Source organism: Peromyscus eremicus, chromosome 6, assembly GCF_949786415.1.
Source record: "Peromyscus eremicus chromosome 6, PerEre_H2_v1, whole genome shotgun sequence".
Lineage (NCBI taxonomy): Eukaryota > Metazoa > Chordata > Mammalia > Rodentia > Cricetidae > Peromyscus > Peromyscus eremicus.
This window is the reverse complement of record NC_081421.1, coordinates 223,429-367,607: the sequence shown is the minus strand read 5'-3', so window position 1 is coordinate 367,607 and position 144,179 is coordinate 223,429. Positions and strand designations below refer to the sequence as shown.

General features: G+C 41.6%; 2 protein-coding genes across 2 annotated transcripts; one reads left to right on the top strand and one right to left on the bottom strand.

Moving 5' to 3' along the window:
* Window positions 1-39,295: 39,295 nt before the first annotated feature.
* Window positions 39,296-99,971, top strand: Tm4sf4 (transmembrane 4 L six family member 4). Its single transcript, XM_059265099.1, has 6 exons — window positions 39,296-39,489; window positions 75,837-76,107; window positions 76,765-76,854; window positions 85,719-85,855; window positions 96,521-96,710; window positions 99,807-99,971. The coding sequence occupies exons 2-6, from the start codon at window positions 75,934-75,936 to the stop codon at window positions 99,822-99,824; spliced, it is 609 nt and encodes a 202-aa protein (XP_059121082.1). The 5' UTR covers window positions 39,296-39,489; window positions 75,837-75,933; the 3' UTR covers window positions 99,825-99,971.
* Window positions 99,972-120,727: 20,756 nt separating this feature from the next.
* Wwtr1 (WW domain containing transcription regulator 1) lies at window positions 120,728-142,068 on the bottom strand. Its single transcript, XM_059264654.1, has 4 exons — window positions 141,868-142,068; window positions 126,070-126,188; window positions 124,600-124,712; window positions 120,728-121,120 (listed from the first exon to the last, which is right to left on the bottom strand). Exons 1-4 carry the CDS (start codon window positions 142,066-142,068, stop codon window positions 120,936-120,938), a joined length of 618 nt encoding a protein of 205 aa, XP_059120637.1. The 3' UTR covers window positions 120,728-120,935.
* Between the last annotated feature and the right edge of the window lie 2,111 nt (window positions 142,069-144,179).

The following is a 144,179-nucleotide window of genomic DNA, read 5'->3' as shown; positions in this document are numbered from 1 at the left end:
CAGGATGATTTCTTTTCCTAGTTCCATCCATTTGTCTGCAAATTTTATAATGTCATTTTTAACAGCTGAGTAATACTCCATTGTGTAAATGTACATTTTCTTTATTCATTCTTCTGTTGAGGGACATCTGGGTTGTTTCCAGTTTCTAGCTATTAAATAAAGCAGCCCATGAACATGGTTGATAAATGTCTCTGTGGTAGGATGAAGCAACCTTTGGATATATGCTCAAGAATTGTATAGCTGGGTCTTGAAGTAGGTAGATCCCCATCTTTCTGAGGAACTGCCACATTGATTTCCATAGTGGCTGCAAGAGTTTACACTCCTACCAAAAAGGAGTGTTCCTCTTACTCTACATCCTTACCAGCATGAGCTGTCACTTATATCTAACAGGTATAAGATAAACATGTCAAATGAATTAATTTGCATTTTCCTGATGGCTAAGGATGTTGAACATTGAAGTGTTTCTTAACCATTTGGGTTTCCTCTATTGAGAATTCTGTTTACATCTGTTTATTGTTTGTTTGTTTGTTTGTTTGTTTGTTTGTTTGTTTGTTTTGTTTTGTTTTGTTTTGAAGACAGGGTTTCTCTGTGTAGCTTTGCGCCTTTCCTGGAACTCACTCTGTAGTCCAGGCTGGCCTCGAACTCACAGAGATCCACCTGCCTCTGCCTCCCGAGTGCTGGGATTAAAGGCGTGTGCCACAACTACCCCCGAGAATTCTGTTTATATCTGTACCCCAATTTTAATTAGATTTTTTTCTTGATATCAAGTTTCTTGAGTTCTTTATATATTTTGGATATTAGCATTCTATCAGATGTGTAGTTGGTGAAAATCTTTTTTCCATTCTGTAGGCTGCTTCTTTGTCCAAATGTCCTTTGCCATACACAAGTTTCTCAGTTTCATGAGGTCTCATTTATTAATTGTTGATCTTAATGCCCGTGCTAAGGATGTTCTAATCAGAAAGTCTTTTCCTGCGCCAATGAATTCAAAGCTATTTCCTACTTTCTCTTCTTTCAGATTCACTGTATCTGGTTTTTTTGTTGAGCTCTTTGATCCATGTGGAGTTGAGTTTTGCGCAAGATGGTTAAATATGGATCTATTTGCATTCTTCTACATAAAGACCTCCAGTTTGACCAGCACTATTTGTTCACAATGTTGTCTTTTCTCCAGTGGGTATCTCTGACTTCTTTACCAAAAATTAGGTGTTATAGGTGTGTGTATTTACATCTGGGTCTTCCATTCAATTCCATTGATCAACATGTCTGTTTTTCTGCCAATAACATACACTTTTATTGCTATAGATTTGTAGTGCAGCTTGAAATGAGGGATGGGGACACCTCCAGAAGTTCTTTTATTGTTCAGGATTGTTTTAGATATCCTGTTGTTGTTTTTTTTTTTCTATATGAAGTTGAAAATTGTCCTTTCAAGGTCTGTGAAGAATTGTGTTGGAATTTGGATGGGAATTGCATCAAATCTGTCAATTGCTTTTGGTAGGATTTCCATTTTTACTATGTTAATCCTGCCAATCCTTGAACCTGGGAGATTTTTCCATCTTCTGATAGCCTCTTCAAGTTCTCTCTCCAAAGACATAAGGTTTTTATCATATGATTCTTTCACTTACTTGGTTAGAGATACCCCCAAGATATTTTATATAATTTGAGACTATTATGAAAGGTGTTGTTGCCATGCTTTCTTTCTTAGACTATTTGTTATTTTTGTATAGGAGGGCTACTGATTTTTGAGTTAATTTTGCATCCAACTATTTTACTGAAAGTGTTTATCAGGTATAGGAGTTTTCTTGTGAAATTTTTCACATCACTTATATATATATTACCCCATCATCTGCAAATAAAGATACTTTGACTTTTTCCTTTCTAATTTGTATCTATTGATCTACTTTTGTTGTCTTATTGCTCTAGCTGAGACTTCAAGTACTATATTGAATACATGTGGAGGAAGTGGACAACCTTGTCTTGTTCCTGACTTGAGTGGAATTGCTTTGAGTGTCTCTCCATTTATGTTGACATTGGCCATGGACTTGCTATAAACTGCCTTTATGTTGAGGTATTCCCCCTTGTACTCCTAATCTCTCCAAGACTTGTATCATAAAAGGGTGTTGGACTGTGTAAAAGGCCTTTTCTGCAACTAATGAGATGATCGTGTGGTTTTTGTCTTTAGTTTGTTGGTGGATTACATTTGTTGATTTTTATATGTTGACCATTTCTGTAATGAAGACTGATTATCATGGTGAATGATCTTCTCAATGTGTTCTTAGATTTGGTTTGCAAATATTGTACTGAGTATTTTTGCATCTATGTTCATAAGAAAAATTGAGCTATAATTCTCTTTGTTGGTTTCTTCATGTAGTTTGTATAACAGGGTAACTGAGATCTCATGAAATGAATTGGGCAATGATCCTTCTGTTTCTATTTTGTGGGATAATTTAAGTAATATTGGTATTAATTTTTTTATGAAAGTCTGGTCAGTTTTATACTAAAACCATCTAGCCCTGGACTTTTTTTTGTTGGAAGACTTGTAATGATTACTTCTACTTAGATTGGTTTAAGTTGCTTATCTGATCTTGATTTAAATTTGGTGAGTTGTAAGTATCAAGAAAATTATCCATTTCTTTTAGATTTTTCAATTTGGTGGAATACAGGTTTCCAACGTGTCTTTATGATTGTCTGTATTTCCTAAATTTCAGTTGTTATGTCCCCTTTTCATTTCTAATTTTGTTAATTTGTATCTTCTCTTTCTGCTTTTTAGTGAGCTTGGAATAAGGGTTTGTCAATCTTATTGATTTTCTCAAATAACCAACTCTTTGCTTCATTGATTCTTTGCATTGTTTGCTTTTGTTGTTATTGTTATTCTATTGATTTCAGCCTTGAGTTGGATTATTTCTTGCTGTCTACTCCTTTTGGGTGTGATTTCTGATGTTTGTTCTAGAGTGTTTAGGTGTTCTGTTAAGTTGCTAGTGTGAGAGCTCTCCATATTTTTATAGGCTCTTAGCAGTATGAATTTTTCTCTTAGAACAACCTTCTTTGTGTCCCATAAGTTTGGGTATGTTGTGTGTTCATCTTCATTTAATTTTAGAAAGTATTTGATTTCTTTCTTACTTTCTGTCTTCACCCATTTTTTATTCAGTAGAGTGTTTTTCAGTTTCTGTAGGTTTGTAAGCTTTCTGTTGTTTCTTTTGTTAGCATCTAGCTTTAATATGTGGTGATCAGATAGGATATAGAATTGAAATAATATAAAATATTTCAGTTTTCTTATATCTATTGAGACTTGCTTTGTGTTTGAGTATATGGTCAGTTTTCCATGAGGTGCTGAGAAGAAGGTATATTCTTTTGGTTTTGAGTGAAATGGTCTGTTAAATATCTGTTAGCCATTTGATTTATAACATCTGTTAGCTCCAGTATTTCTGCTTAGTTTTTGTCTAGATGACCTATCTATTGAAGAGAGTCGGGTATTGAAGTCTCCTACTATTAATGTGTGAGGATCAATATGAGATTTAAGATATAGTAGTGTTTCTTTTACAAACTTGGGTGCCCTTGAGGTCGTGGCATAGAACTGAAATGTCATCTTGGTGAGTTTTCTTCTGATGAGTTTGTAGTATCCTTTGCTATCTTTGCTGATTAGTTTTAGTTTGAAGTCTACTTTGTCAGATATTAAAATGGTTACACCATCTTCTTTCTTGGGTCCATTTGCTTGGAATATTTTTCCATCTTTTTACACTGAGGTGATGTCTATTCTTGATGTCAAGGTGTGCGTTTCTTGGATTCACAGAAGGATAGACCTGTTTTTATACCCATTCTGTTATTCTGTGTTATTTTATTCAGAATGTAAGACTGTTGATATTGAGAAATATCAATAACCAATGACTGCTGATTCCTGTTAATTTGGTGGTGGTGGTGGTGATGGTTGTGGTGGTGGTGGTGGTGGTGTGTGTGTGTGTGTGTGTGTGTGTGTGTGTGTTTCTTCTTCATTTTTCTTAACTTCGCTGGTCAGAGATTATTTATTCCCTGTGTTTTCTTAGATGTAGTTAAGGTATTTAGATTGATTTTGACCTTGAAGCACCTTCTGCATGGCTGGATTTATAGATAGCCATTGCTTAAATTTAGTTTTACCATGAAATGCCTAATTTTCTTCATCTGTGTTGGTTGAAAGTTTTGCTGGGTATTATAGTCTTGGCTGGCATTTGTAGTCTCTTAGAGTCTGCAGCATATCTATTCAGGTCCTTCTGGCTTGTAGTGTCTCCATTGAGAAATCATGTGTTTTTCTAATAGGTCTGCCTTTATATGTTACTTGGTCTTTTTCTCTTGCATCTTTTAATATTTTTTCTTTGCTCTGTAGTTCTCTCTCTCTCTCTCTCTCTCTCTCTCTCTCTCTCTCTCTCTCTTTCTCTCTCTCTTTCCCTCCCTCTGTCTCTCTCTGTCTGTGTCTCATAGGTTTTGGCAAGACAAGTTTTTCCATGGCATTTTGTTCTTTTTTAGACAGTATCTCCAGTCTGACTAGTTGTTTTGCTTGGGAAATGTTTGCATCTGTAGTGACCAACGTCAAGACGTTGTCAAAATGACAAATGGCACATTTTATTATATTATCTTCATTCGTTTGCTGGACTACATTTTATGAAGAGAACTCTCTTTTCATCTATTTTTTGGTGAACAAAGACATGTCTGCACAAGAAAATTAAGACAATTATTATAGTCTAGAGTTGGGATATTGCTCAATGGTATATTACTTGCCTAACATATATGCATATAGGGACCACCTTGGGTTTGGTCCCTAGTGCTGCAAAAAGTGAGAAAGAAGAAAGGGAGGGAGGGAGAGACAGAAAGAAAATAGACCCTTTTTATTGATTTACTAACTTTCAAACTAAACAGTTGGTTCTTCAGTATGACCAGTTAATTTTCATTTTGTTCAATATGATCAGAATGCCATGAGTTTCTAGCATCTTTCAGCCTGTTAAAACAGGTTTTTCTGCCTGTAGGTGTCTCTTAAGTTTATTATGAGACCTTTTCTGGCCCTGTCTTCATCTCCGTGGGTTTCTCGTCTATTAAGATAGTGGGCTCCCCTTGCACACTCCTGTCCTCACCTGCACTTGGTCACTTTCACTTCTTTAAGGGTACTGGTTGTTTCCAGTGGGAAAGATACTTCAAAACACTGTACAGGCTGAAGGAGGAGTGGCCATTCATTGACTTTAATTCATATGTTGAAAAGAGGCAGGAAAGGGAATTCTTGTGCTATTCTTTTCATATTCTTCTTTAGTCTTACCATGTATACTTATTTTATTTATTGCATGTAAGTCACACATAAATACATATTTCAAAAAAGTCGTTAAAGATTCTTTTCATACCCTTCCCATGACACCCTCCCTGTGAGAAATGACTGTAATTAGCAGTTTGTTGTGCATTCTTTTAGATGTTTTCTTAGCCAGGGTTGTTACCCAAGAAAGAGGTCTTCTTAGGGTTCTAGATTCTGTTTTAGTCTATTCAGGGATTAAAACACACACACACACACACACACACACACACACACACACACACACACACAAATCAAATAGGGAAAACATAATAGAAGACAATGGCACCAGCATCCAGGTCTCTGCACTGCCAACTCCAGGGGGTGCTGTCTACCTGATGTCTCCCTGGGTGACTTTCCCTGGCATTTACAGCACACAAGCCTAAGGAACCAAAGAGCAAAGAACAAAGGAACTGAGCACATAGAAAAGAAAACAGCTATTCAATACATGAAAATGTGCTTGTTTACTTGTAATGAGGTCAATGCAAAGTGAAACATAGGCCAAAATAGTATTCTATCTATCAGACTGGCAAAGACTAAACTACAAACACACCCTCATTCAATGCTGTAATGACTACATCTTCCTGACTGCTTGGTACACACATATTCAATTATAAATATGGTCACTGTTGCTGATTCAAAACATGCCTAAAAATTTACCCTACAGGGATGCTTGAAAATTTGTGAAAGAATATAGAAGTAAGGTAGAATATTTTTTAACGCTAAATGGCATGTATCTTTATGAAGTAGGCAGGAACCACAACAGTATTAACACATCCTTGCCTTTACCAATAAAAGTCATAGGCATTTTGTGTCACTCCATAATTGCTGTAGATATGTGACATGGCATTTGTGTCCATTTGTACCCTGAAATACAATCATTATTAGACCCATTGTGGGATCTTCTTATTTAGTTATAGGTCCTTTATATATTAAACTTTGTAACTCTGTTCTAACATTAAATAGATAAAAATTTACTACTTTAAAACACCTTCCTAGGCAATACCTCTTATACTCATACCTCCCCGCTTCTTTGGACTTCAGCCCACTCAATAGCAAAGCCGAGAAAAGTTCTGTCACAGCAGTTTTTAACTCTGAATCCCTAGTGAAAACATTCCCAACAACTTCCTTGACTCTTGCTTTTCTTCACATTGATAGTATTTTCCATTCCAGAAGTAAATCTTAGCGTACTCAAAGACAAAGCAAGCACACTATCCTATCTCTACTTTCTGAATCATAGGTCCTCATAACCAACTTCTGGTAGCACTACTTTCTATTTTTATGACTTTATTTACTTATTTAAGAATTTCATATATGTGTGCTATATTTACATCATTTCTACCTCTCTCTCCCCCCCCAACTCCTCCCATGCCCCCAATTCTCTCTCAAACTCATGACCTCTTCTTACACACACACACACACACACACACACACACACACACACACACACACACAGAGCTGAGAACATTTGGTGTTGTTTCTATGTGTATTTATTTAGGGATGATCACTTGGATTACATAACCTATCAAGGAGCTTGTCCCTGGAGAAAGTTCCTTCTTCCTCTCTCAGGAACAATGAATTGCTTCTAGCCTTATATCTAGGGGTGGGACCCTGTGAGGGTTTCCCCATTCATATCGGAATGTCAACTAGTGTTGCCATTGTGCAGGTTTTATTTAGGCAACAATATTTTTGAAATACACTTTCTCACACCAGATACCTTGGTCCTTTGGCTCTCACAAGCTTTCTTCCTCCTCTTCCATGATGTTTTCCGCCTGTTAGGGACCTGATCTTTGCACTATAGATGCATTAGTTGGGACTGGGCACCCCATGTTAAATTGTTCTCTGTATTTTGACCAGTTGTGGAATTCTGTAATAATACTCTAACTGATTCAAAAAGAAATTTATTTGATGAGGGATGAAAACTACATGTACCTGTGGGCATAAAGATACATGTTTAGAATACAGCTACAAATTTTACTGATTTGGGAGAGCGACAGTAGTACAGTATCTTCTGGGGTTTGTGATTTCACCAACCATGGTTAATTGGCTACCTTTATAGTACCAGGCATGAATTCCCTCCTATTTAGTGGACCCTAATTTCAATTAGGCAGCTGTTGGTAACCCCCAAAACATTAGTGCCACTACTGTACCCTTGAGGGTATCTTGCCTTGAACAACTGTTTGGGGCACTGGAGAGAAGTATGTAAGAGTCACAAGTTCAGCACTTTTGTCTCAAATATTAGTTGCTTGTGTTCTCATCAGAAATTTATTATACTTTAGTTTGAAACAGGTCTCTCTATGTATTTCAGTCTGTCCTGGAACACACTGTGTAGAGCAGGCTGACCTAGAACTCACAGAGATCCACCTGCCTTTGCCGTCTAAAAGCGTGTGCCACCTTACCCAGTATAATACATTTATTCTAAAATGAAGACCTACCCATAAAAGGGGTACAGTTTTAGTCTTGAGTTGTAAGTGTAGCCTAATTACTGCCTTTTGTAAGGGACATAAATATTATGTTATTAGATCACTAAAATGTTTCCTCTTTTCAAACTCCCTTCAGGGGTCTCATACTGCTTCTAAAACAGAGCCAAGTTTTACCACGATACCAGTGGTGTCCTCTGTGGTCCAAAATACATCTTTGAAATATGAAATTATAAGTAATGTCACAATTATTCAAGCTGCAGAACAAATTTATAAATGCTGCAGCTTTATAATAAGCACAGACACTACTTCCATATATATGGTTTAGCATCTGGAAGGCAGCTTGATGTTTTGTTAGAAGCTAAAGTTTCTTGTGTGGTACACAACTCTATAGGGTCTTGTCATACAAACACTCATTTAAATGGATATAATGCATTTTTATAGTAGACTTAGAGGACGCATTCGAGTTCTCGATAGGAACTGACGTCTAACTTGTTTTTTTATGAGAATGTGGGGTTTTGTTTTGTTTTGAATCTTGAATGGGATATGGAAAACTGGGCCAACTGCCAAGACTGAGAATCTCCATGCTGCAGGGACTTGGCTTTGGTGGCAGGGAACCTCAGGGCTAGGTTCAGAAGGCTAGGACTGAGAGAGAACAGGATAAAGGCTCCAGCTATATCTGAAGAACTGTACAAGGAGTTAGTTTTTGTGTGCATGTGGGGGCGGGCCTATGCGTGTACGTAAAGGTCAGGGGACAATGTTGAGTGTCTTCTTCAATCACCCTTCAGATTTGGTTAGGTTGGTTAGCCAATGAACTCCAAGAATCCACCTGTCTCTGCCTCCGCAGTCCTGAGATTATAGTCACATGCTACCTAGCTCTGCTTTTTTGTCGATGCTGGGATTCCGAACTCAGGTCCTCATGCTCCACAGCAAATACTTTACCAGCAGAGTCGTCTCCCCAGCCTTGTCAGAGTGAAGTACTAAGAAATAACTAGCTGACATTTCCTGTCTAGCTCCCACCCAAGGCATGCGGTGTTAAAGCTTGTTCGGACCGTGCTCCCCAGAAGAGAGCAAAGGAGTCAAGGTGCTGGGACTCTAGGCACAGATTCTACCGAATCGAAGAGGGAGTTTGTTTTTGCTTGGTCTAGGAGTATGAAATAGGCACAGGAATCTGGCAGGTTTCTGAAAGACCTGAGCTCCCTAATGTTTAAGCACCAGAAATGATTTTAGGATATGCTTCAGTGAGTGAGCACCTTCCTGTAGCACTGACTCAAGAGGTCTTGATGGTCTCTGTGGACCTGGATGTGGCAGAGGAGGGAACCACCATAAGAAGTCTATTGGAATCTGTGAGCTGTCCAGTACCTCAGAAATTTAGCCACCATAGATGGTATTGATGACAGGGTTCTCGCTAGCTTGTCATCCCATTTACCATTTGAGTGAACCTAGGAAGTAAGGCTGAGATTGAATTTTCTATAGTCACATGAGCAAAAGCATACATTGTTTTAAATTTAGAGAAATGTTAACGTTTATATACCATAAAAAACAAATTGGTCTTCATACTTGCTACACTGAAAATATTTATACACAGGTAAAACATTCACTACTCTTGCATTACCACTACTTTCATGAACACACACACACACACACACACACACACACACACACACACACACACACATACATCTCCTATCAACATTGGTGAGACTGGCTGGTGCCAGCTAGCCTCTCCACCCTTCCTTACACACCCCTCAGTTATCGTGTGGCCTGAGACTTATTGTCTGCCTTTTAATAGTTAGCTTCACTCATTTCCACTATTAATTCTGCAGAAAATCTTGAGGAATTGTTATTTTGTTTGTAACTCAAAATTACAGTTCCAGTCTCAAGATGTCCACAGCCCAGAGTAACACATTGAATTGTGGTTGGAAAGAAATAGGTGTCCGGTGTGAGAGCAGAAGAAACAGGGCATTACTAGTGAAGAGGGGTAATTAAATCTGGGCTGGGTCTAGAAGCAAAGTCAGAGGAAGTTTGTACAAGGCAATGATAACTTTGAAGATATTAAGGTGTTGAAAAAATGGTCACAGGAAGAACATTCCAGGAAGACGACCAGCCGAGGAAAATGCTTGAAAACTGTTCTGCTCCCCAAACCACAGAGTTTATCGCTGTAAACATACAAGCCGTCAGTATATATGTGTATACCACACACCTTTCTGCCCATTTCTAAATACTATGTTCTATACACTACTGTGACACTTACCTAATTGATTTCTAAACTCTCCTTTGTACTTTGGAACAGCCATCATGTACTGGTGGCATATCACATCTAACATATTTTATCTATGACCAGGTTAAGATTCACAATGTTTTTTATTTTTTCTGAGAATCAACATGCATTAGCAGATATATTTCCTTATGTAAGCGTATTTGACATATGATTTAGTGCTTTCCAGTTGAAAATTAGATTATTAAATTACACCATACACAATTTGATTAGCTGTGGCTGAGGGGTTGCGTAGAGGCTGGTGCAGATCATGACTTTTCGCATGAAAACAGATGTCTTTTCTAGACTGAATGCAGAATGTCTTCTTCACAGTGAAATCTGCCCCTTGGCTGATTGCTACAAGCAGATATGTCCTTGCCCTGCCCCTCCAAAGCCTCTCTTTTTAGGAGTCACCACAGGAACCATGTCACCTTCTCGGTGTGCTTTCAACAATTATTCATTTCTCCAGGAATGAAATCATTCCCACGACTGTTTATTGCAGCCTGGGTTACATTGTAAGTCTGTCTGAAGTCTCCAGCTCATCTCAAACAAAAGATTCTTTGCCATAAAAAAATGTTTGGAGAGTTTTGTTCCCATGGCATATTTTCTATGAATGTCTCTTCAAAGCACATTTTAAAATGTTTATTTCTACTGGGACCCCCACGGTAGCCAAGTGATAGTTACATGCCTTCACATGGCAGTATGTTTAAATGCATACCATAAGATGCACATAGTATAATTTCAAAAAAAATTGTATGGAAATATAGTTATCAAATAATTTTTAAAACCTCAAGTTAAGTAATGTATATTGAATACCTGGTTAAATAGTAGGATCCTTGCAAACTATAATGAGCCTGAGGATATTTTCAAGGCCTAAAACAATTCCAGTTTAGTAGAAAAATATCTTGTATTTCTCTTGCTGACAGAGTCATTAGAACAACTATAAATGCTATGGGGGGAATCTAAATTCATAACTGAGGGAAAATTTAGGACAGTGGTTCTCAACCTTCCTAATGCTGCGACCCTTTAGTACTTTTCCTCTTGCTGTGGTGACTCCAACCATAAAATTATTTCTGATGCTACTTCACAACTGTAATTTTACTCCTGTTATGAATCATCATGTAAATATCTGTGTTTTCTGATGGCCTTAGGTGACACCTGTGGAAGTCCCAGGACTGAAGGGGTCATTCATTCAAAGAAGCTGAGGCTTGGCACCAGGAAGAGCCCAGCAGAGGCTGTTAGTGAAAGTGCATTCCAGTTGCAGCAGAAGACTCCAGCATTTCGAAGATGCTGGTGCCGTGGGATGATCACGAAGAACAGCAGCAGTGGTGGAGTCGGAGATAGTGGGAGCCTAGAAGACAAACCTTGTGTGGTGGAGAGGGTGGAACCAGGGAAGTGACCCAAGCTCTTTGGAAGAGCCCAGAAAATTATGAGTGGATCCCAGACACTGGACAGTGAAGTTTTTTACACAGTTGGAGTTGGTTTTGCTTTGATTCGTTTGTGACTGTACCCTCGTCCTTTCCTTTTGCAATAAGAGAGTATTTACCTTAGTTTCAATTTTATAGGAGCCCATAGTCGAGAAACTTCAGATTTTATAAGAGACTTTGAAAGAGAGTGAACATTTAAAATGTTTGAACTTAGAAGACTGTGGGACTTTTAAGTGAAAATATTTTATATCGTGATGTCAGCATTAATATGTAATCTTGGTAATGAACAAGAAAGGAAAGGGTGTGGCTTAACAGTGATGTGTTTGTGTGTCAAGTTGAAAAGGGGTCAGTTGTGCTGGCTAGTCCTGTGTCAATTTGATACAAGCTAACTGTGTCAGAGAGGAGGGAACCTCAACTGGAAAAAAAAAGCCTCAATAAGATCAGGCTATATGCAAACTTGTAGGGCATTTTCTTAATTAGTGATTGATGTGGGAAAAGAGGGAGGGAGGAAGAGAGGAAAGTAAACTTTTACCCACATGCAGCCCAGAAAACTGGAAAAACCATGACTTGCAAGAGTATCTTTGGACCACAGCTCCATCTGTTTGTCACTTCCCTTTCGTCCTTGGCTCATGCCCCACTCAATCGCATCTATCTGGCAGGGCTGTGGCAATGCTTAAACATAGCAACATCGGAGAAATGACTTGTTAGTTGTAAAGCACTGTGCAAACACTGTCTATTTACAAGTCCCCTGTTTACAGAAGACTGATCTCCTCTGTTTCCTTTTCTCACTACTGCTCAAGACCATTGGACCAAGAAAAGGCGACTTCAATGGTAGAATATTAAGGAAGAGGTGTCTGGGGCCAGGTATGGTCCACAGCAAAGTAGAGCACCCTGCACCTGTTGGAGGGTCTAGGAGCTTCTGTTGCTGCCACTTGGTGGCTTATCAAACCACCTTGTCCCTCTAAACCCATGAGGACCATCAAAGTACTCATCCACCCATCCACAGGAAGTTATGAAAGGAAATTAGGAATAGTGTGACATGTACCAATAAAGTATAATTTTTGAGGCATCAAGTCATGCCTTAGACGTGCTTTGAAGTGAGTATTTAAACCTTAGCGTTTATGGTAGTAATTGTTAAGTCCTAATGGGCGTTCTTCTCCCTATATGATGCCAATCTTTCCTAATACTGAAACCGTAGTCCATTGTAAAAATGAATATGATTTAAGGCTTATGCACATCTTAAAGAATATACGTCAAAACATGGTTCTGCACATCTCTAATCCTAGTACATGGGAAGTGGAAGAAAATGCGCCTAGACTAGGCCTTGCCAAGTTCCAGACCAGCATGGGCTACATAGAGAGACAATGTCTCAAAACAAAACAAGGAAAACAAAACATATTGGAGTAGTTGTGTGTGGACTACAGGTGACAAAGTTGTCTGTGTGTTAACATTTGTTGGAGCTAACACTTCTCATGCTATTTCTACATTTGTGTATGTCTAGCTTTTCTCACTATAAAACTATCTTAACATTGTAGGTATCCAGGAGAAAAAAAAACAACATTGTTTCATATTCATGTTAAACAAAGTGAAATAGTATATCAGAAAATACAGATCTTTAAGGCTTATCTATGGGTACTATGAATCATAATTTATCATAGTACATTTTCCACTTTTATTGTTGCCCTTATATAACAAATGATAATAATAAACATTATGATAGTAAAACCAGTATATATAAATTTCACCATTTATCTACCGTTTTTTTTTTTTTTCAACTAGATTGAAATGACTGGCCGTGGGAATCCTTTCCAATTTTATCTGTTTGAATACTATTTAGAAAGTCCTGGAATGCCTTGTTATTCTATTTTTTCAAATGCATATAGGCAATCAAAGGTAATTCTCAGGACGTATGGATTTGCTATGTACTATAAAGGGGCCTATGGATATGCTGTATAATATAAAAGGGCCTATGGATATGCTATGTAGTATAAAGGGGTCTATGGGTATGCTGTATAATATAAAAGGGCCTATGGATTTGCTATTGAGTATAAAGGGGCTTATGGATATGCTGTATAATATAAAAGGGCCTATGGGTATGCTATGTAGTATAAAGGGGCCTATGGATATGCTGTGTAGTATAAAACAGGGTTAGATTTAAAATGAAGACAATATGCCATTTACGGAGTGGTTCAGAAAGCCATTATATCTTTAGTACATGAAACACATATGGCAACCTTGGTATTATAAAGATATCAATCAATAACCAATTACAAGTGAGTCACAATTTGAGATAATGTATCATTTTGTAAATAATTTACCACTTTATCTTCTAGTCAGGACATAGGCCCATTATGAGAAAGTTTATCTCATAATATTATGGAAGAAGCGATTATAGTTTCTGTGATGGCAGTGAACCCTTCACGGACCATACTGAAGTAAAAATGGAAAGCTGTAAAGATGCTCCCCTGGTTGTTTTTTTCCATTTTTACCTGCTCCAACATCATTCAAATCTTACATGAGGCTAAATATGTCCCATTCAGGAATAAGAACTAAGTTAAAAAGAAAATAAAAATGTCTTCATACAGTTGTTAAAAAACAAATACTCATTATTCTTTCTGCTGTGGTCTGTCTGGATTCTCACCTCTCTGAGTACATATTTGCAAACCTCATTCCATATTGCCATGGAAACTGCTCTTAGCATCATAGTATCATTCTACTTAATAAAAACAAGATGTGAGTATTTTGTTAAGTCTTCCCATGCTGCACCCAGACACACAGCTTTTGGCCACATCAATACGGACACAAAGCCCAGCTCCAGGAGCTCACAAGTCCCTTCCCCTGATGAGTTCAAAGAGGTTTTCTCTATTGCCCTGACTGCTAACCCTCGACAGAAGAGCAGATGCATGGCCTTCTTCATCTGGCACAGGATCTTCCAATGGTAAATTAGGTCAGAGGTGGTTCCCATGTAAGGAGACAAAGAAGCAGCAAGTTCTATATCTATATGTCTCCAAAAGGGAATTTGATTCTGCTTAGGTTTTGATTGTTATGATCCAGCTTATCACTCAAGAAGTATTTTTTTTTTAAATAAAAGAGTCAGTTTTGTCAAAATTTAAATATTTCAGAAACATTTGCATAGCATTCAGGGCCACATTTATTTAATCCTTAGAGTAATATTTTTCTAAAACAAAGAAGTAAATCAAAACCTCAAAAAGAAGATGGGTGGTAGCTACACTCTTTACTAATAATAATTCCCTTAATGTATAGCTTCATGGTCTTCACATCCCATCTACATTTATAACCAAAAGGGCACTTTTGTTAAGTGACTGTCATATCTAGTGACCAGAGTTGGGCTATTTGATTTGACGCTGGAAACAATGTTAACGTATGGGTAGAGAAGGTGTTATCCATTGTTACTATGTTGTGATTGGGAAAATGAATACTCAGAGAGGTCAAAAGGTTTGCCTGGCATCACATAACAAGTGACAAGCCTAGAATCAAATCCATTTCTGGATTCCTCTGACACACCACACAGTTTGTAAGTACAAATGGTGATTGCCCTGAAGTCATGTGTTCACCTTGGGAAAGTGTTTTCCTCTTGCATCCCCAGCTGCCTGGCACCAGCCTCTACCCAAGCTCTTGGAGTCATGATTAGCAGGAACGGAGCAGGTGGCAGCTTGGCCATCTGTCACACATAAGGACTGGATGCTGCTTTCGAGTGGAGGGCTCTGAGGCTCAGGTTGGCGAGGCATTCTAAAACACAGACAGCACCAAATCCATCTCTGAAAGCTAAGTACCAAACTCAGTACACTGTGTTCTGAGTGAAAACACCACTCTAAAGATAATTAGCTGCTCCTTTTAGGAAAGGAGAGTAACATGTGAGCACTGTACGCTAAAACTCTAGCCTCCGCCATTATGGCCACTAAAGCAGGGGCAGGCAACAGCTATCCAAAGTCTACAGTCCTACGCGACTAGGTAATGCTTAAATAAATAATTGGTTCCCATCATAGAACTCAATGTTTAGCCAAGCCCAGCTCCACTGCTGCCAGCATTTCAAAGTCAACACTGGTATCTAAAATAAACACTGGCTGCCTAACACACACTGGTACTTTCATGAAAAAGTGTTGTGAAACAACCCTTTGCCAGCAGAAGTCCCCGGGTGTTTTCTGATGACAGTTAGTTATTCAGAACAGTGTTGAGTCCTTAAATATTTTTAAATTAATTAATCCAACGATGTTTTTGTTGCTTGTTTGTGGGCAGTTACTCTAACAGAACTGTAAAGGAGCTGAAATCTGACCTGCTCCTAAGTGAACACATCCACATCGGCCTGCCACAGTTTTATAAGGATCTGGCAAAAGTCATGTGATTCTTGGGTCAGTGACAAAGAAGTCCATTACCTCTGGCGATATCAGTAATCAGTGCTGACATCTGAGGAGAGAAATCAGGCTTTTTATACGTGTGGAGCAGTCAGCGCGTGACTTTCAACCATTCTGAAAAGAGACATTTTCTCACTCTTCTGGGGGGCAGTTTACTACATAAATATATACATAATATATATTTAAAGTCAAACACAAAGTCTGTCAGAAGTTTCACTCCTAATATATGTAGAAATGTAGGAAATTCACAGAAAATGGTTTCCACTAGTCAGTCTCTACCAGACACCGTGGCAGCTGATAAAGAATAAAGATAAAATGTAAGACTATTTCTGTTTTTTAAAACTTCCTCTAAAACTTGATAGTGTTTAAAAATACATGTGTAACTTTAAACTCACAAAGTTGGTCAATAGCAAATGTGGGACGCTCAGCTTGGAATCTCCTCGACCTTGTCTGCTGCTGGAGAGTTGAAGCACTGGGCACCACCTAACAGGCTGCCACTGCCTTCGAGTGCAGTATTGAAGCATTTCCCAAGAGTCCAGGCTGCAGCATGGTGAGCCAGTGACGTTAATATGAAAGGTCATGGCAAGGGAAGCAGATAATGGAATGAGTGAAAGCTAACAGGACAACCGGAAGTGGGGAGCACGCATGTCTTCATTTTACCAGCTCTACATAGCTCTGGCAAAAGAGTCCATCCAGAGGTAAAGTTGGGTGCTCATGATGGAGCATGAAACACCATGGCTGGAATGACCACAATTTAAAAGATCCATTTACCTTGTGTGTATGAATGTTTTGCCTGCATGTATGGATGTCTATGTATCACGTGCACACAATGTTTGTGAAAGCCAGAACAGAGTGTCAAATCCCTTGGAACTGCAGTTAGATATGGTTGAGAGCCTCTCTGTGTGTATGCTGATCATGAAGCCCTGGACCTCTGCAAGAGCAACCAGTGCTCTTAACCAATGAGCTATCTCTCCAAGACGATAAAATGTATTTTTACAGCCTTTCTCTTTATCCCCACCCACCACCCTTCCTTTTTGTTTCCAACAAACAGGAACAGTATTTGACTTCCTCAACACACTTGTCTGTGGACAAATGAGAGATTTTGACTTGAGAACACAAATATCCAAGAATCCTTAATAATTTTCCCTGCTCCAAATGAGTTCAGCGGTGATCTGGTTATCGGGAAGGCTCTTGTGGATTTGACTAGTACCAGCCAGTATAAACTGGAGTCTGATTTCCTCCCAGCTACATGAACATAAAGAATCTGAAAATGCAAAAGCACCTGCAAGAACTCCTGCCTATCAAAGGGCTGGGCTTCGCTGATGAAAGGAAGTGTGTTGAGGGGACCACCCACAGGAGCCAAGTCTGCTTGTCTGTGCTTTGTTCTTGGGTGCCCATCAGTCAACAGAGATGCTCCTTTCCCTGGTTGCCAATACCCAGGTAGTGAGAGAAATTGGAAGGCATGGACACAGGGACTGAGAAGCCATAGCCAGTTTGGCAGAAGGCGCCAGTGCAGTCTTTGGACAAATTAGACATGAACATGGAAGAAAGGTCCTATACATGTCCCCGACTGGACTTACAGAAACTTGTACATTTTAAAAACAAATACTTTTATTAATCATTTTTTGAAGTTAAAACAAAATTGTGTCCTTTTCCCACTTGCCTTCTCTCCCTCCAACCCCTTTCATGCACCGTCCCTTGCTCTCTCTCAAATTCATGACCTCTTTTTCTTTAATTGTTGATACATAGTCCTAAACACATAAATAAATACCACCTGTTCATTCCTTTTGCTGTTGCTTGCATATAATGATTTCAGGGCTGACCACTTCGCATTGGATAATAAATTGTATGAGGGGTCTTCTTTGGGGAAGATTATTTCTTCCACTCTCAACAGCCTGTATTTACCTATAGTTCTTTGTCTAGGGTTGAGGACTCATGAGTGTTCCCCTATCCATGTTGGCTTGTCTATTGGTGACAGCCTTGTTCAGGTCTTGTTTAGGCAGCCATGTTGATGAGACTTCATAGGTACAGCATTTCTGTCATTTTTAGGAGACACAAACCTACAGAAGATTTCCTGTTCCTCTGTGTGTGTGTGTGTGTGTGTGTATAACAAAAGTTATACTTGATATAAAGCTCCATGGCTTTAAAGAATTGTTTCAGAGACTCAGTGATGTGCTTGGATTGGAGGCCCAACACAGTAGTGGTAGTAATGATAGAACTACTTTGTTGTTATAACTGGCACCATTATATATATATATTGGTTTTTTTAAGACAGGGTTTCTCCATGTAATTTTGGTGCTGTCCTGGATCTCACTCTGTAGACCAGGCTGGCCTTGAACTCACAGAGATCCACCTGGCTCTGCCTCCCGAATGTGGGGATTAAAGACGTGTGCCACTACTGCCTAGCACTGGTACCATTTTATATGACCAAATTATGCTGGTGAAACAGAAGGGTACAAGCAGGAGCCTAAACCTCCAGAGAGGAGTGATACTTATGGTATGTGTACCCTAACAGCCAACATTAACTTTGCCTTCCATAACCCTGAACCCACGTTTGTATCCTCTCGAGTTATATCCCAAGCAGGAAATAAATTCATGTAACCACAGTCACCTGGTTTCTTACAAATAGGCCAAAAATACACACTGGAGAACAGACAGCCTTTTCAAGGCAAACTGGACACTTACATGTAGAAGAGTGAAGCTGGATTCTTATCCCTTCCCCTGTACAAAACTCAACTCCAAGTGGATCAGGGACTCAACATAAGACCTGAAACTCTGAACTGCTAGAAGAAGCAGTAGGGAGCGCACCACAGGTAGAGGCATAGATAAGGACCTTTCTAAATAAGACTCTAGATACTCATGAAATAAAGACAACAATAGACAAAGGGATCTCATGAAGATAAAAATTTTCATACAGCAAAACAAGGTATCAATTGAGTGAAGAGGCAACTTATAGAGCAGGAGAAAGTCTTTTCCAACTCTGCAACCAAGAGGATTAACATTTAAAATACACAAAAAAATTCAAAAAAATTAAACACACACACACACACACACACACACACACACACACACACACACACTCTTCCCCATACAAGGATACTGCACTGGCTAGTCTTATATCAACTTGACACAAGCTAGATTATCTGGAAGGAATCCTCAATTGAGAAAATGCCTCCATAAAATCTTGCCGTAAGGTATTTTCTTAATTAGTGATTGATGGAGGAGGGCCCAGCCCACAGTGAGTGGTGCAATCCCTGGGCTGGTGGTCTTGGGTTCCATAAGAAATCAGGCTGAGCAAACCACGAGGAGCAAGCCAGTAAGCAGCAGCCCTCCATGGCCTCTGCATCTGCTCTTGCCTCCAGGTTCCAGCCCTGTTTGAATTCCTGTCCTGACTTCCTTCAATGATGAACAGCAATATGGAAGTGTAAGACAAATAAACCCTTTCCTGCCAAGTTGCTTTGGTCATGGTGTTTCATCACAGCCATAGTAACCCTAAGTAAGACACCATGGGATTGTTAGTTCTGAAATGGTCAATTTTATGTTGTTATCATAATTAAAAATTAGTTTTCTAGCCACAAAAGGAATTCATACAAACCTGTATTTAATTTAAAAATCTGAGGTTTAAAAGAAAAGCAAGGAGGAAGAGAGGGCCCAGGAAGAGTGGTAAGAAGAAAATGCCCTGTCCCCTTGCTCAAGTAAAATAAGCATTCACATGGTGGGTTTGTATTTTGCTTTATTAAATTCCTTTGGAGTACTGTAATAATACTGAAACATATTCCAAACTCAAAATTCTTTTACAAGCTTCAGGGCATCTTAATTCCATGCATATATGCTTTCCTTAAAACCTATTATTTCATATATGTGCTTACAGCTTACTTTTTTCAATAAATAAGTCATCATTTATCACGTCACTAAATAGTCTTCCACAACGTGATATTTAAGATGACACAGGAGAACAAAAGGTGAAACACCAGGATTTATTCAACTGATTCCTTAGCATTGGCTATTTGGCATGAGCATTATCATGAAGAGCTGGAGACGAGGACTGCAGCAGTGAACTGGTCTGTGAGAGGCTTTAGAAGCATCCTTCCTCTTAGCCATGCCTCATTCATACAGTCAGCACAGCCCTGCAGATGCCTTCATAGGAGGGACAAATTACATATGGAGTGTTTCATATGAAGAAGCTTTCTGTTACAGATTGGAAACTGAGAGGATTCAGTGTGTTAAAAATTCTCAAGTCATTTGCTAGTGACTGTGGCACTAAGAAGAGCTGAAAGAGTCAACACACCTCAAGATCACATCAAAGGCATCATCTTTTTCTCTTTTAATCAATATTTTAACTGGTATATAAAATTGTGCATCTTAAAGTATTGTGCAATTGTGTGTGTGTGTGTGTGTGTGTGTGTAGGTGCATGGGCATGTGGGTGCACATGCGTGTGTAGGGCAGCAATTGATGTCAGATGTCTTTCTCAGTCACCCTCCTCCATATTCCTTTGAGACAGGGTCTCACCTTGAAATGGGAGCTCAGTGAGACTGGCTAGAATTGCCAGCCAGCAAGCCTCAGCGACCCACTGTCTCCACCCTACAGCACTGGGATTACAGGGCAGCACCAAAGTCCCTACTTTTTATGTGGGTGCTGGGAATAGAAATAAGAAAGGTGAGCAGCAAGCACTTTACTGAAACATCTCCCTAAACCCCATGTAATGTTTTCATACATGTACACACACATTTAAATTAGGTTGAGCCTAATTATAGACTCAGACATGTATCATTTGTATGTGGCTACAGTTTTCAAAATCCTTTTTCTAGCTCGGACTTAATTTTTTTAAGTGTCAAGCTATGAGGAGATATTTACCTAATCTTATAAGATGTGTCATAAAATTTGAAAATACCCAGAAACTAAGTCATTTTCAGAGTAGCAATGCAGACAGAAAATGTAGTGCTTATCAAATACCGTAAAGTTATCAATTGTCTGATAGCTTACAAAACCACCGACTCTTGGGTTTAACAAGGCTGCTTCAATCATCTTTTTAAAAACCACAATTTCGTTTGAGGCCAGATTTCTAAGAGTGTAAAGCCGAAAGGAACTTTCCAGGCTTCAAGTTCCTGGAAGATCCTGCTGTCATGGCCTCACTTCAGCCAGTGAGATCTGAGCAGCTCAGGGCCTGCCCTGACATTACAGACCTGGACAGTCTGGAAAGTATTTTGCGGAGACTGTTGGTATGGGAACTAGCTTGCTAAATGTCTGAGAGAAGTCATTATAAAAATAACAAATATTTTTAGAAAGTTTGATACTATACAACATTTTCATATGTATTACATTTGGCCTCGCTACTTACAAATCCTTGTACGTATCTTGTGCCTTAAATAATATTAATATATATGATTCATACAGTAAAAGCTTTTTGAGGCCCAAATACCTTCCTCAGCTCTCGGGATATGTAGATGAAAAGGGTGAATATGGCTTCTTTAATGTGGCTTATATTCTCACAGTAAGGACTGCCAATAAAAGAAATAACTCCAGCAATTAAAAATCATTGCAAAAACTGTGATAAGTACTATGAAGGAAATAAATATGAACCCAATCTAAGAACTGGTGGAGAGGTCCCACGAGTGCTGACTTTTCAAGTGGGAATAGTTCAAGCAGACCCATCCACAGGAGGAAATGGGGCTAAACTTGGGAGGAAGAGAATCTTCCAACCAGAGAGCAGCCTGAGAAGGCTCCAGGATAGCTAAAATTCATCACATTTACATCTCCTTTGCAATGTGAGGCCAAACAACATTTATAACAACATTTCCCTAAAGATCCTATACCCTGCATTAAAGAAATTCAAAGTCAGTGAGCTGTGATGTAAATTCAAGTTTGTTTCAAAGAGGCCAGTTTCCATCCATGTTCCTGGTGTCCCTTTGTGGTATGGTATTTATCCCAGACACTTCACTTTTTAAATAGCAAGTATGTGGAAAACAGGAAATTGAAGGTGTGTGTGTGTCTGTGTGTCTGTGTGTGTGATGTATTCAGAAATTAAACTAGTTGTTTTTGCCGCCGTAATATAAAATCTGATGGTAAAAACAATGTTTTTGCTACAGTAAATCCCGAGCAGAAGTGTCCTTGGAAATCAATTGCCATGTACATGAGGTGTAGTCATGCTGGAATAAGCTGTGGCAGTGAGTGTGCCAAGGAAAATACCAGCTGTGTTGTCAAAACCCCCGAGGATTTCAGCACACTCACAAATAAAACAATTGAACTACGGAGTTCTCACTATGTTATCATCAGCTTTGAAGCAAGAAAGTGCTTAGGCAAGGCAGTATGTGAGTTCACTCACTGCTGTCCATTAGTAACTGGATGTTAGGGGGAAAAATCAACTCCTTGAAGAACTTATTTGTAAGTTAGTATAAGTGTCCTAGACATCTTTTGTAAATGCCTTTTAAGTCTTTGCTGTGTATTCAAATCCTTAATCAAAATGATCAATGCTGAGAGCTCTCCGAAACTTCAGCTTTTTATTTGAAAACAAAGTCTGCAGCCAAGGAAATAGTAAAACGGTACCATACTTAAAAGCAAAGTGGACACTGGACAAAATAAATAATGGGAACTTCAATGTCTCAAAAGATTAAATTTTTTTTTTACTCAATTTTATTTTGTGTGTCTGGGTGGTTTGCCTGCATTTATGTCTGTGCTCCATGTGTGAAGTGATCACAGAGGCTGGAAGGAGGCGGTGGAGCCCCTGGAACTATATATAGTTGCATACAGTTGTGAACCATGTGGGCGCTAGGAATAGAACCAGGTTCTGTCTCCAAGCCCGGAAGAAGATACACAGAGAAACCCTGTCTCAAAAAAGCAAAACAAACAAAAGAAAAAGATTTAATTTTAAAACTCTGATTATACTTTGGTCTATTTTGACTCATATGAAGAAATATTTGATACATTTGTTTTTATGCAACTAATGTACAAGGTTTTATGGATTACCTTTGGGCTCTCACAAAACAGAACAGTGCTTACTAGAAGAGATAGTGAGTGACATCAATGAAGCAAAACCCAGAAAGGAATCCCCAAGCTACATGGCAAGACTCACTGAGAGAAAAATAAATCACCTACGCTACTTTGGGTTCTATGTCAGAAGAAAATGCCCATTTTACAGCATCTGTATTTGTTTAAGCATACAAAATAATAGCATATTTGGGGGTTGTGATATTTTGGAGGATTTAAAATCTTTGTCAAAAGAGGCAGCAAAGGCATTATCTGTGAAATTGTTTAGATTTAAAATTTTACATACTTAATTAAAAAAATAAAATTAGAGTTGAGTTTCTTATCTGTTTAGAATTTCCTCTGTGCTTATTCGATATCGTGGACACCTTAAATTTATTAAATTTTCAATTTCAAATATAAATAACAAAAAGGGATTCATGTCAAATTAGCTATAAAATAAAACTTTGAGGTTGATGTCAGGTAATATAACTAAGGTATGGGAAACAGAAGGGCTCTATTAATGTACCTTACAACCCTTAGACAAAAAAAGATGATTAGAGACAGAGAATATATGTAAAATCTACAGGTTGGGCATAGTGGGGTACACAGCAGTCTCAGTACTGGGGGGGTGGAGGCAGGAGAATCAGAGGTTCAAAGGTCATCCTCAGCTACATAGTTTAAGTCCAGCTTGGGTAACAGAAGACCCTGTCTCTATAAATAATGAATAAGTAAGCAAAAAGTATATTAATATGTTCAAAATTAATTGTTTAAAAAAATAAAAAAGAATCAGGCAGTGGTGGTGCATGCCTTTAATCCCAGCACTCGGGAGGCAGAGACAGGTGAGTCTCTGTGAGTTCGAGGCCAACCTGATCTACAGAGTGACCAGGACAGCCAGAGCTACACGATGAGACCTTGTCTTGAAAAACAAACAAACAAAAGTGACGTCGTCTCCCAGCTTCCTGTTCCAGCCACCGTGCCTGCTGCCAGCTGCCACGCTTTCCTTATCATTATAGATTCTAACCTTCTGGAACTGTAAGCCAGGATTAACTCTTCTATTTAAAAAAGAGAAAAGCTCACTTTTGTGAATACATATACATATATATATATATATATATATATATATATATATATATATTCACATGTACACATATATACCTTTTTGGTTTTAGAGATAATTTTACCTTTGACAATTGATACTGTTATAGAACTGCCTTGTAAGTTCATAATAATAAAGCTAAATTATCATTCAATGTTATTATTTAAACTATACACTGCAGTTCTGATTATTTTTCTTGTTTCTTTTAGTCTTAAAATTATCTTGGTCTGTATTATAAACTGTATGGTCATCCTAGTTAGGACTGTGTCTTACATACTTGAGGCTTTTGTCTTGTGTAAACAAGTTTAAGGCTCAGGGATTAACTTTCTGACACCACTGGCTAGAACCTCCTTTTAAGCCTCAGGAACCCAAATGCTCAGTTCCTTGCCGCGAAGTCTTCTTCACTTCAGAAGGGAAAGAAAATAAAATGAAGCCTTGACTAAAGCCTGTCATAGTGTGTGGCTCCATCCTCAACCTGTGGGTCGAACAACCCTTTTACAGGGGGCACATATCAGATATCCTGCGTCTCGGATATTTACACTACAATTCATAACAGTAGTAAAATTGCAATTATGAAGTAGGAACGAAAATAGTGTTATGGTTGGGTTCACCCCAACATGAGGAACTGTATTAAAGGATCGCAGCATTAGGAAGGTTGAGACCCACTGCTCTAGAATGAGGAACAGTTGGGAAATACCAACGCAGACTCTCAAGGCTCCATCGCCACTCTCTACTAAGCATTGACCATACACCCTGAACAGCTTGCCAACGGCAGAGGAGGTGTGGAATGGGTGTTCCCTCCCTGGAGTGGGTCTGGGTAAAGTAAAGTGAATGGGCAGATGTTTACGGTGAAAAACAGGCAAGAATCCAGCAGAAGCCTTTCTTTAAAAACATTAGCAAAAGGTAGTTTTGAGGCTCACTTAAAGGAAAAGGGGAACTCATTTCAGATTCTTGCCTACAGTTGTAAAGCTAACTTTGGAAGGAGTTAAGCAGAATAGGGGAAATTCGGTTTCCCTAGTAAGCCATCTGTTTTCAAACACAGTTCCTCATAGATGCCCATGTTTTCTCAGCTACAAAAGGTCAGAAAGTCCTTTTGCTGGAATGCTATGTCCTGTTCCACCCTCAGACTTAAGAGTTCAAAGGTCTTAGCACATGCCATTCTTGTGGTTCTCTCTCAGAAGTGGAAACATTGGGATGGATGAGTTAGGCCTCCTGTCATGGCAAAACCCAAACATTTTGATTAAAGGCAAATGCTTTAAGTTAGATAGGCAGTTGTTGATTGCCCCCAAGATATTAATATATGTTTGCACCACTGGGGATATCTTGCTTGGCTGGTCATTGTTGTGGCTCACAGGCTTCAGAAGGGTAAGTCTGGTGATTACACTTCTCCCTTGGCAGCTTGTAATGCTCCTTCCAACACTAGAGAGCAGGCTCTTAGGGAAGAGGCTTTGAAGTCAGTCCCAGATTGATTCATGCTGTGCCTGAAATATATAGTGTCTTCAGCAACATGACATGGGTGCCATGAAGGCGGAAAGGAGAAAAGGGAGACATGGAGTCCACATAGGAAGAGATAAGAAAAAGGGAGAGACAAATAAGAATGATGAAAAAGCCAAAGAGATGCACATTGTTACATAAATTTACTTCATTTAAAAGGCATATATGCCCACAGAGAATGGTAATGTTCCCCCAGGAGCCGTGAACTATTCAACCAAAACCTTAAGGCCAGGTGAGGGACCCTTCCCTTTGAATTTTTGGTCAAGGGGTGTTGAAGAGACTCCCCCAAACAACATAGGCTATTATCATTACCTTTGGCTGCCTCCCAGAAACTGAAGGTTAGATTACCTCTAAAACAAAAAGAAACAGAACCGACAATAGATGTCACCCTGGGCAGAGAGATATTGGTGGTGGGGGAACTCTTTAATATAAGATTTTATTAACTTTTTGAGAATTTCATATATCAATGCATTGTATTTTGATGATTTTTGCCTCTATTCCTCCCCCAGCTCCTCTCAGATCCAGCTCCATCCCCTCCTAACTTTGTGTACACACACACACACACACACACACACACACACACACACACACACTGAGTCCGACTTGTGCAGCCCATGTACTCATGGGGCCATCCTCTGTCGCACATGTGACCTACCAGGGACTAGACTCTTAGAGAAAAATGACTCTCTATCCCCTAGAAGCCTTAGCTAGGAATTGTGATAGATTTTTATTCAAATATATATGCGCATATGTATTTGTATTAATATATATTTGTATAATCTTTTAAAATTGTGTTAAATCACAACAATTGCCTATCCTTTAGTTAGCCGCTCTAACTCCATTGTCTTATCTTTCCTTGGTGGTTTTGATCTCCTATGAGGTGTGAGGTGAAACTCACAGACACTAGTACTCCTTACAGCTTTCTGGTTTGTTTTGCTTTTTAATTTCAAAGCCCTGACACCCTGTAAATTTTTAACCCTGGTTCTCTGAGTAGTTTCACTATGAATACTGGTAGACATTTTGCTTATGTTAACAAGTAAGGTGAAAGTAAAGCAATAAAGATATATACCAAAATAACCCATTTATCAATGATAGCACGTGCTGGTTACAGTGTAATGGCTCCAGCTGCATGAATATCACTTTCTCCATCATGCGCCAAGTCTACATAACCAAAAAATACTAAGTATGCTTTGGTTAATAACATGTGACAAATTCTATGGTATTTCAAGTTATCTTTGTTATGTCACTGAATGTAGAACTGGGTCTTCCCAGTTCCCAATGTGCAGTAGGCACAAGATACCCCTTCCTCTGTCCCACAGATATGACGGAAGTAAATAACCACCAAAACCTTGATAACAGTAAGAGACGCATAGTTATAAATCAGTGAGTTTCTAGTAGTTTTAGTTTCGTGTCATATATTTATTTGAAGGTATGTTATATAATTTGCATAATAGCTATGTTTAACTCCTAAAAGATTAACTGTCGTCTCTTAGGAGCTGGCATGAGTCAGTTCCAGCATTCTATTGCTCCTGTAGGAAAAGAAGGGCATGTTTGGGAGAGTATCCCAGAATATTTCCCTACAATGAAGCATGTTAGGAGTTAATTGCAGTAGAAGAAAAAAAAAGCATGAACATTTAGCTGATGAAGAAGGACATGCTGACTCTATCCTAAGTGAAAACAGATCTCAATTCTTAAGGAATATAACATAAGTCTCTCCAACAAGCAGTTAGGGAGGGGAGGCACTGAAGTCCAATTCAGCTCAAATGCATGTTTTTAATCATTTAAGCCATTGTGCTCTGAGTTCTGTCTTTTTACCTTGGGCAAATACTTGGCCCCTGCAAGACTTCTTTGTCTAAAACTAAGAAGAAATAATGATTTCCACATAAGATGACTGTGAAGATGTGAAATAATATTGGTGGTTCGGCAGATATAGCTCAAAGCCATAAGCAGGCTATAGAATAAGCAAATTTTAATTTACCACATTGTGCTGATTAACTTTTCATTAATTCGACACTAACTAGGGCTATCTGGGTAGAAGGTATCTTAATTGAGACTATGCCCCCCCAGATTGGCCTGTAGGCATTTTCTTAATTAATGATTGATGTGGGAGGGCCCAGCCTACTGTGGGTGGTGCCATTCTTAGGCAAGTAGTCCTGAGTTTTATAAAAAAGCAAGGTGAGTGAGCCATGGAGAGCAAACCAGCAAGCAGCATTCCTCCATGGTCTCTGTCTCTAGGTTGAATTCATGCTTTGACTTCCCATAATGATGGACTGTGATTAGGTGCTACCCCAAGCCTCTAAGTGCTGGACCCAGAGCTGCACAGTTTGATGTTTGCCCTATCAGTTTCAATTTCACCTTAGTCTATCTTTCCCTTGATATCCTCTCATTCTTCCCATATGGATTAAGAATGTTTAGTCTGTATCTATCATAGTATATTGGAAAAATGTAACGTAAAAAAATTAGAGATTCACAGTTAAGGGATCACTTTGAGTCTCAGAAGAGACTTTGGGCTTTTGAACTGTTATATTTTGTTAAGATTCTGGGACTGTTAAGGTTTTTGGAACTCTTACAGATGAACTAAATGCATTTTGCACTATAAGATGGCCATGAGCCTTTGAGTATTGTGTAGAATGGTTGTTAAAAGTGATATGCTTGCAAGCTATATCTAGTCAGCATTCAAACATGGAGTAGGGAAGGCTTCATGAGTTCCAATTCCTAGCTGAAGAGCTATCAACAGTTGGCTGCTTGGGGAAAGAAGAGTCAGTTTTCTTTAATAGTGTGGCCCCTAGGAGGTTGACCATACTCTGGTGGATAGCTGTACATAGCTGTATATATCCAGGAGTATATAGCCAGAACAAATTAGATGCCATGGCTCATAAAAAAACAAAAACACACAAATACAACACAAAATTGATTTGGTTAATTTGAAAGGAGTTAGAAGGTGAATATGATCAAAATACATTGAATGTATGCATGTATATAATTCTCAAAGAAATTATTATATATATTTTTAAAGTGATGTGCTTGGGGGGGAAATGATGTGCTTGGACATCAAGTTGATAAAGGGAGGACTTGTGATGGTTAATCTTAATTGTTAACTTGACAGGATTTGAAACTGTCTAGGAGACACACCTCTAAGGCATGTCTCAGGGCAGTGTGTCTGTGCAAGGAGAAACAAGGAAAGAGAAGAGAGAAACAGAGAAATGCCTTGATACCCACTTCTAGCCACACTCAAAAGAACATCTTCCCACTCTAGAGAGTCAGAGTTCATCCCAGAATTAATCTAGACTAGAGGTGCCAAAAGAATGAGAGAGAACAGTGGTGACAGGAATAGAGAGAATAGGGTAGACTCGGGGAACAGTCTGTAGATCAAACTGATGTGAGAGGGAACTCGTGGAGAAACAGAGAAAGCAGAGTGCTGGACCAAAGATGGAGCTGTGCTCCTGCTTGAAAAGATGATGAGATGATGATAAACAGAGGATGGATGTTCTCTACACTAAACAAATTGAATTGCCAGAAAGACTACAATTTTGTCAAGAGATTGGGATGCTTCCCTTTGCCCAGGAAGATGGGGAAAGAAACCCCATCTCTGCAGATTGGGGAATAAGAGAAAGAGTCATTCCATGATATTAAGACAGGGCCGTCTGCAGTAGTGCAGTAGAAATACAACTACCATGAAGTTTTGGCTGTGGAGAAGAAAATTTAGCTCCAAATATAAAATCAGCAAGTAGGGTCTTATAACCAAGGACGGGGGTAAGGTGTTTTCATCCCAGAAACATATCCTTTCATAATGTCTTTTTTTTTTTTACTTTATACCACTTTTATGTCATGAAACAGTATTTTAAAATAATGCCTCAGTGCCCAGTAACCCTTACATAGATGTTACATTTGTAGAGCTTGTGGAGTACTCTCTGGAAAAATTATAACTAATTGTTTTCATTAGAAGTACATCAGTCATATTTAGCACACTCTCGTATCTGTGATGTTATCAGTATTACCAAATTTGAGAGGGAAAACAGAATACCGGGTTGTAGGTTTTAATTTGCATTTCCTAGATTGTGTTTAAAGTCATCCATATCGTTTGGTTATTACTTATTTATGTTCCTGATTAGAAGTGTTCACATTTTTTGCTTTTTGTTCATGGAGAAAATCATGCTTCTATAAATCATTTAGATATTAAAGACATTAATGTTTACTTTCCACCTTGATAGTATTTTTTCATAATTTTTTTCTAGGCAAAGCTAGGTCTCTGTCATGGTACAGATATCACAAAGTCATAAATGACAACATTTGCAAATATTTGTGTATATGTATGTTTTCTTCTCTCTCTCTCTCTCTCTCTCTCTCTCTCTCTCTCTCTCTCTCTCTCTCTTTCTCTCTTTGGTGATTACATTTTTTAAGATTTATTTTCATTATTTTTAATTGTGTTATCTGTATGTGAGTGTGTGCACATGAAAGATGCAAGAGGTATTAAAGCCTCCTGGAGCTGTAGTTACATGTAGTTGGGAGCTGCCTGACATGGTGTTGGGTCCTCTAGAAGAGCAACATGCACCCTTAACTGCTGAGCCTTCTCTCCAGCCCCTTGACTACATGTTTTAAATATCATCAGATACCACCATCATCACCAGCATTAAAATCATGATCAACTTCAACACTGTCCCTCTTTACTTGAGCTGAGTGTTTCACAATGACTGTTAGATGGCATTTCACTGATGCCAGTCAGGGTTGGGTTTCTTTAGGGAACACCCATCATTGAGAATGGGGCAGCAGGTGAGCTGGAGGTTTTCCTGTGAAAAGCCCAACCCTTGGATGAACATGTGGGAAGAGCTACCTGCCTGGTGATGAGGCGTGGCTCCAGGCTTTGTGGTCAGAATGTCCTTTGTCCTTCCTTAAATGATGGCAGTGCAGCCAGGGTCTTGTCTCCCTCTCCAAGTCTCAGTTCCTATCTCTATAGAACAGGACTACTCTATCTTGCTGGAGTTCTGTGAGAGTCACGTGACAGATACATGCGGGGTATTTAGTTCCATGCTCAACACTTGGCAAGTACTCCCCAGAGTCTCCATCTTGTGTTACTATGATGCAATTCCATTACTCCTTTCCATGTGGTTGTTATCAATAAACCCCTGTGTGTTTTGCATCAGATATCAGCTCTGTGGTGATCTTGCTCGGGGATCTTGCAATGTGGGCACACCACCACCACTGGCAGAACATAGACTAATATAAATGGGTTAATTAAAGTTACAACTGAAACCCTGACTAAGCTGCCCCCACTGAACAACTTACAAAAACAAGTATTACTGAGGTAACATAAATTACCTCTTGCATGAAGAATTATAAATATGCAAAGATATTGAGGAATCTCTGTGTAGGGCAGGTGTGGGAAAGTAAATGTAAAGTCGCTTTCACCTGGAAGAGAACAGTGAGGCCTAGGCCTCACCACAGCTGCTGATGGATGGGACACTTTCTGCTCCAGAAGAAGTTTGTGTTGGATATCATGCGGCATGTCAGGGTTGCTTAAAACACACAAAATAGTAACAAAATCTTGATAGCTTGATTTAAATTCTTTCAAAAAAATGAAAATGGTATTGGAAGTTAAAACCATATTTATTCTTTCCTGGGTCAACTTTTGAAGTTTCAAGACAGAAATATCCACTTCCTGATTATCTTGTTTTCAGAATCTAGAAAAATGGAAATAAGAGGCAAGGGGCAATATGTGACTCTTCCTGAAAAACAAAAGTCAATGGTAAAATGTATTTCAGTTCCTGGAGGTCCCCCAAATGCTGCTGTCGTCACATTTGTCACCTGGTTTGCCCATCTTGTCTAAAGCCTCCTGAGTCTTTAATAGCTCCTTGTCTTTGCATTTTGTCAACACAATGACAAATTCACTGACTGGCCCTACTTCTTGCCATTGCCTGGAATGGATGATCCACGAGGGATGATCCACATGTGCTTCAGCCCCCGGCATCTGAGCACCTAGTACAGGGCCGGGCACAGCACCGACACTCACTGCATCTCCTCCATGCATGGTTATGAGTGAGTTATGAAGACAATTTTGCCTTCAAAGTGAAGACAAACATTTAGAATGTGCTGTCCATGTTGGCCTTCCTCATTGTCTGGTTCTTTTTGCACCAATGGAGACTTGTAATTTCTTCAGATACAGTCAGTGCAGACTCTCAGCAACTCTCATCTGGAGTCCCAGGGAAGCATATGGAACTCCAGGGAGAAATGTAATGGTATCCTCTCCTCGCTCTCAGATAATCAGTAAATCCATACCTAAACAAGGGTACTGCGCTGGCTATGTCAACTTGACGCAAGCTTGAGTTATTTGAAAGGAGGAAACCTCAACTGAGAAAAATACCTCCACAAGATCCAGATGTAAGGCATTTTCTTAATTAGTGATTGACAAGGGAGGGCCCAGGCCCCAGCCCATTGTCGGTGGTTCCATCCTTGGGGTGATGGTCCTGGGTTCTATAAGAAAACAGGCTGAGCAAGCCAGGAAGCAGCACTTCTCCATGGCCTGTACATCAGCTCCTCCCTCCAGGTTCTAGACCTGTTTGAGTTCCTGTCCTGACTTTCTCCAATGATGGACTACGATGTGAAAGTGTAAGCCAAATAAACCCTTTCCTCTCCAACTTGCTTTTTGGGCATGGTGTTTCATTGCAATAACAACCCTAAGACAGGTACCTTCAGGCTATTAGATCGATAAAGAAGATACTGAAGATAGTAGGGGTGGGGAAACTACCCTAAACATGCCAACTCTTGTCTCCTTATAAATACTGGAGTTTTCTCCTCCACACCACTCAGTCCTAAACCAATTTGCATGATGCAGAGCTCCTCCTGAGCATGTGCATTTTCATTTTTCAGGTGACAAAACAACTCATCAAAAAGCATGGCTGCACAGAAACATGCAGCACACAGAAAGTGGTACACTCATTAAAATCACTGTCTTCCCCAAAAATTGCAGCTACTGGAATCTGCTTCTTGGATTAGCATGCTAGGAGTTTTGATTTGCTTTTATTTTTTTTTCTTATTTACTTATTTATCCCTGTTGTGTAATATCTGTACAGTGTGAAGATGTATTGCTGTGACTGATGTAATAAAAAGCTGAATAGCCTTAGGCAGGCGGTATAGGCGGGATTTCTGTAGGAGGAAGAAGCTAGGTACCAGAGAGATGTCAGGAGACTTGGAGGAAACAGGAGGTACAAGATGGAAGAGAGGTAACACTGAAAGCAGATGCCATAGCAGGCTGCTCAGTCTTCTCTTACAGATCAGGCCTCAATTTCAGTTTCCTGAGACTTGAACAAGCAGTTTCTGAGAGGGTCATGAACAAAAGACACAGTCCTTGCAGTAGCTCCCTTTCTGCACGTACTCTGACCGCTCAAGGTTCAGCCATTTGTTTACTGTCTGGGACCCCTCACCAACTTAGAGCTACTTGGATGGGTCAATGTGAACGTGTGAAGCCAGCCAGCCTCCATGGAAGCTCAAGGACAAAGTCTGGGACTTGTCCAGGCCTGCCCAAAACTGATAACTGTAACCCCCAACCAGTAAATTCAAAGGTTACACACCCTCACCCAATCATATGGCGCAAAGGCGTGTACCACCCTGCTTGTGGTTTTTCCCCTTTAAAAACCCCTAACCCTGGGAGCTCAGGGCCATCCTCCTCCACTCGCTGTGTCAGATGTTGGACATGGACCAAGCCCAGGCTTGCTTGTTATCAATAAACCCCTGTGTGTTTTGCATGGGATATCAGCTCTGTGGTGATCTTGCTCGGGGATCTTGCAATGCGGGCACACCACCACCACTGGCAGAACGTAGACTAATATAAATGGGTTAATTAAAGTTACAAGAGCTAGTTGAGACAAGCTTAAGCTAAAGACTAAGCTTTCATAATTAATAAAAAGTCTCCATGTCATTACCTGGGAGCTGGCTGGTGGGACAGAAAAAGACTCGTTATACATCCTTGTAAGTACAGAAAGCAGTGATGGATTTTCGAAAGGAACTACCTTTAATCTGCCACAAACACTTATTTTTTAAGAAGAGAATGTTTTTGTTACAGTGGGTGGAAACGGATGGGTTGTTAGTTTGGTTTTGCCATTGCCTGACATTCAGAACCCAGCTCCATTCAGTAATTATTGCTTGGTGAATGAATGAATGAATAAATGAATGAAAGCAAATGATATCACTTGTTCCACAGAAATCCACTTTACATTGGAGACCAGTATAAAGGAATCTTTTATACATTCCTTTATGTGTAACCCTGGGGCAGTTCTTCTAAACAAATTATGGACTTCTGTTCAGGAGGTCTCTAAAAGTACCTTGGTCTTTATGGTAACCATGTCTAGGGTCTTTGTTTATATGAAGTCTCATTGAAAAATCCTAGCAACTAGTGAGTCCAGATCTTCATGTATTCAGAAGTAAGTAAGCCTGCTAGGTTTTGGTCTGGCCTGAATGTGATAGAATAAGAAGTTCTGTGAAGTTACAATGCCCATCAGTGACCCCGACTCTCCCTGTAACTGTATCTTCCAGGCTTCATATTTGGCTGAAGCCCCTGAACTGTGGTGACCTTAGAAAAGACTGGTGGGTTTTCTTCAACTGCCTTCATAGCCTGTGTCCTGAAAGTGAGCTAGTCAGGAAGGAGTTCTTGTGCTCTGAAAACTGACATAAGACAGGGCACAGCGAAGTCCCATTCATTACCAATTACAGGGATGCATCCCCTTGATTAACATTTGTTGACACCATTACCTTAGACCAGAGGATGGGAGAAAACGACCAGGACATTAATTCCCGAGTAATTAGAGTGAAAGCCAGACTCACGCTGAGCAGCCTGGAGTTCCTGTTTTCCACTCCCAACTGCTGGGCTCTCAAAGGCACTTACTGCTTGACAAGGCTCATTTGCAGGGTGCTTCTGGTGACAGAGTGAAGGTCATAGCCATTTGGAGCAGTTTTGTGGTGGGACTGTCTCCTCAGGCAAAGGGAGTGCCCAGTGGTTCTAAGACACAGTTACCACGGAAAGTCTAAGGTGAAAAAAAAAAAAGAACAGGAGACACCCTACCCTTTGAGCTCCCACCCCACCATCTTAACATTCAGACACTTGGCCAAGGAAGAGAGGTCAGTCAATACCGGAATTTAGTTAGCAGAACTGAGTTTAGAATACTTGCATTGGTTATTCAGCCCAGCCCACATTTACAGAGTTCCTACTACAATTGAGACTCTTGGAAGATACAGTAAGGAGGAACAGAGGAGAGGTCATTGAGGAACTAATTATATAATTTATTACTTAAATAGAATTGAGAAATGTACACAGAGGAAAGCGCCCCATGCTGTGAGAGTGTACAGCATGGGACAGCTGAGGGTGCAGTGACATGTCCCTAAAGAAGTGTGATTGGCCTGCGTTCTTAAGTAGAAATAGGAACAGAATGGAAGAGTGAGAAGATTTTCACTGATAGGAGGCCAAAATGGCGGGTCACAGAGTGCTTTGAGACATGCAATAGTTAAGGTTGGCAGAGGTCAGGAGGCCATGCAGGTGAGTACAAACTTTGGTTTTAAATCTGGATAACAGTGGGATGTGTGGTTATGTAGGTGTGTAAAGTGCAGAATAGTGGGTGATCCTGAGGACATGCAGAAATTATCTTTGTGTATATAATGGTACGTGTCCTGGTTGCTTCATTAGGCCATAGTCCTTAACTGAAAAACTTTCAGTTTAAAGGATGTACATATTTTACACACATGGAGAGTGAAGGTCATGGGATGAGTCCCTATGTCCTTATTTCCCAGCCTCAGTAATGAGATAGTCGATTTCCACCCAAACCACATCTGGCTTATCCAATCCTCAGTGGATAAGCTCAAAGCAAATTCTAAGCATCACTATAAATACTTGAAGTGCATACTTCTTTTCTCCTCCTGTGTATGTATGACAGAGGGTATTTGTGCACATCAGTGTAAACGCGTGCACCCATAAGTTTACATGTGGAGACCCAGGGTTGACATTGAATTCCTTCCTCTATCACTTTCCAACTTATTTTTGAGCAGAGTCTCTCACTGATCCTAGAACTCAGCATTTTGGCTTGACTGGCAAGCCAAGACCAGCCCAGCGCTGGAGTTACCGATGTACACTATACATACAGCTATTATATAGATGCTGGGGATCCAAACTCAGGTCCTCAGGCACATACAGCACATACTTTCTGCACCAGATCATCTTCCCCACCCTCAAGTATATATTTCTCAGACATCAAAATGCTTGTTTTCTGCCTTCACTACAATGATTACACCTGATAACTAGAGCTTGCTGTTTGCATGAGTATGTTTGTATTCCTTTTTTTTGGAAACAGTTGCTGTTGAGTTAAAAATCACCTCATAGTCATGTATCCCAAACTATCCCCAAACTCACTGTCCTTCTACCCCAGTCTCTCAAACACAGAGACCACAGGAGGAGGGCGCTACATTTGGCACACTAATTCTGTAATGTGGCCCCATATTCACATAGTGTGGCTTAAATATTTAAAACCTTAGATTATACATTACCAAACAGATTCTTAGACTAAACAGATTTTTCTTCCCAACCATGTTCATGATTAATGCCTGCTCACCAAATTCATCAAAATTGAGTATTATTTGTCTTACTATGACCAATTTAACAAATGAGAATCTTATTGGTGCTTGAATTTGCATTTTATTCCCAGTGTCAATGAGCTATTTACACTTTTTTTTGTGCACTCCTTGTTCCTTATCTTTCTAGCTCTGCCAAGGGGCCACCTGGCTCCTGTTTGAACATTTCTTATAACCGAAACTTCACAATTTTGGGGTCAGTAGTCCTGAAAAGGGGCTGCAGCTGTTTGAAAATGGCTAATATCGATCCAAAGTCTTTCATTAAATTTAGCAACTTCTACCTAGTTTTCTCAGGTAGAACTGTCCAAAATGTTTTTTGTAGCAGTACAGTACCTTTAAATGTGTATTGATACCATGTGTAGAGAGAAAGTCAAACGGAAAATATTTGAACTCACCAAATGATTTGATGGAACTGTAGTAGCAAGTACAATGAAGTACAAGTAGCAAGTACACCCTAAGAAGGGGATCATAAGAACTGGTACTAAGAAACCCCAAACTGTACATCTCTCTTCCTCTCTAGGCCCACCAAATCTTGTCCTGTACATACAGCAAAGCAATATGCAAAAATACTAAAAACTACGAAATCAACCTCAACTGTCGTTCCTGATGACACTGTCCTCCTTGACTTGTGAGATGGTTTCTCACTAGCCAGGGACATGTGGAGTACGCTGGCTAGCTAGCAAGCCCCAGGTATCTGGCTGTCACTGCAGCCTCAAGGAATTTTATTTTTAGTTTAAACATAACCTTTTGAACTTGTTTTTGTTTGTGTGGAATTTGTCAAACTATGTCATGGGACAATCAGAGGAAGAAAGAATTGGAGTTCTAATTTATCATCTTACAATACCTGTAATTACAGCACAGAGTATTATATTGGTATCCACCTAAAGTACAAATTCAGGCTTGGAGATACCATTTTGCATCTGCCAGACTAACAAAATCTTGTAAAGAAATAAGGTGTGTCAATGAAAATAAATTAGATCCGTGTTGACTTGGGTCTTAAATACACCCCCAAACACTCGTTTGCTAAAGGCTAGATTGCCGGGATGTGCTGCTATTGGTAGGTAAGAAATGGCGGGGGGACCTAGAGGAAACAAGTTAGGATATTAGGGGGTACATTCTCAAAGGGAGGGAGCTTCGGGGACCTCTCTCTGTGCTTTTCAGTCACCTTGAGGTGACTTGGCCATACACTGTCTCTGATGAAATTCCACCTCCTCACAGGCTACAGCAGTAGTAAATCACTAGCAACTGAAATCTCTGAAACAATAAAACAAAATGAACTTTTTCTACTGCTGTTATCAGTATTGTGTTCCAGTGACATGACGCCGTCTAACAATTATGTACCACATTCTTCTCTCTGGCTGTCAGGATTTAATATTAGTTTGCAAACAGGTAGATGATTGGCTCACGGTAGTGTACACTCCATGAGGTTGAAATGTGCCTCACACAGTACATTTTCTAAAGTTACCACAAATATACTATGTTAATTGTGCTTCATTTTTAGATATGAATAGCCTCAATTTCCCTAAAGTTTCAATTCTCATGGATATTTCTTTGGGACAGCACAAAATAAATGTAATAAGTTCACCCTACAGCTGGGTGGTGGTGGCACACGCCTTTAGTCCCAGCACTTGGGAGGCAGAGCCAGGCGGATGGATTCCTGTGAGTTCGAGGCCAGCCTGGTCTACAGAGCAAGATTCAGGACAGGCACCAAAACTACACAGAGAAACTCTGTCTCAGAAAAAAAAAAATCACCCCACAACTAGTAGACAAAAAGCTAACCCAGCAAAAGCCCTGGACCTTAACATTTTAATGTATTTTGATTCTACTGAACACCACATTAAAACTTCTCAGCAGGAGCAAGAGCATCAGAGACAATTCAGTTTGGGTTACAAAGTGACGGCACCAACCACGCCCAAACCAAGAGATTGCTTTTATCAGAAACTCAGCAAACAGGTGAAGTGTCACCCTTCAGGATTCACAGCTGTGCCTCCTGATGCTTCAGACACAATTTTCTCATAGGTCTTTATTAGGAAGATTCTTTCACTCAAACCATGCTTAGTTCATGCGGCACATTCTATCAGCTAAGCCCCTTGATAGCTTTGCATCCATTCCTCAGGAATACATGACTGCAAAAATAAGTGAGCGATTAGAGAGAAGGAAGTCATTAGTTTTTATTAGAGAGTATTAGGATGATTAGGCTCCTTGGCTCCCAGTCATGTAGGGGCGTGGCTTGCACCACTTATTTTTAGCAACAATAAAGCAGTCATCTCTTGCCACAATGTAACTTTCTGTGCATTCACAGGCCTGACTGGTAATTGACGTGTTTTCCACACAGAGATAAGTCCAGGGGAAGGACAGCAGTACACTCTGAGTGCTTGGGCCATTACATAGGGCTCCTGGGAAAACAGCCTATATGTTTGTTTGGGGCACCTGGGAAAATGGGATTGGACATTGTTGTTGTTGTTGTTCACGTGTTTTTTGATCAAAATGGATGTGGTTGCAGTATAAGACTCAGACTTTGAAGACGTCAAGTTTCCCGGATCATCTTCTCCGGGTCTGAGTCCAGACCTTACTGCCCAGTACACCAATGTCTTTTGCCTTGCCTGGTACTAAGAGTGCCAAACTCTGTGCCGGCAATGATCCAGGCAATCACTAAATCTCCACTTCAAAATTTAAACTCGGCCAGAAAATCATGGCTCCCTTTTAACTGCCCCCTTTCTCATTTTTTTTTTATTGCATTCACTTGTTTGAGCTGAAGGGGCCACCATAATCCTGTGGAGGACTGAGAACAATCTGCAGGAGTCAATACTCTCCTTCCACTACATGGGTCCCAGGGACCAAACTCAGGTTGTGAGCCTTGGCAGCAAATGCCTTTAGCCACTGACCCACCTTACCAGCCCTTCGCTCACCCCTGGAGTAGTTAAAATTAGTTTCCTGTGAACTAAGTTCTGATTTGATGACACCGAAACATTCTTATCAAAAAGAACTTGGCTTGCAAATTTACCTGTCATAGGTTCTTATCAATTTTAAAAAAATAAAATAAAATAAAAGGTGGAAAGAAAAGAAAGCCTGTTATAAATGTCAAGAATGGGACAAGGGTCACCGGAAACACAGTGTGATATTGAAGCACTTAATTATCATTCCAGGCTCCACGAAGGATTGTCTGGTGGTGAGTAAGGAGCAGCAAGATAGCTTTGCTCCAGGCACAGCAGGTCTCTATCATTACAGGGCCAACTCCCAGCCTTGGCCAACCCCCTGCTAAGTCCAGGGATCTCTTCCCTAGTCATTATGATGGGACACTGAGGTCAAAGAAGAACAATGGCATGGCTGATGCTCTAACCTGGAGTCTCACTCAGCCCATAATCTCAATGGGCTGTCAGTCAAGTCAGGGCTTTAGTTCAGAAAGCCTCACCAGAGAAGTTTGTGTAGTGAGCTCAGAAGACATGTAAGGGGAGACACAGAAAGCTCTGGGTCAGCCCCTGGACAGGCTGGGACAGTTTTCTTTGGAGTGCTTCCTAGGTTCCAATGGGAATCCAACTCGACTCTAGCAGGTATGATGGGGCCCTTGTTGAGATGCTCCCAGGTCTACCAACTGATTTCAGAATATCTCTATGAACTATATGAGGTAAGAGGCTATGTTTTTCACATTAAGAGGACTTCACACACACACACACACACACACACACACACACACACACACACACACACACCCCAGTGGTACTTCTAACCTGAAGTTGACATGTGACAAAGATGGTAACTATACAACTCAGATGACTTGTCCTTTGGCTTTGTGAGAGCACTAATACACCTTTCCTCTGGCCCTTCCAGTTCCTGAAGTGATCTCTCACTACCGTGGTAGACGAAACAAGTTGAAAAAGAAAATGATCTGTCCTAGTATTTCTTTGGCTAGAGGTGTGCTCAATATTTTAAAATTCAATTCATCTCTCTGTTCCCTGGTGTAGAAAAATTCTACTTGAAACCCATAGACAAATGGAATGGCTTCAAGATAACTCCGTTGCCAACAGTTGGAATTTGCTGCATGCTTTGTTTAAATGTGACTGTTACTTAATAAATCAAAACTAAAATGGGGAATTAGGAAAGTGACCTCTACTTCCTTCTCTTCAGACAGCCCCACTGAAATAAAGCTGTGGAACTCTACATCTGGTGCTAAGTGGGAAATTGCCAGAGATTTGACACATAAAATGCAAAATCTAGTGAAGACCTACAGTCACCACACTTACTGAAACTATATTTTCTTTTTCTTTTTCTTTTCTTCTTCTTTTTTTTTCTTTTTTTTTTTGTTTTTTTTTTTTGTTTATTTTCGAGACAGGGTTTCTCTGTGTAGTTTTGGGCCTGTCCTGGATCTCACTCTGTAGACCAGGCTGGCCTTGAACTCACAGAGATCTGCCTGGCTCTGCCTCCTGAGTGTTGGGATTAAAGGCGTGTGCCGCTGACGCCTGGCTGAAACTATATTTTCAACTAAGAAAGATACAACTTTTTTTTCTCCATTCTAGTTTGCTTAGTAATTTTTTTAATGTATAGTTCCAATAATTTTATTTTGAACTAAATCACTTATATAACACCTTAGATGATAGTGCCTTATTTCAACTTAACCAACAGATGGGGAAGTTGAGGATGGAGAAGCCCATGTGCATATCCAAGGACTCTAAATTGCCAAGTGTTGTGAATGCAACATAAAACAGATGTCAGATTCTGCACCTAGATGTTTCTGCCATTGGGTATTTCTAACTTTGGGTCATTTTCCTACATGTTTTGTTGTCATGTATTTCCTACATTTGCGTTCTAGTCACCACAAGATGAAGATGGACAGTTGTTCCCTAAGTTCTCATTTCATTCAGTCCTCACAAGTTTATTAAACTCAATGAGGAATACACAGCGGCTCACTCTGCATTGACAAGACAGAGTAATACAGGGTTGGCAGCCCTGGAAACAGACTACCTGGGGCTAAATGTCAGCCCACTATTTCCTAAAAGGGTGATCTTGGGCTGTTTCCTGTGCTTACATTTCCTCCATCTGCTTACAAGGCATAATAATATTATGGACGGCATGGGGTTGTTATGGGAACTAACTGATATGACTCACTTGAAGCATGAGGAGTAATAACTGAGTCTTAACTAAGAATCCAATCAGTTCAAGTTACTATTATGCGGAAGGGCAAAGATTTGTGGTGACCATATCTACCCAAATACCTGTTGGAAGTGCACAGAAAACTCCATAGCCTGCAGGGGGCTAATAAGTGTCATGGAATAGGTGTCAACTGCTTCTAACTAGGAAAACAGGAGCCAGGGAAAAGCCTCTCAGAGAAGGTCTGTGAGCAACCAAGGACTATAGAGATTAGAACAGGCAGAAACAATGGGGTTTTCAGAAATAACGGTTGGTAATATTAACACTTTATTCAATGGTTCTTCAGAGCAGTGCCGTGTTCTGTGCCGTGTTTCAGGAGCAGAGCACAGGAAAGGGGCGGGGGTCCCACACCGCCACATTTGTTCACCCCAACCAAGCACTGACTTGAAGAGCAGGACTTTCTCATCCAGACCTAAATGGTGACATCAACAAGCTTCAAAAAGAACACTACAGCATTCCTGCAGAGGAGACCACAGTGCCTGGGTGCAGTGTGACCTCCCCTTCAGTTCTGCCTTAGACGTCAAATGGCTCACTGGAGCCCTGCCTCTTGTCTACCACTCTCTCCCACCCCTTCCCTACCACATTCTTCTTCCTAATGATAGTTTCTAAAGGATGACTAAGACAGATGCAGTGATTTTGTGAAACTACAAAATGCCCTATGGTTTAATGATATCTAACAAGAAATAAAAACTAGAGTAGCATAAGCATGACTACCTTAATGCTCTTGTGAACTAGCTTGCTCCACAATTTCAGACACTTTTTTTTTTTTTTTTTTTTGGTTTTTCGAGACAGGGTTTCTCTGTGTAGCTTTGCACCTTTCCTGGAACTCGCTTTGGAGACCAGGCTGGCCTCGAACTCACAGAAATCCGCCTGCCTCTGCTTAAAGGCATGCGCCACCACCGCCCGGCCAGACACATTATTTTAATCATGCTTTAGACCCTCGGGCTTGATGTGAAGGAGCACACTGAGACATAGAGACAATTTTCCTGTCCAAGAGTCAGTGACAGCGTTGGTGAGAGGCCTCCAAAGCCGGCCTGTGGCTGAGTTAGCTGCACAAAGTAGCCTTCCACTCATTTTAGACTCAGACACACTCTGGTGGCCCAGTGGCTTCCCCTTGGGGCTTAGAGCTAAGCTATAGAAAGCTCTAGAAACACAAAGCAGTACCCTGGGCAGGGCCTTCAGTCTTAGCAGTAGCAACTGTTAGATTATCCCAAAAAGTGTGTGTGTGTGTGTGTGTGTGTGTGTGTGTTTGTATATGTGTGTGTTTCTGTGTGTGTGTTTTGTGTGTGTATGTGTGTATATGTGTATGTGTGTGTATATGTATGTGTGTGTATATATGTATATATAGTGTGTGTGTGTATACACATATGTATACATATATATTTGACTTCTACCTTGAATATATAACGTCCTTACAGTTAGGTGATAAGAAGATGATTTGACAGAAAATGGAGCAGGCCCCAGGAGGAAGCCTGAGCTGACCCAGGACACATAAGGAGTTCCACAACTTGAAGTAGCAGACATTTTACCCAGAGAGGAAAGAGTAACCCAGAACAAAAAAAAGATCCTCACAGGAAGACAAAAAAGTAGAGCCCCCTGCTCTGAAACATAACTCACCCCTAAAGTGTGACAACTTTAGAATAAAAGGCCCAAAAGGGGCACTTCAAGCAAATGGAGCTAACAAGCAGGTGTGGCTATTCTAGTCTCTGGAAAAACAGACTTCAAACCAAAATTAGAAGAGATAAATAAGGCTGTTTCATACTCATCAAGGGAACAACCCACACGATCTTAAAAATAGATCCACCCAACTTCATAAAACAAAGGCCACCAGACTCAAAGCCACAGGTTAATCCCAACACAGTGGTAGTGGGTGACATCAGTACTCCACTCTCACTAATAGATAGGTCATCTGGATAAAAAAAATAAACAGAGAAACATTGGAGTTTCTGTAACTATAAACACTGTAAATCAAGTGAGCCTAACATGCATTTCCAGAATGTTCCATCCAAATGCTAAAGAATACTCATTCTTCTGAGTAGGTCATGGAACTGTCCTTTTTGATCACACATTTGGATATGCAGCAAGCCTCAACAAAGAGAGGAAAATCAAAATAACACCTTGTATTCTAGGTGACCACAACAGGGTAAATCTGGATATCAACAGTAATGGAAACTACATGAAGTACACAAACTCCTGGAGATTAAACCAATGCTACTGTCACATGTGCTGCTATACCTTTAAACCAACACTGGGGACCAGAGCTAGGCAGATCTGAGGCCAAGCTGGTCTACACAGTGAATTCCAGACCAGCCAGCACTATATAGTGAGAGTCTGTCTCAAAAACAAAATACCATTGAATGAGCAACAAGTCACTGAAGAAACCAAGAAAGAGAAATTTTAAATTACTAATATTGAATGAAATAGAAAATATAACATGTCCAAATTTATGGGACACTCATTTTGTGTGTATAAGTGTTTAACCCACATATATGTGTGTGTGCTATACATGTCTATGGCCTGAAAAGGTCAAAAGAGTGTGTTGGATATCCTGAAACTGAATTGCTGATGGTTGTGAGCCACCAAGTGAGTGTTGGGAACTAACCCTGGCCTCTGTAGGAGCATAACTGCAGAATAACCTTCTAGCCCCAAAGACAATGAGTGGTTCGAAGAGGAAAGGCACTTGTAGGGCTAAGTGCCTACCTCAAAAAGTCTGAGAGATTTCAAGTAAACAACTTAGTGAAATACCTTAAGGCCTTACAAATAAAAACAAACCAGACTAAAAGACAGTAGATACGAAGAAATAATCAAAAACCAGGGCAGAAATTAATGAAATAGGAACAAAAAATACAAAGAATAAATGAAAAAGAAAGTTGGTTCTTTGAAAAGATAAACAAGATTGACAATCCTTAGCCAAATTAATCAAAAGGAGTGAGAGAACACCGAAATTAATAAAGGAAATGGATGAATTTCTTGATACCTATGCTATACCAAAAGTTAACCAAGATGAAATAAATGTTTGAACAGCTCTATAACAGTCAGTGAGACCAAAGCAGCAATAAAAGTCTCCTAAATAAAAAAGCCTGAGATTAGGCAGATTCACTGAAAAATTCTATTGACCTTGAAAAAAGAACTAACTCTAGTACTGCTCAAATTAGTCCACAAAAATAAAATTGAATGCATTCAAACTCTTTATCAGACAGTATTACCCTGTTAGCAAGCCAGATAAAGACAAACCAACACACACAACGCAAAAAGAAAATTCCAGACTTTTCTCCCTGGTTAACATAGATACAAAAATTACCAACAAAATATTAACTAACTGGTTTAAGATCACATAAAAAAGATCATTCATCATTAAAAAAAATGGTTGCTTTTCATTCTAGAGATGCAGGGATGGTTTAACATACATAAATCACTAAATGTAGTTCATCACATAAACGGACTCAGTAGATGCAGAAAAAGCCTTTGGCAAAGTCCTTTCATAATAGAACTTATGGAGAAACTACCAATGGGGGAATCTTACCACAACACAATAAAGGCTGTATTCAACAAGCCTATAGACAACACCATGCTAAATGGAGACAAACTCAAAGCATTGACGTTTAGATCAGGAATGTTGCAAGGGTGCCCACTCTCTCCACTCCTATTCAAGATAGTGCTTGAAATCTTAGCTAGAGGAATATGACAAGAGAATGAAATAAAAGGTATACAAACCAGAAAAGAAGTCATGTTTAGAGATGATATGATTCTACACATAAGAGACCCTAAAGACTCCACCAAAAAAACACTTGGAACTGATAAACACCTTGAGCAAAGTGGTAGGGTACAAAAGCAACTTACAAAAATCAGTAAATACCAATTAAACACCAATGGCAAGCATCCTGAAAAGTCAAAGGAACAATTCCATTCACAATACCCTCAAAAGAAAGAAAGAAAGAAAGAAAGAAAGGAAGAAAGAACGAAAGGAAGGAAGGAAGGAAGGAAGGAAGGAAGGAAGGAAGGAAGGAAGGAAGGAAGGAAGGAGAAAGAAAGAAAGGAAGAAAGAAGGAAGGAAAGAAAAAAGAAGGAAAAGAAGAAAGAGAAAGAAGGAAGAAAGAATGGATGGATAGATAGATAGATAGATAGATAAAGTTAACTTCCTATGACTAAGCCTAACCAAAGGGAGAAAAAGGAACAATCCTATTCACAATATCCTCATAAGAAAGAATAAATAATAAAGAATAAATAAGTACATACATACATACATAAGTAAAATTAACTACCTAGGACTAAGCCTAACCAAGGGGAGAAAAGACTTTTACCATGAAATATATTAAGATACTGAAGAGAAAAATTGAGGAAGATACTAGATGGTAGAAAGACCCCCCATGCTTATACATTGGAAGAATTAATCTTATGGAAATGATCATAATACCAAAAGTAACCTACAGATTCAATGCAGTCTCAATCAAAATTTCCATGACATACTTCACAGAAATAGAAAAAAAAATCTAAAATGCATATATGAAGGAACAAAGGGCCAAGGATAGTCAAAGCAATCCCTAGTAAAAAGAGCACTGTGGATGGAGGAATCACGACACCTGATTTCAAATTATATTACAGATCCATGATGAAAACAATATGTATTGGCACAATGCACACGCATACATGAGTGGAATAGAATAGAAAACCCAGATGTAAGTCAAGACAACTACAGTCACGTGATTTTTGACAAAGATACCAAAATACACATTGGAGAAAAGGTAGCATCTTCAACAAATGATGCTAGGAAAACTAGATTTCACATGCAGAGAAACGAAACTGGATTCTTATCTCTCATCCTGCATAGCAGTCAACTCTGGATAGATCAATGACTTCAACAGAAGATCTGACACCCCAAATCTTACATAGAAAATACTTTAGAATCTTCCTAAACATATGCACAGGTAAGGGGTAGCTCAAGAAATGGGATGTCCTGAAACTATATAAGATGTTCATCAAAAGAACCTGTCACTCAAGTGATGAAGCCCACAAAATGGAAGAAAATCTTTGCCAGCTATTTATCTGAAGAAAATTAATGTCTAGGATATAAAAAAAAAAACTAAAAATAAAATAAAACAACTGCAAACATGAAAATAAATAACCCAACTGAAAAACAGGCTGTGGAACTGAACAGAAATTCTCAAAAGAAGAAATACAGATAGCTAGAAAGCACTTTGAGTGCTCAGGCAACACCCATTGCCATCAGAACCCCTTAAAGATTCCACCCCACCCCAGTAACAGTGTCAACATTTGGAGTACTAATGACAGCAAATGCTTGTAGGAGGACTTTTGTCTCCAAGAGTTTCCTTCCTAGAATGATCGTATTGTAATGGTCAACTTCCTGCCAATAAAATAAAACACTGAAGACAATTAACTTAGGTAGAGAAAGATGGAATTTTTAGCAGGGTGTTGCAGTGGTGGGGGTTGGACACAGAGCCTCACAGATGCTAGCTCAGTGCTCTACTACTGAGCTGTAACCCCAGACTAAGATAGTTTATTTTGGCTCATGCTCGAAGCCCAAGGTCAACAGCCATATTTCTTTAACTTCTGGCAAGTGTAGTGTGTATGGCAGAAATGCCTACCTCATGGCACAGCAAGCCAGAAAAAGAAGCCCACAGTCCCCTTTGAATGCATGCTCCTAATTCTGTAAGAAGAGAACTTTCACTTCCTAAATGTTCCATTGTCTTTCAACATTACAGCCAAAGGCACCAAGCCTTTCACATAGGAATCTAGGTAGTTTTCCAAACCATAGCACTTAACATTCCTGGCAGCCATACTCTGTGGTAAGCAGACTCCAAGACAGGTCTCACCAATCCTCACTGCCCTGAGTTCACACATTTGCATAATCCCTTCCTCTGAGTGTGGACCCACCCCAGTGGTTTAACTCTAACTGAAGAGTAGTAGGCTATGACTTCTGAGATGAAGTTACAAAAAGACTGTGATTTCCACAGTGTTGGATTTCTTAGACCATTGTTTGCTTGCTTTTCTCTTCCTACTGAAAGGCCCATAAACCAAAGAACCAAACCAAGGAACCAAGTAATACTTTTGATCAATATCCAGGAAGAGAACTAGAGCCTTATTCCAAAAGATCACAGTTGAGCCCTGCCAATGCAGACAAGCATGGGAATGTGCAGTTCAGACAATACTTTGAACTTTGTGAGAAACCGTGAGGCAAAAACACCCTCCGAAATTTGGAGCCCACTACCTAGGATGGAACACCCTCATGTAGCCTTGAGGCAGGGGGGGGGGGGGGTGTTAAGACTTGCCTCTACTGGATGTGCCTCCCCATGGAGGCCCTTGCCTTCTTGTGGGGAGTAGGGGGTAGTTTGGGAGGGGGAGGCTAGGGGGGCGGAAGGAGAGAAGAGGGAGATCTTTGATTAGTGTGTAAAATGAATGAAAAAAATTCTTAATAGAAAAAAATAAATAAAAAATTTAAAAAAGTTAGACTAAGGTAAAAAAATAATAATAATAAAAAAAACACCCTTCTATGCTGTACCAAAGTTCCTGACTCTTAGAAAGTATGAGATAATAAATGTTCATTGTTAAATATCATTAGGTTCTTGTGGTAATTTGTTATGTGGCAGCAAATAACTAGTACATATTCAGACTTGTAAAACAATGAAAATAAGAGAATGTTAAACATAGTGTAGTATATCCATACAGTGTGCTTCTACTGAACCATGAAAAAAGACAAAATTCTGAGACAACCAACAACATGGATGACTCTATTATAAAACCACTAAACAAACAAAAGAACAAGTGATTCAATTCCATTTATATGAATGTCTAGAAAAGATAGATCAAAAGCTATAGTGAACATGTTAGTGTTGCCCAGGGCCAAGAGGAACAAAGGAAATTTCTGGAGGTAACAGGAATGTTCTATCTTAATTATGTTGACATATAAACATGAGTATAGAAACATTTGCCATAGCTATATGCTTAAAATAGAAAGGTAGACATATTTTATTATGTGGAAGTTTTGCCTCAAAATTGATATACAAATCTAAAACAAATCCTACTTCACATATCAGTTGTAAGTCTAGATAGAGTGGCATACTGTAATTAGTACGCTTTAGGAAATGGGCAAGCCCCAAGAAATATACAAATGATAGGTACTGACCACAAAGCAATGGTAAGCCTTAATGTACAGTGATTGACATGTCTCCAAGTTCCCCTACAGCAGTAGTTCTCAATCTTCCTAATGTTACAACCCTTTAATACGGCTCTTCATGTTGTGGTGACCCTGAACCACAAAATTACTTTTGTTGCTACTTCATAACTGTAATTTCACTACTGTTATAAATTGTAATATAAATATCTTATATACAGGATATCTGATATGTGACCCCTGTGAAAGGGTCGTTTGACAGCCCCTCCCCCACAAAGGGTTTTGACCCACAGGTTGAAAAACACTGCCCTGCAGGCTGCTTGTGATGTTTGTTCCATAGATGGTGGATGTCACACAGCTGGTGAAGCTATTGGAACCTTAGAAGGTGGGCATTGGGGACAGGTGTTTGAAGGTTGTAGCCAAGGCCTTTGTGGTGATATACTGTGTCCCCAATATATTGTGCACCCTAATAAAGTTTATTTGAGGATCAGAGAAAAAGCCAACCACAATAGTAAACATAGAGGTCAGGTAATGGTAGCACATGCCTTTAATCCTATCACTCAGGAGGCAGAGATCCTTCTGGATCTCTGTGAGTTCAAGGCCATACTGCAAACAGAGCTAGGTATGGTGGTATATACCTTTAATCCCAGCAGTAACCATAAAGGTCTGGAGGTCTGTATAGACAGACAGGAAGTGACAGAGCTGGGCAGGAAGAGGAAGTGTTATAGCTGGGCAGATAGAAGAAGTGAGATGGCAGAACAGAAAGGCATATAGGTGTGGATACACAGGAAGTAGGTCTCTTTTTAGCTGAGGCTCTCCAAATGGTGAGAATGTGGCTGGCTTCTTTCTGCTTTTCTGATCTCTCCATTTTAACCCCAATATCTGGCTCCAGGTTTTTTATTATAAGACCATTTAGCAATTCGTCTACAGGCTCTGGTACAGGCTCCTCTCTCCGTCCTGATCTGCTATATAAAGCCTGCCACACTCTGGTGGCCATGCTGTTGTCCCCAGCACAGACTGGAGTCTCCTGAAACCATGAGACAAACCCTCCCAAAAGTGCTTCTGTCAGGTATTGTAGTCATAGAGAGGTAAACAAAACTACTACACCACACAAGGCTTTTATAGATGACCACATGCCAGACACAGTGTTCTGCATGCCTATAACCCCAGCACTGGTCATGTTAGGATGGAGATCATCCACGCTGTGCAGGAGATCTTCTCTCAAAAACAAGTAAACAACAAACGATAATTAAGGAACTGCCGCAGGCTGCTTAGAAGTCATTTAACATTGGGATCTTTGGTTTCTTGACCTGTAAAACGGAACCAAAGAAACAACTCACACTATTTTTTATGCATGATGGCTGGGCAGAGTGGTGCATGCCTATAACCCCAGCAGTCACCAGGCTACATAGTAAGCCTCTGTGTGCCAAGAGCAACCCTACCACCAACCTCACCTTCCACGCTTAGTATAACATTTGGGAGGCAGTAGGTACTCAATACTGCTTACCTGAAGTGCTGTGGGAGTTAAGCCCTGTTGATGTATTTACTTCTTTTTCCAGATTAGCCGTAAGTTATTTGAGTCAAAAAAAAAAAAAAAATGAGCTCTTTTTTGAGATTCTCCCAAAGAAGACACAGCTAAAAGTGGGAAAGAGGAATGTCAGTCCTCAGAAACGAAAAACAAAACAAAACTGCTGAGGATAGGAGTTACTCTGAGGCCGTCTTAAGCATATCACATGCACATCCTGTGTGGGCCTCCATCTTGGATAGTCGCCCATCCCTGTATTGAAGATGGCTGTGGCACAAATGACTTCTCAGCTGGGGAGACAGACTGCAAGGAGACCTGGAATGTCCAGGATTCACATCTCCATGGGAACCCCAGGGTGGAATGTGTGTTACCTGTGGGGCTGGGAGTAGTATTTGGGGAATGCAGTTCTCTGCCAGCTTGGAAGTCTGAAAGAATGTGACAGACCAATTTAGTGCGGTCTTTTCTCTCTTCCCTACCTCACAACTGTTTCTTTTAATCTGCGCCAATATCTGGGAGTAGTCAAGGCTTTGACAGTATTGGTGGAGCCTCCCACAGCTCTACCCTATGTGGACCAGATTGCTAGGGCTGTTGCTGTGGCTGACAAGGAGGAGCCAGCGCCCTGCTTTTATCCAAGAGAGCACAGGTGAACTCCAGGGTAGCCATTATGCACCCCACATCACACAAAGGAAGGGGAATACCAGAGGCAAAATAGGTTCCAAAAGAACCTTCCATAGCATCATGGGAACTTTTGAGTAGCTTCCCAGGAGACTTGTATGGGATTTCTTCCAGACAAGGATGCACATTCTAGGCCAGGTACTTGGCACTGGAGCCAAGCATCCATCCAGTGGGCTTCATTCCTCAGTGAATTTGTGACCTCAGCTTTCCTGCCTCTAAAATAGGGATATTATTTGTATGATTGTTTGTGGAATGAAACAAAATGGCACGTACCCAGTGGTATGATACTGTCCTTAGCTCGTAGTGGAAATTTAGTAAACCTCAGCCTTCCTTTGCCCCTATCATTTTACACATGTCTGAGTTCACAGTAAAATTTGGAGAGATCTGGTGTGTTCTACAAAGGAGGTCAGTGCAGCTCCAAGGCAGCTTAACAAGCATTTGTTGGGGGAAAACAAACACCATACTTGGTGGGTCCTGGAGTTAATGATTCCACTACTTAAATCACCCCCAGGACATGCTGTCTTAGAGCAATGGTGTAGGACAGACTCTCGTGATTCCGTGGGCTCACTGGGGCTGGCAGGATGGTTCTTTGTAAGACAACCAGATGACGGTTGAAGGGCCTGAAGACCTGCCTACGGCAGAACCTTCCCCTGCTTTCTGGTGCCTCAGCTCTCCTGACAGAACACTTTTCTTCAAGAAATCAGTCTAGACCTCTCGTTGGTGGCCTAAAGCCCCAACATAGCAGAGATAGAAACTGTCAGTTATCCCAGAGCTTGAGACTAAGAAGGATTCAGGGTCTCTTCTGTCGTATGTAGGAAGTTTTCTTGGTTAGAGGTCCTATTGCTGTGGGGAGACACCATGACCATGGCTTTTTTTTTTTTTAAGTTTTTTTAGTTTTTTGACACAGGGTTTCTCTGTGTAGCCCTGGCTGTCCTGGAACTAGCTCTGTAGACCAGAGTAGTCTCAAACTCACAGAGATCTACCTGCCTCTACCTCCCAAGTGTTGGGATTAAAGGTGTCACCACCACTTGGCCACGCAGTAACTTTTTTTTTAATTAAGAATTTTTATTCATTTTACCTATCAATCACAGATTTGCCTCTCTTCCCTCCTCTAACATCCCTAGCCTTCTCCCCCAACCCATCCCCCATTCCCTCCTCTGAAAAGGTAAGGCCTCCCATAGGGAGTCAGCAGAGCCTGGTACATTCAATTGAGGCAGATCCAAGCCCCTCCCCCTGCATCAAGGCTGTGCAAGGTTTCCCATTATAGGTAATGGGCTCCAAAAAGCTAGCTCATGCACCAGGGATGGATCCTGATCCTACTGCCAGCCCCCCCCCCAAACAGATCAAGCTATACAACTGTCTCCCTTATTTAGAGGGCCTAGTCCAGTCCCATGGAAGCTCCACAGCTGTTGGTCCAAAGTTCATGAGTTCCCACTAGCTTGGCTCGGGTGTCTATGCAGGTTGCCCCACCATAATCTTGATGCCCCTTGCTCATAGAACTCCTCCTCCCTCTCTTCAGCTGGACTCCTGGAGCCCAGCCTGGTATTTGGCTGTGGATCTCTGCATCTGCTTCCATCAGTTACTGGATGAACTGAATGCTCTATGATGACCATTAGGGTATTCACTGATCTGATTACCGGGGTAAGCCAGCTCAGGCACCCTCTCCACTATTGCTAGTAATCTAAGCTGGGGTCATCTTTGTGGATTCCTGGGAACTTCCCTAACACCAAGTTTCTCCCTATCCCCATGATGTCTCCCTCTATCATGGTATCTCTTTCATTGCTCTCCCACTCTGTCCCTGTTCCAGCTCGATCATCCTGTTCCCTTATGTTCTCATCCCCCATCCCCTACCCTTTATTGCCCCCCTCACCCCTAGTTTACTCATGGAGAACTCATCTATTTCCCCTTCCCAGGGTGATCCATGCATCCCTCTTAGGGTCCTCCTTGTTAGCTAGCTTCTCTGGAGCTGTGGGTTGTAGTCTAGTTATCCTTTGCTTTACATCTAGTATCCACTTATGAGTGAGTACATACCATGTTTGTCTTTCTGAGGCTGGGTTATCTTACTTAGGATGATATTTTCTAATTCCATCCATTTGCCTGCAAATTTCATGATATCATTGTTTTTTGCTGTTGAGTAGTGCTCCATTGTGTATATGTACCACATTTTTTTTAATCTGTTCTTCAGTTGAGGGACATCTAGGTTGTTTCTACGTTCTGGGTATTATGAATAATGCTACTATGAACATAGTTGAGCAAGTGTCCTTGTGGTATGATTGAGCATTCCTTGGATATATGCCCAAGAGTGGTATCATTGGATCTTGAGATAGATTGATTCCCAATTTTCTGAGAAACCGCACATGGCAACTCTTATAAAGGAAAACATTTCATTGAGGCTGGATTACAGTTTCAGAGGTTTAGTTCATTATCATCATGGTGGCATGCAGGCAGACATGGTGCTAGAGAAGGAGCCAAGAGTTCTACTTCTTGCTCTGCAGGCATCAGAAGTGAATGCCACTTAAAGGCCTAGCTTAAGCAACTGAGACCTCAGAGCTTGCCCCCACAGTGACATACTTCCTTAAACAAGGCCACACCTACTCCAATAAGGCCACACCTACTCCAACAAGGCCACATCTATTCCAACAAGACCACATCTCCTGATAGTGCCACTCCCTGTTGACCAAGCATTCAAACACATGGGTCTACTGGAGTCATTCCTAGTCAAACCACCACAAAAGTCAACCCAGTAACAGACTATCTCGGGTTTAAGGAGCAGGGACAGACTACTTCTTCACAGGGAATGGAATGTATGTGCATATTGAGAGGGAACTGGGGGTGACGAATTCTATTCCCTTTTTCTTTTTGTGGTGGGGAGCGTTCTTTTTCCTGACATTAGAAATGCTCTCTGGAGGGCAAATGTCTACATCAGATTGAAATGTCTTCCTCTTGGCCAAGTCAGCATTGTCCCCTTGGGAGCTGACCTACAGATTTCATCCTCTGTGGCAGGAGTTTATTGTTCTGTACCCAGAGTTAAAACCAAGGCCTTGAACCAATCAGCTTGCTGTCTGCTCACATTCTCTTTCAATGCTTTCTTTCCTTTGGTTTCTAATAATCATAGCTTTGAACAAGTGTCATTTGCTCAGATAATTCTTCCTACCAGAATAAGTCTCATGCTTTAATGGGTCCTTGTACTCTTTCAAAGCACACCTCAGTTTGGGATTTGACATTCATGAGATTGAATGGGTTTCTAGTTTCCTGGGCAAACTTTTAAACTCTACATACTTAGGAGCCAATTATCCTCAGCATGTGTATTACCTCAAACATACTAGATGTGCCATAAAATAGTCTTTGAATGAATGGGTGGTTCTTTCTCACCAGAGCAATTTAATGCTGAGAATTTTATTTTTACAATCATGTGTCTAATTTTCAAGGATCTGACCTTAGAAATCTTAATGTTCAAATTAAGAACAGAGAATCATTTGCCTCTGTGGCTCAAGCAGTACAAAGTGATTATCTTTAAGTATCTGTTCTTTGGCAGCAGACATGACCTCAGCCATGTCAGGCTCTGAAGGAATGTTTCCAGGTTTCAACTCCCACGCATCATTCCTGGACACCTGCATCTCAAATTCCTTTCCAGCTGACTAATATTTTGTTTAGGTGGATATTTCAAATGCAGTATCCACTTGGCTAAAAGAAAAAAAACTCCCTGAATTCCCTCTATCCCATCTTGTAATAGCTTCCAAAAACCTGTTCAGCCTTACTTCCACACCCACACTCTGGAATCTTCCCTAAATTCCACACTCTGGAATCTTCTAAAGTCTAACATCCCATTTCTCAGCATATTTAAATACAGCCTGATTTAGTTTTCATGTCCCCAAATTGGAAACACAAATGAGCAACTGGACTCTGAGAATTTTTTTAAGATTTATTTTTATTTTTTATTATTTTGAATTATGTGTAGGTGGGTGTCTGCATATGGGTATGTGTACTTGAGTGCAGGTACCTGCAGAGGCCAGAGGCATCAAATCTCCTGGAGCTGGAGTGACAGATGGTTATGAGCCACTTGATGTGGATATTGGGAACTGAACTTAGGTCCCCCAGAAGAACAGCAAGTTATCTTAACTGCTGAGCCATTTCTCCGGCCCCTCCAAGAGTCTTTTTACTAACATTTTTCTTCATGGGAAAATTGTCAAGCAAAACTAGCAATAAATAATAATAATAATAATAATAATAATGATAATGATATCCTAAATTCTGGAATGCCTACCACTTAGCTTAAGTTATCATCAGCTTGTGCAAGTTATACTTTGCCTATACCCCAACCTACTTCCCTTCTCACTTAAAAGATTTTCAAGAAAGTAGTATGATTTGATCTATGTAGACATCAATTTCCAAAACCTAAGTATAGTCAGCCTTTGGTATCCACATTCTGCAGTTGTGGATTCGACCAACCACAAATCAGAAGTCTATAGTGGATATCCACTGACTTTTTCCTCTTGCTGTTCTCTGAGACAATATAGTACAACAGCTCTCTATTTGTCATTTATACTTTATTAGATAGCATAAATAAGTAATCTAAAGGTGATTGAAAGTCTAGAGAAGAATGTATGTAGGTTACAGGCAAACTGCGTCATTACGGAGAGAGGAATTGAGCATTTGTGGATTTTTATATCCTCTGCAAGATCCTGGAAGCAAGCCCTCACAGATACTGAGAAAGACGTAAAACAACACAACTACGTCCATGGTCACATCTGAAAACACTTCAGGTCCTCTCAGTTGCCACTGAGTTTAAATGTTCTAAGACACAGCAGCAGAACAAAGTTAGTTAGTCTTCTCTACTCCTGGCCTCTGACACACCCTAAAGTAAGCATACACATTCACTTGTTTGAGATACATGCATGTTGCCAGGGATGGTGATGCACGCCCTTGGTCCCAGAACTGGGGAGGCAGAGGCAGGTGGATCTCTGAGTTCAAGGCCAGCCTGGTCTACAAAGTGAGTTCCAGGACAGCCAGAGCTACACAGAGAAACCCTGTAAAAAAATATATTTCTTATGACACCTTTTATTATCCAGTGCAAAGTGACACCAAGAGACCACTGGCTTTGCTATTACCAATGTTTATCAAACAAAGACCTCCTGAAATGTCTACATATGTTACTTTTCACAGTATGCTGTAAGGGAGAATATATGTTATGGGGAATCGTATGTTTGTGAGAGTTTGTCAGAAAGTACCTGCTATGCAGTTTGGGTCTTGGTGGGAAACTTGGGGAATATCTAAGAAAGCATGACTCACTCTAGACTGGATGTTATCCAACACTTGAGGTACTTTATTACTGCATATCCCTGTAGGCGTCATCTAGGAAAAGGACAGAATAGAAAGACTGTATTATCATTTTGTTGCTGTGACAAATATCTGAGAAAAGCAGTTGAAGGAAGACAGGATTTAATCTGCCTCACATTTCCGGGGGATGCAGTCCATCATGTCCAGGACAGCACAGCAGCAGGCACCAGAGACAGTTGCTCACATTGCCTCCATAACCTGCAAGCAGAGAATAATGACTGCTAGCACTTAGCTCACTTCCTTCATTTCCCTCAGTTTAGGACCCAAGCCCACAGACCGGTACTGCTCAGACAGATGGGAGTCTTTCCATCTCACTTAACCTAATCTACACATGGGATTCTAAACTCTATCAAGTCAACAACTTAAGTCAGCCATTATAACCCCACCTTTTGTCTACTTGACACCAAGCACAGAACTTTTAAGCCATAACCTCCCAACCCCTGCCTCCACAGGCCATCAGTATCAGTCTGCTTCTCTATTGCTGTGATACAACACAATGGCCAATAGAAACTTGGGGGGAAGCTTATTTCATCTTATAGTCATAGTTCACCATGAAGGAAGTCAGGTCAGGTACTCAGGGTAGAAACCTGGAGGTAAGAACTGTTGCAGAAGCCATTGAAGAGTGCTGCTTACTAGCTTGCTCCCCGTGGCTTGCTCAGTTTGCTTTCTTATGCAACCTGGGACTACATGCCTAGGGATGGTATTGGCCACAGTGGGCTAGACCCTACCACATCAAACATCAATCAAGAAAATGTCCATCAATCATCAATCAAGAAAATGTCCCCATGGGCTTTCCTACAGGCTAATCTGATGGAGACATTTTCTAATTGAGGTTCCCTCTTCTCAGATGACCTTACCTTAAATCAAGTTGACATAAAAAAAAAAAAAAACCCTAACCAACACACCATCTCACAGTGCAAAAAACACTCAGAAAAACTTTTCAAAAGTCCACATACTCTTTAAGAAGTCCCTGCGTTAATGTCCAAAGAAGTTCAAGTCTCATCTGAGACTTAAGACAACCTCTGCTGTGAGCTCATATTAAATCAAAAGCAAGTTACACAGTAATGTGCAATGACATAGAGTTAATATTCCCATCCTCAAAGAGATAAATGGGAAGATATCAAAGAATGATTTGATCAAAGCAAGATAGAAACCTACCAGGACAGCCACTACACCCTGTGGCTCCGTGTCTGGCATCCGGAGATTCTTATGGGATCATCTGGGCTTCGTGGGGTTTGAGAAGCTTCACGCCTTCAGTTCTGCTGCCTACAGCATACGTGATTTCTGTCTTGGGCCAGCTATACTCCATACCTGTACCTCTCTTTGGTGAACTCTCCATAGCCCTGACATTTAAAATATCCATTGCAGCTTAAGCTTCACCTCCAGCTTCATGCAACTGCAGCTTAGGACATTTTTGTAGGAGTTCTGACCCTGCCACAAACTTCTGGGCCTCAATAGCTCTCTGGAACTGTGGTGTAAGACCCCATCAACCCCTCAACCCCGCATCTTTTACACCAGGACCATATGGATGACACTGACAAGTTCTGCTGCCAACTCAGGGTGGAATTTTGCCCCTTTGGACATTAGTCACAGCAGCCTCTGTGTTCTGGCCCAGGGTAAACACTTTGCTATGAGGTTCCTTTCCACAATCAGAGAATCCCTTCACCAGCATTCTCTGAGTTTTCCATCTTTTCGAATGAATTTACATTTTCACAGGTTGGAGCCTTTGTGGGACCGAATCTTATCCCCAGATCACCTCTCCAATTTCGCAGTGTGGCACACTGAGGTTTCTCTTTGACAGCACTAATCTGTTTAACAATCACACATGCTCTGTCATGTGCATTCCCCTTGTCTGGAACTTAAAACTTGCTTTCCATGACATTTCTCATCTTTCTTATTCACTTATTTCTCTCTCTCTCTCTCTCTCTCTCTCTCTCTCTCTCTCTCTCTCTCTCTCTCACTGTAGACCTAGACAGCAATGATAAGCAGTCACCACGACACAGCCTAAATGCCACCTGTCATGAAATTGCCTCTGCCAAACAAAGAAATCCATTACCTTCAAGTTCAATCCCACTCAGGCTCTCTGGACACAGGCAGAATACAGCCAGGTTCTTTCCCAGGCCATCATACACATGCACTATAGCCTAGTTCCTACTAGAGTTCTTGTTCCTCTCTGACATCTCATCCATTGGGCCTCTACTCCCATGTTCCAGCCTTCTTATCATCCAGGTTCTCATCACAGCAGCCCATTAAACTCTACTTACAATACTCAAGAGTCTTCTAGCTCAAGATCCCAAATTCTTTCATATTCCTCCAGCAGTCCTGTTACAAAGGCCTCCAGTCTACCTGGTCAGGTTTATCATAAAACAGTCCCACTTCTTGGTACCAATTTTCCATATTCATTACTTTGTGGTGGCAAGTGCCTACCAAAAGCAACTTAAGGAAGGAAGATTCATTCTGGCTTACAGTCCCAGGGTACTCAACCTATCATGGCAGAGAAGGCGTGGTTTTCCCAACAAGAGGCAGACATCACGTTGCTTTCTCTGTCAGTTAGCAGGAGCGATGAATGCCTGTGGTCCACTTAATTTCTCCTTTTTATTTAGCTTGGAGTCCCAGTCAAGGTTTTGGTAAGTCTTCTCACTTCAATTAATATAATCTAGACAATCCTTCACAGAAATGCCCAAGGCTTGTCTCCATGGTTAATTCCTGTAAAGTTGGCAAGATTATCACTTGGAGTGAAGTGATCATTGTTGAAGACACAGTCACTTGCTCCACAAGAGAGGAGAATGTTTTATGTCTTGTGGTTTGAGTAAAACCTTACCTGATAAAAATATTCTGTGATTCTGTCATGCAAAAAATGGAGCTGCCTTAGGCAAGCCAGTTGTGATATTAATTTCTAGAGATGAATACCAAATCTGACCTAGATATCAGGGCTACTTTTCTTTCTCCCTGAATGCATGCCACCTTCACTACTGGTTCTATTTGACTTTCTGGCTTATTTTCTTTTTGAGGTTTTTTGTTTGTTTGTTTGTTTGTTTGGGGTTTTTTTTTTGTTGTTGTTGTTTGTCAGTATTTACTGGCATGTGTGTTTGATTGTGTTATTTTCAAATATTTATAAGTTTCCTTAAGTCTTTTCCTGAAGAAGAAAATTGGATTTATGTGTGAGTTAATGAAAAGGGTAAATGTTTGAAAAGGTAAAGAACTAGCCCTTTGTTGTCGAACACTCCCCAAACAAGCTCATTTTGGTAGTCATCCAACACTTTACTTGTGTTAAGCCATACCCAGGTCTGCATTTCAGTCAGCGTTCAGTTCATATGGGTATCTATATCAACTCTCATACTGGAATTTTTCAGTTTAAAAAAAAAAACAACTCAACACACATACACACACATGAGAGGAGATTATCAAGCTCAAATATTCTTCCCCAATATTTTCCAATTTCTTTTATTTTTTAAAAAAGTTAGATACCAATTGCAGCTGATTTCATGGCTTCCTAACAGATACTAATTAACCTGTAGCCATCAAAACTAAACTGGCACTAGGGAGCTAGTTGGCACAAAATGAAATTTTTATGGCTGCTTAATTGAATTGATATAGATGCTGCAGTTGTATTATTAAAACCAAAGTTGGTATTTTGTACATATAATTTAAAAAATATTTTTGTCTAAAATGATGGCAATCACATCTAATGCCACAAAAAGCAGTAAGCTGTGTGTACAGGGAAGCAGTATTCATTGGCTGCCCTACTCCTGAGATGGTTGCCTTGGGTTCTTGTCATATTCCATACCAAGGCTCTCACAGCTGCATTAACTGCACCACCACACAGAACAATTAATTCTAGTGCTTTCCAAGAGCTGTCTCTCTTCCATTTCCTCTACAAGAAACAACTAAGGACGGGTAATTCAAAGAGATACACCTTAAACTTAGGACTTTCCTTACTGACTTCTCATCCTGCCCTCACCACGTCAATATCGTTTTTCCATTTGTAATGAAAGGAGAGGACCCAGATTTGCCCAGATGAACTTAAATGAGATTCTTTATATAGTTTTAAAATCACTATCAAAAAGGAGACTTTAACTTGGTTTTGAACATCAAGCTCTAGTGAGGCAAAGAATTTTACTCTTCAAGAACAACTAGAGACCAGAAAATAACAGAATGGCAGGACCAAGCTGAGCCATTAGAATGGATGGATATTCTGTATTAAGTTGAAATTTAAAATACATTGAAAATGACATTAAAGCCTCAAGAACGTAGGCTTTCAGTATAGTTACTTCCAGATAATTAGATGAACATCGAATCTAAAGAGTTCAAAACTGAGGGTTCCAGAAGTAGATAAATGGCTGTATGTTGTGCTTTCCACAGCTTAGTTTTATACTCATGGGTGAATAATAGTTATTATCACTGTCATTGCCATTATCAGTTAATATTTTATGATGTCTTCATTAAGTAAAGGCATTGTACTAGACTCCATCAAGGACTTTACCTTTCCAGAAGACGTCATAGAATTTAATGAGTGTCTCATTTCCATCATCAGGGCAGAGGTAAGATCAAAGGTTTTGACATGGTGATAAGTTTTTAAAAATAGATACAGCCCTGGAAACCCCAGAGCAAGCTTCAGAGTGCTCACTTCCAAAGTCCTTCATGGAAATAAGTTAATTACAGATGCTCAGAGACAAGAGCCTGAGAAACATTGGACTGTTGCAGAGAGGTCCAAGAAGAAGGTCTGAGGAATGGCCACTGGAGTCAGCACATGACGGTGCCGATGAGCTTTACGTAGTGACACCAGATAGGAATCAGAGTGAGCCAAGAAAGAGGGAGAGGGGCTTGACCACTAAATGAGACCAAAACATGAGGTGACAGTTGAGGGAAAAAAACAAAATCAAAAGATGTCCCCAAGAAAGTAGGAATTCAAAAATGACGCACATTGGTAATTACTGAAGTTGACCGGTGTGTAGGTGGTAATTCATTATATAGCTTTTTCTCTTTGACAGATACATTTTAATTCCCTTAATATTAGATTAGGAAAATAAAACTGAGCATATGAGAAGAAAGTAAAGAAATGAATTACAAGAGAATATTAGATGTATAAGAGAGAATAACAGCAGTTGCTGATATTGTCTCAGGTGTAGAACACTGAGAACAAGAGAATTAGCAAGAATAAAATGCATATTAAAGAGGAAAGTGAGAAAACAAAAATCTATAAAATGAAAAGGAAGGTAGAAGAGAGAGTCCAGGCTTCCACTTCAATGAAGAGGGAGAAAAACTGCAGCGTGGGGAGGAGTTTGAGGAATGTGAGAAAGGGCTAGAAAGACAGTGAGGAACACAAACCTGCTGATCGATGTCAGGGTCTGGACAGCGGAAGTCAGCACGAAAGTCTAAAGGGCTCCCACCGTAAGAGTCACCCTCAAAAGAATGCAGAAAGCAGAGGGTCACGGGTGTCAGGCCTCTTCCAAGACGAGAGCCAGATTCTGAGATCACCGAGCTAGAAGTGGCTGCCCGAGAACAAAAGTGCAGAGAAGAGTGCAGAGGTGTGCAGAAGTGTGCTAGAGCAAGCAGTGGCTCTCTGCAGCACCTACAGAGAGTGAAGTGGGAACTCAGAGTGTGGGAGGGACGCCTAAAATGCCCACAAAGAGCAAAGTGGAAACTTAGGGATGTGACATCTGAAATGCCCACAAAGACCAAAGTGGGGGGACACTTGAGACGCCTACAGAGAACAAATTGGAAACTCAAATGAGGGTGGGTAGATACCTGAGATGCCCACAAAGAGCAAAGTGAGAATTTGGGGGGGGAACATCCATTAGACCCCAAATAAATACAACAATAAACATGTACAGCACCACCCTGTGGTCCAAGGACTGCCTTTATGAAGCTTGTAAGATTCTCAGGACTCGCCTTAGGCCTTCTAAGTCCAAGACTGAATTTTAAATGATTCATTTAAAATGATTCATTACATGATTCATTTCTTAGTCAGTATTCTGTCACTATAACAAATACCTATAATAATCAACTTAATAAAAGAATAGGTTTATTTTTGATGTTTAGTTTGGAGGTTTTAGCTACCATCAGTTGGTCTTGTTGCTTTGAGATCTGTGACAAGATGGCACATTATGATAGGGATTTATGTGGTAGGGCAAAGCGGCTCACCTCATGGCTGGTACAACACAAAAGAGAGGATACGGCAGAGCTCAACAATCTCCTTTAAGAACATGACCTCTCATGATGTGAAACCTCCCACCAATTCCCACATTATAAAAATGGTCAACCCCTCCCTTCCCAATAGCTCCAAGCTAGAGGCCACACCTTTGACTCATGGGTCTTTCACAGCCATATAAGATCCAGACTATGGTGATTCAAACACATGTTCCAATTGAGAAGTCCTTATTAATAACTTTGTCAGACATATTTATAGAACTTCAGGAAATCACAGAATTATTGTCTCTGTCTTAGTAAGGTTTTTAATGCTGTGAAGAGACAAGAGAACAAGAGAACAAGAGAATTGCCATGACCACAACAACTCTTATAAGGGGAAACATTTAATTGGGGCTGGTTTACAGGTTCAGGTGTTTAATATCATCACGGTAAAAGCATGGTAGCACACAGGCAGACATAGTGCTGGAGAAGGAGCCAAGAGTTCTACAACCAGATCTGCAGGCATCAGAAAGAGAAAGTGAGCCATTGGGCTTAGCTTGAGCTTCTGAAAGATCAAAGCCTACCCCCAGTGACATACTTCCTCCAACAAGACCACACCTACTCCAACAAAGCCACATGTCCTAATCCTTTCAAATAATGCTACTCCCTATGAGCCTGTGGGAGCCATTTTCATTCAAACTGCCACAGTTTCCACCACAAACTATTAGACATAGATGCTCTGTATGGTTACTAAGTACCCAGACCTAATAAGAGACACAATTCCCATCCCAGACCCTATCCACTTTTGCCTCTGTACTCATTCACCAGAGCCACTCCATTAAGTTGCTGTGGATCAAGTAAGAGATGCAGCCTCAGCCCCAGCTCACTCAGTTCAGTCCCCTAGGGACTTGCCCAAACTGCCCAACCTACTGCACCACCTTAAGATCAGGCCAGTGGACTATCAACTAATACCAAAAGACAATCAGCATTGTAACTGCAGGTGCCAGGTCTCATCACAAACACACAAACAATATGATAAACCATGACAACACCCTTCCCTCAAGCCATTAATTCCTTAGTAATGTTGCCCAAGAACAACTTAGACAAAATTCAAGACACAGAATTCAAAAGAACAATTATAAACACACTCAGTGAATTCAAAGCAGTCAAAGAGGCCACAAAAATACACCTGGATGAACTTAAAAGAACAGGAATACAATGATTAAAGTTCAAGAAAACACAAATGGCTGAATGAAAAAAAATGACAATTCAGAATGTGAAAATTGGGTTCAATAAAGAGAGAAATAGTTGTCAGGTGTAGTGGTGCACAACTTTAACCCCAGCATTCAGTAGGCAGAGGTAGGCGTATCTCTGTTAGCTCAAGGATAGCCTGGTCTATATAATGAGTTCCAGGCTAAACCTAGCTATGTGATAAGACGATGTTAGAGAGAGACAGAGACAGAGAGAATAGAATATTAGGGCTTTTAAAACAAAGTAGAGGCACTGGATCACTCAATCAAAGAAAAGCATACATTTTTAAAAACTGGCAAATAGAATATGCAGGAGGTTTGGGACATCATGACAAGATTCAACCTATGAGTCATTGGCATAGAAGAGAAAGACTTGAGGAATATACAACCACTAAGATAGCTCTACAGAGGACATTAAGGGAAATATTTCGTGCTGAAAAGGAAGGTTAACATACAAAAGGCCATAGAGTGAAAATGAAAAATACTAGGACAGTTAATCAGAACAAATCTAAGAAAACACCACAAAAATCAGTGAAGGACAAGAAATAATATGCATATTTTAATAACTCTTAATGTTAATCCCAAGATAGTTATAGGGAGAGATTTCAATAACGTACTCTCCTCTTACCAAGCCAGGTCATTCTGACATAAAGCAATTAGAGAGACATTGGAAGTAAACAGCACTATAAATCAAATAGATATAACAGACATTTACAGAACATTCCACCCAAGCACTAATTAGTACACATATGAAGCTGGCAAGGAGGCTCTACAGTGAAGAATGCTTACAGTTATTGAAGAGGATCCAGGTTCAGTTCCCAGTACCCACATAGCAGCTCACAGCCATCTGTAACTGTGGTTACCAGGGATCTGATGCCCTCTCCTGGTCTCTGTAGTCTTCTTCATGCATGTGGTGCACAAACATACACACAAAATAAAGTAAATATTTACTTAAAAAATAATGCATGTGCTTCTCAGCAGGTCATAGAACTGTCTATAAAATAGAGCACATATTGGAGCATAAAGCAAGCCTCAAAACATATAGGAAACCTAAAGTAACAATTCACATTCTATATGATCACAACAGAATAAAGCTAGATCTCAACAGTCTAGAAATCTACAGAAGATACACAAACCTGGAGATTAAGCAGCACACTGTTGAATATGGGATCACTGAAGAAATTTAAAAGGAAATTTTTTAGAATCCTAGAACTGAAGAAACATAACAGCACAAGATTAAAAGATCTGTGGGAAACAATGAAGGTAGTTCTAAGAGGAAATTTCATTGCACTAAGGGTTCACATCAAAAAAATTTTAGAGACCCCAAATAAATACCTTAATGATGTACCTTAAGATATTGGAAAAATCAATAATAAACTAACTCCAAAAGCAGTAGACAGGAAGAAATAATTATAATTGGGGCAAGTATTAAAAAAATAGAAATGAAAAATGCTGAGAATCAATGAAATGATAAGTTGGTTCCTTTGAAAAATAAACAAAATTGACTAATTCTCAAGCAAATTAGCCAAAATAAAGAAGACTTGAATTAATAAAGTTATAGATAAGGGCTAGAGAGATGCCTCAGTAGTTAACAACACATCCTCCTCTTACATGGGACCCACGTTTGATTTTTGGTGGCCACTTTAGTGGCTCAAAACTGCCTATTATGCCAGTTCCAGGGGATCTGACACTCTCTTCTGGCTTCCGTGGGCACGCTCAGTTGCACATCTCCACACACAAGTACGAATGCATACAGATGATTATAAATAAAAACAAAACTTAAAATTATAGATGAAAAGGAAGACACTACAACAGATATCACTGAAATTCAGAAAATCATGAGTACATACCTTAAAAAAATCTATACTCCACTAAATTGGGATTTCTAGATGCATATGACATATCAAAATTAAAACCAAGATGAGATAAACAATTAAATAGATCCATAACTAGCAATTATAATGAAGAGGAAATAAAATATCTCCCAACTAAAAAATACCAAAGCCAGAAAGATCCACTGCCAAATTCTACCAGAACTTAAAAAAAAAAAAATAACACCAGCATTACTTAAATTATTCCATAAATTAGATGGTGGGTAATAGCTATCTGTAACCCCAGATCCAGGGTATCCAATGCTTTTCTTGCCTCCATGGGGACAAAGAACACATTTGGTACACACACACACATGCAGACAAAACATTTACCCACATAAAATAAAAACAAAAAAATGTAAAAGAGTATAAACAACAAATAGTGGTGTAGATATAGAGAAAGAGGAACCCTTGTACAGTTTTGGTGGGAATATAAACTAGTGCAATAACTTTGGAAATCAATCTGGAAGTAAAAGTTGGAAGCAAAACTACTGTATGACAGTCATACTCCCCCGGGGAATATTCCCAAGGGAGTATATATGCTACCACAGAGATACCTGCACACTGTGTTCATTGTGGCTCTCTCTATTCACAATAGCTAGGAAAAGGAATCAGCCTAGATATGTAACAGATGAACAGAAAACGAAAACATGGCCAGGTGTGGTAGCACATGCCTTTAGTCCCAGCACTCAAGAGGCAGAAGCAGATGGATCTCTATGAGTTTGAGGTCAGCCTAGTCTACATAGCAAGGTCTAGGATAGCTAGGACTACATAGGGGGAACCTGTCTCAAAAAAAAAAAAGAAAGAAAGAAAAAAGAACAAAAAATGAATACATGTAATTAAATTTTATTTAGCAATTAAAAATGAAATAAGTAAATGGGTAAAACTAGAAAAATTATACTGACTGAGGTGACATATTCTTTCTCATATGTAGAACTAAGTTTCAACCCTTTAATTATTTATTTAACTCAGAATATCTATGAAAGCCAGGAGACATGGTGTGTGTGGCAGAAGGTGGGAAACCTTGCCTACTGGAGAGTGGAACATGGGTAAAAGTAAAGTAGAAAGGAGGATCACTGTGGATGGAAAGGTTTGGGCAGAGAGGAAGCTGGGGGGATTAGGAGCTGAGAGGATGGGGCAAGATTAACCAAAATGGAAAGAATATTGAACAGCCATTCAGAAACCCAAATAAAAAAATACAAAAGACGGACTGAAGGAGGTCGTCCTGCATGGCTAGACACTGGTACTCTAAGAAGAAGTGGATTACTCAGAGAAATGCCCAGTCTCAGGTACCAGACACCTGTTGGTCAGGGAGGCTCCAGAGTCCTCTAAAACAATACAGACTCTTGTCAGTCATCTTGATGGCCCATTAGAATTAGAATAAGACCTTGTTGCTGAAGACATCACACACCTCAGTTACAAAGTATAAAGATAACAAGATGGAACTGAGCTGGAAATGTCCTCCACACTGGCTAGCTTTCTAAGTAACAGAATGTGCTATACAGGAAAGAAAAGGCATTAATAATCTTAGCCAGCTGTGAACACCATGAACCACAAAACCAACCTGCTGGGCAAGATGTGCCTGCTTGTGCTGTGGTAGGTGTAAGCAGCTATCCTCTGATTAAATCTGGGGCCTACTCCACAGGAAAGAAACAGTTAACATCCTATGCTTAGGGCAATAATAGGCCCAACTCACTACTATTGTCCAATGGAGTCAACACAGCATCAAAATGCCTGCTAAACAATCTATGTTTATACCCCTATACAAACGCTATTCTCAGCCTTAATCAGGGAAGTTTCTCTTCACAGTGAATAGCAAGGAATGTAGACTTGGGGTGCAAAGATGCCAGAACAATGATACGATCAGTGCTCACCCCTAAACAAGGCTCAAGGGACATTTTAGAATAGGGGTGAAGAAATATGTAAGATCCAGAAGATAGAGTAAAGGGCTGCAAAGTGTCATCTTCTAGACTTGACACAGCCATCACAATTGCAAACTCACAGTTATGGTTACTTGCATTGGACCTGCACAAGGGAAGGGGCTCATGGGACTCTAGCTCCTAATGCTAAAGTGTTGGTCAGCAATAGATTCTGAAAGAGAAGGAATCACTGTCTTTTGTTGTATGCCTACTTCTGAGCCCACCAGGCTCCACAGACAGCTCCAAAACCTTGGTCACAGAGATGGCCCTTGCCAAGCTCAAAGGATCAAAATATATATATATATATATAATAGACACTGATATGAGAAAGAGAAGATAAAGGGGATAATAAGAGGTAGTAGCAAGATGAGAGAGGGCGAGCCATGAGAGTGGCCAGTACGAATCATGTACAATGTGAAACTGCCAAAGAACAATTCAAGGGGAAACTAAGCAGGGTGTGGTGGCATATGCCTTTAATCTCAGCACTAGCCTGATCTATCAAGGTCAAGCATAGACATACAAAATGAGGCCCTGTCTCAAAAAAAGATAATAAAAATAAATAAATAAAAATAAAAGAACAAAATTTATTGGGCATCTACAGTCCGCCATGTGCTGTACTGAGTACTTCCAACAACCACCCAAGTGTATTCTCTACTCTCTAGCTTTAATCATGATAATTCTTGCCGGAAAAAAATGTTTGTGATTGTAGATCAGTCCCGAGAGCCTGTGAAATTCATCTGAACTTCAGGTCTCTGTAAATAAGAACAGATCTGAAACTAGTGATGTTCGCCTCTCAGCCTTGACTTTTAAATTCTACTGTTAGTGGAAAAGACATGATTCTGCCAGAAAGTAGTCATGTGTTATACCTGATTAATTCACAAACTCACTTCCTTTTGAAATTTGGTTTTATCATTCCCCCACATCAGAATTTGCTCTTGATCAGTCATTTTGATTCATTGCTTAGCTATCTTGCAACTGAGGAGCAGCCCATAAAGGCAGTATATGTAGCCAGAGTTTCCTTTGACTGAAGGAATATAACAAATACAACAAATCTCTGAAGAAAATAACTCAAGAGAGAAAAGATTCATTTTGACCCAAATTCACGTTCAGAGTTTTGATCCATGGTTGGCTGGTCCTCTGCTTTTAGGCTGTGGCTAAGCAGAAACATCATGGAGAAAGGGCATGGCAAAGGAAGCATTGTTCACATGGACAGATCTCCCTAGTTCAGATACCTGTTCCCGTTTTTGAAAGTCAGTAATGTGACCATGGGGACCTCACTTTCATGAGCCCAGCTAATCCTAATTATCACCAAGTGCTCTACCTCTAAATACTATTGGCATGCCAACTTGAGGTTTCCAAGATGTTACCTACTACAGAACACACTCAACTTGGGTAGCATCAATAAGTATGAGATACATTTTTCTGCTGTGTGTATCCATAGTGTTTATCTTCCTTTCTTATAAGCACCATCTATTTTTAGATGTCTGAACTGCATAGCATATGAATTCACAACAAATACTCTGAGAAATATAGAGGTGTGAGAGCTAAAACTGGCACCTGCAGAGGTAAACTGGCACACTTTAAACCAGCGACTTGTGACATAATTTTTAAAGTATTGCTTATGCTCTTTTTTATTTTGTTATTGTTCTTAAATATGTGTGTGAATTGCTTACTGTTGGGGAAAGCAAGCTTTTCTTTTGAATTGGGGAAAGTTGTGCATAGTGGTGAATACTCTATAATTCAGCACTCAAGAAATTGAGGCAGAAGCATCACAAATGTGAGGCCAGCTAGGATTGCTTAGTAAGACTCTGTCTCAAAAAAAAAAAAAATTAATGACCAGATTCCTGTACAAAAGCACAGACCAAAAGAGTGTTGGAGCATTTAGTCAGATTTATGGGCTAAGAGAAATAAATGCAGTGTTAGAGTTTTTCTGCATTGGGTTGGGAGGAACAGTCTGTGTAACTGTGTGGAGGAGTGAAAAAATTTTCATTTTAAACTCTTAATGTGAAATTTTAAGCTTAGTTTCCTTTCAAATCCTCATGTGTATTTAGCGTTGAAGAGAGCCGAGGTCCTTCAGTTGCTGCTACTTGACTTCACAGAGAGTAGAAGAAAGATGAGTTCCTGTTGAGAGTAATGGTCACCTGTAACCATGGCAACATGGGAGCATGCAAAAAAAAAAATCAATATCCGAGCAGGGTGCTCAGGACAGATTTATCAGCCAATGCTCACACCTCTCTGAGAGGTCACAACTATGCCCTTTTGTACTAGGATCACTGCTAGAGAAGGCCACACAATACCCCTTTGAGTCATGAGGCAGGATTGGCCTTGCGTGTATGAATTCAGGATTTGAAACCAACTGACATGTTGATTTTGGGTATATACAGCATCTGCTAGAATTTAAGTATGAATCCTGGCACATGCCATAGCATAGTATCTGCCTTCTAGAACTGCTCTGAAAGAATGAGTGAATAACGTGGAGCTGTGAGGCTTATGCCTGATGTGCAGTAAGTTCAGTGGATCCTTTGGTGGCTTGAATAAGAATGGCCCTCCAAGGCTCATATATTTGAATGCTTAGTCACTAGGAAGTGGACCTCTTTGATAGGATTAGAAGGATAGGAGGTGTGGTTTTATTGGAGGAAGTATGTCACTGGGGGTGGGCTTTGAGCTTTCAAAGGCCCATGCCAGGCCCAGCCTCTCTCTGCTTGCAGATCAGGGTGTAGCTCTCTGCTACTGCTCCAGTGCCATGCTCGCCACCATGCTCCTTGCCATGATAACGATGGACTCACCCTCTGAAACTGTAAGGAAGCTCCCTATAAAATGCTTTCTTTTGTAAGAGTTGCCTTGGTCGTGGTTTCTCTTCATAGCAATAGAACAGTAACTAAGACAAATCCTGTGATGCCTGCAGTGACTCTAGATTCTGAGACAGAGAAGGCTAGAGGCCAGGCTCTGTCTTCCAGTTCGCCATACCAGTTTGTCCCTTTGTAGTCCAGTCTATCCCAGGCCGGGGACTATTGTCATAACTCTCATATTTAAACGACCTGGGCAAAGGCTAGCCATGCTAGGCAGAGTCCATTGTTCCACTTGAAGAATAGCTGGTTTGTTATTCTTCTGGTCAGAGGAAGCAAGATGGTTCCAACCCCTGCTCCCAGTTCCCACCCTACTTGTACATCCAGCTCCTCATACTCTACAAATCATACTCCACCCATCTCAACCTTTATCATGTTAAATTTCCTTCTCTCTGCCAGCACAGACTATAACATGAGCCTTTGGGAAATAAGCAAGCTCCAAGTTTTCTAAATAGTGTGCTGAGAAATTCTGATAGGAGAGCTAGGCTGTAACAGAAGTGTTCAGTGGGCATTAAAGTCTGGATGGCACTGGTTACTACATTTCCAAACTAAGCTAAAACCCTAAACTATTCTGCCATGCAGAGCTCTGGCTTTGCTTTATTGAGTTCCCCCAACCAATCAACTATGGAAAGATTTTCTTTTTACTGTTTAAGAATGTCGTACATGCATATATGTTTTGATCAAATCTACCTCTCATTTCCCCCTCTCCAGTCCCTCTCCTAATCCCACCCCACCTTCCACGCCCAGCTACTTTTCCCTCCCAATTTTATGTGCTCTTTAGAAAAACAAAACAAAACACATACTCAGGCCAGGCATGGTGGTGCACATTATTAATCCCATCGCTCAGGAGGCTGAGGCAAGTGGATCTCTGTGAGTCGGAGGCCAGCCTGATCTACAGAGAGCAAGTTCCAGGGCAGCCAGGGCTACTTACAAAGACCCTGTCTCGAAAGAATTCAAACAAACAGATAAACAGTGTCAATGTAGTGATCCCTGTATGTGCATTGGGGTAGGACTATAAACTGACGCATGGATAGCCTCTCAGAGGCCAAATCCCAGAAGAAAACAGGTTCTCCCTCCCGCTGCAGCCATCACTTGCCAATAGCTCCTCAGCTAGCTGAGGGGCTTTGTGAACCCCATCCCATCTGTGCTGGAAATTTGTATGGCTTCCTTGTGTGCACGTGGTCCCAGCTTCTGTGAGTTCCTGTGTGCAATAACACTGTCGTGTCCAGCAAACACAGTTTCACTGCACACATCATTCCCTCTTCCCTTTGTGGTCTTTCCTCTCGCTTCTTCTCCCATCATCTTTAAACACTGTACAGAATTCCCACTCAGAGCAGAGCACTTCACAGTCTCTTATTCTCTGCATGGTGACTAGTTGTTGGTCTCTTTATTAATTGTCATCCACTGCAAAGGAAGCTTCTCTGATCTGAACTAAATGATGCACTAGTCTATGGTATAAAAACAAGAACTTGGGCAGTTTATTACTACATCTACTATTTAGCATAATAACAATATTAGGTTATCCCCTAGAGCTTATGATATTCAGCCACGGGTTTGGGGCCTAGTTAATAATACCAAGCATGAGTTGCATTCTTAGGGAACAAGGTGTCTTGAAAGCAGTGATGGCTGATAAGAGTCCTGGAGAGATATGAGATAGAAGAGGTGAATAGAGCAGAGAAGGAAAAAGAAGCGAAGATTGTCCCCACGGGATGTTAACTGGGTTTAGATCTTATCTTGGATGTGGTCCATATATCAGCTTCCTAGTTCTTTACCATAGACTAGACCCCAGATGCTCCTCCTCTGCCAGCTGAACCATGCTAACACCTGCCAGCCCCTCAGCAAAGCTGGATCACCTGCCTCCCCCAGCTTCTCAGCCCCTCACTGATACTTTCTATCACTTTTCTGGAATCTTCATGGGACCTTGGGAAATCAGTTTTATTGGAAGCAGCCTCTTCCAAGGTGAGCAAAGTTGCTGACATGAAATGTATAAAATGTACAAAACCTGAATGCAAATGTGTGGAATCCCTCCTCATCTTTTCCCATATGCTCAGTGAATTCTAGCAAGCCAAAGATATTGCTTGCTTTGCTGCTAATGGGCATTTTACTGTGTACAAGGCAGAAAGCAAGTCTTAGCTTTCAAGGGCAGGCTACTATGTGGGCACATAGATGGATATATCCTGGGACATATTACATATTGATTGACTTCCCTCCATTGAACTGAATGGGCTGTTCTCTGTGTGTTGTGTGGTGAGGTTTAGCAAGTTAAGCAGCTTCACCTTGCTCACCTCCTTCAGTACTAGAGGCCAGAGAACCCCCTGTTCTGTTGGCTCAGGACTCAATCTAATGGAAGGAAACCCTTGGACATCATGATGCAGAAGACCCTGTCATCAAAACTCCTGTCATGGGAGGCCCAGGAGAATACTGCTGTTTTACCATTCTTTCCCTTTCTTCCTTCAAAAATTCCCCACTCAGTATCTTCCATTTCTTCTAAATCTATCATCTCCTCTGATTTCTGAGTCAGGTCTTCCCAGAGGACTGGCTACAGAGTAGGGTTCTGTCTTCTCAACCGTTCTTTGTTAAAATCCCACTGGGACAAAGAGTAAACAATAGACCTTCAAGCAAGAGTCTAGCAACTGAGTAGGACTGCTTGCTGTAGACACATGATTTAGATGTGTTTAGGTTTAGATTCTCAACACCCAACTAAAATCCTGGCTTGACCACTGGTGCCAATAACCCCAGCACTCAGAGGTGGGGGATAGGGGAAGCACAATCAATCCATCATCCAGAGCTGGGTCTAAAGGTGACTGAGACTGCTGGAGACAGATAGATCTCTGGGACTTGCTGGACAACTGGCCTAGCAGAAAAACCAGAGAACTCCAGATTCATATTCAGAGAGAGAGCCTGTGGTACGAGAATAAGACGCAGAATGATAGAGCATGACACTCTGCTTCCTCCTTTGATTTCCACATGGGCACACATACACACACACACACACACACACACACACACACACACACACAGAGAGAGAGAGAGAGAGAGAGAGAGAGAGAGAGAGAGAGAGAGAGAGAGCATTGGTTCATCTTTTTCCACTGGGATGACTTTAAAGAATTCCCTAAGCATGTTTGAGCTAGATGGAACATGGTAGTCTGGGTAGTAGGGAGCATTAAAAGTATTCATCTATAATTGAGAGTTAGCAGATCTTCAGTTAACCTTTCCTTTTATGTTTGCTTGGTGGGTTTTTTTGTTGTTGTTGTTGTTTTTGTTTTGGTTTTTTTTTTTATCTCACACTGACCCTGAGTTCTCTCAGTGTATATACAGAACAATCAAGGCACATTTCCTAGACTCTTCTGAAGGAACCTCAATATCTACCCTTCAACAATCCTTCCCACAGCCAGCTTCCCTAGCCAGTGGTCCCAGAGACTTACTGTCCTGAGTTTTGACTCCTAGACTGTCAGTGAAGAACTAGAAAGACCCATTCCCTTCCTGCAGTCCTTCAGTTGCTCCATCACACAGTACCAGGACAAGTCAATGCTCTACCACACAGTACTAGGAAAAGTCAATGTTCCTTCACACAGTACCAGGACAAGCCAATGCTCCATCACACAGTACCAGGGCAAGTCAATAATGCTCCATCACACAGTACCAGGACAAGTCAATGCTCCATCACACAGTACCAGGGCAAGTCAATGCTCCATCACACAGTACCAGGGCAAGTCAATGCTCCATCACACAGTACCAGGACAAGTCAATGCTCCATCACACAGTACCAGGGCAAGTCAATGCTCCATCACACAGTATCAGGGCAAGTCAATGCTCCATCACACAGTATCAGGGCAAGTCAATGATCCATCATACAATACCAGGGCAAGTCAATGCTCCATCACACAGTACCAGGGCAAGTCAACGTGTTGTGCAGGTGTCGAGAGACCACCCCCCAGCAAGACCACCACAGAGCTGATATCCCATGCAAAACACACAAGTGTTTACTGATAACAAGCAAGCCCAGGCTTGGTCCGTGTCCAACATTCCAATACAGTGGGTGGAGGAGGACAGCCCTGAGCTCTCCAAGTGAGAGATTTTTAAAGGGAAAAACCACAAGCAGGGTGGTACAAGCCTTTGTGTCATATGATCGGGTGAGGGTTTGTAACTTTTGAATTTACTGGTTGGGGGTTACAGTTATCATTCTGGGGCAGGCCTGGACAAGCACCAGGCTCTGCCCTTGAGCTGCCATGGAGGCTGGCTGGCCTAGCACGTTCTGACTGTGGGGACTGACTCAATGGCCCAGGCTCTGTCCTTGACTCATACACATAGCTGTGAGTTGGTGAGGGGTCCCAGACAGTAAGCAATTGGCTGAACCTTGAGCAGTCAGAGTACGTGCAGAAAGGGAGCTACTGCAAGGACTATGTCTTTTGTTCATGGCCCTCCCAGAAACTGCTTGCTCAAGTCTCAGGAAACTGAAATTGAGGCCTGATCTGTGAGAGCAGACTGAGCAGCCTGTTACGGCGTCTGCTTGGTCCTTTCAAATGCTCCATCACACAGTACCAGGGCAAGTCAATGCCCCATCACACAGTACCAGGGCAAGTCAGTATTCCATCACACAGTACCAGGAAAAGTCAATGTTCTGTCACACTGTACCAGGGCAAGTCAATGCTCCATCACACAGTACCAAGGCAAGTCAATGCTCCATCACACAGTACCAGGGCAAATCAATATTCCATCACACAGTACCAGGAAAAGTCAATGTTCCATCACACTGTACCAGGGCAAGTCAATGCTCCATCACACAGTACTAGGGCAAGTCAATGCTCCATTGCACAGTACCAGGGCAAGTCAATGCTCCATCACACAGTACCAGGGCAAGTCAGTATTCCATCACACAGTACCAGGAAAAGTCAATGTTCCATCACACTGTACCAGGGCAAGTCAATGCTCCATCACACAGTACCAAGGCAAGTCAATGCTCCATCACACAGTACCAGGGCAAGTCAGTATTCCATCACACAGTACCAGGAAAAGTCAATGTTCCATCACACTGTACCAGGGCAAGTCAATGCTCCATCACACAGTACTAGGGCAAGTCAATGCTCCATCGCACAGTACCAGGGCAAGTCAATGCTCCATCACACAGTACCAGGGCACATCAATGCATTGTGTGGAACTATTCGAAGTGTGGCTAAGACATCTCAAGTGACACAAAGCAAGCTAATAACTGAATTGTGCTCCTGGGAGTTAATAAGACTTCCAGTATGGATTGTTCTACCTCCCCCACATTGTAACTGCCGTTGACTCACGTCATCTCTCCTCTGCTGTCCACATCTTTCTTCATCTAGCACTCACTTGCCTTGCTATTTAGACACGGGTTTCTATTCCTGTATGAAAGTAACTAAACAGCCCGACTAGGAAAACTGTTTTTGCTAATTCCATGGCATGTCGGGAAGGAGACAGAATTTAATTACCTAGTTGAGTAAACAAGTAAAGAAATACAGCAGCCGGGCAATAGAATAAGTAGCTGTTCCGATTTTATCCTTTAAAAAAGCCCAGGCCTGAATTCAGCATTATTCAATTAGGCCATCCAATTACTTTTGTATTGAGGAAGACAAGCCCTTCTGGATAAGCCTGTGTTTCAGGCTTTCTGTGAACAAGACCAAAGAAGAACCAGGCAGATCGTTCAGTGCTTGGGAGGCATAACATTAATCAGGATGTTAGTGGATTATGAGAGTGATTTATGCGGTGCCTGGGGGAATACGTCTTTATTTGGGCAGGGACATGGAGATATTAAAGGGACAGTGCTACACACTGCCTGCCCCGGCCTTCTCTTCGGTTGCAACCACTTGAGTGTCTTGTCTGTGCTGGTGGATTATTAACAGAGGTTATTGGTCACCATGGCAAAACAATTGAACGATTGCACAGAACGTAATCTCATTTATGGGGGTGAAAAAAAAAAAGACGTCAGGTCAGGGATATAAATGCCCATCGCCTTTGAGGGCCTGCTGTAGCTGAGAAGTGAATCGACTCCAAGGACACAGTTCAAAAAGCTCTGACACTTGGTCCCAAATTTCTTATTGAACCTAGTACAGCTACTGAAACGCGCTGCCAAAACCTCTGTGGAGACCCGTGAAGCAGGTGGTGAGGAGCCTTTGATCTCTGTGCTTTACTGTGCCACCCCAGCATGTGCACTGGGGGCTGTGCCAAGTGCCTGGGGGGCACCCTCATTCCCCTGGCTGTGTTTGGCCTCCTGGCGAATATCCTGCTGTTCTTCCCCGGAGGAAAGGTGATAGATGACAACAACCACCTTTCAGAAGAGGTCTGGTACTTCGGAGGAATCCTGGGGAGCGGAGTCTTGGTAAGTAGAGAAACCTTAATCTTCCCATAAAATTCCCCTGCTCCCACCCTTTTCCATTCGGTTCTTAGTACCTAGGATGCCATTCCGCAGCCAACAACCTTTATGTACTGAAAAGCAGTGCCTTAATATGCTTCCCCTTCCTATTAGTGGCTGGGGACACCTTGGTTTATTAAAGTGGTTCATCCCCAAGCTTGGGCTGGAATCATCATAGGACATTTGAGCCCAGAGAATCAAGCTAACAGCCACTTGATTGCTTTACTCCAATAAAACAGTGCCAATAAGAATTATGAACAAAACACAGTGCTTTCTATAAATGGACTGAGTTAGAACACAGAGGTGCAGGAGCTGATGCTTAGCTCTCAGTCCAGACCTCACCGTTTCTTTACCCCTTGTTTCCAACACGGGTGGGAGCTCCAGGTTGTAGTATGACACCAAGATTTTTCCTTGCCCTAACCCACCCTTTAAATGAAAACTTGAGATGCCGGCTCTTAAAATCTCCTCACACAAGTTGGTCAGTCAGGCCAAATGGAACCCCCATACTCAAAACTACCTATCTACCCGTGAGCCATGAGAGCACATCTGAGGTATTCACTGGCCAGAAAGAAGTTCGGGCTTCCCTTCCACCCCAGACACTCTGAGCACTTCTCTTGCTGACAGATGATCTTCCCGGCGCTGGTGTTCCTGGGCCTGAAAAACAATGACTGCTGTGGATGCTGTGGCAATGAGGGCTGCGGGAAACGATTTGCGGTGAGTTGTTATGGGGTCAGTCAGTCGCCAGAATCTCTCTGGGGTTCACTGCTGGCTTGTGCTGGGCAGCACGGGTGTGACGAACAAGTGACCAGCCCCAACCAAGACTCCTGGGACGTCGGGTACAGGATTAAGCTCTGATTCTCACTGGTACAGAATAATAAGAATAAATATATTAAATTCCACAACCTTCCTCCTCAGAGGTATAGAGACATCGCGTTTTACAAGTACCCAGCAATGTCAGAGCTTTAGAACCGAGGTGGTGATGCCACATAAAAAGGGCAGAGGTGGGGCCACAGGCTTCCCTTTGCCACTAAGAAGCCAGGAGAACTTGAACAAATTGTATCTTTCTTCTGGCTCTGAATTGCCTCATCATTAAAGGAGGCCTGGGGCAGGATAAAAGATGTTATCTCCCCTCCCTAATCGCTCCCTAAGCTCCCTTCTTTACCACAGCCAAGGGCACTATTTCTGGAGGCCCAGCATTTTTCAGACACCCAGAATCTGACTCAGGATTTCAGCTTCCTCTCCTGCTTCATGTGGCCATTCGTCTTTTAGTTGGTCAACTGGAGACTAGGGAGGCATAGATGTTCCCAGGGGAGCAGAAAGAATGCTGGCATGCAGGTCAGGTCCCATTTCTGCAACTGGGCAAGTCACCAACCATAAGATAAGCGGGTTGGATGGGATCAGAATTCCCTAGATATGGACCAAACCCTGGTACACAGATATGTGTGTCCAAACAACAAAGAATGTTTTCTCTCACTTATCTTCCAGTTGTTTTCATTCTGTAAAGGAAAGAAACTCTTCTTTTGATGGGGATAAGTCTTTTCTGTTTCTAAACCTTCAAACCTCTCTTCTAACAAAGGAAGAACAATCCAAGGCTCTAGGAACACAAGCAACATTGGGTGACTAAAATTGAATAACGCTATGTTCATGTTTGCTAACAATTTCAGTTTCTCTTTCAAAATAGTGATATAAGTGAATAAAACACTTGGCTTAAAAACTATTAAACATTTGGGTATATGATGAGGGAAAATATGATGAAGGTAGCCCCTGGGTTTGATGAAGAGTAAAGGATGCTCCTGCTCCAGGTTTCCAGGATTCACATTCCCATCAAGGAGACACCTAAGCCCACTTTAAATTCTTGAAAGCCCATTCTGAAACAGAACCACCTTGACATTTCTTTCTCGCCATCATCTGTCCATTTATTCAAGAAAGAAGGTATTTATTTACCAAGCACACACAAAAGACCGTTGTGCTCTGTGCATAATACACTGACGTTTTTTGTATGACATCATATCATTCATAAAATATCACTTCTAAAAATCATAAGTGCTGAAAATTGTCATTTCAGCATTTAAAAATCATCATTTATGAAGAGTGTAAGAAATGACTATTCATTTGGTATAATTGTGTCAAATGTTGTATATACTTGATAATATTTTCATATGATTAACTATAAAAGAAGTGCTATATAATTCATTTTTTTCATTGGACCATTTATAATTTGTCAACTTTGAAAGATAAGTTGGAGATGAAGGTTTGAAAAAAATAGCAGTTAAGGAATTTGGATGAAAATAAAGAAAAACCATATCTTAGAAGTCTGTCTTTGCATTTCTGATGCTGGGCAGAACTAGATGATGACTGACTGCTAAAAAAAATAGGTGTGCAGGCTGAGAGGTGTGCAGGCTTGCTTGTGTGCTTCAGGGTTTCTCTATAACTACAGTGAGAACTGAAACTGTGCTCAACGTATTATATACAAAACTTTAATTTCATTAGATATAAATGAAGTAAATAATACAGCAAGAAATTCGTGTTGTTCCCAGCACAGTTGAGCAAACTTGTTCTGAAATATTTTGTCTGGTCGATATATATCATCTACCAGGGTTCCTGAGGCCTCCAGTTGGGATCTGCTCTTGGAGAGGGTTGAGGATAGCCACACCCTATCCGCCAGCTGTGCAGACTGGAAACCAAGGCTTCAAGCCTTAGCTACTAGAGACCAGGGCACCGTGGCTGGATAGTCAGCACCCCAGTTTCTTGTTTTGGATGGGTTTGTTCTTTAATCAATGATGAGAGCACAAAATGTACCTGTATGTCTTACTTCTTTTCAAATGACAAAAAATTAGCCTAGTATCACTGCCTCACAGCACCACCGTAGCCTATCCTGTGTTGGTATGGCCTGTGCTGACATGGCTCTAAGGTTCCATACTGGTTGCTTGCTAGAACCTGGTAGTGTCCCAGTCCCCCTCCAAGACCGTGTTTATAGTCCAAGTCCCATGCTTTGTAGCTATACTCCTTCTGTTCAGAGGCTCTGGGACACCAAGTGAGGCAATTAACAGACAGACATATTGTCAGAAACACACACACACACACACACAGCTGCATCATCATTTAAATACTACGATGGTAAACATCTGAATTATTTTTGTAGATACTTAAGGCATTTCCTTACAAGTAAACAACACCCCAATTGTCTGTGGAGCTCTGAGAAGCCCTGCCAGTAGAAAGATCTATGAGCAAACACAGCAGAAGCCAGAGCGGCAGTCTCCTCCACCTCCACTGGCACTGTTATGTTTTTCTAGAACATTCCCCAAATGTTCACTGAACTTACACCATTCTTGTCCTTCAGTAATAAAAAGCAAGAATTAGAAGGTGGGTGGCTGGGGAGATAAAGTGAATTTGTAACCTATAAACATCCTTGAAATTACCTAAATCATAGTTGCATTGTGAAATTTGAGAAAATGAGTTAGGCAGTCTCTGTTTCTCTGTCCTCTCTGTCTCTGTCTGTCTCTGTCTCCCTCCTTCCCTCCTCCCTCTCTGTCTCTCTCTGTCTCTCTGCCTCTCCATCTCTGTCTTTCTGTCTCTCTATCTTTGTCTCCCTCCCTCCCTATCCCTCTCCCCCTCCTCTTCCTCTCTCTCTCTCTCTCTCTCTCTCTCTCTCTCTCTCTCTCTCTCTCTCTCTCTCTCTCTCTCTCTCTTATCTCTAACCCCCAACAGGCCCCTGTAAGGGGAGGAGAGAGAAGCCCAGCCCACAGGTTTGAACTCTCTCAGATAAATTAGGCTAATGTGAGCCAGGAAAAACAGTAAGAGCAGGTACTGTTCTGAGTGGCCTTTGAAGCCCTGACCTGGGTTTGTTTTTAGGTCACACCCTCATCTTCCCATGCCTAAGAGTCTCAGCGACTTCTAACTGCTTGTCTGTGTGGTCACTGCCCCCTGTACTCTCTTTAATGTTTGGAAAATGTTGACCTCTCAGGGCCCAGTAGGACAACTCATTAATTTTATCAACTCGTTCACTTTAGTAAAGGGCCATTTAGAAACTTTGGACTTGACTCAAAGTTGAGCGTCTTTAATGATGGGATGAAAAGTAGATTGATAAAGGAGATAGCTGGGGGCAAGGCAGATATTTCAGCGTTCTTAACATTATCAGGTAATAAATCCAGATTTCCACACCCAGGCAGGGCAATGGGGTTGACTTTTTGAAGAAAGATCTTGGTCTCATAAGGCAATCTATGAGCAATTGAGTCAGTGTGTCTTCCTGTGCTCAGCTCACCACTGCCCCCTTCAGACAGATCCTGGATACCTAGCTCTTTATTCTTCCAACAGTCAATTGGAGGAAACTCAAGAAACACAATGCTTTTAAAGAATGTGTTATCATAAAGTAAGAAGTTAAAGTGTGGATCTACATTTTTCACTGTTATCTACCCTTTGAAAAATGATCTTCTTTGACTAGGAATGACACTCAGTAGTAAAATGCTTACCTACCATGCATATGCCACTAGGTTTAGTCCCCAGCATATTAAAAATTTAAAGAAAAAACAAAACAAAAAAAGTAAAATGCCCTGTTGCAAATTGAATCATGGAAATGACATTTGTTAACTTTCAGAAAGACATTACCAGAATCAGAGAAAGATTAGTGTAACAAAAAGGAAGCGGAAACCCCAGTGAGTGTTCAGTGTCAAAGACGTATAAACTCAGGGGAAATAATTGCTGGGCGAATAAAGTAAAGAATACCAGGAGGGGTGAGAGCAGATTTTTATACTTTCTCAGGCTTAATCCTTACAAACGCCCTTTGGGCTACACAATAAAGTCCTCATTTTATAAATGAAGAAACCCAGGACCCTGATAGGGAGGTCATAAAGTGGACATGAATTATAAGTTATCTGATTACAGGACTTTCTTATCCTCTGTTTCAAGAAAAGCTTTTACAGCATACAATGTGTACATGCATGTTTAGCAGTGTGAACAGAATGTGTTTGTTGGGGTATAGCTCAGCAGTAGAGCATTTGACTGCAGAGTGTATTTGCTGGGGGACAGCTCAGTGGTAGAGCATTTGACCGCAGAATGTATTTCTGAAACAACCATCTAAGAGGAAATCCATTTACTTCTGTTTTTCTTCCTAGACTTTTGCATTTTGTATTTGTAGAAAGGAAGGTGAGGGCACAACAGTAAAATATTACAGCATAATAATAATAAATTATTATACACTAATATTCATGTATTGAGTGTATTATAGCATCACAGAAATTTTCCTGAGAATAAGCACAAAAGATCCCTGGTGTCTTATCAGTGAGTATTAATGCTGGGTATTATTTAATAGCTCACTCTCACCTTAACCCTGAGAAATATCTGGTTCTTCTAGAGGAATCACTAGTCACTACTGAACAGGTTCCCATACTCATTAATTATTATTATTGAACCTCATTTTATAGAAGAGGAAATGAGGCAGAATGATTAACTTCTCAAGGTCATGTGGGAGAAACCAGGACCCAGAGCCAGCTCCTGCTACCTGTAACTCATACCATGACACAATAGTGTCCCTCTTTTCTATTTAGTCCTTCCAGGGAGATAAAGCATACTGCAGGGCAGAAGCTAGGATTGATGTTCCCATTCTGGACTCCCAAACCTGGCAGACAGAGCTGCTCTCAAGAGGCGCCACCTCAGATGCCACCTCAGAAGCTGTACCCAGTCTTTTGCCTATTCATGTTTTTGTTGTTGGTGGTTTTTGGTTTTGGTTTGTTTGTTTGTTTTGGTTTTGGTTTTTGGTTTTTGGTTTTTCGAGACAGGGTTTCTCTGTGTAGCTTTGCGCCTTTCCTGGATCTTGCTCTGTAGACCAGGCTAGCCTCGAACTCACAGAGATCCGCCTGCCTCTGCCTCCCGAGTGCTGGGACCAAAGGCTTGCACCACCACTGCCCGGCAGAAGTTTTTATCATAAAACCTGTGATAAATGGGACTTAACCTATGCTGGTTTTAAGACAGATCATATCTGGCTGGATGTGGTGGCGCTAGCCTTTTATCCCAGCATAGAGAAGTAGATGCAGGTGGGTCTCTGTGAGTTCTAGGCCAGCCTTGTCTACATAGTGAGGCCTTGTATAAAAATAAAAAAGATAATGTACCCAAATAGTGAACTTGACAACTTTTTAGGACTTTTCTATGTGATATGAATTAAAGCAACATGATGTGATTTGTCTGCTCTAGAAGATTATGAAAATTAGAGTGCTTGTTTTATTTCTTTTTAAGGTGGGGTATTTCAAACTGGAACTCAAAAACAGAACACACCACTCTCCTCTAAAAGTGTAACCCCATGCCCCATTCTTTTTCAGATACACTGTATAGCAAAATAAAGCCCAATCTATTCACTTAAGAATGACTACATTTCTCTCTGTGTCACATTTCCTTCATTCTTGAGAGGAAGTATTGCCATGAAGTCAGCAAATACCAGATCGATGAATTTTAAAACATTTTACTGCCAAAAATTTCAAATGACCTAGATGAAGTTTTTTCAACACAGCAGCCACATGTCTACTGAGGAAGTGGGGAGTGCCTGATCTATGCAAAATACGACCATATTCCAAAGAACTGATACAAAAAAGACACATATTTTATTCTAATTACAATGTTGGAATGATAACATCTTAAATATGTAAAATTAAACAAAGTACAAGGCTAAAGTTAATATCTTCTTTATTTTCTTTAAGCTAGGACATTCACATTATATATGAAATTAATATTAGTCAGAGGTGGTCTAGGAGAAGTTCAAAGGGTTACAGTTTGATAAAAGGGAACACCATTCCCTTGTTGATAGTTTTTGTTAATCTGACTTCTCATTTCCATAAATGGGGATGTGTTTACCTCTGTACTCACTCTTTGCCATTATCCTCTTATAGTCTAGGTGAAAATTATATATGAACACCCTCTCAAAATAACCTTTACCTTTTTTTTTCTAGACAGGTTCTTATGTATCCCAGGCTGCTTTAAACTTGACATATAGCCAAGTATGACCTTGAATTTCTGATCCTCCTGCCTCCACCTCCAGGATCATGAATTATAGGTATGCATCATTGTGTCCAGTTTTCAAAAATATGTAAAATAACATTCCCTGGTTTTAAAGTAAATTCATTATATTAAAGGGTTCAAAAAATATTAAAACAGCCAATGCATGAAATGTTAGCAGAAGTGCTTTTATACTAACACATTGAATAGTAAGATGTGGTATCAAGTAAGCAGAAAGCTATTTCAATTTTATTTTGTTTTATGTCTGTGAGAAAATCAATTTCATTCACAAGAAAACTTGAAAATAATACAGTGTCCCACATTGGTAGCCATGGAGTGTGGAGATGTAAGGGTGTGGGTGTGTTACACATTTGAATGGGTAGTAGGTAGAAGGCACTGGACTAGGAGGAAGGAAATTTGGATTCTTAATGTAGCTCTGCCACCTTCTAAATGTGTGACTTGACTATGAATGGGCTCAGTACTTAGGAGGTGGAGGCAGGAGGATTGGAAGTTCAAGGTCATCCTCACCTACCTAGGGACTTAAGAGAATCATGAGCTACATGAGACCTTGTTGAAAAAAAATGAAGACTAGGCTTTGGAAGCAAGCAGCTCCACTACTTTAATATTTATTATCTTGATTTTTATCTATCTCAGTTTGTTGTGGGGGAAGTATAGATGATAACAGCCATGTCACAGGCATTTGAAAGGATAAACATTCCACACATCTGCACAGAAGGCTCTCATCAAGTCAAGCTATTTTTATTAGGTAGAGTTGGGATGGTTGCACCAAGTGGTATCTGAGGTCTTCAAAATTATTAAAATATAACTCTAAAAATACTTAACCATCTTTGTAGAAGAAAGTATGGCTTCTGAAGGCTCTCAGCTAGTTTGAAGATGTGAGGGACCCTTTAACATAGAATCTATTTTTCTGGGAGAGAATCCAGTCTATCTCAAAGAGAATGCAATCTAGCACATGTCAGCAAGTTTTTCCAGACCATCCTACGTCTTTGTCTAAAAGAAGATGAGGCAATATAAGAAAAAACTGCCCTGAATTTAAGATTTCACTCGCCATGCTGAACATTCTCTTCATTCCTAGAGTTAAATAACCTAGCTGTGTGTGACAGAACAGCGATTTTGTTGGAGGTGGCATGGAGAAGCCACAAAGGCAGACAAGAAGCCAGTTAAATAAGCTCCCATGCACCCAACAGGATCTCACAGGGGTTCACAGAACCAAACTCACAGATTCAGTAAGACCATAAATACTTCAAGAAAAAAGGAAAACCGAGTACAGAATTGTCTTATTTTCCCAAAAGGAAACAACCAGAACAAAGCATCCGACAAAAACCACCTACCAACATTAATGCACAAACATGCACTTATATACACACAGTTAACACGTTTATATACATAGTGTGGAGTAGAAAACAAATTTGACATCTTTTAAGCTGGAATGTTTATCCCAGTCACTTATTTTTAAACATATTCATGTTTCTTTGATATTAGTGGTTTTGTTACTATATACACTATGTGCCATTAACAGATTAAAATCTCCTTCATGTCTGTTTGGACACACATAGTTCCCTTTATTTTGAAAGAGGGCCTCACTGTATAGCTCTGGATATCCTGCAACTTATAACATAGAGCAGGCTTGTCTTGAACTCACAAAGTCCTCCTTGCCTCTGCCTCTGAGTGCTGAGATTAAAGATGTGACCCACTACACCCATGCTATTTCTAATTACTATTTAGAAGGAGGCTGAAGAAGTTCTACATATCTCTAATCCTAAACATTTTATCCTTAAACAGGAATTAGCCTGAATGGCCTCCAGAATTGCTTCTGTCATTTGCATTCTAAAAGTCAATTTTGATATTATTACCGCAAAACCATCTTACCCTATCTATACTACTAATTAATCTCTTTTATGTAAAAATATCTTGAACTGGAGTTGTTGAGGTTGCTTAACATAGAAGAGAAAACTGTCAACAGGTGAAGCACTGTCAAGGCGGCCTTCAGATATTTTAAGAGCCGCCATCATAAAGAAGGAAGATGGTATCGCATCTTTTTGTCCTCAGGGAGTGTACCTAGGACCAGCCAGAGTGGAGACCCTCTAGACTCCTAGTCTTCAGCAGCATAAGCAAGATCTATGTGCCACACAGGACATTTGACCAGAAAAATTTTAACTTTGTTACTAATCCCAAGATGCTTTTCTCCTGTAACAGCTTGGCCTTACATATTGGTCCTGTAGATTTTATTCTCATATATATGAATATGATATATATATATATGTGGTATATATTATATATAGATATGATATATGTGATGTATGTTATATATATATATATATACATTGATCTGGAGGTACAGACTTTGTTGCATTCCTCAATTAATCAGTAAGTGAAAAGATGGGAGTGGAGTAATAAAGGGAATATGACACAAAGTTTCATCTGAGAGAGCTATAAGTCCACCTGTAATCACAAATGACTCCTACCCTATGGTCATCATGTTTAGTATCAGGCTGGGCAGGTTTGCTGAGCAGTGTAACCAAGCAGAAGCAATCTCCACACAGCCTAAGAACTTTGGTGCCTCTTCTCCCTTTCAGATGTTCACCTCCACACTGTTTGCTGTGATTGGATTCTTGGGTGCTGGATACTCATTTATCGTCTCCGCTGTCTCCATCAACAAGGGTCCTAAATGCCTCATGAGCAACAGCACATGGGGATACCCCTTCCACAATGGGTAAGCCTCCCCTGTACAATGAACATGATGTCATGGTCCCTTTGCTATGTACTCTTAACATGTTGCCCCTCAAAGCAAAGATGACTCTGAGTTTAAGAGAACTTGTATAGATCTCACCTCTGATTGTCCTTTTGACAAACACAAGAGAAATAACTAGAAGAGTCCACCTTAGCTTTCAGAGAAAATTTGTTGTGTCGCAACTCACAACCAAACACTAGCAGATGTATTTAATATTTTTGTCCTCAAAGGGTGTGCCTGGGACCAGAGTGTAGAACATCTAGATTCCTAGTCTTCAGTAGCATAAGCAGAATCTTCCTGCCACATAGAATACCATAGTGACAGTCTCAGCAGAATACATGAATTCTACAATATTTAATTAAATTCCACAATTACACAGCCGTATTTCAAGTACTCACTAGGTGCTTGTGGCTTGTAGATACTGTGCTAAATAGCAAAAATATAGAACATTTCTATTGTGGCAGATGTTCTGTTAGATAATGACACCCTGTCGTCTGAGAAGCTTGGACCACTTCTCATTTGTTCATTGTCTCAGACCCTCTATTTTGCACAGTGGCTGAACATCCTTGGGGGTCAAGAAATATGGCTGCTGCATCTTCTAGCACATAGAGAATGGGTCCATTAAAAATAACTATGTGGTATACCAATAAACAGCTGTCCTTCAGCATCTTCGGAGGCTCCAGGACATCTGTAGTGATTGATGCACAAGCACCTTGCACAGACTTGTAACAGTATTTGCATATTGTTTATAATACTTGATGCAATGTAAATACTATGCAAACAGCTGATACACCATTTTGCTTGGAGAACAATGACATGTTCATTATGGATGCAATTTTATCAGTTATTTATGATCAACTTTACATATGTGGTACCTGAACATGCAGAGGGATGACTGTATTAACTTAAACTACTGTTTGTTCATTTACAATAAGATCCTTAGAAACTTTCGAGAACTGTCTTCAGACTGGGGAGGCACTGGCTCTGACCTGATGGTCTTGGTGTGTTTACAGGCAGCAAGTACCCCAATCCTATTCTCACAACTAAACAAGCACAGGTCTGTCATCTGCACATCATATGCGGTGACTCCAAGATGGTTTTTTTGTTGTTTTGTTTTGTTTACTATGGAAAGCCCTCATACCTTGCAGTGAGTGAACTGTTGAGACGCCAACACCATAGGGTTGGATTGAGGAACATAGAATTCAGACACCAGCACGCTGAGCCTTCTCTTGAGGTGTTTTGTCAGTCGCTCAGTCTCTCCTCTAGTAGGTGTCAGGAAAGCAGTGGGTTATGTCTTTCTGAAGGACCCTTCTGCTATTACTTCCATCAACACTGTCTTGCAGTGTCAACCATAGCTTCCTGTTGTGTTCTGCTGTGTGAATAACATTGCCCTCCATGCACTTAATGTCAATCAGCCTTCAAAGACAAAGGGCAGAGAAGGAAACACAATGGGGCAAAGCACCACTCCAAAGCAATACAGTAGCCCAGAGGTTCTGACGGGAAAGACCGCTCACACTCCCCTAGAATAGGTAAACTCATGCCCTGCTTGGGATGGAATGGAATCAATGACAAGGTCAGAAGAGTGACCATTGCCCCTGTAGATAACACCAGAAATGTCGACTGAGGTAAAAACAGGAAACCATGTTTGAGAGTGCTGTGTACCCGTGCTTCGAAGGAGGCCTGTTCTCCACCATTCCCCTCCCAGCTGCTTCTGGCCGGTTACCCTTATGTGTGCTCTCATCTGATGTCACTCTGTTTCTCACAGTGACAAGTCACCTCCCAACAGGGTCAGGTGATAGTTTCAGAATGAAAACAGCATAGAGCCAACCTTATTGGATGGGACAAGATTTTGGAATTCTCCCATCTCTGTTCACCGTACAAGAAGAAATTACCCAGGATTAGGAGTGAGGGGAAGTGGCTAGTGTTCCCAAGGGGGCCTCTGTGATCCCAGCTTGGAACGTAAAATTCACAGTTTCTCAGGAACTAGAGAAGTATCCTAGGAGAAAGAGAACTGCTAGGAAACAGTTCTGCTTCGTGTTCCTTTGAGTAGAACTTTCTTTCACCCAACTCTTCCTGTCTGAGACTCTGGGCCACCCTAAAGCTTTGGCCTTAGTCACTGAGGAGGATGCAGGGGGAAGAGCACTGGATGCAAATGTTCAGTTGCAGGGGAGAGGTACCCACACAGGACACTTTTAATTGCTCCTCTTCTGCTCTATGCAAGAGCTGAGTATAGGGCACAGACTTCCACATGGTGGCTGGATCCAGAACCAAATACAATTAAATATTCTTCCTGGAATCTTAATTAAGACTACTGCATCATAATCAAGGTTATTGCCACATATCTCTCATGTCTTCTGTGGAACTGAGGTGACAACTGAGTCTACCCCATAGGCTCCAGTGAGAATATGGTAGCATAATAGGCTTAAATCACTTCTACAATTCCTGTGAGTTTCATAAATAATCATATTTCTATAACTTCTCAAATATAGCTTTGTGTAATGGTAAAAGAACTAGCTTAAGAATTTTGCAGACCTAAATCAAATCCACACACCTCCATTTATTAGCTTCAACTTCCTAATCTCCAGAGTAGGTATGTTCATTCCCTTAGTGAATACTTACCGAAGGTTACCTGTATGCAGGCAATGCATGTCAGGCAACACCTCCTCGTGACAGGAAAGATCTGGACCCCCAGTGCCAGTCAAGACCGGCTCAATGACAGCCACTCACACACTGAACGCTCGCTGTGCTGGGCGTGGGAACAAATGTCGTAGAGACGTGTACTCTTCCCTTGGGGGTGTATGATCCTAAAGAGAAGAAGAGCAAATGGGCAGATAGTGGCAGCATGTGAGGGCAGGGCTTAGGGAGAGGGAAGCCTGGAGCACAGGAGGGCCAACCCACTCTTACTCCCTGCTGCATCGACTCCTGAATCCCTGCCTGAGCACAGGAGGAGAAGTCTGAGCTTCTCCTGAAGAGGTGGCACTGCCTTAGCCTCACAAGGGGTCCCCATCTCCTTCCTCAGCTCCCTTTGCCTCACAGGTGTGGACACACAGTGAGTTGCCAGGTCCACGGAAAATCCAAGACCCTCTCCTCCAGAGGTTACACAGCATTCAAACTGTACCTGTTCACTGGATCTCTATGAACCTGAGAGCTGTGGAGAGACAAAAGTCTGAGGATGTGGTGAGAGGCAGGCATCCCACAAGCCTAGCCACCATGGGCCAATTATTCCACCTTAGCATCTTACGCTCTTTACAAAAGCGTGTCTGCAAAATATTGTACAGTTTTAATCTTTGTAGTCACTACATTTAAGAACGGTAAAGATGAGGCTGGATGTGAGGGCGCATGCCTTCAATCCCAGCACTCAGAATGCAGAGGAGGAGGATCTCCATGAGTTCAAGGCCAGCCTCATCTATGTAGCCAGTTCCAGGATAGCCAGGACTACATAGAGAGACCCTGCCTCAAAATAAACAAAAAAAAAACTGTGAAGACAGGAATAACTACAGACAGATGAGTGCTTGACATAAAGGAAATGTAGTGCTATGAAGGAGGTGTATTATGTCTGAATTCTCATTATGTCACAGATAGCAACACTGATGCCAAGGAAAAGTAGCTAATTTAGTAAGGAACATCTACCTAGTAAGCAGGAAGTCTAGCTTTAAGCCTAGCTTCATCTGAAACCACAATAATGCCAAAGCTCTTTCCATAGACTAAGTAAAATAATGACGTGTTTATTGGTTGCTTGCTATGTGCTTCTGTAAAAGCCTTAATCTTACCAGCACATGTAAGCCTCTCAATAATCCTACAATGTGCCTGATAACGTTATTCAAATCCAGTTCACAGAGAAGTAAGAATCTGCACAACAAGCCACTGCAGCCTCTGCACTTATGAAAGGTGAAGGCATGAACAATGTCCCATTTCTAAACGAAGAACAAAATGAGGCTGGACGTAGCTCAGTGACAGTGCCTAGCATGTGCTAAACCCTGGGTTCTGTCTCCAGTTATAGACTACCTTTTTTTTTAAATCCCGGACAACAGTTTCTCCTCCCTCCTCTCCTCCCAGTTTCCCCCCACACCTCCCCCTGCTCCCCTATTCCTCCTGCATTTCTATTCAGAAAAAGGGCAGGCCTCTCATGGATATCAAGCAAACATGGCATACTAAGCTGCAGTAAGACTAGGCACTGCCCCTCATATTAAGGCTGAACAAGGCAACCCAGTGTGAGGAATAGGTTCCCAATGCAGGTAACAGAGTTAGAGACAGCCCCTGTTTCCACTGTTAGGAGACCCACAAGAAGACCAAGCTACACAACTGTAACATACATGCAGAGTGCCTAGGTCAGTCCCTTGCAGGCTCCCTGATTATCAGTTCAGTCTCCCTGAGTCCCTATTAACTCAAGTTAGTTGATTCTGTAGGTTTTCTTGTGGTGTCCTTGACTATTCTGGCTCCTACAATCATTCCTTCCCCTCTTCCTCAAGATATCCTGAGATCCACCTCATGTTTGGCTGTGGGTCCCTACATCTGTTTACATCAGTTGCGGGGTGAAGCCTTTCTGATGACCATTGGGCTAGGCACCAATCTTTGAGTACAGTAGAATATATCGTTAGGCATCATTACATTGATTTTTTTTCCAGTCATGTTTGGTTCTATCCTAGGTCTCTGGGCTATCTAACCTCTGGGTCTCAGTCCTCCAGGCAGGGTCAGAGGTGGGCTCCCTCTCCTGTCATGAGTGTCAGGCTGGATCAGTCTTCAGTTGGCCACTCCCACAATTTCTGCACCACCTTTACCGCAGCACATCTTGTAGGCAGGACAAATTGTAGGTTGAAGGTTATGTGGCTGGGTTGGTGTCCCAGTCCCTCCTCTGAAAGTCTTGCATGGTCACAGGAGATAGCCAGTTCAGATTACGTGTCCCCTATTGCTAGGAATTTTAGTTGGGGTCACCCTTGTAGATTCCTGGGAGTTTCCACTGCATTAGGTTTCTACCTCACCCTAAAATGCCCCCCTTTTCCAGTAATCTCTTTCAGTACTCTCCTTCTCCACCCCCTCAACCTGATCCCTCCTGTTCCCATCTACACCACCACCACCCCAGACCACCCATGAAATCTATTCTATTTCCCCTTCCCAGGTAGAATGAAACGTCCCACCTTGAGCCCTCCTTGTTACTTAGTTTCTCTGGGTCTGTGAATTGTAAGATGGTTATCTTTTACTTTACAGCTAAATCCACTTATGGATTAATACATGAGTGAATGTCTTTCTGGGTCTGGGCTGCCTCACTCAGGATGATTCTAGTTTCATCTATTTGCCAGAAAATTTCCTAATGTCCTTGTTTTTAAGAACTGAGTAATACTCCATTGTAAAAATATACCAGATTTTCTTTATCCATTCTTTGGTTGAGAAACATCTAGATTGTTTCCAGTATCTGGCAATTAGGAATAATGCTACTATGAACATCGTTGAGCAGGCATCCTTATGGTATGATGGAGCATCCTTTAGGTTTATGTCCAAGAGTGGTATAGCTGGGTCTTGAGGTAAATCAATTCCCAATTTTCTGAGAAACTGCCATATCGGTTTCCAAAGTGGCTGTACAAGTTTGCACTCCTACCAGCAGTGGGGGAGTGTTCCCTTTGCTCCACATCCTCACAAACATGAGCTGTCACTTGTGTTTTTGATCTTAGCCATTCTGACAGGTGTAAGATGGAATCTTAGAGTCATTTTGATTTGCCTTTCCCTGATGGCTAAGGATGTTGAACATTTCTTTAAGTGTTTCTTGGCCATTTGAGATTCCTCTACTGAGAATTCTCTATTTAGATCTATATCTCATTTTTAATCGGATTATTTGGTTTTTTGATGCCTAGTTTCTTGAATTCTTTATATATTTTGGACATCACCCTTATGTCAGAAGTGGGGTTGGTAAAGATCTTTTCCCATTCTATGGACTGCTGTTTTGTCTTATTGATGGTGTCCTTACAGAAGCTTTTTGGTTTCATGAGGTCCCATTTATTAATTGTCCATCTTCGTGCCTGTGCTATTGATACTCTGTTCAGGAAGTTGTCTCCTGTGCCAGTGTGTTCGAGGTTATTTCCCACTTTCCCTTCTATCAGGTTTGGTGTATCTAGCTTTATGTTAAGGTCTTTGATCTACTTGGATTTGAGTTTTGTGTGGGGTGATAGATATGGATCTATTTGCATTCTTCTACTTGCTGACATCCAATTAAACCAGCACCATTTGTTGAAGATACTTTCTTTTTTTCCATTGTATAATTTTTGGCTACTTTGTCAAAAAACAGGTGTCCATAGGTGTGTAGATTTATGTCTGGGTCTTCAGTTTGATCCCATTGGTCCACCTGTTTGTTTTTATGCCAATACCATGATGTTTTTGTTACTATAGCTCTGTAGTACAGCTTGAAATCAGGGATGGAGATGCCTCTAGAAATTATTTTATTGGGCAGGATTTTTTTAGCTATCCTGGGTTTTTGTTTTTCCATACAAACTTGGGTATTGTTCTTTCGAGGTCTGTAAATAATTGTGCTGGGATTTTGATAGGGATTGCATTGAATATGTAGATTGCTTTTGGTAAAATAGCCATTTTTACTATATTAATCCTACCAATCCATGAGCATAAGAGATCTTTCCATCTTCTGATCTTGTCTCCAATTTATTTCTTCAAAGACTTTAAGTTTCTGTCATACAAGTCTTTCACTTGCTTGGTTAGAGTTACATCAAGACATTTTATATTATTTGTGGCTATTGTAGAAGGTATTGTTTCTCTGATTTATTCTCAGCCCATTTATCATTTGTATATAGAAAGACTACTAATTTTTTTTTAGTTAAGCTTGTTTTCTGACACTTGACTAAAGGTGTTTATCAGATGTAGATCCCTGGTAGAATTTTTGGGGTTGCTTATGTATATTATCGTATCATCTGCAAATAGAGAAACTTTGACTTCTTCCTTTCCAATTTGTATCCACTTGATCTCCTTTAGTTGTCTTATTGTTCTAGCTAGCACTTAGCATACTATATTGAATAGATACGGAGATAGCAGACAACCTTGTCTTGTTTCTGATTTTAGTGGAATTGCTTTGAGTTTCCACTTAATTTGTGGTTGGCTATAGGCTTGCTGTAAATTGCCTTTATTGTGTTTAAATATGTCTCTTGTATCCCTGATCTCTCCAAGACCTTTATCATGAAGGGGTGCTGGATTTTGTCAAAGGCTCTTTCAGCATCTAATGAGATGATCATGTGGTTTTTTTCTTTCAGTTTGTTTATATGGTGGATTACATTGACTGATTTCCATGTGTTGTACCATCCCTACCATCTCTGGGATGAAGCCTACGTGATAATGGTGGATGATGTTTTTGATGTGTTCTTGGATTTGGTTTGCAAGTATTTTATTAAGGTTTTTTTTTTTGCATTAATGTTCATGAGGGGAATTGGTCTGTAATTCTCTTTCTTTGTTGAATCTTTGTGTGGTTTAGGTTTCAGAGTGACTACGGCCTCATAGAATGAATTTGGCAATGTTCCTTCTGCTTTTATTTTGTGGAATAATTTGAGGAGTATTGGTATTAGGTCTTCTTTGAAAGACTGATAGAATTCTGCACTAAAACCCTCTGGCCCTGGGTTGTTTCTGGTTGGGAGATTTTAATGACTGCTTCTATTTCCTTAGGGGTTATAGATCTATTTAAATTGTTTATCTGATCTTGATGTAACTTTGGTAAGTGATATCTATCAAGAAAATAATTCATTTCTCTTAGATTTTCCAAATTTTTTTTGGAGTACAGGTTTTTGAAATATGACCTAATGATTCTTTGGGTTTCCTCAATGTCTGTTGTTATGTCCCCCTTTTGCTTTCTGATTTTATTAAATTGGACATTCTTTCTCTGCCTTTCAGTTAGTTTGGATAAGGATTTGTCTATTTTGTTGATTTTTTTCAAAGAACCAACTCTTTGTTTCATTGATTCTTTGTATTATTCTTTTTGTTTCTATTTTTAATGATTTCGGCCCTCAGTTTGATTATTTCCTGCTGTCTGATCCTCTTGGGTATGCTTACTTCTTTATGTTCTAGAGCTTTCAGGTGGACTGTTAAGTTGGTAGTATGATATCTCACCAATTTCTTATTTAAACACTTAGTGCTATGACCTTTCCTTTTAGCACGGCTTTCATTGTGTCCCATAAGTTTGGGTATGTTGTACATTCACTTTCATTGAATTCTAGTAAGTCTTTAATTTCTTTCTTTACTTCTGCCTAGTAGTCTTCTACCCTGGGTTCTGTTCCCAATTATCCATCACCTTTTAAAAAAATGCAAAGGAGTTCTTTCTCTTTCTTCCTCTGTTCTCTCAGCCCCAGGGCTGTCTTCTGTCATTTGAACCACAAATTAAGTGGAAACTCCAAAATGTTTGGAGGAGGAGTACAGTGTACACAAGAGTTCCTAAGAAGCAGAGGTCATCACAAAGACCCAAAGTAATAAAGTCTTTCCCACTGAGGCCCTGGAAGTGGGAGAGAGTAAAGGAAGAGGGAGGGGCCAATGTGTGATTGTCAGCATGTAAGAAGCCCTGTGACCTCACAACTCCTACCCACTGTCTCCAGGGGACCATACTTTTCATTTCTCCCTCAAGATATCTCACCTTTAGATTGTAACAAGCTCTCTCAATACAGGTAACATAAAATGGAAACACTACAGTGTCTCTTGATTCAAAGTGTATACAAAATTTAAGTCTTTTCCTGTGTGGAATTCCTATATGCTAACAAAAATATATTTGAGTCACATTTACAACTTATTTAAAATCATCCCTTTTTAAGACTTATTTTTTATATGTGTATGTGGATTGTGGAAGTGTGTGCATGAGTACAGGTATCTGTGGAGACCAGAAGAAGGCATTAGATCCCCTGTAGCTAGAGTTTATAGGTGGTTATGATCCTCTACAAGAGCAGTACAAACTCTTAATGGTGGAGCTGTCTTTTAAATCCTATTTATTCTTAAATTTTGTTTTTGTTTTATGTGGATGGGTATTTTCCCTGTGTGTGCATCTGTGCCCTGTGTGCCTGGTGCCTGAGGAAGCTGGAGTGGGCCTCAGATCCCCTGAAACTGGAGTTCCGTGGTTGTAAGATCCCATGTAGGGCCGGGCGGTGGTGGCGCACGCCTTTAATCCCAGCACTCGGAAGGCAGAGCCAGGCAGATCTCTGTGAGTTTGAGGCCAGCCTGGGCTACCAAGTGAGATCCAGGAAAGTTGCAAAGCTACACAGAGAAACCCTGTCTCGAAAAAACAAAACAAAACAAAACAAAAAAAAAAAAAAAAAAAAGAGATCCCATGTAGGTGCCAGGAATTGAACGAGGGTCTCTGGGAGGGCAGCCAGTAAACCAGAGCAGCCACTGAGCCATCTCTCCAGCACCCTAATTTTTGTCATTTGTTTAGTTGGTTTTTGTTATTTTGAGACAGGATCTTATGTATTTTAGCTCACTCTGTAGTCAAGGATGAACTTGAATGTCTGATCCTCCTGCCTGTGGAATATTTCTTTATACTGTGTGAATATGTGTCACTGTGATTGGTTTAATAAAGCAGCCGACTGGCCAATAGCTGGACAGGATAAGGGTAGGGGGAGAGCCAAACAGAGAACATGGGGAAGAAGAAGGGTGGGGTCAGAGGAGTCATGAGCAGACACAGAGGAAGTAGGACATGTACAAAATGAGGTAACAAGCCATGAGCCACATGGTAGAACTTAGATAAGAAATATGGGTTAATCTAAATGTAAGAGTTAGCTAGTAACAGGCCTGAGCTATTGGCCAAGCATTAATAATTAGTATTAAGCCTCTGTGTGGTTACTTGGGAGCAGCTTGCAGGACAGAAACTTCTGCCTACCCCTGCCCCTACCTCCTCAGTGCTGGGATTATAGGTGTGCACCTCCACATCTGTTTTATGCTGTGTTGTGAATAAAACTCAGGGCCTTGTGCACTCCAGGCAATCACTCTATCAACTGAGATGCATCTTTTTGGGTTTGTGAGGGGTGTTTGGTTGGTTGGTTTTGAAACAGGCTATCACACTGTGGCTTCGAGCTTGCCTCAAACTCAAGGCATTCCTCCTGCCTCGGCCTACCAAATGCTGAGATTACAGATGTCAGCCACCACACCTGGCTGAGAGGCTTCCTCTCATGTGATATGATCTATTTTACATGGCTTTGGGTGGCCACTTGAGAATCTGTGACAACAGAATTGATCTCTAATAAAATAACTAGGATGAAGGCCATCAACATGCATGCATTGCTGCCCTGGTGCAGCTTCATTTTCTGCTTCTTTATAAATGTGTGTGTGCTTATTTGTCCTCTTGGTCAGCTCACAAAAATCGCTCTGTCACTTAGTAGTTTGTGACTGGGACAAGTCACGTGACATGTCCATGCCTCAGCATCCTTGTTTGTGGAATGGAAGAAAAAGGGTCCTGAGTTTCTGTGAGGAATCAATGAGTGAAGATGTGAAGTGTCCAGGACAGCAACTTGCATGGAAGATGTACCCAGGGAGATACGTTTGGGTTCTTTTTACAGCTATTATAGGGTGTTTCATCACAGAGCTTGTCCTGCACAAGAGAAATGGCAATGGCAACTTTCTAGTCTAGAGAATCACACACATTGACAAATGACTCCTTCCTGCCTGTGTCCCTGTCACCTGCAGTGATTATCTTAATGACCAAGCCTTGTGGAGCAAGTGCACACAGCCCCAGGATGTGGTCCCCTGGAATCTGACCCTCTTCTCCATTCTGCTGGTCATCGGAGGGATCCAGATGGTGCTCTGTGCCATCCAGGTGATCAATGGCCTCCTGGGAACCATCTGTGGAGACTGCCAGTGCTGTGGCTGCTGTGGGGTAAGTCAGGATTCTGTTGTTTCTTCTCAGAGCAAAGGAGGCCAAATTCGGCCACCATCACCATGAGATGAAGGGGTAGAGAGTATGGCTGCCTGGGAAGAACCCAGCCACTCTAGGGCTCCTGCAGCTCATACAAACAGCAGGGTCGTGTTATTGCACATGTAGTGAGTAATGTGCCCAGAATGAAGCTGACCACACTTCCCAGCCTCCCACCTAGCTACATGTTACATGTGTGTATATATATAAAACATTTATAGAAGGGCTCCAGGAAGTGTTTGCCAGATGGGCGTGTTCCTTGCAGACTATATCACATTTGGCCTAGAATTCTCACTTCTTCTGATGGAAAGGATCAATGCAGAGCATAGACAATTTCTTATACAAGAAGAGAAAGAAAGGAGATTAGTCTAGATGACTTTCCAAATTCTGTCATAAAATATCAATAACAAAATATAAAAAACTAGAAACAAATCTATAGATAATAAAACAGCCCGATTATTTCAACACATAACCAAGTAGGATCAGTCAATTATATATCCACATATATATATCCACATACATTTATTATAAACAGATTGAGATGTGAATAAAACAATAACTTTTTTAACATTTCAAATAAGCAATAAATACATGAAAACATTTGTGAAGACACATACATAAAAATATATAATGGCCTGGAAAGTCTCCTTCACTCCCTTTACCTTCTAGTCACCGCGTTCCTCCCAGGTTCTTCACTGTATAAAGCTACTTAATTTTGTATATATCTTCTCAGGCTTTTTAAATTATTTATATTTAACATATGGAAATTCATATGTATATTCTCCCTAAAACTATAATAATATTGAAAACACTAGACTAAGGATACAGTCCAGTGGTAAAATATTTGCCTAACATGCATAAGGCTCCATTAGCAGCACCCTGTGTGTGTGTGGGGGGGGAATAATTTGAAAATACAATGTAAAACTTACACATTAAATAATATGCAATTAAAAAATAAAATAATAGCTGAATAGAAAAAATCCAATGAAAAGCATGAAGTTGGAATTATTTTAAATGAAGACTGATTAATAAAAGTTGTCCTTAGACCCCCACATACACATTGTAGCAATAAGCATAGACTTACACACTAATAATAAGTAAAAATTTAAAATACATATGATGTAGTAAATAAAATTTCCCCACATTAAAGTGAATATATAATAAACTGCACCAACTATTAATGTTTTCTGTAAAATTTCAATTCTTTTGTGCTGATTATTTGTTTTATTTTATTTTATTTATTTTATTTTTTTGAGACAAGGTTTCATTCTGGATGTTCTGAAATTCCCTAAGTAGACCAAGTTGGCCTGAAACTCAGAGAGATACTACTGAGCTCTGGGATTAAAGACATACATCACCATGCCTTGTCTTTTTTTAATCTTTAAACAATTGGGAAGACTGATTACCAGTTATCAACCAACAAAGAATTTTTGAGATAGCAACTAAGAAAATTGAGCATGTGGGGCTGGAGAGATGGCACAGTGGTTAAGAATACTGGCTGCTCTTCCAGAGGACACAGGTTTGATTCTCAACATCCAAAGGGTAGCTCACAACTGTCAGTTAAGTGCAGTTCCAGAGGATCCGATGCCTTCCTCTGGCCTCTCCAGCATTAGGCACAAAAGTAGTACACATACATGCATGCAGGCAAAACAACCACACACATAAAATAAAAATAAATAAATCTTTAAGAATGTTGAACATTTAAATCTCACAGTTCATTCAAAATAAATGAATACTTCCTAAGCCAGCTAAACTGATAGTCATAGTTGAGCTGGATGGTAAACTTCCTTTCCAAATTTATTAAGACTAGAATTGCTTCTTCATAGCTAATAATAGTTTGCTAAATCTAAGGATATCTTTCCGTTTAAAGCCATTGCCCGTAAATGCCAGTGTGTTGAATCTTTTCACAGCATTTAATTCGCCAAGACTGTATTTTGGTGATATAATGACTAAATAAATCATTGATAGTAGAGAGACAGTGGGAAGATTCATGGTTTTCAGCCTGTGGGCACAGGGGATTGATTAGAGGGTGAATCACCAGAATTTCCTTCTTCTTTCCTTCTTTCAGAACCCCCTCCAATTTTCTTATTTTGAAAACAAATCTACAGAAAATTTAAAGGGACATACAGTACACACTGAATAGTCTCACCTGTATCCATGGCTTATCAATATTTGTTCCCCCTCCCTTTCTGAGCTCTTAAAAAGTGATTTGTAGACTGTGAAACACCATTGCCCTGCATTTCAATGCACACCTGAGCAGTTCTGAACTCTCACGGGGCATTCTTTCTTGTGGGAAGCTTGCCTCTCCCTCCATCATCCCTACCCCAGTAACATGGTTCAGAAAGAGCCCACTTCCACATCTGCTAGTCAAGCGACTTAAGCAAGTTGACTGACTTCTCAGCATCCTGCTGTCCTGGCTGCTTGTTGCCTCACTTATGTGCAGGTCAACTTCCATCCACTAAGCTAAGAGCCTCCAGAGCCTGGCATGGTCCTTAAATAAAGTGATAAATGGGAAGCTTCCTTAACATCCAAGCTGTGAGAACTGGGTGGGTGGCCAACTAATGACCACGTGACTTGAGTTGTTTACTTATAAAATGGGAGCATCAGCTCCATGGCTAACATTACTAGCTCAGTGCCTACTGCAGGGTATAGCTACACATTGGTTTTTGCACTCATGAGACTCAGCACATGATGCTTGTTATTGTTTACTCACCGTGTTAAACTCAGGAAGAAGTCATAGGCTTAATGAATGGAGCACTGTGCCTGGGTTCTGGGTTCATTGCAGCTTCCAACAAAGTACTTCTTTCATCAAAATTGTGTTTACTCATCCATGACACAAAAAAAGAAGAAGACGAAGCTTCCATGCTTATAACTGAAAACAAGCCACAGATTAAAGTCTGAAACTTAAGTCAGCAAACTGTAGAAAGCATTCAGTAGGAAACCCACTAATGGACAAGAGAAGTCAAAAGGAAGAAGACTTAGGGGAGGGTTAGAGCAGGGAGACAGTTGGGGAGAAAAAAAGGTATCTTAATTAATTAATTTTCTTTTCCTACCCTCTAGGGTGATGGACCAGTCTAACTGGTTCTGAGGAGCTGCTCCAACTTTACAGCACCTCTCGTGGGAAGACACGCCCCCAGGACTCACCCCAGGACACGCCCCAGACTTGCCCATGAGCATTACTATTTTCTTTTTTCAAATAAAGAAATAATTGGGTAACTTTATAAATTAGCTCCCTTTTAGAATTCCAGAACAAGTTCAAGGCAGATTTTTCATGATTTCCTCTAAAAAGAAAACGTAAGCAAGATGAAGTCCTCTGTCCTACCACACGGCTTCTTTGTATATGAAGATGTTCATATTTTAGGAAGATTTGCCTAACTCAAAGAGAAAAACATTAAAGTGAAAACCAGTTTTTCAGGATGTGTGGACAGGGAATGATTGCTATATGATATATAATTTTTATGTGCAGCCTTTTAGGACTAACTTGTCCGGGCTATTTGTGACTAGTTTTATGAGCCTGTCATCATTAGCCAGGGTTCCTACATGTATATTAAATTAAATTAATTAAATTCAGAATTAAAATAATAAACATTGTATGTATTAGAGAGAATGAGTCATACCTGCTTGTCCTTTTTCTTTTTATAAAAGCATTCTTTCTCTGCTTTTTTGCTTGTTGTTTTACTTTTTCAGCTTTTTTTTATGATGTCCAGCTGTAAGGCATTTTCTCAATTAGTAATCAGTGGGGGAGGGCCCAGCCTGTGGTGGGTGGTGACATCCTTGGACTGGTGGTCCTGGGTTCTATAAGGCAACAGGCTGAGCAACATGTGAATCAAGCCAGTAAGCAGCACCCCTCCACGACCTCTTCATCTTTTGGCTTTTCAAGACTTGTGGTGTAATCTAAGCTGCTATAAAAACCATGGTCTTCCCACAACTACCTTCTCAGTGTGGGCATTACAAGCATAGCCCACCATGCCTGGTCAACTATGTTGTTTGAGCAAGTGTTAAAACGTCCTAAGAAGCTAATTTGGATAATAATTTTTCAGCCTATTGGGCAAGAGTAACTTAAGAGGTCATGCTAATTCCACGTGCTGTGGTGATAATAGGTTAATTTTGGTTTTATAAGTCAGGCACTAATGTGAAATCAAATTCATTTGGCTTCTAATTTCACCTCTACAACACGTCAGCTTAGAGGGTCCTGAAAGTGAATCTGTAAGTCTCAGTTTCCCCATCTGTAAAAAGAGTGTTGAAATACATTCATCCGGGGTACTCTGAGGTCATCAAGAATGAAACAAAGGCTTGCAATACTGTCAATGTAACTTGTGAACAACACAGAGGAACTCAGAGGGAATTAGCATCCAGTCTCACTTCCACGCCCACTAATCAGGTAAGCTTCTTGTGGGTTAGGCACACTCAAAACTCAGTTCTCATACTCACCATCTGTCTTAGTTAGGGTTTCCATCGCTGTGATGAAACACTATGACCAAAAAAGCAAGTTGGGGAGAAAAAGCTTTATTTGGCTTATACTTCATATGCTTGTTCATTATTGAAGGAAGTCAGGACAGGAACTCAAACACAGGAGGATCCTGGAGGCAGGAGCTGATGCAGAGGTCGTGGAGGGGTGCTGCTTACTGGCTTGCTTCACCTGGCTTGCTCAACCTGCTTTCTTATAGAACCCAGGACCACCAGCCCAAGGATGTCACCATCCACAATGGGCAGGGCCCTCCCCCAACTGATGACTAATTGGGAAAAATGCCTTACAGCTGGACATCATGAAGGCATTTCCTCAGCTGAGGCTCCTTCCTCTGATGACTCTAGCTTGTGTCAAATGTCTAGCTTGACACAAAACCAACCAGTACAGCATCTATTGTATGCTGGCCACCCAAAAGGTCATGAAGATGCAGAGTGCCACACGTTATCTTTGCCCTTATTATAGTATTACGATAAATTCTGTGAGGAAAGTGATCATATCTGAGACATGAAATTCAGATGGTAGCAGGAATATGGCCCATTTGGCCAGGCACATGGGTCCTTGGGATCTTCTAGGAGAGTTTAACACACACACACACACACACACACACACACACACACACACACACTTACTTCAATTCAATTTAGACCATTGGTTCTTAAATGTGGCTGATTATCAAATTTACCCAGGAAATGCTCTATAATTACGTTTCCAAACACTATTCAACCTGAACATTCAGGTGATGCTGGGACCAACCATGTTGTGCCATCATCGTCTTAGATGATAGCCTGTCAACCAGGATAAAGTGTAATCAGGCCAAATCAACGCTCCCAGGAGCTCCACCTGCTTGAAGCACATGAACATCAAGCATGGCCTGATGACAGTGCTCAGGACAATGCCTGCCCATTATAACAAATTCACCTCCTTGAGTTCTTTGATAGGGAAATGGGAATGGACATCTGAGGGCCAATTATGTAGGGCTTTCAATAACTCCCTGTCTTAGAAGAAAATGGGCTTATATAGTCATCATTACATCTGTTCTCATTATTTTACACTTGAAGAACTGAAACAAATATTTGACTAGTTCTCATCTAGGACATGCTTCAAACCCTATTTCTACAAGATAAGGGGAAATAGTGTATCTCAGATAAGAGGTCTTAGAAGGAGGAGCTAGAAGATAATGAGAGGAGCTGTCCCTAGAGAGATCCCTCTCTACTGTGGAACAATCCTTTTCTACACTATGGATATGTATTACTCTCATTTGCTAGTAAAAAGCTGATTGGCTGATAGCTAGGTAGGAAGAGACTGAGCTCGAGAGCCAGACGAGGAGAACTCTGAGAAGAGGAAAGGCAGAGTCAGAGAGTCACCAGCCAGACAAAGAGGGAGCAGGAGATGAACATGCCATGCTAAGTGGCAAGTGGCAGAGCATAAATAAGGAATATGGGTTAAATTAAAAATGTAAGAGCTAGTTAGTAATAAGCCTGAGCTATCAACTGAGCATTTGTAATTCATTTTCAGCCTCTGAGTTGGTTATTTGGGACTGGGTGGTCTTGACAGGAAATGTCTGTTTACACTTTTCCACATATGTGTACATATTTCTGTCCCTCCCTCTCTCTCTCTCCCTTCCTCCTTCTCTTTCTTCCTGCCTTTCTCCCTTCCTACCTCCCTCCTTCTCTCCCCCTCTGGCTCTTTGTGTGTGTGGTGGCAGGGAGGAGTTCAGACTCCAGAAACTTCTCTTCCCATAGTAGCCAACTTTGTGTTGCTTACTTGAGTGCCTGAGTCCTCTACACTTAGTATTCAAGTAGAAACTGTCTTATTTTTATATTGCCCTGACCAAAAACCATGACCAACACAACTTTAGAAAACATTTAACTTGGGCTCACAATTGCAGAGGGTTGGAGTCTATTACCATCATGATGGAGAGCCTGGCAACAAGCAGACAGACATAGCACTGGAACGGTAACTGAGATTTATGTCCTTATCTGCAAATAGGAAACAGAGAGAGAGATACTGGTGATGGTGTGGCTTTTGAAAACTCAAAGCCCATCCCCAGTGACATCTCCAACAACACCACTCCTCCTAATCCTTCCCAAATGGTTCAATCAACTGGGGACCACATGTTCAAGTTGGCTGGGGCCACTGCCTGCAGCCTTCTTCAGCAGAAATTCCATATTCCTGGCTTCTCTCCACAATATCTTTGTTATACTCTCATAGTTTGTACATTGCCTGCAGGGGCCCCAATCCTATCACATATGTCCTGGCCTTCTACCCTTTCCTTTGAAATCTGGTTAGAGGATTTGGTGACCCCAGAACTCTTATATTCTCCTTCCTTTCCTCCAGACTGAGGACTCCTTGAGCTCAGAGACTTTATCTCATCAGTGTGTACACCTCTTTTGTACACTGGGCTGGGAGTAAGTGGTCACTAAAGGATGTGTTATCACTGTTATATTAATGGAACTAAATTGTCCTGCTTAGGAGAAAAAGAAAGCCCTTAATATGTGGGCCTTTGGGGGCATTTAAGATCATATGCAGTAAATACGACATTTCCAAGCATCAAATGTTAATAGTAGGGGACGGGAGAGATAACTCGGAGGTTAAGAGCACTGACCACTTTTCCAGACAACCTTGATTCAATTCTCAGCACCCTCATAGTGGCTCACAACCATTTGCAATTCCAGTACCAGGAGATCCAATGCCCTCTTCTGGCCTCCAAGGCCACCAGGCATGTACATAGTGCATAGATATACATATAGGCAAAACACCCATACACATAAAGTAAACAAAAGTAAATCTTTTTAAAAGTTAATATTGTGAGATGGCAGATAAACAGAGAAGGAGAGGAAGAAAGAATTCCTGACAACGTTGTTGAAGGGGAAAACAAAAACAAACAAAACAAAAACAAAAACAAAAAAAAAACAAAAATCCTCTACAGACACTAACGCTGCCTCCTACTGCCTGCTGGGAAAACAAAATCATTACACCACAAGAATGGAGGGTCACTTAGATAGCATTAATTGATATCTGTTCTTTCCACTATCTTCCAGACGAGTCATGGAAAGTTCACATGTCAACTTTAATTTGGTGTTTGTGTTTTTAATTTTTATGTTTATGAATGTTTTATAATAAACTCAGTAATTAGAACAGCCATAGTTGTATATAAGTTATAAACTAAAAAGTAAGCAAGCAAACATACCCATTTCTGGCCTCAGTAAGGGTAGTGGTTTTCAAACATGAAGGCATTACACCTTTCTGAAAGTGCAGGTTCCCAGCTCTCGGCCTCCTGTAGAGTCAAGAAGTCTGAGAAAGTCTAATTTTATGCTAACGACTTAAGATGTCTACAGCAGACAAGCCGTCAACTCTGCTGTGAACCTACTCTTACAACTTTAGACCTTCCTATTTTCTTTGTCTTTAATAACCTCATTATCACTAAAAAGCCACAGATTTCTCCATCAAAAGATGTACACATAAAGGTAAAGAAGGGAGCCAAAATATCTGTCCCACACATCTTTTTCTTCTCCCCCTCTGTGATGGTCTGGCCTGTGCTCTGAGCCAAAGCTGTCACCACACCTATACAAACCATTTGCTGCCCTCTAGTGGCAACTTGACTCATCTAATAAATAATGAGTGGCTGTAATTTTTTTTCCAGGACGGGTTTGGTTACCTTCCTGCAGAATTCAACTTTCATCCAATAGCTTCCCATGAAGGAACATTTTCTAAAAAACCTCAAAGCATTAGAAATGGAAGTGATTTTAAAAAATTAAAAAAAAACAAGTTGATCAGAAATGAAGGGTTCAGGGTTCAAACACTGACAAAAATCTCTGACTCATGATACAGTGATGTCAGTGCTGTGAGGAACATCTGGTCTGGGACAAAGAGGGAATACTCAAAAGAAAAGGGGGTGTGTATTAACCACCTGTCAATCACTTCTATTCATCTTTGTCATGTTCTCCTTGTCCACCCCCTTTTCATTAGACCAATTTTATATATAAAGAAACTAAACTTTAAGAAACCTAATTAAGACCTTGGTGTTAATTAGTAACAAGTGCATGGCAGAGAATGTCTTAACTAGCTGTAGGAATGAGGCCCAGGGAAAATTTGTAAAGGAGACTGCCTTCACATGCCCCTTATTTGGAGTTTTATTGCTGTGAAGAGACACCGTGGCCCTGGCAACTCTTATAAAGGAAAACATTTAACTGGGGCTGGCTTACAGTTTCAGAGGTTTAGTCCATTATCATCTTGGTGGGAAGCATGGCACCATGCAGGCAGAAATCGTGCTGGAGAGGTAGCTGAGAATTCTACATCTGGATCAACAGGCATCGGAAGAGACAGTGAGCCACTAGGGCTGGTTTGAGCTTCTGAAAGCTCAAAGCCCACCCCCAGTGACACACTTCCTCCAATAAGGCCATATCTACTCCAACAAGACCACACCTCCAATAATGCCACTCCCTACGAGCCTATGGGGGCTGTTTCCATTCAGACAACCATACTCTTCCTTAAGACTTACACACCCGCTCTCTACAGAACTCTATCTGCTGCATGGAATGTTCTGGACCTTTCTTGTTCCCTTAATATTGCACTCTTCTTGCTTCTCTAAAGTTCTTTTTTGACTCTGGGACAATTCTATAGATGAGTTTTTTTCTAGGGTTCCAGGGGCTAATGACTTAACTTTTGCTAATACCACAAATTAACTCACGTCATCATACCCAGATGTGGTATTTGAGGGAGGCCTTTCATCCTAATGTTGTGGAATATTAGTTAAAGATGTATTACACATTTTTGTGCTGTGGAACATTTGTTTAATGATGCAATAATATGTTGCATTCTTTTATGTTGTATTTGTTTAACTATGTAAAGCTGTGTTACTTTACCTGACTGGTCTAGTAAAGAGTCAAACAGCCAATAGCTAGGCAAGAGAGAGAATAGGTAGGGCTGGCAGACAGAGAGAATAAATAAGAAAAGAGAGAAGGGGAAGGAACAAGAAAAGGAGAAGGAAAGAGAATGCCAGGGGTCAGCCACATGGCCAGTTATGGAGAAGGAAGTAAAGAAAGGTATATAGGGCCAGGTGGTGGTGGCACACGCCTTTAATCCCAGCACTTGGGAGGCAGAGGCCGGCGGATCTCTGTGAGTTCAAGACCAGCCTGGGCTACCAAGTGAGTTCCAGGAAAGGCGCAAAGCTACACAGAGAAACCCTGTCTCGAAAAACCAAAAAAAAAAAAAAAAAGGTATATAGAATAGAGAAAGATAAGCCCAGAGGCAAAAGGTAGATAGGATAAATTAAATTAAGAAAAGCTGGATAGAAATAAGCCAAGCTAAGATGGGGTATTCATAAGTAAGAATAAGTCTCCATATATTTGTTTGGGTGCTGGGTGATGGACCCCTCAAAGGGCAAAAGAGAAAAAAAATAATCCTACATTTTGGCCCTACAACATATTGTACAACCACATAGAAGGAGGAGTCATGCCAGCTGGCACTGATGTATTTGCTGTCTGGGGCTCTCCACAGAAGCAGTTGGCTGCCACTTGCCTGGAGAAGTCAACAGAATTGGTGAGAGACTTGGGAAATCCTCTAGGAGAATAGGATAGAATTAAGTAATATTGAATAGAATTTTTTTTCTCGCTGTTAAGAATGGGAAACACCATGTGGGGCCTCCTGAAGGCCCCAATATCAAATTTAGTTCAATTATTCCCTTCCAGCATCAGGGAAAACCTTCCACAAAACAATTAAGTGATTTAATGCCTGTTGCTAAAAACCATGCTGCTCTGAATGCCAGAATAGCTTTGGAAGATAAAATTCAAGAGAAACTATAAAGCAAATTTTTTGGCAAACTTCTATAAATGATCAAAGGCCAAAGCTAAAAATACAAATAAACAGCATAGAAATTGAGGGTTTGGTAAACACAGGTGCAGATGTAACAATAATTGCACCAAACTCATGGTATCCAAGTTGGCCTCTTCATGACATAACTGTTCAGCTTTTAGGGATTGGCAGTTTGTCTCAAGTAAAACAAAGTGCAAGCTGGGTTAAGTGTATAGGGCCAGAAGGACAGATAGGAAAATTAAGACTATATGTGGTTAACATAACAATGAATTGATGGAGACATGATTTATTGCAGCAATGGAAAACACAGATCAGCCTCCTAATGGTGGGAAGGAAGATCAGGTCTCCTGGCTGTATAGTAAGAATATGCTTTGCAATTTTGTTTGTTAAATATGTCATTTATGTACATATTTGACTACAGAGCTGTATTCAAAATACCAAATTCTCCAGCTGGGGATATGGCTCAGTGGATATAGAGGTTTGAATGAAAATAGGCTCATCTGTTTGAATGCTTAGTCCCCAGTTGATGGAAATGTTTAGGAAAGATTAAGAGGTAGGGCCTTGTTGGAGAAGGTGTGTCACTGTGAGGTGGGCTTTGAGGTTTCAAAAGCCTACACCATTCTTACCTCTAGCCTGGTGCTTCTGGATCAGATGTAAGCTCTCAGCTACTGTTCCAGAGCCATGCCTTCTGGCTGGTTGCCATGCTCCCTGCCTTGATGGTTATAGATAGTGAGTGACTTCAATTTCTCCTTATGCTCCTGGTATCATATAGGCCTTGGGCATGAGAAGAGCCAATTTCTCTCCATTTTTTTAAGTCATTTATTCATCAAAGCCTTCTAGAGCAATGGTTCTCAACGTTTCTAATGCTGTGACCCTTTAATATAGTTCCTCATGTTGTGGTGACCCCAACCATAAAATTATTTGATTGCTACTTCATAACTTTAATTTTGCTACTGTTATGAATTATAATGTAACTATCTGACATGAAGGATATATGATATGATGTGGGAGGTTTCCTAGTGAGATCTGAGCTTTCTTTACACATCAGGGCTGCATTAGGGGATGGCTTGACCACATGTGTGGTTACCAGGTGTTTGGGATGGCCTGCACTTAGCTGTGCTGGGGGAAGGTCTTTTGTTCCACCCCTTGGCATTTCTTTAAAAGCCCTTTAGAAGAGACAGAAGGGACTGGTGGATTTTGACCCAGGCCTTCCTGAGGCTATCCTGTGTTTCTAACCATCTCTTTCCTCTATATTTCTATCTGTATTTCTGTCTAAATGTTTCTCACTTCTCCCTCCTCAAGAATACCCTGGGGGGGGGAGTGGGAGCTGGTCTCCCTCAATGTGAGACCCCCAAAAAGGTTATGACTCACAGGTTGAGAACCACTGTTCTAGTGGATTTTACTGTATAAGATACAACCCAGCTCTGAAACAATACATAGAATCCCTTCAAAGGTTACTGTATACCTGATTTATCTGGTTTTACCCCTACACATACTCCATTGCTTCACACATTGCCCTCTTCCACAGCCAGGGACTTTCAAACTCCTGTGCTTCAGTCAAGCGTGGTGGCATATACCTATAGTCCCAGGACTCAGAGGATTCACACAAGGACCATGAGTCTGAGGTCAGCCTCAGACATACATAGCAAGACCTGTCCTGGAAAGAATGGATGAATATCCATACTCTCATATGTGTTGTTTCCTTTGCCTGGGATGCCTGGGAAACTCCTGAAGAAAAAGGCTCAGGCCACCATCACCCACCTGACACTGTCCACACTTCCCTTGACAGCTGTGTGTTCCCATAACTCTGTCACAAGACCCTGACTGAACTGTCAGCCTTCTAGGAAGGCAATCAAGTTTACATCCCTTAAAGCAACTAATTTTATTGTTCTATTAATAAATAAAATTCAGGAGCCAGATATTAGAGTATAAATCTGATAAACCCACAGAGCGACAGAGAAATAATCAGCTGACCCTCCTCTCCACTTTCCAAGCTTGAAAGGGCCCACGAATCTTTCTAAGGCCCTCCCTACTTCCTGTGTCACTCTATCCTCCTCTGGGTATGCCAAAAACTCTATGGTTTATCCCTGGCCCGCTGAACGTGGACTCCGCCCACTGAATCAAGGTTTAACTTTATTGGCAGTCTCCAAGTGAACAAACCTCCTGCAACAATCCCCTGTGCCTGTGATGTACCAAAAGATCAGCCACATACAAACTGATGAACATTTAGCTCCTTCTTTGTCTAGGCGTGGAAAATACAAAGTTATAGCAAACTCACTCCTCTCTAGAGAATTTTATTTTCTTATCAGAACTGTGTTGTGGAAAGGAGAGGAAGCCCTGAATGAAGTCCTAAGTTAATGTGTGCTGCTGCCATGTACATAACTACGTCAAGGACCCTTGCCTCAGACCCAGAGGGAAACGGCAGTCTTTCTCTGGTGTCCAAGTACAGGTGTTGATAGTATGTACAGAAAATGCCCACCGTAGCATTCTATCCTTGGATATTTATGGCCTGAAGACTGTTCCCCTCAAAATTAGCTAAACCTGTCTCCTTTTCCAGCTGTAACCCACAACCCCCACCTCCTTGTTCAGCTGTATGTAAAACCTCTTGCCTCTGTTCAACTCTATATAATAAATAGAGCTTCAGGGCTGTTGTGGGTTGTTTTGTTTTGTTCTGTTTTGTTTGTTTTCAGCAGAGAGCCAAGTCCACCTGGCCCCAGCTTTTCTGTAGGTTTGTCTTTATCCCATTGCCACCTGAGTCAGATCCAAGTCCTTTGACACCATGCCTTCCTGGGAAGGGGTTAGGTACATGTATCTCTGAGCTGTCTGGAATTCAGTGTAAGCTTGTGGGAGCATCTTACTGTACCCAGTGGATGCTGAAATTTGGCACAAAGTTCTAAGTGTGTTATACTGAGTTCTGCTTCAAGACCTGAGTCTACTAGGCTGACTCACAGTGTTCCAGGGGCACAGTTCACAGACCTGAGTCTACCAGGCTCACTCAGTGACCAGAAACTCATCCAAAGGGTTGAGGTTTCTGATCTTGATCCTATATTCATTCTATTACAATTAATGAACTTGTTTATTCTGGGTAAGGTAAATGCCAGCCCTCCAGTCTCAGCATGGCACCTGAAAGGTCCTTCAAATACGCTCTCAGTGGAGTGCACAAAAATTCTCTATCCAGGAGCCTTAATGTCCACACTTCTCTATCCAGGAGCCTTAATGTCCACAATGTTTAATTATAATATAAAAAGATCAAGTGTCTCAAGGGGGCGGGGACTTAAAAAAGGGTCTTTTTTTTTAAACAAGCTTTCTCTGTGTAGTCCTGGGTGTCCCGGAACTTGCTCTGTAGCCACACTGGCCTCAACCTATCTCTGCCTCCTGAGTACTGGGATAAAGGTGTGTATCACTATACCCAGCTTAAGTCATAAATTTTAATGTTGGAAATAACAACACAAGAATTCTCCATACATTATAATCCAGGGGAAATTTTAAAAGGAGAGAAGGAGGGAAAGGGGAAGGACTGAGGGAAAGAGGGAAGTGTAAGGGGCATAGAAGGAGGGAGGAAAATCTTGAACACACAGGTCAGCTGCAGTGCCTGTCACAGATATGCCTGACCAAATCCATTCATCTACTACATGAACTTGCTGGGGCACTGTCCCATTAATTAACTGGCAAAAGACTTGTTCAACCAAGCAACTTCCCTTAGAAACTCCTTTCCTCTTTTGCAGCACTATTTCTTTTAATGTGTCCTCTCTGTAACTACCTCAAATATTGCTTGGCACATATGCTTAGGGACTGGGACATGGTGGTCAACACAACAGAATTAGTTTCCAGTCACTTGGAGGTTACATACAGTTCTTATATCCACTTACACAGCCACCAACACTGCAGTAAGTATTCCTGCTTTCCTACATCCTAGCCAGCACCTAATGTTACTAGCCTTTTGAATTTTGAAGTTTATTAGAGGTGAAATAGTGTATACTTGCCTAAACTTCTGATTAGTAGTGAGGTTGTAAATGAATCGTCACACCCAGCTTTTTCTTTCACCTATTATTGTTGGGCCATTTTTTCTTACCGATTTGTAAGCACCTGTTTGACATTCTGGATATCATAGGCTGGATTTCCAGAAGCAATCCCTGACACAGCGTAATTAGAAAAGGATTTTTCAAGGAAGTAGATGGTGGCTTTGGCTATGGGATGTCTTGTCTCCTGAAGGCTCCCGTGCTGAGGGCTTGTTCTCTGGCTGGAGGTATTATTGATAAAAGATGACATACTGGTAGCACTAACTTCATCAATCCGTTGATGAGTTCAGAGTTGTCTGTTAGGTGGTGGGGCCTAGACAGACAGTCATTGGGAGTGTGTCTTGGAAGGGTATATCTTATCCTTGAACCCTTCCTTTCTCTTTCTGCTTCCTGGTTACCAGACAGTAAACAACATTCCTCGGCTACGCCTTTCTCCCATGATGTTTCAGCCTTGCCAGGGGCTGACAACCAAAGGAGCCAGCCAAACCATGGAATAAAACTTCTGAAGTCATGAGTCAAACTAATTTTTCCTACCTTCTGAAAGATTTACAACACGCCCCCACGATCAGGCGTGTTCGCATATGCCTGGCGGACACTTCCGCCTAGCCAGGCCCAGGTCAGGATAGCCATTTCCGGGTCAGGGCATCTCGCGGGACCGAGATGCGTGACGTTTCACTGGCCACGTAAGCGTGCAACGTGCCATGTGATCTACGCGCTTGCGTGTAGTAGTGACGCTGATCTGTCCACGCCCAGCCTTTAAAAAATCAGGCGCTATGCTCCTGGTTCCTTCTTCTCCACACACGTGTTTCCCGCAGGCCTGTTCGCTCTCTGTCCCTTTACCTTTAATAAAACTCTTTGTTAGCGGATTCTGTCGTGTTTCGTGGCATTTCCTTGCTGGGTAAGAACACAACGCAGCCAAAAAACTAACATTTTGGTGCCGAGACCGAGCGGGCGCTTCCAGGAGCCCTGCGCCTGGAAACCCGTAAACCGGGGACTGCAACACTCTGCTCCGTACGCGACAGACCGCTCTCCATTTCGCCTGACTGCAAAAATTCCATGCAACACCGCTTTCTCCGATTGGTGAGTCCCCCCATTTTTTGGCCAGCGTAAACGGTTTCCTGAATTTGTGAGAACGACCGTTGATCGTCTGGCGCCTCACAATTATTCTTGAGACCGGGGGAACCCCTGGCCACGGTCTTCATTGGCTACGGTCGGCCCCTATCGCAGGCCTGAGATTTCTAGCCCTCTCCCACGTCTGCAGCCTGAGATATATCTCGCGTTGGGACCACCGCCGTTGGGTGCGTCCTGGGGGCCACGTGGGGCCGACGCGTTCATCCAACTTGACGAAGCGTTCATCCAACTTGACGAAGCGGCAGACGCTGTCTGGATTCCCGGGGAATCCTTTCCTCACGTGGCGGGAGGCCCCTGCTTCTGTGGCTGACGAGCCAAGGAGCAGCTTGTGCCTGGTATCCGTCCTTGGCCTTGGGGACGCCTGGGGCCTTGGCTCCGGATCACGTTTGTTTTTTTTTTCTTTTTATTTTTTCTGCCTCTCTGCTGCAGACATGGGAAACAAGGCTTCCAACCCTGTTACTCCTTCCTCTCCGTTAGGCTGTCTTGTTGAAGCTTTAAAACCTCTCAGTTTAATGCCTCACATAAAGATTCCTAAGCTAATTCATCTATGTTCTAAAAAATGGCCAAAATATGCTTTAGAAAACAACAAAAAATGGCCGCCGAGCGGCTCTTTAGATCCCGATATTTTACGGGAGTTATCTAATTACTGTCAGCGCTCAGGCAGATGGAAAGAGTTGCCCTACATAATTGCGTTTTTCTTTCTCAGTGCTAAACCGTCTCTTCTGGATTCCTTCTCTCCTGCTCATATGCTCTTAGCTATGCCTGAACCGGAGGATTCTCTAACTCCGGAATATCTGACTCTAGATCCTGCTAACGAACCTCCACCTATTCGGCCTCCAGCTCCGGCTCCTAGAACGACTGTTCCTACCGCTCCTCTTCCGGATTCTTCTTCTAAAGCTGTTCCTTCCTCGGCAGCGGCCAGTTCCAAAGGCCCTGCCCTAGCTCCAAACTTCACTCCTCCTACTACCCGCTCTCGGGCTGCTAAATTGCCGGATTCCAGCCATCCAAAACCTTCCACTGTTCTCCCTTTGCGAGAGGTGGCTGGTGTGGATGGACTGGTTAAAGTTCATGTTCCATTCTCTCTAGCAGAACTCTCTCAGATAGAAAGTAAGCTGGGTTCTTATACTTCTAATTCTGCTGCATTTATTAAACAATTTCAATATATAACTCAATCTTATAGTCTCACCTTTCATGATATATTCATGATACTTTCTAATAACTTACTTCCTGAGGAGCGCAGGCGGGTTTGGGAGCAGGCTAGGATTCACGCAGACGAAATCCATCAAACTAACCTTTCACACCCTCCAGGAGCTGAGGCGGTTCCTGACCGGGAGCCACACTGGGATTATAACACCCAGGGTGGCTGTCTAGCCAGAGATAGGTTTATTACCTGTCTCCTGACAGGTCTCCGTAAGGCTGCCCTAAAACCAGTAAACTATGAAAAACTAAAAATGGTTATTCAAGATAAGGACGAAAATCCATCTCATTTCCTAGAGCGGCTCACCAAGGCTCTACTTCAGTTCACTAGCTTAGACCCAGAGAGCCCGGAGGGCAGGCAGCTGCTAATGACCCACTTTGTCTCACAGAGCTTCCCTGACATTAGGGATAAACTTAAACGTTTGGAGAACGGCCCTCTAACTCCACAGGCAGATATGCTGGCGATAGCATTTAAGGTGTACCATGGTAGAGATGAAAAAGCCCATAGAAGGAGCTGCCAGATGCTGGCAAGCACTGCCCGACCGGCTCCCCGAAAGCCATCTGGTCCCTGTTTCAAGTGTGGGAGAGAAGGCCATTGGGCCCGGGCTTGTACCGCCGGCCCACGAAGGGCACCGACAAAGCCTTGTCAAAACTGTGTCCTGAGAGAGTTTTGGGGGCCCACTTCTCCTGCTCGTCTCCCTATTGTCGGGGTTGGGGGACAGCCTTATCTACCTCACCAGACACCACCACTTAATTGCATTTTCAGGGGCATCCCTCTCACACACACATTCTTAGTGGTGCCAAGCTGCCCTGTACCTTTAATGGGGAGGGATCTTCTAGCTAAGGTAGGAGCGTCCATTTCTTTCGCTCCACACATTCGCCTCATCCCAGACGCGCCAGCAGCTCCTTTACTTCTAGCTACTCACTCTTCTGACTCTAAAATTCTTTTCCCCTACCAGATTCTCAGGTAGACCTCTCCTAGCTACTCACTCTTCTGACTCTAACAATTCTTTTCCCCTACCAGCTTCTCAGGTAGACCCAAAAGTCTGGGATACCCAGAACCCTTCTATTGCTAGGCACCATCAGCCTGTTATTATCCAGCTACAAGATCCTGCCAGGGCCACACAGAGCCGGAGGCAAAAAAGGACCATCAATATCCAGGAGCCTTTTCTATGTCAACAGTATCTTGTCAAACAGAAGGTTCCTAGCCACAGCACGGAAGGTTCTCAGCCACAGCACGGATGGACAGCGGCAGAACTTCATTCCAGGACCTGCCCACCATCATTCCAGGACTTCACAAGATACTCTCTCACCCCCTGCCCCCAAGAGCCAACCAACGCCCACTATTCAGCTGGAAGCAGTCTTTGAGAGAAACGTCGCCCCCATACCCAGTCAACCACAATTTTTTTTCTTTTTTAAAAAAGAGTCAGGAATGAAAGATTTACAACATGCCCCCACGATCAGGCGTGTTTGCATATGCCTGGCGGACACTTCCGCCTAGCCAGGCCCAGGTCAGGATAGCCATTTCCGGGTCAGGGCATCTCGCGGGACCGAGATGCGTGACGTTTCACTGGCCACGTAAGCGTGCAACGTGCCATGTGATCTACGCGCTTGCGTGTAGTAGTGACGCTGATCTGTCCACGCCCAGCCTTTAAAAAATCAGGCGCTATGCTCCTGGTTCCTTCTTCTCCACACACGTGTTTCCCGCAGGCCTGTTCACTCTCTGTCCCTTTACCTTTAATAAAACTCTTTGTTAGCGGATTCTGTCGTGTTTCGTGGCATTTCCTTGCTGGGTAAGAACACAACGCAGCCAAAAAACTAACACCTTCTGTCCTCTAAACTGATCTCTGGTGTTCTGTCACAGCAATGGAAAGTTAATACAGTAGGTAAGGAAGACTGGTAAGACAGCAGGAAAAGCAGGCGAAGGAACTGTGGTGGTTTGAAGGTGGTGTCCCCGTAGTCTAGGGCATTTGAACACTTGGCCCCCCAATTGATGGTGCGGTTTGGGAAGTTGAGGTGTGGCCTTGATGGAGGAAGTATGTCACTGTAGGTGGGCCTTGAGAACCCTGCTTGTGACTCAAGCTGTGGGCCCTCAGCTTCCCACTCCTGCAGCTTGCTGGCATGCCCTCTGGCTGAGACAGACAGATTCACGCCTCTGAACTGTAAGCCCAAACAAACCCATTCTTCCTTACGTTGCATTGGTCATTGTGGGGGCCCATAGAGGCTCTCTAGTGAGACCTTACTCAGGGTCAGAGAATCTGGGCTTGCTTTACCCAGCAGGGCTACATAATGAAATGATTTGGCCACCGGCATGGTTACCAGGTGTTTTGAAGGGTCTACACTTGGCTGTACAGTGTGCTTTGATCTTGAAAGGGGGAGGTGTTTTTGCCCTGCCCCTTGGCATTATATAAAAAGCCCTTTGGAATAAACCTTGAGGTGGCTGGGTAGTGACCAGAGCCCTCCCCAAGCTATCCTGTGTCTGTCTTTCTTGTCGTCTCCACCTATATTTCTACCTAATACTTCCTCATTCCTTCCTGAACCCCCCCCCCCACGCCGCACGCCCCAAGAACTCATTCGACAGGTCGGAGTTCTCCAACAGACTCCCACAGGTCATGCTGTTTTAACACAGCAATAGAAAGGTAACTAATATAGGAAGAAACAAAGCCAGGGCATTCTCTCAGGCAGAAGCCCAGAGGACAGCACCACTGCATCCTCAGGCAACTCTGCAGTAGGAGTCACACACCCTGTTAGTGGCTAAGGGCATTTCTAGCTCTGTGCTTGTGAGGGGTCAACTGGATTTGTGGGGAGGGTAAGACAGGATTTGAGGTGAGCTGGGAAACTGACAGCATGTACTAGAGAAACAGTACGTATCTTGATGTCAGCATTAATACAAGAGATGCACCGCACAGGAGTAAAATACTTTGCATCTATCATATCTGCAAAGATTTAAGAGGTACACAATGTCAAACTCTAGACTAGCTATGGTGACAAGGGTTTGTGCATACATGTTGTAGGACATATAAACTGGCAGCCATTTTTAGGGAAAATAATTGGTAGAATCTATCAAATTTAAAGCCACATACATTTTGAAGCAGGATTCCATCCCCGGCGCTTCCTCCTAGGCACTAGCTGACCGTTGACTGCAGCACGGCAAACAATCAGGGACACCCATACGGAATTTATGATTTACAGTTTCAAATAACAAAATATGGTACAATGTACTAGTAGGAAGAGCAGCTGCTCATGAGACACCAGTTGTTCACTGTGTGAATTAACTGCTTTACAGTGACACCTATAACATCTACAACAATATGAGAAAAGTGATGTTGCTGGAAAGGACTGCTACTATACAGATGAAACTGGACAATATTCTTCGCTGCTTTGCAAAGTGCCAGCATGTAGTAAATGTTCAATAAGCACTAACAATGTCATGTTATTGCTAAGCAAAAAAAAAAAAAAAAAAAAAATGGAACTGTCAAACAGCATATATGATTGCTTTTTGTTTAAAAAAATCTAAATTATAGCCGGGTGGTGGTGGCGCACGCCTTTAATCCCAGCACTGGAGGCAGAGCCAGGCAGATCTCTGTGTGTTCAAGGCCAGCCTGTTCTACAAGACCGAGATCCAGGACAGGCACCATAACTATACAGAGAAACCCTGTCTCAAAAAAACCGAACCAAAACAAAACAAAACTTTAATTATACTATAGGGAAAAACCAAACTTTTTTTTAAGCTGAGATTTGGGAGATATAAACCATTTACTATTTGAGCTTTATACATGCTGGTACTTAGTATTTTCAACAAAAAGCCCTTATAACCTAAAAAGTAAGTGAGTGGGCTAGAGGGTACAGCTAACTAACACGTGCAAGATTCTGACTTCAATCCTCAGTACAGCACAGAAACCATGTGATGAAAAAGCATAGCTGTAAAGCTCTGTTTAAGAATGGGACATAAGACCAGTTCTGAGGTGGTGGCAAGCTGGGTTAGCCCCCAGCACAGCAAGCAGGTAGGTGGGAAACCACAGTAACTGTGAGAAGCAAAGGGCTAAGAGCCAGAGCCCAGGACTGGAATTAACAACAGTGTGTGGCATGGGTTTACTTCTAACAATGGAAAAAGACACCATGCCCTGTTGCTAAAAACACAATTTTGATGAGGGTATTGAAGGCTGGTGAGGGTTTTGTTGTTGTCGATGTTTTTTGTTTGCTTTTTAAATACACACCGTTAAAAGTCTTAGTGGGTACATCAAATGAAACAGAAACTTAAAAAGGCCAAGTGGAAGTTCAATCATATTTATTTTTTTTATACAGAATTGAGAATTAAAACCTGTACCAAACTCCAGATAAAATGGTTTGATTTGATGAATTTGACTGCATATTTCCTCTATGCAGAACATACTGGATTAGAAATCAAAAACACAGGTCTCATTTGATAAAATGTAGAAGTAAAAAAAAAAAATTAAGTTAAAGTATTAGCATGTGTATAATATAGTGTCAGGGAAATTGTCTCTGTCAATCACCCATTTTCCCAGTTAAATTAATCTATAGTGTCCTTTTTTTGAATGGCTTGTTTTGTTTTCTTTTCCATTTTTTTTTCTGAAAGTTGTCCATTCAGAAGTTGCTTCTAATGACATCATAAGAACACAGTACTCGGTGACACATCCGTCACTTCACGTCACCTTCTGCAAATTCCTTTCTGCTGAGCCGTGCCCAGGAGGCTAAAGCTTGTTCTCTTTTATGTGCCTCTCACACACTGGGGAATCACTGAAAGAAATACATCTTACATCCTAAATACTACAGTGAAACACTGCCTAAAAAAAAAAAAAAAGTCACCTAATGTTAACAAAATCATGATGTTCTCACTATTTAAATGCTTCAATAAGGCGTATCTTATTGGGAAATGCATCTTGATCCAACTCTTAAAAAATTGCCTATTCTATGACAAAATTTGGAGATGATATGGTAAAATTTATTGATTTAGGACTAAGACGACTAGATAGTCTGACAGCTGTCCTATAGTACGAGATAGTACATGAATAGCACCTTATTATGAATTCTTAGAGAGTACTGATACTTACAGTAACCCTAAAGAACCATCAAGAGATTGCTCTAAGTGCTGGGGCTGTCCTCGGTTGCAGAGCATTTGCGTGGGTTCAATCAGAACTAGAAAAAAATAAAAGGTCTGACTTCCGATTTCTAGTTTTAGCTCTCTTTAACAAAAGCCATATTTTATGGTCTTAAAAACAGCAACAACAAAAGAAATTATATCTGGCTTTATCGATTAGTAAACAGTCAGGGGCCATATTTTATTCTAGAAAAATACTATATTCATTAAAAATGTTTAAACTAATTTACTAAAAAATTATTCTAATATTTCATAATGCCACAAGCTTATTAGAAAATTGCTTCTAAAACTTGGTAACATAAAGCATCAATGATTTAACTTTTTTTTTTTTAAAAAAAGAGTATCTTTTTTTTACATGTAATAACCTGAAATGCATGTATAAAAATATCTTTAAATACAGTAACACTGTCGAGTTTTATTAGGTCCCTTGTGTTTTGGTTTATTTTTGATTTTCCTCAGAAAGAATGTACAACTCTTTTTGCAATTTTTGCTAACAAAAGAGAAAACGAAAGAGTGCTCCCTTTCAACCTAGTAGCAACATAAATCTCAGAGTGCTCAAAGAGAGCAAGGAATTAACTGGACATTAATTGAGGGTTCTTCAAGGAAAAGAGAAACCACTTAGGAGCGCCAGAAGCAACAGGAGTCCGCACTCTTGTCTGCTGCCATGTTCAGCGAGTACACAGACAGAGCGCCACAGCCCCTTCCTCCTCTCTGCCCCTCCCCGGTAAAGTGCGGCCCTAGCCCTCTTCTCTCTGACAGCAGGGTCTTTTGATACAAAGGCTGAGAGAAAGCTATTGCTTTGTTCTTTGGGGCGCTTCTTACGTGTCTTGCTTGCCTTGCCTTTGAGGGGTTCTGACATGTCTGGTTCATTTCCCATCGACTGGCATCTCCGCCATATTCCACAGCTTGACTGCTTCGTCTCTGACCTTTCACTTGCCTCTTCCCACCAAGACCAAATGTACTCTGTGCATTTATATTCCAATGGACCGAAAAGGATCTTACTAAAGATCCTCAACAAAAAAAGCCCTCACCCTCATGGAAATTGAAAGTTTCCTCCCGGATTCTTGATGTCTTTCAAAAAAAATAAAAAATAAAAAAGAGATTAAATTCATAGATTATAAATAATGTCAGTTCAAAATAATAAACAGCTAAGGACTTCATTGCTAGTGCAGGCACACTGCCTGCCAAATGAACATGATGCTTTCAGTCCTTAAGAGCTAATAAAAAAAAGTTGGTTACATAAGAGGTATTAAGTACATATCTTATGCCCTTTTTGTACCAACTTAGCAAACGGATTAGGATAACATACTTAGGAATCAATTTTACTCAATTCAGAAGCACACATCTATATAAACGCTATGCCCTGACAGCGCCTTTCTGTATACTTAGAGATCTGCTTCATTCTTCCAACAGTTCTACAGACAGGATTATTTTAAGCACTTGAAAACTCGAAAGCAGAATTGATAATGCCTCAGAATACAAAACGCAACAGCTAATTCGTGAGTCATCAGGCTGAGTGAGATCTATGCCGGCCTGATGTTTTCAGAATAGGTCAAAAGACAGAAATACAGTTGCCACTGATGTATTAACAACATTTGGCTGCCCTTTGTCATAAGCCACAAAATTACAGTATTTCATAAAACAAACATCAAATTCTAAGCTGCATTTTGCAGGAATACAGGTTGCAATTAAAAAGTAGTTTTGTCTCATAATTGTCCCTATTAGTACCACACTGGTCTCTTTCACACAATCTGTCATGCAAGACCTGTGACCAACGCTGCAGTGACCCTTCTGCTCGCAGAACTGAGCTGCTGGATGCTCTGCAGTACAATGACAAGAGGGGTGACATGGGGACCCTGTGCCCTTGTAAATACAGAAGGAGAAGAGACAGCAGAGCCGGCACGGATTCCCAACAGCATTGTATTCCATACAGCGGAAACTCACTAGCTATACAGTGACTTTTAAAGATCAAGTTAAATAAGTTTTAAAGCACTGGTCACTAGGGTCACCAGTACAGTTTTCGAAACTGTTAATCGGGTCTTTGCGCACATTTCCTGGACCAAGCTCCCTGTCAGAATTCACTGCCTGTGGTCAGCTTTTATGGCTTAGAATCAAGGGATATATGAATTTCAGCTAATTCCTATAAAGCTCAGCCCTAGGGTAGCAGGGATTTTTAAAAGGTTATTCTGCATCATCAGTTCTGCATGATCTGTCACAGAAATGCAGGCTTGCAGAAGATGAAAAGAGAACATTTACTTATGTGTAACTTAAGTTCTTGTAAATCAGAAGCAGGCCATGATTAGCTGGCCACATGGACAAGAAGGAGTGTTGAGTATGGAGGCCGAGAGCCGTGCACCTGCAGACCGGCTTGGCTCCGTCTCTTGTTCCATGAGGCCCAGGAAATGTCAGGTCGCAGCGGCATCACGTGACAACGATAATGATTACAGCCAGGTTAGAAAGGGCTCGCTTTTGTTCAGAGCAGACTCTACATCATTGAAGAGAGGGATCAGATCTTCAGACTCCAAAGTCCCTAGGTCAACGTTGGTTCCTGGAAGGCAGTCGAGGAAATCAGGGAAGCGGGTCTGCTGGGGATTGATGGCCATGGGTGTCTGAGCCGTATTTTCTCCTGGAACAGAATGAAGGACAACTGTTAGTTACTTCCTTCTTAATTTTTTTAAATTTAAATTTCTTTTGTTTTATGCTTGTTTGCTGCTGCTTTTGAAACAGGGTCTCACTATGTAGCCCTGGCTGTCCTGGTACTCACACTGTAGACCAGGCTGACCTTGAACTCAGAGATCCACCTGCCTCAGCCTCCTGAGTGCTGGGATTAAAGGTGTGTGCCACTACACCCAGCTAAATTTTATTTTTTAGGGGTAGTTTGCCTCTATGTTTTGTCTATGCAACATGTGTGTGCCTGGTGCCCACAGAGGCCAGGAGAGAGTGTGCGTGCATCCCCACAACTGGAGAAAGAGACAGTTGTGAGCCATCATGTGGGCAGTGGGACTCGAGCCTGTGTCCTCTGGAAGAGCAGCCAGTGCTCTTAGCCACTGAGCCATCTCTCCAGCCTTTTCTTATAAGTTCTTGACAAGGGGACATATAGTTCAAGTGCTAACATATCTCACAATTTCATGTCCACGGACACCACGTTAGTGATCTCATGTTGTTTTGGAAGAGTGTTTATTCCAGTAAGACTAGAGTTCTGCAGAACACAGTTGAGGAAAATGCTAGAATGGTAAGCACCTGGAATTTGACTGAGAATATGTTCTTTACATAACAGTATTATGGGAGGAAATATATAGAGACCTGATATCATTCGACTGGTCCTTTTACTAAATGACCTTAGGAACACTTAACTTGTCTCATTCTCATTTTACCACCTGGAAAAGGGGATCACAGCGTCCTCTGCACAAGTCGGAATAAAGTAATACAGTGTCTGCCACATCCAAGGCTGTGTCATCTATCTACTAAAGTTTTCGTTATCGGTGCTGGAGAGATGGCTCAAGTGGTTAAGAGTGCTGGATGCTCTTCCAGAGGACCTGGGTTCAATTCCCAGCACCCACATGGTGGCCCACAAAGACCTGTAACTCCAACTTCATGGAATGGAGAGATGGCTCAGCAGTTAAGAGCACTGGCTATTCTTCCAGAGGTCCTGAGTTCAATTCCCACCATCCACAGGGTGGCCTCCAAACACCTGTAACTCCAACTTCAGAAAATCTGATGCCCTCTGGCCTCCAGACACCTGCACACATGTGGTACACATAAACTCACACAGGCACACACATGCACAAAAATTTAATAGTTCAAAATATCATTACGATCTTCTAACTCTTGAGAATACCTATTTTAGTCAAACAAAATCTGTTTTAAAGAATTCTTCCTATTCCTTCTCCCCAGGAATGAAAGCATGAGTTGACAAGTCAAGCTTCTTCATCAAGGTTAATAATCTCAAAGTATTTCTTTTGACTCTACAATGTCATTGTGGTCTTTTTAAATCTTTGTCATTTTAGCTACTTAAGTTCATCACTTAAGCTATTTCTTCAATGGAGGGGCAGAGTTGGGGATATCGTTCTCATCTCACTGGTGAAAGCTGAGGCCCACAGAGGTTCCATAGAGAACACTGTTACCAGGGAGTGGGGAACAAAGATTCAACTTAGGCTGAGTGTTGCCGATGTTCTTTTAAGACACCATTTAGTTGTTTATTATGGCTTCAATAACGCTCCCCATTTACCCACTGGACATTAGTTTAGAAACCTATGGGAGAGAATATATCTTTTTAATGTCTCCTGAGGTACCCACGCTCTCACTTTATTTAATTTCGCTTTTTCTCCTTCCTGGATTCCCAGTGTTTAAAAGATGAAAGTAAACAGCACAAGAAGGAGCCACCTCATGAGGTTATGTCAAAGCAAAATAAATCTCTCTCTCTCTCTCTCTCACACACACACACACACACACACACACACAAAAGCGCATGTGGAAGGAAGGACAGACAGGTAGAAGGACAAACAGACAGACGGATGGACGGGTGTGTGAAAAGATGAAAGGGGTGGGGAAGAGAAGCGAAGTAATAAACTGAGTACAGCAACAAACGGTGCAAAACATCCCTATGCGATGCCTCACAAGCCAGCCCCTACTCTGCCCTCCATCTACCGCTGTCAGCCTGCAAGCCCTGGAGGTGCTGCTCCAGCATCCTGCACTTGTGCAGAGCTGCACTGTGAACCTGGCTCTGAGTCCGGCATTCAACAATTCAGACTCACAGAAAGCAGCACACAGCAGCTGTACACGTGTATGAGTGTTTTTGCATGTATGTGCAACTCTTGCATATCTGGTGCCTACAAGGGTCAGAAGCAGATGTTGCATGCCCTGGAACTGGAGTTATGGATGGCTGTAAACCACATGTAGATGCTGGGAACTGAACCTGGGTCCTCTGGAAGAGCATCAAGTGCTGAACCATCCCTCCAGTCCAACAACTGCTTCTCTGCGTGAATAATAGAAGAGAAATTGCAAAGGTATTTACAAAGAGTACATACGCAAACTGTCTTTTATTTTTGGCTTGGGTAGCAGGACACAAAAGAGCTGTATGTGAGCTGGGGATAGTGGTGCACACCTTTCAATGCTATTACTGCTGTACTCGGGAGGCAAAGGCAGTTGGATCTCTTTGAGTTCAAGGTCAGCCTGGTCTACATACCAAGTCCAGGACAGCCAGAGCAACATCGAGAGAGCCTGTTTCAAAATTAAAAGAGAAGAGAAGCTCTACTGTATGCCCCAACACCAAAGTGTAAACTTACTTAAAACACTGAGATTTTGCACTTTTTAAAAAAGATTTCTTTTTATTTTATGTGTATTAGTGTTTTGCCTGCATATGTGTCTGTGTGAGGGTGTTGAATCCCCAGAACTAGAGTTACAGGCAGTTGTGAGCTGCTGTGTGGGTGCTGGGAATTGAACGCTGGTTCTCTGGAAGAGCAGCCAGTGCTATAACCACTGAACCAGCTCTCCAGCCCTGTAAAATATATATATATATATATATTTTAAATGGCTCAATCATGCAGTTTTCAAATGTCAATTTGTCGGATGGCAAATATCCCAATGTCAGGAGTTTGGACATGTCTACTCTACAGGATGCACAGGCTGGGACTAGGAAAGTCAACCTGGTTGTTTGCTTGTCAATTGCTGAAGGAGGGTGTTATGTTAGAAATTGCAGCTGACAATTAGAATCCTCTGGGTTGTTAGTTAAGTGACTACTATCAATCCTTCCCCAAACCAGAAAGTAACACAAAAAGATGAGCAGGTTCGGAGAACCAAAAATAGTAGAAATCCCAGTTGAAAGAGTGGACTATTCACTGCAACTAAAAGGGGGGTACAGCACAGTCACCCCACCGCAGGTAAGTACAGTATAAGGAAAGGGCGATACTAAAAAGGATGGGGGTGGGTCTTAAAAGCCCACACCTATGGGAAGCCGTATTTGTGGTAACTCTGAAGAGCCCGCTGGACAGTAGCAGTGCCTGTGGATTGAGAGGGCTTTTAGGTGGCCCTCTGTGTTCAGGGTTGTGTTTCCCATTGGATTTTAGGGAATGCAATAACCAAGGGGACAATTTGAAATGCGCCCACCTGTGTCCATCTCATCCATGTTGCTGAGGAAGTCTTCTGGAGTTGTGGGGACGCTGTAACACCCCAGGCCCAGGCCACTGTCCGTGCTCTGCTCCCTTGAATGATAGGGCCCTCTGCAGAGAAAAAAAGGAAAAAAAAAAAAGTGGAGACCTGAATGTGAGTCTACTAAATAAAGATCACAACTAAAATGCAGTCACAGAACTCGGTCAGTGAAAGACAGAAAATTTTACAGGGCCCTTTAATTTTGAAACATATAGCCTGATCTTAAAGAACAAATCAATGATATGCAAACAAAACTGGCCACTCACCATACACGGCTACTGCTTTGTCTCAAAATAACCATTTGGACTCTATTCTATGTACAGATTATGGTACATGATACTATTTATGTGTAATCTTAAAAACCAGACAATATTGCTGAATAACACTCATAAACATGCACATTAACAGTGAAAGATGTATGTATATAGCCAGCCATGGTGGCCTATGCCTACAATCCCAACAGTCAAGAGGCTGGGGAAAAGGGATCCAAGAAAATAGCCAAGTTCACTGTGATGGACACACACCACTCTCTGATGAGTGGCCTGGCCGCTCCTGGGAAAAGAATGAAGGGAAGACAGAAACTTGGTGGTGGTGGAGATGGGCTCAAACCGTACTTGAAACACAGCAAGCTGGATGGCGGCTACCTTAGCTTTCTTTATATTTTTCTATTCTTTAAAACAAAAACTTAAAACAAATCAATTCATTCATTATCTTGGCTGCTTGTTTTTCCACCTCTAACTTGATTTGTATTTGCATGCCAGGAGCCTTGGTAAGAGAGCAGAGAAGAGCAGAAGCACAACGGATATAGCCACCCTCCCCCATTAGGTCTACAATTAAGGTTGACTTGTCTATCGTTCAGATACTTCTGGCTAAGTCATCTTTTCCTTCTGCTACTTTTCTTTCTCCTTTTTAGAGCCAACATCTCTATTTTAATTATGAAATAACTTAAAACTCACACCAAACATGCAAAAAAGAAAGTAGTTTCCACATGCCTTCCACCGGCTCCCTTAATAGAAACAGTTTTCATGATCACACAGGAAAGTAACATTATTAACGACACTATAAACCTTATTCACCCTTTTTCATAAATACCTCTGAATTTTCTTGTTCTATTTGCTATGACATGCTTTTAACCCCACCCTTCCCAAGAACGTCAAGATTCTTACAAGTAATTACCAAATAGCACTGTCCTGTGTATGCTTAAAGTCCATCCTCACATGCTAATCACTGAGAGATGTCCTCCATGTCATGTGACTAGGTCTTCAAATTGAGTTTTAAAGCTTCCTTTCTCTTTCTTCAGTTGGCTCTCCCCATTCTCCCCATCCCCCAAGAACCCTGCCTGTTCTCCATGTTATCAAACACCCCACTACAGCCTAAACCATAGGTAAGAAAGCAAAAGCCAATGAATGGTCCCCCATGTGAACTTACCCATTGAGGAAAGGATCTGAGCTATTGTTGGTGATGGACCTCATATCTGTGGTCATAGCAGGCGGGTTGACAGAGGCCATGGTCTCTTCCATGGGGAGCTGTCTGCAGAGGGCAGCCTCCTATACAGGAGTCAGAGGGAAACGGAGTCACTCAGTTGCCACAAAGGGTTGCATCATAATACACTTCACATGAAAACTGCTCAGACACAACATACTTTGTACCTATTTCAGTAGGTCAGAGTCATCAGGAGATTAGCATTCTTTCTCCAGTCTTCCAGACATGTCACTTTCTCCCACTCCCAGCTAACACTGGGCCTCTGGGCACTTTAAAACATGGAACTGGTAAGACACCCAAGTCTCCAAACACTTTCACACTGACAAGTTAGCTCTATTCTGGGGTCTCGGACTAAATCTAAAGCAATCAAAGCAACACGACACCCCTGGACTAGCATGTACATGCTAGTTTCTCCCATTTACCTGCCAGTGTGAATGGGAGGTTCAGAGTTCAGATGCTACACAAAATTACACTTAGCAGTTGGTGTTAGACACCAGATTTGAATAAAACAACCAGTTAAAAAGTTTGCTTAAAAAAAAAACACAACAGGGTCACAAGGTGGCTCTGTTGTCATAGGCATTTACCACCAACCCTGACAACCCAAGTTTCATTCCCAGGATCTACACAGTGGAAGAACCAACTCCCTCAAGTTGTTCTCTGACCTCCATACGAATGTCACATCACGGATGTACATGTTGTACACATAATAAATAAGTATCATATCAGAGCTGGTGAGATGGCTCAGTTGGGTAAAGGTGCTTACTGCATAAGCCTAACAACTTGAATGAAATCTCTAGGCCCACACAGAGTAGACAGGGAGAACTGACTCCACAAAATAGTCCTCTACCCTCTACATACAAGCCTTGGCACAAGCATGCCTGCACTTACATACACACATCATACACACTCACATATTCACATAACAATAATAATGTTGAGTTGACTAAAATGGCTGAAAGTTGGGGGAAACTCCACTTCCAAACAAAATCCCACAGGCAATTCAATGTTTGATGGGTTATGGATTTTATTTTTTTAAACTAGCATTGATACAAAAAAAGAGCCAATCTAAAATGTTATGAACTTGACTGCAGGGACACACTCCAGATAGAAATGACCAGGCATCAGATCCCTTTCAAGATGGTGGCTATTTCCAGAGAAGAATGCTCTCATATGTTTCTACCAACAAAACCACAGTTGAGTCCTGGCCATATTCAGTGTTTTAATTTCCAAGCTGAAGTCATTGATCTTACATCCTTAAAATCCCTAAACCATGGCTACAATGACAAACAGAACATTCCGGCTATCTGAGCTCTAGGATGTTGGTTAAATCTCTTTTACTAAAACCTTCATGTGACGGTTTAAAGTGCTGCTGTCTAGGCAATGAAACTGGAAAACCTTCAGTTCCGTGTTCACCATATCGTTACTACTGCTTACGGTACCATGACTCACAAACCATGAGAGGACTAACTGTTAAAGAACTGCACCGGGGAGGCTGGAGAGATGGCTCAGCGGTTAAGAGCACTGACTGCTCTCCCAGAGGACCTGGGTTCAATTCCCAGCATCCACATGGCAGCTCACAACTGTCTGTAATTCTGGTTCCAGGGAACTCAAGGCTTGTGGCAAAACACCAATGCAAGGTAGCAAGACAGCTGGAGGGTGCAAGCACTCGCCATGAAAGCCTGACGATGTCTTTGAACTCACATTAAAAAAAAAAAAAAGTCAGATGAATTTGGGAGCCCATTCTCGGGCTCCTCGTGGCTTTACCCAGCAGGTCCCCATAGAGGATGATTAGACCACGGGCCTGAGTGCAGGTGTCTGAGATGGTCTGCACTTGGCTGTGCTGGGGGAGGAGGTCTTTTGCTCCACCCCTTGGCGTCTCTATAAAAACCCTGGGGCAGAGACAGTTGGGGCCCGTTGGAATAGGTTCCAGGCCCTCTCGAGGCTATCCTTTATTTTCTATCTGTTTATCTCCGCGATATTCTCCGCAATAAATCCTTCTATCTAATATTCCTGCTGCTCGCACTCAAGAAAACTCTGGGGAACTGTGGGGGTGGTTGGGTAAACGCCCCACAGATGAAGTGGTGTGCACAGCCCTGCAGAAACGTTGAGAAACTTCGCCTCGGCAAAGTGGAGAGGATTAACTCCTGACAGCTGCTCTGCACATGTGCACCATGGCACAAGCATGCTCACACATGCACAAAATTAAAAAAAAAGGAAAAACGTTTTTTAAAATCAGGAAAGGGTTTTAGAGGGATCACCAGGTTTCCGCTTTGCCTCTCTATCTTAAAGGTAGCCACCATACCAGAGAAAAGGTGTGAATACCCAAAAAGCAACCTTTAAGAAGAAACAGAAAGGGCTGCCTTTAATCCCAATACTCAGAGGCACAGGCAGGCAAATCCGTGAGTTGAAGGCCAGCCAGTGCTACAAAGTGAGACCCTGCTTTAAAAAAAAAAAAAAAAAAAAAAAAAAAAACCAGAAAGTGATGACATCACATACCTAGGAGTAATCTAGCTTACCTAAGAAAATGACAAAAGACAGGTAAAAGCCCCTTAGAGGACTAGGCTCCATTTCCCCCAAAGCCACTGTTCAGCTGTGTTAGTGACATAAGCAAAAGGGGGGTCTTTAGAAAGGGAAAAGAGCCGGATGGTGGTGGCGTACACCTTTAATCCCAGCACTCGGGAGGCAGAGCCAGGCGGATCTCTGTGAGTTCGAGGCCAGCCTGGTCTACAGAGCAAGATCCAGAACAGGCACCAAAACTACACAGAGAAACCCTGTCTCGAAAAACCAAAATAAACAAATAAATAAATAAATAAATAAATAAATAAATAAATAAATAAATAAATAAATAAAATCAGGAAAGGGAACTATTTGGAGGGCAGGAAGAGAAAATTAAGAGAGGAAGAAGAAAGATGCTGGAGGGTTGTCAGGGGTAAATAAGAAAAAAGTGTAACAATATATATGTATGAAAATGTCAAAATGAAATCTGTTTCTTTGTATGCTAACCAAGAAAAAAATTTAAAGACTACATAAAAAAGGATAAAGCACTGTAGTATGTTGGGGGAAACACTCACTGTGCCGTTTTTCATTTATTCTCTGGATTTTAAATCCAAGAGAAGTGCCATTCCATCCTTCAGCATCATCGGTCCTAACTGATACCAATCACCAAGTCACCAAAAGAGGAAATGCTACATTCTGTCGGTAGGGGGCTCACGGGATCATGTTTCCACCTCCTTCAAATAACTAACAAAATACAAGAGACCACAAGGCACCCCTAAGGATTACTTTAAAAAATAAATCGGACCATTTATTATTAACAACAATGACCTGTTTAAGATTACTGCAAGACCATTCTTAGGTCACAGACCATTCCCAAGAGCAGCAGACCTCTACTTCCTACCCCCACTGAATGGGCAGTGGAGGCAAGGAGCCCAGGGGCCTATCCACCACTCCACACTAGCATTGGCCTCTGCTGCTGCTGCTTCCACCTCCTGAATCTGCACAACTATTCCCTCTGTCCGAAACATGCTCCTCAGATCGTCCCCAAGAGCCCATTTCTTTCACTTACTAACCTACAAATGCCACTTGTCAGAGACATTCCTCCCTGCCTCTATCTAAAGGAGCACCCCACCCCATCACTGTCTGTCTGTCTGTCTGTCTGTCTGTCTGTCTCTGTTTTTCTATGTGCATTGGTGTTTTGACTGCATGTATGTATGTCTGTGTGAGGGTGTCAGATCTTGGAGTTACAGGCAGTTGTGAGCTGCCAAGTGGGTGCTGGGAATTGAACCTAGGTCCTCTGGAAGAGCAGTCAGTGCTCTTAACTGCTGAGCCATCTCTCCAGCCCCACTGTCTGTCTCTTAAGCTGCATTTATTTTCTTCACAGCAACTTAGGTTTTATCTTGTCCTCCCCAAGGACCCCAAATGTTAAGTTCCACGAGGGAAGGGATCTTACTCACTATGTTCATTCCCACTACCTGTAACCATGTTAACTCTGTAGTAAATACTCAAAAAATATATACTAAGTAAATGAGAAATAGAGCATATTCAAATAAAAATATTTTTAAATTATGTTAGTAATAAAAAATAAGTTAAGAAAAAAAATCACACTTTCAACCACAAATGGGTCTACACACATCTTAACCAGCCAGTCACACTCTCCTTAGTTAACCTGAATTCTCCCCTGTCCCTAACACAAAATGAGCAGTGCTAAGTGGCCAGTGGCAGAAACAGTGGCACCAAATACTAGGAATTGAATCTTGGCCCCGCTGTCCCCCAGTGACTTATTTCACAGTTTTGTCATTTGCCATTTCACAGTGAGGATAATAAAATCGCATGTGCAAGGGGCAGCTATGACAGAGATGCTCAGAAGAGAGCTTCCTCCAGAAGTCACTGCATAGATGTCCAATTGTCACGTCACCACGCGTTCCTATACCAAGCTCAAAAGCACAGGTTTTAACCAAAATAAATACATCAGCAGCAGAGTAGTTACCTAACAAGTCAAGGCCCTGGGTTCCTCCCCAGTACTACAAGAATAAATTAATAAATAGATAACTTTAAAAATATCGCTCACTGTTGTGTGTGTGGAAGTGACCCGCTTTGACCTAAGAATTTCTTCTTAGTTAACGTTGACCTTGGAAGGATTAAATCAAAATGTGAAATTCATCACAATGCTAAGAAAACATAAAAATGGAGGGGAGGATAGCCGGGCGGTGGTGGCGCACGCCTTTAATCCCAGCACTCGGGAGGCAGAGCCAGGCGGATCTCTGTGAGTTCGAGGCCAGCCTGGGCTACCAAGTGAGTTCCAGGAAAAGGCGCAAAGCTACACAGAGAAACCCTGTCTCGAAAAACCAAAAAAAATAAATAAATAAATAAATAAATAAAAATAAATAAAAATGGAGGGGAGGGACATTTATAAACCTACATTGCCTAAAATTAGTTTTAATTATACAATGGTGAGAGCTACATTTTATAATATAATAGTTCTACACTTCGAACTTTAAAAATTCTACCTGCCTGGTTTTCTGTTGTGGTGTTGTTTTGATCAACTTTGACACACGCTAAAGTTATCTGGAAAGAAGACTCTCACTTGAGGCAATACCTCCATCAGATGACTTGTAGGCAAGACTGTAGGGAATTTTCTTGATTAATAATTGATGTGGGAGGGCCCAGCTCACTGGGGGCAGTGCTACCCCAGACAGGTGGTCCTAGGTTGTACAAGAAAGCAGGCTGAGTAAGCCAGTAAACAATATTCTCCCCAGGCCTTTGCTTTAGTCCCTGCCTGTAGGTTCCTGCCCTGACTGCCCTCAGTGATGGCCTACCCTCTGTAACTAGAAGACAAAATAACTCCTGTCCTTCCCAAGTGGTTTTTGGTTTGTGGTGTTTTAGCACAGCAATAGAAACCCAAGTAAGGCACTACAGCTTTGAAAATGAAAAAAAAAAAAAAAAATTTCCCCGTATCTGCCCACGAATTTGGGGGCCGGGCAACAATACCAAACGCTAAAAACAGCTTGTCACCAGCATGTCCTTATCAAAACAGGAGGATTTGGAGCCTTTTAGTTAGTTGTTGTTGTCTTTTAATAAATTTAGATATAAAATTAAAAGTCTAGATCAGTATGATTTTGACTGTCACAGGACAGCCACAGCCCTTATATAAGCAGAAAGGCAATCATCCAGCTCTACCTAGACCAAGAAAAGCACTCAGCACTATCTATCAGCTTCTCTGGCGTAGGCAGTTGGGCTACCTTAGTTTACGTCAACTGGACACAAACTACAGTCACCTGGGAAGAGGAAATTGCCTCCATGAGACTGGCCGTGGGCATACCCTCCAGGCATTTTCTTGATTAATGACAGATGTGTGGTGCCCTCCCTGGCCCGATGGCCCTGGGTTCTATAAGAAAGCAAGCTGAGCAAGCTAGGGGAGCAGTTCCTGCCTTGAGTTGCAGCCAGGGCTTCCCTAAGTGATGGACTGTAGCTGGTAAGACACTTTGCTCCGTCAAGTTGCTTGTGGTCAGTGTTTCATCGCAGCGACCGAAAAGCAAACTAACACAGCTGGGCAGCTGGTGAGAACTGGGGGCTACACTGCAGCCCACATTTGTTTTATTTCCTGCCAGCGTTCTGGTGGAGCAGGCCTGTCTTTCCCACTTGCGTTCTGGTGGAGCAGGCCTATTCACAGGCCCCACCAGCCCTGCTCCTTCCATCTTGCCATCCCTGGCCTCTAAAACAGGCCTTTGATTTCTCCACAACTCAGTACTTCGGGCCTCTCTTCCTCCAGACACATCCTACCTAGTCATGTTACCCAGCCACGTTCCAGATGTTTTTCCAGACCACCACAGCCACAGCAGGCCAAGACGTTTCCCTCTCAGCTTCAAACACCTAAATGAATGTGCCTGGCTGGTACTCAAAAGGAATACGGGGCTCAAAACAGCTCCTCCTGTCATCGCCAGGTTCCTCCTGAAGTTATGACCCACCCAGCTTTCAACCTGATTGGGACTCTCCATTGGACAGGATTTAGAATACCCTGGAGACAGACCTCTGACAGACTTGTGGAGAATTACCTATGATTAATTAGCCTCTGGGCTGTGAGAACAATCTGGGTTAAATGAGGTGGAAAGACATACCCTAAACGTGGGCAGTACCAATTCATGGGCTGGGTTCCTGAACTCCAAAAAACTGAGAAAGTCGGCTGTATTCCCTTTACCTCTCTCTGCTTCCGGACTAGACACAACGGGGCCCGGTGCCTTCTTCCATACTACGATGAGCTGTATTGTATCACCTGCAGCCACGGCCCGAAACAAACCCTTCCTTCCCCATCACACATCAGGTACCATTCTCAGCAACAATGGCTAAGACAACGCCCCATCTTCCTGCAGGACTAGAGAGGGGCGGAGAGACCATCAGGAGAAACAGACAACGGCTAGGCTTTCTGCTGTTCATCCAACCCCCATGCCACCGTTCTCCAATCCTGCATCCAGCGCAAGTAACGGGTCATCATTACTGCCATAAGCACCCCCAACTGACCTCCCTACCGCGCCATCCACCTGTGCGCGTCGGGCTGGGGGCAGGTCCCAGCAACACTGCAACCAAGTCCAAGTGGGACGATCGGAGCAAATAGGGTCTGAGATGAGTCAGCGTGTCACGAAACCCAAAGCCTCACAATGGCTCTCAGACTACTCATAACTAAAAGATTCCTCCAGTCACAGATGTAGGGCAAGCAGACGGAAGAACTGTCGCGTTTGTCATAAGTTCAATTAAAGTACTGCCTACTTCTCAGTTCTCTGGGCTACTGGCCAATGGGAGTCTCAAGAAGCAGGTAAGGATTCAATGCTGCTGGACCTATCCTGAGCTTGGCATTTAAACAAACAAACAAACAAACAAAAACAATGCAATGCAGGGAAAGTAAGTTTAAAATGAATGATCAGTGTTCAAACCCCAGTTCAGTTGCAATATGGCTGTGAAAATTTGGATGACATTCTCTTATTTATTTTTATGTGTATGCGTGTTTTCTGCAAATGTATGTCTGTGCACCAAGTATGTGCTGTGCCCAAGAAGTCCAAACAGAGGGCGTGGGATCCCCTGGAGCTAGAGTTCCAGCTGGCTGTGAACTACCATGTAGGTGCTGAGATTTGAACTCTGGGTTTTTGGAAAAGCAGTCAGTGCTCTTAACCATCTCTCTAGCCCCTTGGACTAAATTCCCCACCCCCCACCCCCAAGACAGGGTTTCTCTGTGTAGTTTTGGTGCCTGTCCTGGATCTTGCTCTGTAGACCAGGCTGGTCTCGAACTCACAGAGATCCTCCTGGCTCTGCCTCCTGAGTGCTGGGATTAAAGGCGTGCGCCGCCACCGCCGCCTGGCTGGACTAAATTTTTGACAGCTCATTAAAATGGTTTATAAAGCCTATCTTGTTGGGCATGTTAAAAAGGTTAAAAAACAGAGTGAGACACTCAATAGAATGAGTGTTGGATGTCATTGAAAGGTTTGAGAGGTAGAGAGACAAGTATTAATTACAGACTTTGCATTCTGCCTTCTACATGCGAAGCCTGAAGATAGGATGCAATCCATTTATTTTGCTAATGAAGAAATGGAGGGACAGAGAGAGTAAGTGGCTTTCCCAGGGCCCTATAGCTAACACCAGGAGCCAGGATTCACATCCAGGCAGGTTGACTTGAGTCTACTCTGGGAACTTCCACAGAGAAGGAAGTGAGGGCTGAGGTTGGCAGAGCTCAAATTCAGACCCTTTCACCTAGTACTGACTGGCCATGAGACTTGGGCAAGTTACTTCATTTCTCTGATCCTGTTTTCCCAGCTATAAAATGGAAATACCAACCCCATGACCTCACTCAGTCTGTTTAGAAGAAAATTTAATGAACCAGCCTATTCAACAGTACTGAGCACAGTTTTTCCTCCACAAACTGGGAGAAGGATGGCATTGCAAACGTTTTATGATCCTTTTCAATGTATATGGGTGGGGCTAGTGGCCTGGGAATTCACACTATAGTTAGCAAAGTTTTAAGTTCAGATTTTAAAGGCCAGTCTCACAAAGTCCTGAAAAGCTGCCACCACCGTAGTCCTGCTACAGCCCTCATCCGTTCTCCCACTAGCTTTCATTTTTCTTCACATAAACCTTGGGAATGGAAAAACCTCTGTAAAAGGGGCTCTGGAATCTCTGTGAGTTTGTGGTAATCTGTCGGTTCCCGTAGACAACAGCAACAAAAATCTTTTGTGGATTCGAAATGGCTGGGAGGGGGTGTGGTGTACAGAATAGCTGGAGGGAATAATGAAAGGCGCCTGATGATTTGTGAGTTAAGGCCTTCTGAAAGAGAACCTCAAGCTTCCTTCCCCACTGGCCTGCAGTTCTCCTGAGGAACAAATCAACAGAAGAGGCAAGAGAGCAAACAGCCCTGGAAAGCATCCCTTGTGTTCTTGGCTCGGGGCTCCTCCCACCAGCCAGCCCCTGCCCTCACTGGAATGTACTTCAAAGAGAAAGGAATGATAATAACCCATTCTGAAGGTGCTCAGCTTGACTTAAGTGTGTAGAGCCAGGGATTCTACAAAAATGGAAGATGGAATTGTTTTAATTATAAAGGGTGGGGTGAGTAGAAACAAAGGAAAAGAAAAAAATGAAAACAATATTTTAAAATCCTACCATTAAACAGTCATTTTAGTGCAGAGATGTAGCTAACTCTTTGTCAAAACCATGGGGCTCTCAGAAGCAGAATGCTCTAGGAGCGGGGTTCTGATGTGAATCTCTTTTCAAGCCTGTGCCAAGAGATTCTAGAAATTCACTGTCACAGTTCCTGCAGCTTCTCTTGGAAACACCTCATCACGCATACTCAGCTGCCAGACTGTCTCTATAAAAGTGCAGCTTCGAAACTCTGCTACTTTGGAGAAAACATGTGTTGAGTCCATAATTATTATCCACGGCCTGCTGCTGCTCCTTTAATTCCAAGATGCACATAGCAATCTCGTGTTAGTCCACAATCTGTTTCTGTTATCTCCTAGAATCACATAAAGGAAGACAAATTTTGGATATTCTTTTTACTTAAACAAAGGGTGAAGTGGATTTTTGAAATGGAATACTTCCTCATACCTCTGAGATCTAACTTCCCTTAGTGCAAAATGAGCCTCCACTTTAAAACAATGCCCAATTTATTTCCAAGTGGACTTTTTATTATGTATTTATTTATTTAAAGGGACAAATAAATATTGTACTTATGACATAGTATAACAGGTTGGTTCGGAATGGTGGAGGGAGTCCTTTTGAAAAGATTTGAATTGGCACTCTTTTCCTTTTCTCCCCATTTCCCTACCCCTACCCCCAAAGTCTCACTATGTAGGCTGGCCTAAAACTTGCTGTGTAGACCAGGTTGGCCTGTAGCTGGCAGTGGTCCTTTGCTCCTGAGTGCTGACTTCAATTACAGACATACACACCACCCCTGGTGGTGTCATTCACCAAAGGAACACAGTAGATGCCCTCGACTCCTACACAAATTCAACACTTGCTAGAAACTGAAATGGAAGCTCCGGGACAGGGTCTGGTCCCCGCCCAACACGTGTGATGAGAACATTTGTTGAGCATAAATGAATGAATGAACCTAAATAGCCATTTCTCTACAGATGATTTAGGCATGTGGTGAATGCTGGATGACAGGACCCTATCAAATGCCTTCCTTAGTCAGCTCTGAAATCCAACTCTACAACGTGCTTTCTGAAAAGTTAGAACCTGTGTTCCAAAGGCTGCGAAACAGCCACCCTTTACCTTACATGCTTTGCTAGGTAAGTTTTTAACTTTTCTGAAAAGCTCTTAAAAACTCAAGAGAGAAAACAGCCCTCTAAACCTTCCCTGAGTCTAGCTCGGCTCTCAGTTGTGCCCTCTCCATGGAACCGTGGATCTGAGATGGCTGTGTGAAGCTGGTCAGCTGACCTGCCCCCCCCCCCCCATAGTGGCTGTCAAGTGTGACAGAAATCTGTAAGACCTGCTAAAAGAATTCTGAGCCTGCCTCCCTCCATCTGTGTCCCCGTCGCCCTGGAAACCAAAGGCCAAGCTTAGTCAGCATTTTACAAGCCGTATTCTCCTACCCCCACCCCACACCCCACAATCCAAATAAAGAGAGGACAGAGGTAAAACAGTATGGAATTTGCTTGGAAATAGTAACAGTCTCTCAACAGAGCAGGCACTGACAAGTTTAATTCTGTTGCTTCAGCAGACAATGCTAAATTTAGGGACCACAGTTAAGGAAATTTTCCCAGTTGGGGAGTGGGGGTAATATGGGGGATTAAACCTCAGGTCATGCATGCCAGGCAAAATCATCTACCACCATGCTATTTTAAAGAATGTTTAACGTGTATAGATATATGCAGGAATGTATGTGTGCATGGTGTGCACACACAAATGCATGGACACCACTACACGTGCACAGAAGTCAGGGAAGAACTCGTGGTAGATGGTTCTTTCTTTCTGCCTTGTGACTTTGGGATCAAGGTCAAATGGCAGGCTTGGTGGCAAGGCCTTTACTCTCTGAGTCATCTCACAGGCCCCTCTTTTCATTCTCTTATTTTGAGACAGGTTCTCATTAATTATCGCAGGCTGGCTTTGAACTCAGTTGGTAGCCCACCCTTGCCTAACTAAACTCTCAATTCCTCTGCCTTAGCCTCCCAAGTAGGTAGGATTAGAGGCCTGCTACCATCGGGCCTAGCCTAGTTAAGACGCTAAGTCTGTGGAGACACTGCCACTTTGATCCCAATTCAGGAGTTGTTAAATAGCTTGTTGGCCAGGAGGAGTGGTCAGTGGAAAGAGATGAAGGAATATCTTACACTATTTTCACAGAAAGTGAATTTGTCTGGGCTCAGTGACAATCCTAGAAGTCAAAGAGGTAACCACTGGGACCCCAAGGAGGTAATGGTGTTAATTTACCCTCTGACCCACAACTTCGACAAGAACCAATTACTTTTGTCTCCTGTGCTACCACAGAAGTTACATCCAGGCAGCCGTGTCCCATTTATCTTTCTATTACTTCCAATTCCATGACTATTGGCTAAGGGAATCAATGAGGAGACAAAGGAAGAAAGGGGGAGAGAGAGTTTCCATCCTGAACCAATGGAAACTCACTTTAGAGTTGCAATCAAACTGTCTCCAAATCTCCTTTTTAATGCCCTGAGCGATTTTAGCACCCATGAGCCAACGCAGGACAGCACAGGGACAGTTGTCAGAGAGTACTGGCCGGATGGTCATGCAGCACAGACTGAGGAGCTGCTTCCCCCGGGGCAACATCAACACTGTAGGTGTAGAATAATAAATGAGTAACAGGAAGAGGTGGAGAAATGAACAAGGGCCAAGAAGACAGGCTATAGGATTAGAGATCTCCTGCAGGCAGGAGAGGCAGGTTGGTGACAGACCTCCCAGTGAGCAAGAGATGCCCAGGCAGCTGCTAGTGACTGAGGCAGAAGAAACCCATAGAAGTTTATAGAAAAACCACACAAATCTCATCAGGAAAAACCAGTCCTCCACACTACAAATTCCTATTTGATGCTAGAAAGCAGCTGAACAGGTGAACCAAAGACCACTTTTACTTCGAGTCTTTTCCTAACTCTACCCTGGCTAAGGCATAAATAACAAAGTGAAAAAAAATCACCAGAAGAAGTCAGAAAGCCTACCAGAGGTGTGGGCACTGTAGCTCAGTAGAAAAGGGTGCATGCTGAGCAAGCCTGGCCACCTGTGGTCAACCCCCAGATCCCCCAGTGGAAGGAAGGAACTGACTCTTGAAGACTGTACTTGACTGCTGCATGCATGCCCATACATTCTAATAACACAAGCCTGCCGAGGGGCTGGAGTAATAACAGCAAATAAGAGCCATTGCTGTTCTCACAAAGGATGCAGGTTCAGTTCCCAGCACCCACCTGGTGGTTCACAACCATCCTTAACTCGTGTTCCAGGTGATCCAATGACCTCTTCTGACTTCCAAAGGAACCAGGCATGCTATGATGCACATGCATGCATGTATACATGCAACACATTCACACATGTAAAATAAGATACAGCTTTAAAAAAAAAATTGAAGCCCATCAAGATGATGAATTCAAGATATTCTGGAAATGATCCCAGGAAATACTCCCACACCATTATCATATGGCCTTATTACCTCTGACTAGGGAACATGATGCCTTGGATGGGGGGAGGGACAACTTCCCATGATTATTAAATCTATTCAGACATTTCTCCCCCTATACAAAATTAAAAAGACCATCCATCAAAACCATCCATCGTGTCTCCTAACTACACACACGCGCGCACACGCGCACACACACACACCACTCACAATCAAAGCTGAGCAAAAGCTGCCAGCCTTTTCACCTTGCCACGGTCTGTGGAGGACCATACACTGGGATGCCCTACAATTCACCAAGGTCCCTAGCTGCCAGGGATCAGCACTGAAGGAACTATGCTGGCATTTCTGTAATATGAACCATCAAAACTATCCAGGGCTCCAAGGCACCTCCAGCTAAAGGAAACAATCCCTGGCACTTTTCCCCACCCCTTTTCAGAAATTCTTTCTGTGGGAAAGGAGGAGACAGAACAAAAGAAAGAATTATATAAGAAGAAGAAACAGGAAAAAAATCATTCCTAGCAGGAGAGTGATTAAAAAAAAAAAAAAAAAAAAACCCACCACTGAAGATCATTTAAATACAAAACTGGGGAGAATTTATAAATGAGACTATAATACTGTATAATTCACATTATATTTCCAAAAAAGAAATTGATCGATTCCAAATAGAAATAGCCCAGGCGGTGGTGGTGGTGCTCGACTTTAATCCCAGTACTTGGGAGGCAGATGCAGGTGGATTTCTGTAAGTTTGAGGCCAGCCCGGTCTATAGAGTTCCAGGACAGCCAGGGCTACATGAGAAACCCTGTCTCAAAAAAAAAAAAAAAAAGAAAAGAAAAGAAAAAAACTAAATAGAAATATCCACAAATGGAAAACAATTAATAATATAATTATTTCTTACCAAGAAACATTACCATGATGCAGCCAAGAAAGCACAAATTTAGATTCTAAGAGTAAAAGCCACAATTGTAGTTTCCTAATAGCCGTCTTCCCTAATATTCATTTCTTTTATTTTCAAAGGTTACATTTGAGATGTACCGTATGAGCAAGACATTATCATTGATAAAAGATGATACATAGATTTTAAAATAACAGCTATAACTTTGGGAAGTATTTACCTATAACACCCCCACTCTCCTTTCCAAGGACACCCTTTGAACCGTTAAAACTATTTCCTTAAAATGGCACTCAAACTCAGCCAGGCGTCTTTCTTCCTCCCTCTCTCTCCCTTCCCCTTCTTCTTTCCTTCTCTGTCTTTCCCTGTGCTAGGGACAGAGCCCAGAGCCTTGAACATGCTAGGCAAGAACTCTACACTGAGATACACCCCTAGCTCTAGGGCCTCGAACTCTCAACCATTCTGAGTCAGCCTTCTGCGTTCTGGGTTGAAAGTTGCATCGCCACGCTGGCTTTTTTCTTTTGTTTATGAAGAACAGAGCTGAGCCCCCAGAAGACTCACAGCAGTGTCCTGTTGACCAAATAGGTGAATGAATGTACATAGTACAACACACAGTAACTGGACTGAGCCAGACACAGTGGCATATTCCTATCCCAGGATTTAGGAGGAGAGGCAGGAAGATCTCTCAAGTTTGATACCAGCCTGGGATGCATAGCAAGACTTGTTGCTGCAGGATCTTTCTGTATGCCATGAATATGTGTTGCTCCAATTCATTAATAAATAAAGCTGCATTAGCCTATGGCAGAGCAGGATGGAGCCAGGAGGAAGATCCAGGAGGGACAGAGAGAGGAGAAAGGCATGGTCAAGAGACGCCAGCCAAGGAGCAATAAGATGTCAGCAAACCGGTAACACCACGGCCACGTGTCAACATATAGATTAATAGAAATGGGTTAATTTAAGATGAAAGGGCTAGTTAGCAAGAGGCCTGAGCCATAGGCCAAAATGGTTTGTAATTAATATTAAGCCTCTGAGTAATTATTTTATAAGCAGCTGCGGGACTAAAGGTGGGAGAGATTTGTCCAGAGAGCAGAAAGATGGCTCAGTGGTTAAGTGCACTGACTGATGTTCCAGAGGACCTAGGTTCAATTCCCAGGCCATATGGTGTCTGATGACACCAGATTTAAAAAAAAGGAAGAAGGAAACTCATGACCTCCTCTCCCTTCTCTCCCTTTCCTTTTAAGAGGTCAGGTATGATGGCAAGAAGCACCACCTCCTTCCGGCGTATAGCCCAAGGTCATGGGCGGAGCAAATACCACTACAACTACTTTTTTTTTTTTTTTTATTCTTCTAAGACAGGGTTTCTCTGTGTAGCTCTAGCTGTCCTGGAACTCGCTCTGTAGACCAGGCTGGCCTTGAACTCACATGGATCCACCTACTTCTTCCTCAAGTGCTGGGATTAAAGGCGTGTGCCACTACGCTGAGCTATAACAAGACATATTCTTAAAACAAACAAGTCTGACTGATACCCAACCCACGCAGTTTTGGAGAACATTCTGATTAAATCCATATAGAAAGCAGTTTGTTTTCCATTCTGCTTTGACTTTATCCTTTTCACGCTCTATAGCAGAACAAGATGGCTGGCTGCAGAGGGCTTGTTTTATGGAATGCCTCTCTGCTATCTCCTTTAATGAGGGAAAGGGGACAAAGTTGACGCCATTTCTAGAACCAGGCCCTAAGACACTGTTCTCTCTTGGAGGGCTGCTGTTATATGCCCTGGTACACTCAAGATTGCCATGCTTCATGTAATCCCAAATAAGGCCAACCTGCCAGCAGTCCTGACCATTAGCTAACAAGCTCCTGGACCTTGCAACCCACCTACCAGCTGATTACCACTAAGTGACCTCAATGACAACAGAAGATCAGCCTACCTCAGCCCTTTCTAAACTGAAAAACTGCAATTAAATTAAATGACTATTTCAAGTCCCTGAGTTTGGGGGATATTTTCTTACAAAGTAATAGCTAACTGGAACATGTTCTTTCTTAATTTCTCCTTTCTCTCCCTTTAAATACTATCAGTGGAAGCCAAGGCTGCCATGCCAAAGGGCATGTCCTTGAACTCTTAAGTTTAGCCCTGAAGATAGTTCAGGAGGAGAGAGTTGGGAGAAGAAACTGGGCTGTGAACCCAGGACCTCATCCTGAAAGCAAACAGCCACCCGAGGCCACAGGGCCTCCAACAGGTACCATGGAAGACCATACCTGCCTCATGAGCTCCTCTTGACGCATCCGGATCCTCTCTCTCTCCATCTGGATCCTCTGAAGTCGCAGTTTCTGCTGCTGCTGCTGCTGAGTGGTCAGCGCATTGGGCACACTCATGAGCCCCGAGGGTGGGTTTGGAGTGGGGTGGTTCTGTGCACTCAGGTTACTGGGCACAACTTGTTGCTGGTGTTGGTGATTCATCACTACAGGAGGGAAGAACACAGGGATCAATGACCAGGGCCTATGACAGTTATCATAAAGGGACCATCAGAATGCTTCTGAATTCCTTTCAAGTACTTTACTGTTAAATCATTACTATTTAAAAATTATGGCCTTAATTCTATTCATCAAGGCACAAGTAACAGCTGCACAACTAACTCTTGGCTTTCTGTGCTGTTAAAAATTTTATTTCATGTTTCCTATGCCTAGAATACTTTTTTTTTTTTTTTTTGAGCTGAGGATCGAACCCAGGCCTTGTGCTTGCTAGGCAAGTGCTCTACCACTGAGCTAAATCCCCAACCCTAGAATACATTTTATTACACTTATTTATTTGTGTGTAGGTCATAGTTGGTTCTCTACTTCCACCATGTGGGTCCCAGAGTTGCACTCAGGTTGTTAGACTTACAGCAAATCCTTTACCCACTGAACCGTCTCTCACAAGCTCCACTCTTGGATATATATTAAAGGTAAATACATAAAACATAATGGTAAAAATAAGTCCCACAAAGATTGTCATAATTTAGGAAAGATTTTCCCCCAAGACACCTGGGAGTGTGTCGATTTCTTCAGACACCCTGAATATCTGTAGCAGCATCACAGAAGGCATACAATCAATTCTCCATATCCAATGGGTATACAAGAATACTCAAAAGGAACGAGTGAGCTGAGAGCAACAGGAGAAAAACAGACCTCAATCAGAAAAGGGGCCCAGTCACACTTTGTTAATAGGGAGTAATTCCTGGGACTGGAAGTATAGCTCAGTGGATAGAGCACTTGTCTAACATGCAGGAAGCCCTGGGTTCTGTCCCCAGCATCATGTAAACCCGGAGTGATGGTGCATTCCTATAACCCTAGCACTCAAGGGTGGAAACAGGAGAATCAGAAATGCAAGGTATCGCCAGCAATACAGGAAGTCCAAGGCCTGTTTAGGCTACATGAGATCCTGTCTAAAAATATCAAAAAAAAAAAAAAAAAAAAAAAAAAAAAGAAAAGAAAAAGAAGGGCTGGAAAGACAACTCTGCAGATAGGAGCCCCGGCTGCTCTTCTAGAGGACCCAGGTTCGATTCCCAGTACTCATATGGCAGCTCACAACCATCTCCAGTTCCAGGAGATCCAATGCCCTCTTCTGACCTCTGCAGGCACCAGGAATGAACACGGTACTCAGACATACATGCCAGTAAACACCTTACACACACACACACACACACACACACACACACACTCTCTCTCTCTCTCTCTCTCTTTTTGCAGTGGACAAAATGCTGCTCTGGGTTCACTAACAAATAGTATGCTCCATTACTCAACTCCATACTACAACCAGAAGCTCTCTGTGGACTTTATTAATGTCTGATAAGACTCAGGGCTGACTCTTCCCAAACCACACCCTTGCTGATCTTCAGAATGTCTGCTCCTACAGGTGTTCACTGTTACAGGAGACATCTGCTCTTAGAGGTGTTCACTCTTATGAGACACAGCTGTTCTTACAGGTGTTCGCTTCACAGAGTTAGCAATGAGCATGGTTCCCATAGAGCTGGTGGTAAACGTAGTTCTGCCATGTTGGAAAGCTGAGGTGGGTGGAGTCAGCAGCCTAAGCTGCCACTTCAGTCCTAGTAATGCTACAGTTTAAACCAATAGATTCACAATAAAGCAGATTCAGATGGAATAAGACTTTAAATGGTTTACAGTGTGTGTAAAAATATATGTAGGCTTGAAAGAGAAAAAGAAATACAGAGTCATATCAAGAAAGTTTTAAAAAGTAAAGCCTTCAAAGAGACAGTAAAAGTAATATAAAAAATAAGCCACATAAAGATGGATATTGCACAGAGAATCTGGATTGTGTTGTTCTGGGGATTTTTTAACTGCACAAAGACATTTGATTGTAAATGCTACTCAGTTATATATATATATATATGTTATCTTGACTTCAAAATTTATGTCTAAGGATATGTTGCTTTGGAAAAGAGGTTCTGCTTTTGTTTCCACAGAAAATGAGAACCTATGGATTTGTACCAGTTTAAGATGGATTAGATTTGATCAAGTCAGACCTCCTGAACCTTAACAGATGGTACCTATCGACAAAGGTTATAGCCAGT

Excerpts from the sequence above, each read along its gene's own strand:
- Tm4sf4 (XM_059265099.1), top strand. The coding sequence starts at position 75,934 with ATGTGCACTGGGGGCTGTGCCAAGTGCCTGGGGGGCACCCTCATTCCC. Across the intron at positions 76,855-85,718 it reads GCTGCGGGAAACGATTTGCG|ATGTTCACCTCCACACTGTT; the intron begins GTGAGTTGTTAT and ends TCTCCCTTTCAG. Across the intron at positions 85,856-96,520 it reads GGATACCCCTTCCACAATGG|TGATTATCTTAATGACCAAG; the intron begins GTAAGCCTCCCC and ends TGTCACCTGCAG.
- Wwtr1 (XM_059264654.1), bottom strand. The coding sequence starts at position 142,068 with ATGAATCACCAACACCAGCAACAAGTTGTGCCCAGTAACCTGAGTGCA. Across the intron at positions 126,189-141,867 it reads AAGAGGAGCTCATGAGGCAG|GAGGCTGCCCTCTGCAGACA; the intron begins GTATGGTCTTCC and ends ACTCCTGTATAG. Across the intron at positions 124,713-126,069 it reads TCAGATCCTTTCCTCAATGG|AGGGCCCTATCATTCAAGGG; the intron begins GTAAGTTCACAT and ends TTTTCTCTGCAG.